General features: G+C 38.0%; 4 protein-coding genes across 17 annotated transcripts; 2 read left to right on the top strand and 2 right to left on the bottom strand.

Annotated features, from left to right (window-relative positions):
- Nucleotides 1-3,095: 3,095 nt before the first annotated feature.
- LOC120301804 (GDNF-inducible zinc finger protein 1-like) lies at nt 3,096-17,970 on the top strand. 3 transcript variants are annotated; one of them, XM_039329442.1, is made up of 7 exons: nt 3,096-3,348; nt 5,381-6,502; nt 10,022-10,909; nt 11,911-12,005; nt 14,418-14,585; nt 15,190-15,347; nt 16,225-17,970. In XM_039329442.1, exons 2-7 carry the CDS (start codon nt 5,382-5,384, stop codon nt 16,462-16,464), a joined length of 2,670 nt encoding a protein of 889 aa, XP_039185376.1. In that variant the 5' UTR covers nt 3,096-3,348; nt 5,381; the 3' UTR covers nt 16,465-17,970. The 3 variants fall into 3 exon arrangements, with proteins under 3 accessions (XP_039185376.1, XP_039185375.1, XP_039185377.1); XM_039329441.1 differs by having other exon boundaries at nt 5,381-6,610; XM_039329443.1 differs by having other exon boundaries at nt 5,381-6,610; nt 15,190-15,337; nt 16,225-16,400.
- A 2,263-nt stretch (nt 17,971-20,233) lies between these two features.
- Nucleotides 20,234-36,009, top strand: GZF1 (GDNF inducible zinc finger protein 1). 7 transcript variants are annotated; one of them, XM_039329424.1, is made up of 7 exons: nt 20,673-20,690; nt 22,086-22,160; nt 23,630-24,986; nt 28,582-28,676; nt 30,331-30,498; nt 31,697-31,854; nt 32,676-36,009. In XM_039329424.1, the coding sequence occupies exons 3-7, from the start codon at nt 23,641-23,643 to the stop codon at nt 33,033-33,035; spliced, it is 2,127 nt and encodes a 708-aa protein (XP_039185358.1). In that variant the 5' UTR covers nt 20,673-20,690; nt 22,086-22,160; nt 23,630-23,640; the 3' UTR covers nt 33,036-36,009. The 7 variants fall into 7 exon arrangements, with proteins under 7 accessions (XP_039185362.1, XP_039185361.1, XP_039185356.1 ...); XM_039329428.1 differs by lacking the exons at nt 20,673-20,690; nt 22,086-22,160 and adding an exon at nt 20,234-20,252; XM_039329427.1 differs by lacking the exons at nt 20,673-20,690; nt 22,086-22,160 and adding an exon at nt 20,292-20,468.
- A 4,026-nt stretch (nt 36,010-40,035) lies between these two features.
- Nucleotides 40,036-66,656, bottom strand: LOC120301797 (beta-soluble NSF attachment protein). 4 transcript variants are annotated; one of them, XM_039329429.1, is made up of 11 exons: nt 66,468-66,656; nt 58,143-58,222; nt 55,035-55,151; nt 52,370-52,416; nt 52,156-52,233; nt 51,448-51,503; nt 50,973-51,057; nt 48,559-48,663; nt 47,230-47,298; nt 45,657-45,707; nt 40,036-41,831 (listed from the first exon to the last, which is right to left on the bottom strand). In XM_039329429.1, exons 1-11 carry the CDS (start codon nt 66,572-66,574, stop codon nt 41,727-41,729), a joined length of 900 nt encoding a protein of 299 aa, XP_039185363.1. In that variant the 5' UTR covers nt 66,575-66,656; the 3' UTR covers nt 40,036-41,726. The 4 variants fall into 4 exon arrangements, with proteins under 4 accessions (XP_039185363.1, XP_039185364.1, XP_039185365.1 ...); XM_039329430.1 differs by lacking the exon at nt 66,468-66,656 and adding an exon at nt 65,197-65,684; XM_039329431.1 differs by lacking the exon at nt 66,468-66,656 and adding an exon at nt 64,414-65,175.
- A 5,661-nt stretch (nt 66,657-72,317) lies between these two features.
- On the bottom strand, nt 72,318-137,562 carry GPCPD1 (glycerophosphocholine phosphodiesterase 1). Of its 3 annotated transcripts, none has more exons than XM_039329418.1 (21): nt 137,311-137,562; nt 128,256-128,333; nt 116,476-116,572; nt 114,326-114,410; nt 109,505-109,580; nt 107,357-107,395; nt 102,573-102,696; nt 101,815-102,061; nt 99,830-99,992; nt 99,332-99,464; nt 96,952-97,006; nt 94,564-94,656; nt 93,569-93,646; nt 92,510-92,549; nt 91,326-91,387; nt 89,936-90,001; nt 88,994-89,130; nt 84,569-84,704; nt 84,026-84,186; nt 79,249-79,286; nt 72,318-73,902 (listed from the first exon to the last, which is right to left on the bottom strand). In XM_039329418.1, the coding sequence occupies exons 2-21, from the start codon at nt 128,302-128,304 to the stop codon at nt 73,841-73,843; spliced, it is 1,941 nt and encodes a 646-aa protein (XP_039185352.1). In that variant the 5' UTR covers nt 128,305-128,333; nt 137,311-137,562; the 3' UTR covers nt 72,318-73,840. The 3 variants fall into 3 exon arrangements, with proteins under 3 accessions (XP_039185352.1, XP_039185351.1, XP_039185348.1); XM_039329417.1 differs by lacking the exon at nt 79,249-79,286 and adding an exon at nt 120,082-120,193 and having other exon boundaries at nt 137,311-137,561; XM_039329414.1 differs by lacking the exon at nt 79,249-79,286 and having other exon boundaries at nt 137,311-137,561.
- Between the last annotated feature and the right edge of the window lie 6,617 nt (nt 137,563-144,179).

Genomic DNA, 144,179 nt, shown 5'->3' with positions numbered 1-144,179 from the left:
AATGGTCGTTCGACCCCAAATGGGGTCCCGACCCACAGGTTGAGAACCACTGCCCTATACCATTTCAGACAAATTAGGAGAGCCTCCAGTCTCCTAATCATCTTTGTTGCTCTTCTCTGTACTCTTTCTGGAGTCTCAACATCTTTTTTACATCGTGGTGACCAAAATTGGATGCACTTTTCCAAGTGTGGTCTTACCAAGGCATTGTAAAGTGGTATTAATACTTCACATGATCTTGATTCTATCCCTCTGTTAATGCAGCCTAGCACTGTTGGCTTTTTTGGCAGCTGCAGCACACTGCTGGCTCATATTTAAGTGATTGTCCACTAGGACTCCAAGATCCCTCTCACAGTTATTACTATTGAGCAAGGTACCACTTATACCAGTGGTGGCAAACTATGGCCCTCTCTGTGGGCACGCATGCCGTCACCCCAGTTCTAGGCCTTCAGCTGGGTTTTATAAAACCTTTTCGCTTTAGGCCTCCGCTGCCGTGTGCAAAAAAAAAAAAAAAAAAAAGGTTCAATCAATCAGTCAATTTCAACTTCTCACGGGGAAAAAAAAGATCTTGCAAAGTTGGAATTGATTGATTGAACTTTTTAATCCCACCCAGTCTGCCGTTACCACCGCAGCCATGCCAACCCAGTGGACCATGCCCTTCCAATTGGCCACACCCAGCCAATGGGCCACACCCACCTGGCATCCGACGATGCATAAGTGGGTTTTGGGTTGCAGTTTGGGCATTCGGTCTCTAAAAAGTTCGCCATCACTGACCTATACTATAACTGTGCATTTGGCTTTTGTTGCCTAAATGTAGAACCTTACTATTTTCACCACTGAATTTCATTTCGTTAGATAGCGCCCAATTTTAAATCTGTCAAGATCCTTCTGTATCTTAAGCCTATTTTCTAGAGCAGTGTTTCCCAAACTTGACAATTTTAAGGCATGAGGACTTCAACTCCCAGAATTCCACAGCCAGCAATGCTGGCTGTGGAATTCTGGGAGTTGAAGTCCACATGCCTTAAAATTGTCAAGTTTGGGAAACATTGTTCTAGAGTGTTGGCTATTCCTGCCAGCTTGTTGTCTGCAAATTTGATAAGTTCCTCATCTATCCCCTCATCCAAATCATTGATGAAGATGTCAAAGAACATTGGGCCTAAAACAGAGCATTGGGGTACCTCACTGCATACTTCTTCCATGTAGATGCAGTTCCATTGAGGACTACACGTTGAGTGCTATTGGTCAGCCAGTTACGAATCCATCTGGTGGTGATGCTGTCTAACCCACATTTTTCTATCTTATCAAGTAGTAGGTTGTGATCTACTTTATCAAATGCCTTACTAAAATCTAAGTAAATTATATCCACAGCATTCCTCTGGCCCACTAATTTTGTCACCTGGTCAAAGAATGCAATAAGATTTGTCTGGCATGATCTGTTTTTGACAAACCCATGTTGGCTTTTGGTAATAACTTTGTTTGCTTCTAGGTGTTCACTGATTCATTATTTGATTATCTTTTCCAAAATCTTCCCAGATATTGAAGTCACGCTGATAGGTCTGTAGTTTCCTGGATCTATTTTTTTCCCTTTTTTGAAGATGGGAACTATATCAGCTCTTTTCCAGTCATCTGGTAATTCTCCAGTGCTCCAGAATCTTTGACAGATATAGTTCAGTGGTTCTGAGATCATGTCTGCCAATTCCTCCAGAAACATGAGGTGTAATCCATCTGGTCCTAGTAACTTGAACTCATCTAGGGTGGACAGGTGCTCACTTACCATTTTCTTGCCTATTTTAAAACTGGTATTTCTAAGCTGTTTTTTACGGTACTGTTTTTGATAGGTTGGACTGTTTTTTCCCTTTGTGTAAAGACAGTTGCAAAAAATGATTTAAGTAGTTCTGCTTTTTCCCTGTTGCTCATCACCTCCTTGCCACTGTCTCTCACTAATGGCCTGTTTCCTTGACTTTTTTCTTGGTTTTTACATGTTGAAAGAAGCTTTTTTTGTTATTTTTGACATTTGTCGCAAGTCTTAGTTTATGTTGAGCCGTAGCTTTCCTCACTTCATCTTTGCAGGCTCGGGCTATCTGCTGATATTCTGCCTCAGTTATGTGCCCCCCTTTCCACTTTTTATACTTGTTCTTTTTGTCTTTCAGTTTATCGGAGAATTCTTTATGCAGCCATGCTGGTTTCTTTTGAGAGCTGCTATTTTTCTTCTCCATTGATATTGTGCTAGACTGGGCTTTTATAATTTCACTTTTCAAAATTTACCAAGCTTCTTGAGTTGTTTTCCCCTTGACTTGAGGATTCTCATCCATGGAATCCTTCCCAAACTCTAAGTTTATTGAAATTATCTTTCTTAAAGTCTAAGGCCCTAGTCTGACTATGTTATGTTGATTGTGCTTACGTAATGTTGAATTCCAATATTGCACTCCCCCTCCAAGGTTCCTGTGGCTTCAACACCTTCTATCATTTCATCTCTGTTAGTGAGAATTAAGTCCAATATAGCTGATCCCCTAGTTCCCTTCTCTACTTTTTGAGAGACAAAGTTGTCTGCTAGATTTGTCAGGAACCTATTTGATCTTCCAACTTGGTGCAAGTTTGTCTCCCAGCTGATGTCAGGGTAATTAAAGTCCCCCATTACTATTGTGATATGCTTCCTACATACCTTAGTTAACTGACTAGCAAAAAGTTCATCTATTTCCTCTGTTTGGTTGGGTGGCCTATAGTATACACCTATGGCAATGTCATTTTCCCCCCTTTTATATTGACCCAAATGCATTCAAGGCAGTTTTCATTATTGTTGTGCTCTATTTCTGTTAGAAATGCAGTTATTTCTTATATACAGTACAACTCCACTATATTGTGGAGTTTTGTGACCCTACACTGCTTGCTTACTCGTTGTTTCTCTCTGTTGCTGTTTCTCTCTCTGTCTCTCTCACCGAGTTTTGTAGAGGCCACAAGCTTCTAGGAAACGGGGAAAACAACACCACAAAGCGAAAGACGCCCCAGCCCGGACGCGACGTTTCAAACGAATGTATTGCTCTTCGTAAACTCTTCCTTTCTCCAGCAGGCGGCGCGAGCACACTAAGGAAAGAGTCCACTCTAGCGTGCTTCGCTAAAGATGGCTTCTGAGGTTTCCTTGCCCACCAGAAAGATGGCGGACTGCTCTGTCTCAATGGAATACCATAGATGACAGCGACGGGCGAGGAAGGGACGAGCTCCAAACGCCAGCCAACCCTTATTCCTGGGTAACCCCTCGGTCACGGGCCTGCGCCTCTACGGTGGCTGTCAAAGTCGCTTTCAGCTGAGTGTGAGAATTCGGCTTGTCTCCCCGTTCGCCCTCCCGCTGAGCAGGTCAGTCGAACCTCCCGGATTCGAGCCCCGAAAAGATGCTCCGGAGCATCGTTCCGATTGATATTTGCGCCAAACAAGCTGGGTGGGAAGATGCGCCACATCCTCTTTGTTTGCCCGCGACCGGGCAAGGGCTATGCGCTGCCCAGGAATAGGTCTTGTCACTCAAGGCTGCTGCAAGATCTTTTTACCATCTGAAACTCTGTCCGGTCCTAATGCAACCAGCCTTGTTGTTGACCGTGGCGACCTCTTCAAGTAAAGTAGCAAGTAAAAGCCAGAAAGCTTTCTCCAACTTGCTGCTTTCTAAGGAGTTTCGAGGATTATACTATATTGTAACGCTGTTATCCTCAGTCAGCGGAGAGCAGGAGACATATCTGGAGGGTATGGTTAGGAGATCGCTTGCTTGGATTCCTTAACATAAAGTACTACGCTGCTTTTGTTTCATTAATCATGGATCCCTTTCAGTTTTGCTAAATCTTTCCCCACTTGCAAGATTAGGAGATAAAACTTCTCTCTACATCTTCGGCAATCTTTTAGAAATAGCATTTATGCCCCTCAGTTTTTCTGAGAAGTCAACCCTTGTGGCTTACAAGAAGTTCTCCACTATACTTATCCTCACAATCACCTTGTGAGGTAGTCTGAACTAAGGGAGGGCAAAGATCCAAAGGAAGCCCTGTTGAATGATGCCCTGAACCTCAGCCTCTCCAGTTGCCATTACTGCTGTATTATACCATTTTCCGACATTATGCCCTTGGAGATTATAGTTCAACATATTCATACATTCCTCTGTTGCTACAATTGACAGAATTTGCGGTCTAAGCTTATTTGGAGGAATATAGGATAGCAATGATCAAATGGTTTTGATCATTCTCTTGTCAGTCCAAAAAAATGAAACAAATACTCTAGATACATCAGCTTTCTCTTCTGGGAAGCAAGGGCAAATGGGTAATTTTCCTAGAAACAGATCTAGGGAATTCCCTGTTAATTATCTATCAACTATTCCTGCAAATTGTCTGATCCATTTAATGCATTCAGTCAGATGAAGGTAGGCAGGTTGTATTTTTGAATATTCTTTTATTTAAATAAAAGCAATTTCCTTGCAAGTAGAAAGTTGGGGCAAAAGTCTGATTTAGTATTTTCTGTGTCTTGTTTCTTGTTTCATTGGCTGAATCAAAGAAGCTTCCTCCTTTCCAATTTGGCTGCTTTCATACATAAAAGTAATATTTTACAAAATTGTACACGATCGTGTAAAATAGTGCAAAATGTCATTGCGGATTCATTTGCTGCATTTACACTTGGACCTCATTCCTGAAAATCTAGGCCCAGTCAATGATGAAATTGGTGAAAAGCTCCACTAGGATAATGCTTCTATGAAAAAATGGTATCAGGGCAACAGGAATCCGTCAGTGCTGGCTGACTGTTGTTCAACACTGTAGCGAGATGCATCTGACACCCAAGTACAAATGAAAATCAGCAGCAAAATATTTTTAGCCCTGTTGAACTCGTGCAATTTGTCAGAAACATTACATAATTAAATATGTTGTAGTCATTCAAAGTTAATTTCATATTTCTGAAGATTCCTATATAATGCAGTCTTTCTGAATTTATATTTGCATTTAGTTTGAAGGGCTATGAATATCATAATTACCTAAAGTTTTTCAGGAAGCAAAACATTTGAAAAAACTTGCTGTCTAGTGTTTACAAAGATCTGAATTATGTATACATCACCTTCATGTTTCTCTTTTTTATATGCTGGTTGTCAAAAAGTCGTCCTTTCAGCTTTACACAGTTCACATTTGTAGAGGACAGAGGCTAGAATATAATGCAACTTAAGTAAGCATAGATGGTATTGTAACCTTTAAATTAAAAAAAGACTTTTCCTCAGTTAATCTACTATTATCTATCTGGCCATTAATTGTAGGAATTTTAAATATTGAGTATAAATATGGAAGATCTGACATTAAAACTAACTTTGACGAGAAGGGTAATTTTTACAAGCTGACGAAATGTTCTCAACTGTATTTCTGTTTAATAGGATGGAAAAAAAGAAAATTTTAATGAAATCCAGTGTTGCTGCCTCCAACCTTCTGAGAACATTACATTCTCTCTATCAATTTGGACATTTTTGTGATGTTACAATATACACAGACCAGCTAGAAATCCAACAAGAATTTTCCGTTCACAAAGCTGTTTTAGCAGCTTCTAGCAATTACTTTAAAAGCCTTTTTCTCAATAGTGAAATGGAGAACGTCAAAAACTGCACAGTGATCCTCCGGGATATTCAGACTGAAGAATTTGTCTCATTCCTCAAATTTGTTTACACCGCAGAGTTAGAAATTGAAGTGGACAGACTGCACCAGATCAAGGAAGTCGCTGAAAGATTTGAATGCAAAGATCTGCTTGAAATTTTTGAAAAAATGAAGGCTGTAGATGGAAACTTGGAACCACATGTTCATTTGAAAAAAAATGAAAGTGTTAGATTGCCTGGGAAGCGAACAGAACATGGAGGAGAAAAAGTACATGTTTTGGCTGCTGCACTGAGGAAGAATCATTTGGGGAAGAAAATGAACCATTCAAAACCAACCACCAATTTTGATGATATTAAAAATAAACGTGTAAACCCTAATGAAGATAGGATTGTGAGCTGCAGTTCCAAAGATGAGTCAACAACGACATCTGAGCGTACCAATAAGACTGACTGTCCTTCATTAAATGAAGAGGACTTGAAGGAAGCCCACATCGCTTTAAGCAGGACATTGCCTGACCAAAAGGATGAAAATAGCTTGACACTCTGTAAGGCGAAACTCAGAAAATCAACCCGCAATATATCAAAAGTCTTGCCAAGAGCATATGCCAGTGACAAGCCTAATCATTTATTCCATTTTGCTGAGCAGTACCAATCACATATTGATCTGGAGCATAGCACAAGCCTGGGAACTGAGTATAGCTGCAATATTTGTAGCCAACTCTTTCCCAATTGCCACAGTCTAAGGCAACACAGGGTCACTGTCCACAGCCGAGAGCGGATCTTCCCTTGTTTGCTGTGTGACAAAAAGTTTCAGCACCAGAAGGATATCAGTGCTCATATCCGCAGGGTGCATGAAAAGAAGCAGCATCCGCAGCAGTGCCCCTACTGTGACAAAGTCATCAGTTCCAGGTATGGCCTGACAATTCACATACGAACCCACACAGGAGAGAAGCCTTATAAATGTCAGTGCTGTCCAGCCAGTTTTGCTCAGAGGTCAGCCTTTAATAGTCACATAAGGTAAATCCTCTTTTTTTTAATACATAAAAAGTAGACAACAGTAGCAAAGAGAAGTTGGCTTGCAAGCTTTTTAGCTTTTGATTTTGTAGCAGAGTTCCTACCTTATGCTCGGCCATAGTTTAGCTGGTTTGGGTTTGGTTTATTGTGGGAGGGTTTTTTGGTATAAATTTTATTAAAAATTTGCAAAGAACATAAAAACTAACCCAAAGTAATAAAGTTACTCTTAGGAAGACTAAGGAAGTAAGGAAAAGTATTACAAAGCAAAGAAAGAAAGAGAAAAGAAAAAAATGTAAAAAGAAATAGAAAAACCTTCCATTTTGTTCTGTAGCAAATATAAGTAGAATTACAATATTAGCTCTTATAAAACTCACTTTTTTCTATTATCCAGTTTTTTTCTAATCATAAAAACCACAAATCATGAGCACATTTTTTCTATTTCATGCAAAAAGTCTACAAGTAGTTTCCAGTCAGCCATACTGTTAATTTAGCCATTACAAGTTCTATCATCTTCACCAACCCACTCCATGGGTAATGTCAAATTTTTCCTTTTCTGAGCACTAAGAGTCTTGCTGCAGGTATCCTATATAAAAACAAAAGTTTCATGGTTGTTGTTTTTTTTTTTTCAAATTGCCTGTCCATTAGTCCTAAAAGAAAAATCTCTGGTTTCAGTTGTACTTTAACCATTAAAACCTTCTGGATTAGTGCCTGTATTTATTATATCCATTTTTTAGCCTTTTCTGTGTCCATTAAATATGGTAAAGTATCCCTTCAGTGTGTTTACATTTCCAGCAGGGATTCAAAGTACTTTTATATATTCCAGAAGTTTCTATATACTAATGATACATCATTTTATAAAAGTTCTTGTTGAGGCTAGAACATAAAATACAACTAATCCCCAACCTACTGTTGAAAGAAAAATCTTCATCAGTCCAGTTCAAGCTGAGAATAAACAAAATGGAGACTGCTTTAGAAAGAAGGTTGTAGTTTATTGAAGAGCAAAGCCAGACAGAAGCGTGGCTCTGGGAAAGCTGACCACATGTAGTAGGGAGTGGTGGGTTTTTATATCTTCTTGAGTTTTTGTTTGGAGTTCTTCCTGTTTGAGGCTTTGTAATTTCCTGTGTCATGTACTTTGACTTGAGTCTGAGTGTGCCTTTCTGGTATTCTGATGGTGGTGAGTTAATCCTATTATGTCCGAAAGGTCATATCCTTCTTCCCTGGGGGTTTGGCTGATGACTATGTCCTGTATTGGATTTTTTGGTGTGAGGGATTGTTGATTCTAGGGATCTTTGTCTTTCTAATCCCATCAGCTCTAAGCTTCCAGTGCCAGTCTTTCTGAAAGGATTATGATATCTGCATTTCTACAGAGCTGGTTTCTGCATTGGGGAGGGCATACTTTTTTGCCCTTTTAAGATCTTTTGAGGAAATATAATATTCTGCCCTTTTTAATATTTCCTTCTCTGGGGGGGGGGCTGACTTCCCACACTACAACCAATCACTTTGCAACTGTTCAAAGTTACAGCGCCCCCCCAAATTTATTACCACCCAGTCTCAAAATGTTGGCTTCTGTAGTAATTCCCCCTCATTCCTCTCATTGGGCCCTACACCCTCCTACTCAACCAGTGTCACACAATTACTTTTTGAAGATCTCTGGAGCTTGGATTTGGGAAGCAAAGCAAGCCACTTTGTTGATGGACTGTGCTACCATGAGTGGCCGCAATTCAGTGCTGCCACTTAAAAAATTTGGTGGCCACTTTGGTGATTGTACCACACGGGCCCAACTATGGCATGCTTTGCTTTGCTTTCTTAATGCAACTTGTGCATGTTCCACGATGTTTATATTATATCAAATAATCTCTAATAAAGGCTTTGCTGGCATCTCAAACTATCCTCTTGTCGGTTTCTTTATTTAAATTATTTTCAAAAAATTCCTTCAATTTCTTTTTACAATCCTGGACAACTTCATCTACTTTATTTAATCTCTGTCTTCATTTTTAATACAACAAAACAAAAAGTCCTAAGAAGAATAAAAGGGACAAGCCTCTGCCTGGTTGTTGTTGTTTTTCTCTTACTTTAGTCCTTCTCGGTAACCTTCACTACAGCAAAGCTTATGTTTCCATGGCAACTGAGTACTCATATTTTACCTTTAGCTTATTTCTTTCTATGCAAACTTCACCAATCACTTAACCTCTTTAAAAATAACTAGTATCATTCCCGTGCCAGGCCGATCTTATTAGCTGGCTTAATGAAAAAATTGTAGCAAAGCACTTTCATCAAAAGTAAAATAAAAATAAAAAAATAGAGAAAAAAAGACTGTCCCCTTGTCTGTTTTTTTAAAACATTCTTATAGCTTCTCTTAGCTGAGCTTTCTGCAAGTAAATCTTAAATCATTAAATCAAAGATTTTGAAACTCCTTATTTGGGAGCTTGGGACAAAGTTATTGAGAGTGAAGGTTCGTTCTCCGAGCTTGTGGGTTGGTTTCCAAATGCTTCATTACCAGGCTAGGTAACATCTTCAGCAAAGTTTAGGGGATGTCATTGTTCTCCTGTTTATAAGGGATTTGTATGGTCAGTATGTCTTGTGATGGGTCAGGTGTGGGTGTGTTGAGTGAGAGTCTTGTGATGCATCTTGTGATGGGGAGCTTATATCAGGTGACAGTCACTGGGAGGTGAAGTGCTGGTTGGGGGGACTTGGGTGGGTTGGTTGAGAGTCAGTGCTATCTCTGATTGGCCGTGTAATTGATCTGGATTTTGAGGGGTTTGTAGGCTGGTTGTAGGTCAATATATCTGTTGATGGAATTCCTTGTGGAGTGCCGGGCTTTGATGAACTTACGACTGTGACAGGTGGTAACGTTGCTGATTTTGAGGTTCTCCAATCGAACTGGTGCTGTTTGGTGTCAGAATCCAAATCAACAGCACAGCCAACCAGAGACAGTATCAACCCTCAACCAACCCATGCGAGCCCCCCCCCATCCAGCACTTCACCTCCTAATGACCCTCACCTGATGTAATCTCCCCATCACAAGACTCTCACTGATGACTCACACCTGACCCCTTACAAGACCCATTACAAGACCCTTACTTGACACACCCACACCTGACCCATCACAAGTCCTGTTGCCCACACAAAGCCTTTGAAGAACACTGACACTGACATCTCCTAAACTCTGCTAAAGATGTTACCTAGCAAGTTAACGAAACATTTGGAAAGCAACCCACAAGCTCGGAGAACGAACCTTCACCCTCATCCTACACCCTAGCTATAGATATTTGCCACTATTGCAAACAAAGTTATTGGGCAAAATCAGGCTGATAGCTCTCATTTGGGGAGATACTATGTATAAGCGGGTTTTTAAAGTCTCTGTAACGCTCAACATTGCATTTTCCTATCTATAAATTCTTTTTTCTCCAATAGAAAGATACATGAATCCAAAAAAGATGAAAAATGCATGCCTGCTTACTGGACAATAGTTCCACCAGCAGAAAAAGTAGATGTGATAGATAGTAGAATCAATAGGAATAACAAAACACAACCCAAGGTGCCAAATCATGATCTGCAAAGGGAAATACTTGGCAAAGCTACTCAGGAAGAACCTGGCAGATCCCTTCCAGAGGAAGCACAACCAGACAAAAAAAACAAGAAGCTGGAAGTAGGTACTGAAACTAATACTAAAAAAGGGGACACTTGTAGGCAAGGGACTGTGGATGTGAAAGAAAATGGAGAAAGAGTTTGTGAAGCAGGCGTATACAGTAATAAAGACAAGGAGGCTTTCTCTCCAGATGATCATCACAATGAGGACTCATATGATCATGGTACAGAAGACTGCAAACAGGATGTAAATTGCCAAGTTAACAAAAACGAGGCCATCCCAACACCTGCTTACATCATAACTTGTACCAAATGCACCGAGAAGTTTCCATCACGGAGGAAATACGTCATCCACTGCAAAGAAATCCATCACTCCTTGCCTGGGAAAGTATATCAGTGCGATGTTTGCAGCAAATCCTTTGCAAGTCACAACAGCTGGAAAGAGCACCGAGCCTGCGTTCACACAGAAGACCGGAAGTTTGCCTGCACCCTGTGCAAGGCCACTTTTAAGAGAAAGAGGGATGTGAGGACTCACTCGGTGCGGAAGCATGAGGGTCAAGCGAAGCGTCCCCTCTGCTCCGTCTGTGGGAAAATTCTGAGCTCCAGAACGGCCCTTGTCTTCCACATGAGGACCCACACAGGAGAGAAGCCATATCAGTGTGGCATTTGCGGCTCAAGATTTGCTCAGCCATCACAGCTCAAGATTCATACCAGGTCAGCTTCTACTATCTCTTCTTCTCCCGACACATTTTGTTTTAAAATATTTATACCTATTTGTAATATAAATTGAATATTTCTCTTTTTTTATCTTTTAAAGGCAGAGCCTTAAGATACGCTTCTTGCACATAGCTCTAGGCTCAGCCCTTATTGAATCTGAACCAGGACACCAATTCTTTCCTCTTATTTTAATAGAATACTATTTTCTTGAATTGGTGATTTTTTTCTCTCTCTCTGATACTTCTCATGAGCTCTTAAACATGTAGAAAAATAAGAAATCTTTATTTAATCAGGCGAGGATTTCAACTCCAGCATTGCATCTCCCTTCTTTTTGCCCTAGTCAAAAGAGTTACGTGATGAAGAGGTATGCTTCCTGCAGTCCTGGATTTGGCCTCTGCAAAGTTACTGCCTAATTGTAATTTTTAATACAATAGAGGGCTAAATTATTAAATACATAGAGAACAATGAATTAAACTCTATGGATTTAATTAGAATTCTGTTATATTTTACTACAATAAAATACAGTTTCTCTTTAATTTAGTATAAGTTAAAATGGAATGAAATCAACTTTTTGTGTCTGCGTGTGTATGTGCTTGCTCTACCCAAAGTTTGTCAAACATCAGTTTAAAAAGTCCTTGACCCTTAAATGTTGTATGCCTCTAAAAAAAAAAAAAAAACCCTTGGAAATCATTTTGTCCAAATCATTAAGTGGAGGCAGCTTCTTTGTAGTGAGTTGCTTTCTTGCATACTTTTTGTTTGTAGTATAAGGTCTTGATCAGGGGTCTTCAAACTTGGCCCTTTTATGACTTGTGGACTTCAACACCCAGAATTCCTCAGCCAGCGTGCCTGGCTGAGGAATTCTGGGTGTCGAAGTCCACAAGTCATAAAAGGGCCAAGTTTGAAGACCCCTGGTCTTGATGAACATTTTGCGAAGTTTGCAAAACAACATTTGGTTTTAAATACCTTTTGACAGTATTTCCATATTCCTCTGAACGCAGGTCACACACAGGTGAAAAGCCATACATCTGTGAGGACTGTGGGGCCTCTTTTGCTGATAAAAGCAAACTTAATGGTCATAAAAGGACACATACAGGTAAGGCTTAAATTAATTTCCTGAACCTGACAAAAGGCCACATTTACTTACAAAGAAGAGATATCAGATTTGTTTTGTTTTTTAATGAGAAGAAAATCAATAGTAAGGTATCTTGATTCAAACAATTCAACCTGTTCACTGATAGTCACATAGAGAACAGCCTGGTTCTGATTGCACGTGGGTGCACATGTTCCTGGTTTCCTACTGCTTGTAGCAGTGGGAAAACGGGGACCAGTTATTCACTAGAAAGCCTTTTTTTTTTTTTTGCCCAGTGGCTGGTCATGACAAGGTTCCCTACAGTTCCAAAAATCTACCTATAACGTAGGCAAATGTTGGAGGTTGCCCACTCATTCTGCAAGATCAAGCTGTTACATTGCAACTTTACCTACTGTCTAGGCCCAGGGGTAGGCAATCTTGGCTCTTTTATGACTCATAGACTTCAACTCCCAGAATTCCTGAGCCAGCATGGCTCAGCTTGGAAACCTCTCCCTTTCCCCTCAGCATGGCTGGCTAAGGAATTCTGGGAATTGAAGTCCACGAGTCATAAAAGAGCCAAGCTTGCCTACCCCTGTATTAGTCCAACAGCCTTCTGCCTGGCAGAAATCCTTCAGGAGAAAAGGAATGTTGAAGTCTTCCCCTGAATGTCATCTTTTCTTTTTTGCAGAATTTTAGGAGAAATGAAGGGGTAAACGTAAACTGCCTCTGTCCATTTATACTTTTGTTTTACAGAAGGGATTATTTGCAAAAAAACAATATGGCTGTCAGGCAACAGTTATTCAGTGTAATATAAGAAAAAGAAACAAGAGTACAGGTAGTCCTTGGTTACTGACAGTCCTCGTTTAGTGACCGTTTTTAATTACAGGGTGTAAAAAAATAAGCTTTGCAACCAATCCTCACATTTATGACCATTGCAGTGTCCCATCATGGTATTGCTATTTGGACCCTTCACAACTGGCTTGTGTAAAATTGTAAGTCGTGGTCTTGTAATGTTTTGTTTAACAACCATGGTGATTCGCTTAACACAGGGGTGTCAAACTGCCGGCCCATGGGCTGGACGCATCACGTGGAAGCCGCACCCACCCCATTGCCGGCAATGGCAAAACTGTCCCGATATGTTGGCATCACATGATGTTGCGAGTTTGACATGTTTGGTTTAACAGCTGAAGGAGAAGTGAGGATATAAGCCTATCATGGTCATGTGGTGTTTCATTGAATGACTATGGTGCTTAGCAATAGAGTTGCCAGTCCCAATTATGGTTGCTAAGTGAGAACTACTGATAGTCCTTGACTTACGGTTTTACGTCATGCCAGTCATTAAGCAGGTCATTATGTGACTGCATCTTTTCTTTTTCCATGGTTGTTAAATCCATGGCGCCTAATGGGCATTGCTGGAAACTGGAAGTAAACTCTAATTTCTGACCAAAAATGTTTTAAATCACAGTCATGTGACTGTGGGGTGCTGCAAACAGCTGTAAATGCAAGCTAGTTCTCCAAAACCCAAAATGCAATCACGTAACCATGGGGGGGAGGGGCAGGCCATCAGAACTTCAAATCTGTATCATAAGTGCCTTTATCAGAGCCTGTCATAGTTTCAAATGGCTTGCCAAGTGACCAGTTGTATGTCAACGACACCTTGTTCTTGTATAATATTAAGGTGACCAACTTTTTTACAATGAAAAGGACACAAATAAATTGAAGAAAAAAATATCGTAAATAAAAGAAACATTTTATTCATTGCAACAATAATACAGACAACTTGCATGTGCAAAGTTTGCCAGCCGGGTGTTTTGGCGCACTCAGCACCAATTCCTATTGGCTTTCGAAAGCCAATAGGGAGCAGCACAGCTCATGCAAAAGTTGAAAAAAAAAACCCATAAAAAAAAGGTGCCGGAACGCCGTTCTGAGCGTTCTATGAGAAAAAAAAAAAAGCCCTGAGATTAGTCTTCAAATATCGAAAAGGAGGACATGTAGGAGAACACTTTTTGAGGGAGGACAGAACTTACAAAAGGAGGACTGTCCTCCCTAAAGGAGGACGGTTGGTCACCTTAATAATATGCAAGTATGTAATGTTACAAATAAGCTACAAAGAATTAGGATACAGCAAACTGACAGAATTTCAGATTCTTCATGGCTTCACATAGTACTGTTCAGTATTATGAACAGTAAAATTCCTGAAAGGTTTTTAATCGTTACAGAGAAGGAAAAGAGAAGTATATTAAGAAAAGCTCGAGAAAACATTATTTTGGAAAATCTCCGATGGGTGATCTTCAACTTGGATGATCCTGCATTGGAGCAGAAATATTCATTCATTATCCCTTTTCTGTCCTCTGTGTAACATTGCTTACTACAAAAGAGAATATAGTGATGGCTACAGCAAATACATTAGTATGTGTGCATATATTTCCTTTACAGGAGAACGCCTCTTCAAATGTGATGTATGTGGGAAACATTTTGCTACCAATGAATATTTAAAATGTCACAAGCGTTGTCACATGGGAGCTAAGCCATACAAGTGTGATGTGTGTGGGAAAACCTTTGGATTGAGAACTTCATTAGCCCAACATAGTAATGTTCATGCAGGTAGGGAACAAATGGTGTATTGGAGAGATGCAAATGCAAAGCAGGTTTCTGGGATTTGGTGTTCACAATTACCATAATTCTTATACATGCATCATGTAAAGGAACCTAGGATCCCCATAGTTTTCCTATTTGTTTTAAAAATAATGTCTTTTTGTTCATTAATTGCACTTAAAATAATTTAGCGTGTAAACCAAACATTAGGCATCTATATAGAGCCGTGATGGCATAGGGCTTAGAATGCAGTATTGCAGGCTGGCTCTGCCGACTGCCAGCAGTTCAATTCTCACCGGCTCAAGGTTGACTCAGCCTTCCGTCCTTCCGAGGTCTATAAAATGAGGACCCAGATTGTTAGGGGCAATAGGCTGACTCTGTAAACTGCTTAGAGAGGGCTGTAAAGCATTATGAAGGGGTATTTAAGTCTAAGTGCTATTGCTAAGTGCTCTGCCAGTTCAATACTTATGCAGGCATGATCTACTGTAGCCTGTCTTCACCTCTGCAGATCACAAAAGTCAGAAAGCAAGATAGACTTATGTTTTTAAAAGTGACATTAGAATTAGAAATAAACTAACACTGGTTTGTTTCTTCACATTCATCCTCTTCCCAGAGACTCCTCCTTATTTCTGTGAGCAGTGTGGAAAGACGTTTACTCAGCAAGGAGCCCTAAGACGTCACCAGCGTATTCACTCTGGAGAAAAGCCGTACAAATGCAGGGCTTGCGAGAGAACCTTCACAGATATGTCTACCCTGAGGAGGCATGTATTGGTATGTTCAGTGGTTTGTGCTATAGCTTTTGTCTGCAGGAATAGAGATCGGTTTATGTCCTGAGATCATTAAAAAAAGTTCTCTCGCTGAGGGGTTTTTTTTTAAGCCGTGCATGACATTGCAGTCATCTTTCATTCTTCTGTCATTTTGTCCATTGTGGCACAGCTACTGGGGTAGGGAGGCGAAAGCACCTCTGCACGGGCAGAGAAAATTGACAAAGCCCTGTGATTTCTGCCTTGTTTCTTTATAATACAACTCTGTAATGCACAAGGGTTACACAACTTTGGGAAGCTGAAGGGCCAGCAACACTCACACAATGTGTGGTTTCAAAGCAGTTTTAAAGTTACCTTGGGTTAGATCAGGGGTAGGCAACCTTGGCCCTTTTATGACTCGTGGACTTCAACTCCCAGAATTCCTGAAGTCTACAAGTCATAAAAGAGCCAAGGTTGCCTACCCCTGGGTTAGATCGATGTTTTTCAAACTTGGCAACATTAAGAGGTATGAACTTCAACTCCCAGAATTCCCCAGACAACATGCTGGCTGAGGAATTCTAGGATTTGGTCCACATATCTTAAAGTTCCACATATCTTAAAGATGATTGTTAGATTCTTCAATGTAGGAGAGAAAGCTCTGTAGGAAGGGTAATATTCTTGTCTTATTGTGGCTAAATAAAGAATGTTAAGGTCTCAAGTCACTGAACTGCGAATGCTTTATTTTAAAAAAATCGATAAACTAATAAATAAGAAACTGATCCAGATTTCATTTTTTAAAAGTTAATAACCCTATTTATAGAGGATTTTTGAAAGTACATTTTTATGTTTTACAAGCCAAATGAGACCTTGAATAGTAAAGTATTTTTTTTCCCTTTCTGTCATAGGTCCATGATCGGAATGCTCATTGGAAAAGTTTCTTAATAGATCTTACTATCAAAAAGGATCATAACTGGTCCAAAATAGAGACTTTGTCTACTATTTATATGCAAGAGAATTCTACTACAGTTTGGTCTGATTGCCAAGAAAAATGCCACACATCAGAAAACACAAATGTAAAAAAAGTAGAACAGCTACCAAGCAGTACTAACGTGAAAGAATCGGAACCTACCCGTATGCATTTATAACTATCAACAATTAAAGTTCAGTGTGGATATAAACTCATATTGTTTCAATTTTTTTCCCTTGTATAGGAAGATCCTCCAAATGCTTGCAGAATCTACAAACAGACATGGCATCAGCTTGGATTCTGATATGGGATGGTTTCTAAATGTGCTCTTTCTCTTAACTTAAATGCCGATGTTTTAAACAGCTTTTGAGGACTAGGCAGACATAATAAGCAAGTTCTATCAGGTTGCCTATGATCAAACCACTATGGGCCATACTGATGGCCATGTACAGGTCAGAGAGCATTCATCCTTGTTTTAAAAGGAAAGATATGGCCAAAGTTGAAAAGGGTAATAAACATAAATGTGTAAAAATACAGAACCCCCACCTCCACCAAGAGGGATGTGTGGAATTCATGTAAAATATTGTACATGGGAACATGGTGTTATATGTCTTCTTCCAAAGCTTAGGGAATGTTGATTTGGTATACATTCTGGTATTGTTTCAAGATATCCCTTCCTGCAACTGTTGAACACAAGGACCAGCCTCTAAAGCTAATGAACTTTGTGTTGTTTAGAGTGCGAAGATCTCGGAGTTCAATTCCTAGTACAAGCTGGTCACCCATGTCTGAAGAATTTCAATAAGCATAAAACAAGACAAATGTCGTCTCCTGCTGGCGAATGTAACTTTTAGAGGAGCAAATTTCAAACCCTTTGGTCTCAAGACCTCTCTATGCCCTTACAAATCATCTGAGAATACAAAGAATAGGATATAAAGCAAAGAAAAGTCATTGTTGAAGTGAGGATTTTGATGTGAAATAGACATTAAAAAAAAGGCAGGATCTTGATATTCATAGAATGCCACGGAATATTGGTGTTCAATCTCCATTCCAGGAACTGCAGGAAAACTGTTAGATTGGCACTGGAAAATATTGTATAGACCATCAGCAGTATGCTTGTTAACATACCAGATAGGAGGCTGCTTGGGGTAGTATGTGATTCATCTGCCTGAGCGATAATCAACTAGTTTTGGAGAGAGAATCTTTATTAGAAATTCTTGTCCAGATACCCGCTTTTTCTTCTGGTATATCTGAGCAGAGGGCAGGCTGTTTCTCATAATCTGGAGAAAAAGGCAAGGACTCTCCTGCCCTTCCTAGCCCTGACTCGCTTTGGACAAAAGTTCTACAAAGTGAGATGGGCATCAAACAAATCTAATAAATAAAAACATTCCATTAGTTCCAGCTTCTTTTGTTGCATCCATACTTTAAATAATCTTTATTAGAAATTCTTGTCCAGATACCACTACCTGATATGGTGTTGTACACACTCTCAAGAATATATTATTTGGATGCTATAGAAATGCAATAAATAATAAGCAAAACTCTCTTTAAAAGAAGCATTTTGAAAAAGGGGGAGGAGTCTTGTACTGTGCTTAGATGTAAATGCATATTAAATAAAAATGTAAATGCTAAAGTTTTACTACTCATTTGAAGACATGTTTGCTTCAGAATAAACAATAAAGGCAAATCCACCACCTTTGCTATATTTATTTGCTAACTTTTACCTGTACTTAATAAAATTGCAAACTTATATGCAATAATAGAAAACATACATAGCTCCAGGTGAAATTGTTGAATCCACCTTCTCTACTCTTGCTTTTCTTCCTGCAGATGTTTATTAACAGTCTAGTAGATCAGTGAATGCAGCTGTGACTGGGGGAAAATTAGCAAAATTGCAAGCCAGACTCTGCAAAGATTCAAGTCTCCTGTTGCCTCGAGTGACCTGCTTTTTCTTCTGGTATATCTGAGCAGAGAACAGGCTGTTTCTCATAATCTGGAGAAAAAGCCAAGGACTCTCCTGCCCTTCCTAGCCCTGACTCACTTTGGACAAAGGTCTACAAAGTTCTACAAAGTGAGATGGGCATCAAACAAATCAAATAAATACATTCCATTAGTTCCAGCTTCTTTTGTGGCATCCATTTCATCCATACTTTAAATATTAGTGAATGCAGCTGTGACTGGGGGAAAATTAGCAGAATTGCAAGCCAGACTCTGCAAAGACTTAAGTCTCATGTTGATCCAAAAGTCCCATTAGGGCTTATTTTCAGTGGTGTCTTAGTTTTTCATGTACAGGAGGTAGCGAGTTCATGGGGGCTGCCAGCCCCGCCCTCCAAGCAGCAGATGGAGGCAGAGGCAAGGGGGAGGGGAGGAATTGCCGCCACCCACATCTCCTGCGATTCAAAGGTGAAGCATCGCTCCCTGTTTTAAGCTCCACCTTTCACTGGTGTTTTGGAGCTATCCTGTTGCATTGGCAATGAGTGTTGCTACCGCTAGGTTTCAGTGACCATGGATTCTTCCTTCCTGCCGGGTTGTTGGAAACTCTGCTCCTTCCTTCCTGCCACTACACAGTGAACGCTGGTCCCCACTTTCTGACCGTCCTGCATCACCCCATGTCTCCCTTCCTTTGTATGAACAAAGTATCAGCACAGTCAAAAGTGAAATCAAGTCTGAAATTCCCTCCAAAGAGTTACAATATTACAAATTTAAATTTTGCAGCCCAGTGCTATGCAATCAGTTACTCTTCCCAACAGAACAGATTGACCAGCTTTCTAACAGAATGCTCAACCCCACCCCCAACCCCAGTCTAACCGGCAGGGGAACCTTGGTTCTCACAGGACAAAGAATTGTTTAGGTTGGCAGAAATTCCCCATTCCCCCCTCCCATTCTTGTGACAACCAAGAATGAGCAACATGGCTGCAGCCAGTTTCGTTGTAGAGTTGACACTTTGCTCTTCTGCCTTAAAATACAGAGCAGACATATTTTTCTCCTGATTAGCTGAGGAGAGCTATGGTTTTTATAAGAAGTTTATTTCTTTGTGACTTAGCAGAGATACCCATATGTTAACAAAACACAATTCACCCAATATGCAATTAATGCCTTATGTTGTCTGGTTTACCCTGTGATGTTGCAATGCCAAACCATCCATTCACATTGTAGCCTAGCCAAGTTGTTGAGTGAATTCAACTATTATTTTAAACCAGGTTTTACAATTACTGTGCTTGGAATGGTCAGCGGTATAAGGAAACCAGGCTGCCAAAAAACAGGTGGCTAGACACCATCAAAGGCAACACCAGCTGGCATTACAAACCATAAAACAACTGAAAGAAGCCACACAAGATGGGAAAATGTGGAGAGCTGACCCATAGAATCACTGAAAACGGGACATGATTGAAAGAATATCGATACCATCCTCCTCCTCCTCTTCCTCCTCCGTAGTCTCAGTGGAACATGGGCAAGCCAGATGCTGTTGCCTTATTTTTGGAAGATTGTGTGCCCACTGTGAAAATGGGCTAGAGTGAGACTGTTTACATAAGCAGCAAAATCAGGTAACTTTTTCTCGTTGAACCTGCTAGTACGGTACACTCGCACGCATCCAGCCAATAGTTGTGAAACGCCTTGCAAAACAGTCAGCTGGGATTAGTTCAGGGGCAGGCAACCTTGGCTCTTTTATGACTCTGGACTTCAACTCCCAGAACTCCTGAGCCAGCCATGCTGGTTCAGGAATTCTGAGAGTTGAAGTCTACGAGTCATAAAAGAGCCAAGGTTGCCTACCCCTGGACTAGTGAGCTGTGGTAAGATCTGCTGTCCTTCAAACCAGCATTTGACACCCGGCGACTACCTGGACTATTCCCCGCAGCTTTCTTGGCAAGTTTTTTTTTTTTTAAGGAAGTAAAATGCCATTGTCTACTTCTTAGGGCTGAGAGAAAAGGACTGGCCCAAGATCACCCAACTGGCATTTTTACAGTTAAAGTAAGTGGGCAGACTTTGGATCGGTATACGGCTTCTTGTATTGTGGGAATCCAAAAGCGGGGCTAACCAAGCGAATAAGACAGTCGAGCAATCTCAAACATCGCGAGAAAAACGCTCGAGAAAGAGATTCGACAACCGGGACTTTTGCTAAGCACGAAGAGGCTCGCCTTTCCTAGTCCTAGATGTTTCTATGGTGAAAGGCCTTTCTCTGTTAAGGTAGGACAATAGAGCGACCACCCCGCTCCATAGGAGCACGGCGGAAGTCCTAATGAAATCTGACTCCTCCCCCTCCCGCCTTCTCCTGGCAACGAACGCCATAGGTGCGCTGTGACGTCATCGGGAGGAAGGGGCGGAGGGACAGCCGTTACCGGATGTGGGAGCGTGACGGGAGGGGAGGGGCCATCCTGCCCCGAGGCTGCCCAGCTGCGGGGCTGCCCGGTGAGTAGGATGAGGGGGGGGGCGGGAGTCGAATTGGGAGGGGCATGGCCGGTCTGTAGCGCTTCGATGGCAGGTCGGCCGGAGTGAGGGGGGGCGGCTGAAGAAGTAGGCCTGCCCTTAGGAAGGGGGGGATGGTGGTGGAGGAAACGAAGCGAGACAAAGTGGTGCCACTATTGTTTTCATTCTCCTTCTCCCTGGGGGGGGGGAGGTTTGTGGGTCTCCTCCAGAAAAAATCGCGGTGCGGAACTGAGGACGACAAGGAAAGCGCCGTCCTTTCCCAAAGAGGACTGTGTGTGGCCGTGAGCTGGCAATGGATTCGTAGCTTAGCTCAGTAAAGATGGGGAGTAATTCATGCGTAACGTCAATGCGCTGGACAAAAAAAAAAAAAAAAAAAAGCAGATCTCTTTAAAACAGCCTTAGTGTCTCCCAAGTGGGTTTCTGACCATTTCCAGTTCTCCTTCGCCGTTGGTGGTGCTACTTAGGGTGAAATAGGACTTGTAGTCCCATATCTGTTGGGGGGCATCGAGTTAGAACAGGCTAATTAAAATTTGTACAGTGTGGTCCGGGAGGGCAGCAGACAAAATGAGAGGAAATCGAGTGAAGTTCAGCTGAGAGAAAAGTGTGTATGTGTGTGTATACACACGCACACATTATATTTATTTATTTATTTATTTATGAGACTTATATACCGCTTTAAGTGCAAGCACTCTCTAAGCCAGCGGTTCTCAACCTATGGGTCGCGACCCCATTTGGGGTCGATCGACTATTTTTCGGGGGTCGCCAAAGAAGGCGATCCGCCATTTTCTCCCCTCAGGGGGCGGCGCCGCGCATGCGCAGAACGTTTGTGTGACGGGGGTTGCCGTCACACAAACGTTGAGAACCGCTGCTCTAAGCGGTGTACACCAGTAAGCAATGTATATATATATTTACATTGCCCCCAACAATCTGGGTCCTCATTTTACCTACCTCGGAAGGATGGAAGGCTGAGTCAACCTTGAGCCGGTGAGATTTGAACTGCTGACCCGCTGAACACAGTCAGCTAAAGTGGCCTGCAGTACTGCACTCTACGACAATAAGAATTCTAAGCCGTTTGTGTTTAAAATGGCTTTGAACTAGAAGTTGGAGATCATTAAAAAAATGCTCATTTGATACTTTTGTAATAAGCTCTGGGCAGATTTGTTAGCAAAAAAAAAAAAAAAGTGCCAAACAGCTGCGCTTGGAGTTGGGAGAGTGAAATTGCTTGATTGTTTTGATAAAACTTGGCTGCTTCTTGTCTCTCAGTGAATAAAACTGGGGGGGGGGGGAACCAGATGCCTATGTGCCTTTTTCTGTCAGATCTTCTGAACCCCTGTATATATCTTTTCACATATTTCATTTCACTTGTATTTGCCTAAGCTGGATGAACAACTCAAGCCTTGCATCAGGGTCATAAGGAAAACTGAAGTTTGAGACACACAAAGCCTATAAAAGGTAGATTGCGACAAAGAGATTCAAAGCCTGAGTGTCAGAATTAAAAAAAGTGTGAATTATTTTATTTAGAAGTAAATATATAGAAGTAAATAAATATATGCTTAGAAGGAAATAAATACATGTTAGAAAATAATAGAGGTGGGTGCTTTTTACCCTCCCCAGTCAGAAAAGATTTCAGAACAGCTTATATAGGCTTAGGTTAGTTTATAATATAAATGAGATCATGTGGAAAGGAAAAAAGGTGAGGAAAACAAGCAAGTGTGGACTCCAGTCCTTGAACTGAGTTTGCATGATACCATAAGCCCATGGCTATCGGATGGGCAGGTTATCCAAAGTCACTATGGATCAAACTCTGGCTAAAGCACTAATTTGTTGTAGGTTTACTTACCTTAGCTATAGGTCTGTGTATCATCTCAATCCAGGTTGAATGGTTAACTGTGATTAACTCTTCTTTCCAACTTCCAAATTAAGAGATCTGAGATGTGAATGTTAAAACAGTTCAGGAAGACTGTCAAGATGGAGAGAAGTGGATGGATGGGCTGTGTACATCAGTGAATTGAAAATTATAAGAAAGCTGTATATGGAAAGCGCAGAATGTTGTGTTATTTTAAATAAAATAAGCATTTAACAGGACTTTCGGTGAGGCTAAGAAGAAGGGAAAGGATGTCAATGAACTTCAGTTAGTTGAGCTTTGCTTCAAAGAGGCCATGAACCCTACCTCCCAACCCCAGATTCTTGTATCATTAGTGATCTAAGCAGTTTTGTCTCTCGTTGCAAGTATTTAATTAATAAATGTGTTGTCTACATATTTTTTTTTATCCTTCCTGTTGTAGGTATATGTGAATGAAAAAACTCAGATTTCTTGGGGTGCCATCCTACTCAGGAATGCTTTTTTAATCTCTTTTTCTGCTCTGAGCTTCTAGTGGCAGAAAAGCATGACGGCACTGTAAAATAAAGTCCAATAGAAAATAACTTTTCCTCTCTTGCTGTTTATATAGGTAGTCCTCATTTAGGCCGTCTCATTTAGCAGCCATTCATAGTTACACCAGTGATGTAAAAGTAACTTTAAGTCCATTTCCTGCAATTAAGACCTTTACAGGTCTGTAAAGCAAAGGAAAACTGAAGTAAGATTATAAGCAGAGTTGCAGTTTTACTTAGTGATCAATTTGCTTAATGATTTGAGTTGCTGCTCCCAATTATGACTGCTAAACAAGGACTACTTGTATATTCCAAGCAACTTAGGGAAATACAGTTGCAAATCACAGGCAGCTTATCTTATTTTAAACTTAATGTAAGCTCCTATTACAAAGGAAATTGTTATACCATTCATTGATTGGAAGGGTCATAGCTGGATTTTGTAGATTTTACAGATTTATTTCCTTCTTCCAATTAGTTAGAAGAACATTACTTTGGGGGTCTTTAATTTTATTTCTGGGGCAGACTATTAACATATAATAATGTATTTTTAGAAAGGAAGAAGATGGAAAGTAATGCTGTCCTTCTGGAATCCAAATCCTCACCAATCAACCTTCTGAACGAAATGCACCAGCTGCGTCTCCTAGGCCACCTTTGTGATGTCACCGTGAGTGTAGAATACCAAGGTGTCCGAGCCGAGTTTGTTGCTCACAAAGCTGTGCTGGCTGCCACAAGCAAGTTCTTTAAGGAGGTCTTCCTTAATGAAAAAGGCATGGATGGACCAAGGACTAATGTGTTACTGAATGAAGTCCAGGTAGCAGACTTTGCCTCTTTTCTGGAGTTTGTTTATACTGCCCGGGTAGAGGTGGAAGAAGATCGGGTACAGCGCATGCTGGAAGTGGCTGAGAAGCTGAAATGCTTAGACTTGTCAGAGACCTGCTTTCGGCTAAAAAAGCAAATGCTTGAATCGGTATTGCTGGAGCTGCAAAATTTCTCAGAGTCGCAGGATACCGATGAGGATGGTGGGGCCCGTCCTAGCACTTTAACCGAGCCCAAAACAGTCACTGAACCACCAGGCGACGGCGTGGATTATTTTGCAAGTTCTGCCCTCAGAAGACCCAGGACTGGATCGGACGTCGAGTCCCCCACCCTGAAATTAAAGGAAAAATTGGGCAAAAAAAGAGAGGCCCTGAAGGCCCCCTGTGCCAAAATCAGGCGGGCGAGTGGCAGATTGGCCGGCAGAAAAGTCTTTGTGGAGATACCCAAGAAGAAGTACACTAGGCGCCTGCGAGAGCAGCAGAAGTTTGCCGAAGCTGTCGAGGAAGAGAGCCGGCTTTCCGAAGACCAAGGCACCCGTGAAAAGGACGGGGAGGAGTTGAGAGACCAAGCGGTGAACAGCGTGAAACTAGAGGAGAAAGGGTTTGATGGTGCTGAGGACCACCGGGAAGAAAACCTGACTAAATTGGAGGAGGATAAAAAGAACCGCAGTGGCAACTTTACTTGCAGTACTTGTGAGCGAGAATTCCTCTATGAGAAGAGCTTTCTGAAACACATCAAGCAGAGCCATGGAATTGCAGCTGAAATCATTTACCGTTGCGAAACCTGCGGCCAGACTTTTGCCAACCGGTGCAACCTCAAAAGCCACCAGCGCCACGTCCACAGCAGCGAGCGCCACTTCCCATGCGAGCTCTGTGGTAAGAAGTTCAAGCGCAAGAAGGACGTCAAGCGGCACATTCTGCAGGTTCATGAGGGTGGTGGGGAGCGTCATCACTGCCTACAATGTGGAAAGGGTTTGAGCTCCAAAACGGCCCTGAGGCTTCATGAAAGGACACACACAGGCGACAAGCCTTATGGGTGCACAGAGTGTGAGGCTAAGTTTTCTCAGCCTTCGGCACTTAAAACACACATGAGGTATGAACAGATGGAATGGGCCTTGTAAGCTAAATCTCCGGGCGAAAAGCTAATGCCCTCCCTGAGGCAGTTTCTTCCTGGGCCAGAAAGTAAAAATAGGCTGGAGCTCCTCTCTGGCGGGGTTCAGCAATAGGCGTTTTTCCTTTGAAACGGCAGATCACAGCCATAATACTCTAAAATGCTCTTGAGCCACCATAATGCACGTTGGGATAAATGTGAGCCTTAGCTGAGCAACTAAACAAGAACATTTAGAGTCCTGATTATTAACCTGCTCACGTTGTGGGATTGACGACCACTTTCCAGTCACAGGCTGACGGTGGGGTAAAATACAGTACTGTGTAAAAGTGAAGAAAGAGAATTGTAGTAGGTTGTCACGTGTCTGAAAACCAGTTCATACCATTAAACCTCATCTAGGTAATAATTTGAAATACTGTCAGGAGGATTACAGTCTTCTCAGACAGCCTTCTCATTCTGGTGCTCTCCAGATGAGGTAGACTGGAACTGCCAGAAAGAACTACAGTTTCTTCACCCACTCGTTTTGACATGATTTTGGAGGTAATCGGTGGTGTTGGCAGTCAGTTTTACCCTATGAAACATTCAGAGAGCAGACTTCCTTTAGCTGGCTGTGTCCCAAGCAGATAGATTGTCTCAGTGGAAGTTGGAGGGTCCCGAATGAACATTTCTAATTACTTTTGGCTAGATTTATTTTCTTTCTGGAAAGAAATTTCTTAATGAAAAAAAGGCATGAAAAGAAATCAAGAGTATGTTTCTAATATTACTTAGAGGGAGTAGAAGTGACATTTCCTCGGTAAGACAAGAACTTGAAATTGGATTGTCTTTAAGACAGAGATATTTCTGCCTATGCTTGATTGTATAGTCCTTTCCAGTCATAGCCAGGCAAGTAACATAATACATAAAGGATATGCAAAACTTTCATCATATTTGGAGACTAGACTAAGCTGTCATTTAGCGTGGCATAAATGAACATAGCCTTTTTGGCTAGTCATAGTCCCTATCTAGCTACCTCTGCATTGATTGAGGAGAATTTCAGGATCTGTTTAGTACTGACTGATCCTGATTTATTGTTTTGCTCAAAACTGGGAATTATGGGTGAAGTCTAATTTCAAAACATTTCAGCTTCAAACCATTGGTTATGAATTTGACGAAGGTAATCATAATGCAAAGCACTTAGGTTTGAATGAAATAGGCAGCTGTGCTTACCTTATGGAATGGTTAGTCTGCAATTAGAGGTGGGTAGGGATGTTAGCAGTGGTGGGATTCAGATATGTGAACAACCGGTTCTCTGTGTGGATGCCGCTTCCGGAAGTCCATTCTGGGCAACAAAAAATTAGCCACCAATTCTGCCGAAGTGGTACGATCCGGCTGAATCCCACCACTGGATGTTAGGTGTGCTTAGGAGAAAGCTACGTGTACTTTGCTAAGCAAGGTTTTAGGACGATGTCTGAATGGCTTTTTCCATGGCTTCCTGGCTGGGATACGGTGACTAAGCACCTCAGCAAAGATGTATACACCAACTACTTTCAGATCTAGGAATACAGGTAATTCTCGACTTACAACCATTCATTTAGTGACTGTTTGAAGCTACAACGGCACTGAAAAAATGATTTACAATCATTTTTCACACTTAACGACCACCCCAACATGATCAAAATTTGGATACTTAGCAACTGGCAGTTATTTATGATGGTTAGCAACTGTCTGGCTTAGCAGCAGAAATTTTGGGCACAATTGTGGTCATAAATCGAAGACTACCTGTATATAGAAGGTGAGAACAAGGCAGATCTACTTGGTAACCTAAAGGGCAACATGAGTTTAGCCCTTATTATGTTGAGCTATAACTTCCATAATCCCCCAGCCAATACAATTGACATCCATGCCGATTAAGAATTATAGGACCTGAGGTCCAATACATCAGGGAGGCATAGCATTGGAGAAAGCTGCTTCAGAGATTGTTGTTTTTATGCTTCCAGGCAAACTGCTGCTGATCCTAGCCTGTGAATCATCTGAGATAAGAGTCTGCTTATTCTTGGAAATAGAGAAGAAATTTGGATATGTAAGGGTTGAATAAAAAATAAGCACCTCTGTAATCTTAGTGATTAATGTGAATATTTGAATAAATGAAACAGGGAAATCATCATTTACTACACACTGTTGCCAATGATGGACATGCTTCTTAAATCTGTCACAAAAAGATGGTTTCTTTGGCCTAGTTCTAATCATCTTTCCACCTCTTCATTTGAGTTAGAGAGATGCCTATGAAGCAATTCTTTCGATTATGGAAAAAGGTGGAAGTTGCATTATTCCAAGTCTGGACTATATTGCAGATGGGCTAATACAGTGAGATCAAGTTTTGTCATTGTCTCTTGGGTGGCACGTGGGTGAGGCCTAGGGGTTGATGACTACAGAGTTGCATCCCATATCTCCTTGTGTTTCCAAACTGTTTTAATTGGGGGTTTTTTTCAGGCATTTTGAGTCAATAGTGATGCTAGGTTCAAGGAAATTCACATAAATAAGACCACATAAGTAGACTGAAAAGCGGTAACTATATGTTTTCCTGACAAAGCCTATGGTTTGAATTTTTTTTTTTTCATTTCCTAAAGCAGATATGTGTGGTAAAATCTGATTACGAGGTTATAGAGACATTTTGGTCCTTCATGCTACTTGATTCAGGAATAAATTGTAATTTTAGGTGCAGAGTATGAAATATTGCCTGGACTCAAGAGAGGAGATGACTTATAATCCACATGTACTAGTATTTTTTATTGAAGGAGATCAAAATGCAATTGCTAGATAGCTTCTCTAGATGAATAATTTGTCTCAGCTTTTGAAAACTGAAACATTTGCAGTATTTGCTGTACTAAATGCAAAAGGACTTATTAATGGTTGAAAGGTAAGGCATTTTAGTTGTGATTTATTTCCCAAGTTAAATTTTAATCATATTTGTTCTTTTTTACTGCAGGTTAATTTAGATCACTGTTGCTTTTGATTTTAATAAAATAATATATTTTAACTAGACCGTTCTCCTGTCAGTTTTGAAATTTATTTTTGATTTCTCTCTTCTGAGGGGAGGTATCCCTAGACTTATGCCTAGTCTTTTATTCTCTGAATTTTGTTTAAAAGTCTTTTTTAATATGAAAGGTCATCTCACACTGCCATTCAACTGGGAAAGTATATATATAGAAGACATCTATGTATGTATTACCTGTTGGATTGGGCACATCATGCACAAGTGATCTGCTAGGTCAGGGGTAGGCACCCTTGGCTCTTTTATGACTCGTGGACTTCAATTCCCAGAATTCCTGAGCCAGCATGGTTCAGTTTGGAAACCTCTCCCTTTCCCCTCAGTATGACTGCCTCAGGAATTCTGGGAGTTGAAGTCCACGAGTCATAAAAGAGCCAAGGTTGCCTACCCCTGTGCTAGGTATTACATTTCCCAGTCAGTATTCGCATTCTGGACTTGAAATCTTAAGAGATCCCAGTAAATGCCATTGATTGTTATTTACTGGTTATGTCTCAGTGATGCTAAGGAGCAAGTATAATACTTGTCTTGATTTGTGTTCTTTTCTTATTTCAGAATCCACACAGGTGAAAAACCATTTGTTTGCAATGATTGTGGAGCAAGATTTACACAAAATCACATGCTTATATACCATAAAAGATGCCATACAGGTAGTAGGATAATACTGCATTTTACACTCCAGGTTTCTTTTTTTTTTCATTCAGTGGCTGATGTGTGCAATATATAATCTGTTCTGATGTATGTTATTGCTATATGTAGGAGCTGACGGGGTTAAGGTTAATGTTCTTGCAGATCAATGGCTATCAAATTTTATTCTTTGTCAATTTAAAATAAGTATCTGGTCCTCCTTAGTTTAGAAAAAATTGCTGTATACCTTTATTATGGATAGTCCAGTCTGTTCTCCAGAACTACGTGGCTCACAGCTATTATTGGAATCAATAGAAATTCAGTTTTCTACTTTCAAAAAGCAGATCAAATGATAAGAGTAGGTTGTTATTGTATCTTGTTAAGTTTTATGACTTGTTATTTAGAGATTTTACTGTTAGCAGTATCACCAAACCGTGAAATAATTACCTGTACTTTCCGGCGTATAAGACGACTTTTGCAAGAGGTAAAATTGGCGCCGAAGTAGGGGGTCATCTTATACGCCGAGTCGTCTTATACACCGGAAATTACGGTAGTTTCCGGCGTATAAGACGACTTTCTAGGCATGCGACTCAGCGCTGAAGACGGGGATCGTCTTATACGCCGGGTCGCCTTATACGCCGGAATATACAGTATTCTGTATAGACTAGCCAATAAGGATATCTTTTGTTCACATAAAATGTTATCCCACGGTTAACTGAATCCTAGTTCACTCAGTTAGCCCAGTTGGATAGATTTTTGTTTTACCTGAAACCATTAAAATCATATGGACAAGTTCCTAAATTATGCTAGCCTAAACCATAGTTGGCTAGTTCGTAGTTCATTGTATGATGTGAACACAGCCTAATTGTCTACCTTAGTAGCATTAATGAGATTCTGCTAAACCAACAAGAACAGGATAAGTTCCTTTTTTATATTAAAACTATGCACGGAAAAATGCTATTGGAAATGCTACAATGTATGATTGTGTTAAGAAGGGATATGTATTAGCGACTTTGCTATTCTTAATAACTCTGTAATCAAGCATATGTACAAACTGTCTCTCCATCCTCCTTAACTAACTGGCAAGTTGGTTCCAAGCCAGCTATAGGCCAGTGTTGCTGGAGCTTTAATTCAATCTCATGTTAATCTTAAGTCCTACAAAGGCTTTTTACTCTTAAAGTAAGAACTGTTTTGTAACCCTATTTTTATTTCATACTTTTAAAAATGTTAAGTATACAAACAGTTTTCATCCATCCATCATTAATTGTGGGATACTTTTGAGAGAAACCTTTTTGGTCATGTTAACTTTGTAGATGCCAGTATAAAATATTCAGGGAGAATTTGGTTTTCCATAACTATTTTTTTAACTTGGCCCTACTGGCTGGGCCCTTTTGTCAAACCCTTCTAGGTCACCAGCTGGGGGAAGCTGATGTAGCCTGACACCGTAGAGGCTAAACTGTTTTGAGGATGATGTGTCAGATGATGTACTTTGTGACATAAAGCTGTTTTCCAGGCCCCAAAGAATTTGTGCATAATGATGGTCATGGGAAGTTTCTTGTACAGACAAAGCAATGGATGGCCTTGTATGCAAACTCATGTTCATGTGTGTGGGTTGATCTTGGCGTGGGCAAAAACAGTCTTTCTGCCTTTTTTTCTTCCAATTCCTTTGTGCTCTAGGAGAGCGGCCTTTCATGTGTGAAACATGTGGGAAGAGCTTTGCTTCCAAAGAGTATTTGAAACACCATAATCGAATCCACACCGGATCTAAGCCCTTTAAATGTGAAGTTTGTTTCAGGACATTTGCGCAGAGGAATTCACTATATCAGCACATCAAAGTTCATACAGGTAGGAAAGTACAGAAGCAACTTAGGAAAATGTTTGGCTTTAAAAAAAAAATTGGGAAAATTTAAGTGTGTTCTTGCTAGGTGATGCCAATCTTCTTGCAGCCCTTAGTTTTATCAGATGATGGAAGCATTTTTTACAGTTTCTAGGTTTCCATAGTGCTGTCTGCCAGATCACCAGAGTGTCTTGTGTTTCAGGCTGAAATACTGAATTATACCATAGTGTCTTGGGTTTTTGCTCAGCCAGTCACAGTGATTTATAAACCATCGTTTGTGGCTTTATGAATCAGATTGCTGTAATCTCTTACTTTAAACAAACTGTAGCTGAGTTCAAACTGATTGTTAGAAATAATTGTTTCAAATCTAATATTTAAGATTGTTTGAATTTAACATATACGATCTAGAAACATACAGTATCTTCAGTAGCTTGGGATTCCAGATCTCATATTTTTTTACTCATTTGTTTTCTTGGGGTAGTGGTATTTAGTTTTAGAACTTCTGTAAAGAACAGATAATGTTTTAGGTTATTTATGCAGAAATATTGAAAATTCAAACGGTTTCACAAACTTTTAAACACCACTGTAAATATTTCTTCATAATGTCTTTGAATCTAATTTTTATACTTTGAACTCTTCAGAAAATAATCTTGTTTTCCTCTACTTGATTGCTTTTGACTGAACTTCCTGTCCCTAAATTAAAATCTGTCTGCTTTTGTTCTTCAGGTTTTTTTTTTTTAATACGTACATCTATGAACCTGCTTCTCAGCTTCACTGATTATTGCTCCTTTTTTTAGCTTTAACAATTTGGAGTTGTTCGTGTTGGGTTTGCTTACCTGCAAATTCCCCAACTCCTGTTTAGCTTTCATATATTATTTCCTGAAATTCTGTTCTTCAGACCTTTAGGCCTTTTTCTCTTTAAAGTATATCAGAATCTATTTCATTGTATTCTAACTGCATTATAGCTAATGTTCTTTGCATCTTTTGAAAAGAATCTCCCGATTAATCTTCAGGAAATCAAGCCTAATTTTTTTCTATAATCTCCAATTGGTAACATTTTGTTTTTGCTTTCAGTTAGAGTGTAAATATGTTGAGTAGCACAGCAACCTCAGCAAGGTGGCAGTGTAGCCAAGGCTTTCAGTCAGATTGTTCCTGCATTTCATTGGCAAAACTTCACATGATTTCTGTAGGTGCTTTATCTTACAGGTGAGCGTCCATACTGCTGTGATCAGTGTGGCAAGCAATTCACTCAACTCAACGCACTGCAACGCCATCATCGGATCCACACAGGGGAGAAGCCATTCATGTGCAATGCCTGTGGGCGGACATTCACCGACAAGTCTACTCTTCGGCGTCATACCTCAGTAAGGGAGAACGGGCACTTCCATGAAAATCACTTGTTGTGTACTTTCAGTTACATGTTAACTGTTGCAGTAAAAGATAGGAATGGTTACCTAGTAAGAATCCCACAATATGATATGATTGCCTCTTGGATACTGAGATTAGAAAGAGAACTTTTCATGGATGAGCAGTTTATGTAGATGGAAAAAAAATGGGAACCTTTAACATATTAGCAGAGGATATTTCCATTCCTCTGGATGAAATACCTTCCTTATTGCTGGATTGTTGGGCTCCTGAGTGGTGACATCTGCCAGAACAGGCTTTTCAGAATATAGCGACAATTTTGACTTTTGTTTTGAAAATCCACAAAAACCCATTCCAGCACAATTAAGGAATGTGATATACAAAGGGCTTCAAATATAGAGCCTGATCTTTGCCATCAAAAAGCCCACAAGCTTTTCTTTGAAGGAGAAAATAATTTACACATAAATGAATGCACGGCAAGTTTAATACTTGAGATTATTTTTAGTTTGCTTGTAATGTTTCACACCTTCCCTTCACTTGGGGAACATTTTAATTGCCACTGTTCTCTGAATTCTAAATTTTCTTTGGAACAGACTTTGTTACATGAATATAAACCTCATAAAATTCTCCAAAATGTTCTGCTGTATTTGGGGGAATGAAAAAAGAACTGCTAGGTTAGCTACAACTTAATTAAGAATCTCCTCCATACTGCATCAGAGTGGGGTTGGTTTGTTACAGCTTCAGATTACAGAAAGTGCTGTAGAATCCAATGAGTACTAATGAGTGATTTAGTATGGGTAATTCCTTTTTTCTTTAATAGATTCATGATAAGAACACACCCTGGAAGTCTTTCCTTGTAGTTGTTGAAGGCACTTCTAAGAATGATGAGGATCACAAGACTGAACTTCCTGATGAAGAATACGATGGATCCCATCCCAAATTATCAGAAAAGCTGCTGTCATTCTCTGAAAATGGGCACTATCAAAGTTTGACGGCTGTTCAAGAAAGCATGACTGCCGTGCATGAAAATGGATCTTCCTCTGTAACAGACTGTAAATTGAGGCCTGCAGTGGGGTCCCAAGAAGCCCCCATAGCTACAGCTTTGCATGATCTGACAGTGTTGCACACACAGACAGACTCGCTTCAACCACCTCTTCACAACTTGGTGAACATGGAATAGGTCCACCAGTTGAGTGGAGAAGTTCAACAAGGGAAAAGTTACTTTATATTGTGTAAACTCTTGTAGTACAATGACCCGTAAAAAAGGTGCTGTTAGAGTCCTGTATTCTACCCAAATTAGTTGAATCCAAATGGATGAAGTCACTACTTAACCCATTTGTCAAAGAGAAAAGTATTCTCATGTTTTATCAGCGTAAAGTAGGGTCCAGATCACAATCAGTATAAAAGAAAATGGAGGTTCTGTTTGAGTCCGGATTTTTTTTTTCTTTACTTCTCAGCATTATATTCTGTCAGCTTCCTTTTTTTTTACATCTTATTTAACATTGTTTTTATATCGTATGCAGAAGAATGTGAAATACTGTAGCACAATCTCTCTCTCAGTCCAATACTTTGTGCAGTTTAATTTTTTTAAAAGAAATCTCAGATGGTAGGAAGTATCTAACAATGTTTTTGTACACAGCAGAATTTCTCTTCTGATGAAATTCAGGAAATTCACCATTTGAATCTAAATACATCCCTTGGGTGTTGCAACGAAATCCTGGGTTTCTCTTCCCTCACATAGCCCTTTTACACCTGTCAAAAATCTGCAGCTGATACTTTGGATATTCTCCAGAGTTGATGTCAACAATCACCACAGAGGGGAGAGAGAGGGAAAACTTTATTTGCCCCTACAATTTGTGTGTTGACCTGGCTTTGTAAAAGGAATGGAGCATCCTTACATTCATGTAATCAATATGACAGACTACATCTTGGGGGAGGGGGGGGGACTTTGAAACATTTTTTTTTAAACACACTGTAATTGCAGCTTTGTTGTAGGGCTAAATTCCCCCCTAGGTAAGCCTGCTAGCTCTCTCTCTCTTCAGTTCCTATTGATTTGTCCATATGATAGTGATCTCTACTACGGAGGTAAGGAACTGACGGTTTTCTAGAGATAATGCTAAGTTACAAATCATAGTGCCAACCAGCATTCTTATTAATGAGACTGAGAATTGTTATCTGACAACATCTAGAGCAGTGTTTCTCAACCTTGACAATTTTAAGGCATGTGGACTTCAACTCCCAGAATTCCACAGCCAGTAATGCTGGCTGTGGAATTCTGGGAGTTGAAGTCCACATGCCTTAAAATTGTCAAGGTTGAGAAACACTGATCTAGAGATTTATAGTTCCCCACCTCTGTTTTATAAATTCATCTTAATTGCATCTATTCAAGGGGTCTTCTTACTACTCTACGTTCTTTGCCCAGAATCTCTCTTTAGAAGGTAGTGCTTGTGATTCTTGGTCCTCGCCCCAGAAGTTTTTTCCCAGTTGCTGTTGTATTCTACTTACTGGAATTTGCATATGGAGAAGAGTGTTTTATATCTTGATGACTTTCATTGGCAAGATTCTCTTAGAACAGATTGCCTGAAGATATTAGAAATGTTTTTTTTTTCAAAGATGGTACATCTAGTTGGAGATAATTTATTGTAAATTACCTTGCTTTGCCCTATTATATTACTATTTTGGATTACGAAAGTTAAAGTCATCAGATTTCTGGCAGTGGCGCCTGAAATATTCTGGACGTAATTTTCCTGCTTTGGATTTATGATTGTATGGAACACTTCATCTCTTGTGGCAAATTTTAAACAATGCATTTTTTAACAATGTATTTTGACATTTTAAACAATGCAATAGAGAAATTTAGATAGGAAGAACCATTTGAAAACTTGTGGATTTTTAACAGATAAGAGTCACTCAATTATGTTTCAGTACTCATAATTCGGGAGACCATGCAGTGTAACCAAGATAAAATAGTTGCTCCAAAGGTGAAAGTTAAGTTTCCTATATCGTACAGGTTGTAGAAATGAAAACTTTTAACTCAAAAAGCATCAGTAATGTGCCTTTTTACTTTTAAAATCAGGAAATAAGTAGTGCCAAAGTCTATGTGAATCTGAAATTCCACCTATGTCCTGAATTTGCTAGTATTCTGGGTTTTAATTTTTATATTTAGAAACCATTCTTAGATCTAAAAGAACATCAACATGTTGAATGTTTCTTTCCAAATCATGCATATTACGGTAATCTTGGTGTTTTTCTACCCTTGGGGAACTAAGGTAAGTTAAAGAGTTGTAATTTCTATCATTCCCTATGCACTCCCAAATTTTCTTTGGAAGATTGTGGGAATCTTAAAGATGCAGCATCTTTAAGATAGATACAAAATGCAGAAGACAACAAAGTAGGGGGAATCCCATTTCAAAAGTGGAAATTCGCTCACGTGACATTGTCACACATGCAAGTGATGTGTGTTGGGTCCTGCACTCTTTATGACAAAAGAATGTGGTAAATTGGAGAGAGGCACAATTGTTTTATTTTAAGGGACAGAATTTTCACAGAAATCTTAGCATGCAAGATGTCATTTTTGTCAAGGCATTTGTGGATTCAGAGAATATGCTAGCTCCTTTTAGTCTGTTACTTTTCAAAGTTGATTTATTCCTGCATTGGAATTGGATATTGGTTGTATCCTTTGGTAAAGTTTTTGATTCGTTTAGTTGTGTATCCTCAAAATTTCCTCTTTCCTTACATTGAATTCAAAATCACTTTATAGAGAATAATAATTTAGGCCAACTTTGCTATATTAGCTTTTAAAATTTTTGCCCTAATATTTTATTTGTTCAGAAGGAAAAGCAATAAAAAGTTCCTAGATATAATTTTTTTAAGGTAAACTCTGTAGTAAGAGATTTATGTCATTCTGTTTTTATTTAATCTGGTAAAAGGAATGTTTTTAGAAATACTATCCAGAGGTTATATTTACATATTTATTTTGTATACCATGTGCGCCTTTTGACTTGCATTTTAATGACCAATTGCAATACATTTGTAGGATGTATTTCAGCCCTTAAGTACCAATAGATAGGGATCATTATTTTATACTGTATAAATGTGAAAGTAGGTGGACTTATATAAACTGATTGGCCTTATTAAAAAATTAAAGAAAACCATCTTTTTTGGAAGTTACTTATTTAGAGAAAGACATTACATTTGTTGGAAAATATCGTGATCCAGAAGGCTGAATTATGTGGAAATGTAATTTATATGCACTGTAAGCATTCATATTTGTCTTCAAAAGTAATGGAACTGCTTTCTACTACAGGATGTGTTTTCACAGCATGCTAAACCATAATGTGATTTCTTTGGTGTGAATTCAGCCACTTAGATCTTAAAGCAAAACCAGCCACTGTATTGCAAGGTACTGCTACACTGGAGAATTTTTAGTTTGTTATAATTAGAAAGGAACATAAAGAACCTAGTTCTACCTGCTAAATACTAATTTCTGTGCTGGAAGTGTAGAAATGGCATCTGTTCACATTGGTGTGCTATTTCATGCTAAATTAAGATCAGTTTCAGCAAAGGTAATTGAATAAACCACACAGTTGGCTGGATTTAGAATACTCTGAGGCTGCTCATGTTTAGTTTGCTTACTCATGGTTACTGATTAATTCATAAAGCACACTAAGCCAAAAGGTGCTACAACAAAGCCGTTACAGAACTGTGTTAGGAAAGGCTTTTCATTAATTCAAAATCTATAAAACTTGTGAAGAGAGAAAATGCAATTACAAATGTTGAATGCTTTAATTTAAAACTACTCACAAGTAACTCCTTTTTAGGGTCATAAATTGTTCAACTATTGAATATTTTTTTTCTATTTACCAAAATAATATGTTAGGCTTGGAATTAAAGGGCAAAATGTGATGTGGGGCTCACTTGGCATCTGCAGGAAATATCTTAAACCAAATACACTTTTTCTTAAGTTCATGTATCCTCTGCAAAGGGCAACCACGTGTATCTGGCGAAAATCCTGGCTGCATTATGTTTTTGGGATATATGCCATGTGCATGCTCCAAATTCAGTTTTGGCCTTCAAATCTGAACCTCTGCACAACTCTCAGAATTATTTGCTAATTGTATTACTAACAATATTGTACCAGCCTGACAATTTCTTATGAAGAGAAAAAAATACAGTATTAGTAAAAACACACCTTGCCTTCACGTGGGTAATAAACTGGTTTAATGACACTGCCAACAATAAGCAATGCAAACAGATGAAATCATCGGTATATTGAATTACAACTCCTTCAATTAAAGATGATACCAAGAACTCCAGTGGTTGCAACCTTACAGCTGTTCAGAGAGTGTAGTATTTTCCAGCTTTTAAGACAAAAATCCAAGAGAATGGACCAAGTGATGCCACTTCTATACCTCATGTTACAAACAAGCAATAATGAATTTGCTGTGTGTGTATCCAGGAAAATTTCAGATTTCTAAACTTTATTACCAATGTATTACTATGTTGTGACTAGTCTGTCAGTGACTGAATGTAAGCATGTCTATAATATCTCTTCAACACTGAATATTTCATTAACAGTGGATTTTTATTTGAAATATTTCCAAAACTTACCAGGTGAAGCTTTTTGTTGAAACCTAAAGCGATGGCCCTAAATATTGCTAACAGTGGCTCATATCTTATTACTGGCAGACAAAACATGCATGCATTAAATAACTGTCTTTAGCTTAAAATAAATGGCATTTGTTGTTTGGGAGGAGTGAGTCCAAGCAACTCAGCCACATATACACAAACGCTCAAAACAAGTGAGTGGCACACAAAGTGAGTGGCATTCTGGTGAAAAAAAAGTTCAAACTGCACAGTGTGGAGACGTTCTGTTCAGTAAACTGGAGAGTAATGCAAACTTGATTTTCTGCTCATATTGATCTTGGGAAACCAGAGCCATTTATTCCCAAAAGATGTCCTGCAGAACTCAAAGAGTCTGTTTTGCTTTCGAGTAAACATTTTCAGTTGATGAAATGACATAAAATGTAATTTTGTGTTAAGGTTGGGGCAGTCCAACATGCCCAATGATGTAGTTCCAACAAAGTAGAAGTGAAGGGATGCATTTGCATCTCTCTCTAAACTCATTCCTAGATGGCTCCCCCTCCCCCCTCCAGCCCAACTCTAATCGTATAATGCTTTTAGACCTTTCCAACTTAAAGGATTTCCAACACTGGAAACCACCCACCACAGATAGTGATAAGGAGAGAGCCTAATACTGGATTTGCTTTCCAAGCCAGAGCTCTAACTTGGGAAGCAAACTTCAGCCCCTTCTATAGCTCTAGGGTTCCTTCATGCCTGAGAAGACTGCCTAATGAACTATTTTGACAAAAGGGCGTGAATGAGTTTGAACATCGTGAACACATAGTGCAGAAAAGTGGTAGTAATAAAAAGTACTACAAATAATTTTCAGGTATACCAATAAAGTTGAGAAATGTTCAATCACCACTGAACACTTCCACGTTTCATTTGGCAAGGAATAGGAAATAATTTCCTATTCCTTTTTCCTGGGTTTCTTCCCAAGCTAGTTTATAACTATGGTCTCCCTTCTAAGCACTAAGCAGCTTCGACACTGCTTGGATCTTTAATATCAGGCAAATTTGGCTGAGTACAGCCATCTTCTATTTACAGGTAAACGGTTATGCTGCAGCTGCCAAAAAACCCCCAATATAGTCCTAGGCTGCATTAAAATAGGTATAGAATCAAGATTATGCGAAGTGTTAATACCACTTTATAATGCCTTGATAAGACCACACTTGGAATATTGCATCCAGTTTTGGTTGCCACAGTGTAAAAAAGATGTTGAGACTCCAGAAAGAGTGCAGAGAAGAGCAACAAAGATGATTAGGGAACTGGAGGCTAAAACATGAAGAACCGTTGCAGGAATTGGGTATGTCTAATTTAATGAAAAGGCCTAGGGGTGACATGATGGCAGTGTTCTAGTATCTAAGGGTCTGCCACAAAGAAGAGGGGGTCAACCTATTTTCCAAAACACCTGATGGCAGGATAAGAAGCAATGGATGGAAACTAATCAAAGAGAGAACAAACCTAAAACTAAGGAGAAATTTCTGGCAGAATAATTAATCAGTGGAACGACCTGCCTCCAGAAGCTGTGAATGCTCCAACACCGGAAGTTTTTAAGAAGAGACTGGACAGCCATTTGTCTGAAATGGTATAGGGTTTCCTGCCTGAGCAGGGGGTTGGACTAGAAGACCTCCAAAGTCCCTTCCAATTCTGTTATTATAGCTTAATTAAATAATACATACGTTTGTGTGCCAAGTATAAAGCTAAAAAATTAGGTATAGGTCAATCTTCTTTCTACTACAATGCTAGGGAGGACACTTTGTCTAATGATCTTCTACTGGAACCCTCTTTAGATCGAGACTCACTTCATTTGAATGGGTTGCAGCAGACTAAGCCCCAAGATATACCTGTACGGCAGTCATATCATAAATATATGTCTTACCTCCCACATCTATTATCCATTGGCTGCCTGTGTTCCTTCTAACATCTATGCTTTATTGCCAATGCCATCTGAGAAATACTAGTAAAATACTCTCCTGGCCAAAAGCATAAGTTGAATGGAAGTTAAGAGTACAAATATTGTTAAAGTTGAGAGTAGAGCAGCTTGTTACTGGTTTTTTCAACAATGTTGAGGAGCAGCAACAACATGAGACAGCCAACGATAAGAATATGCTTATTCTGTCCTTACAGAACCACAGTGAAGACTTCTTGAGATGACTGTCACCTACAGAGCTGAAAATGAAATTCATTCTCTCTCTCTCTCTCTCTCTCTCTCTCTCTCTCACACACACACACACACACACACACCTTTGTAAAATACACGAGAAGCTAGGTCAAAGGTCTGATAAAGCAGAAAAAGAAGGTAGATAGAATAACCTGTTTGTCTTTATACTTTAAGGGTGAGATGCCATTGTAGAAGCAAAAAGCAAAATTCAAGACCAGTGGAAAGAAAGATTATCTATATTGTTGTGCTGTGCTGATTTTCCCTTTGAGAGAATCCGTATGTAAAGGAATGTTAATATGTATGGTCTTCTCATCTGCTGTGGTAGTCAAAATTATCATATCAAGCATCCGTCACTTCATTCTGTGTGAACCAGACATGAGAAAAACAATTTGGACACTTCCTACACTGTTATTTATTTCAGACCCAGACTGCTGGTGTAGTTTCATATACCTACTGAATACATACCTACCCATGTGTGTAGATGGCATTTTTACCAGCAACTATTGAAACAATCACACATAGATTCATATTGACAGAAAGTGAACAGTATGAATAGTATCTGATCCAACAATTTGCTTTGTCATTTATCACAAATAAAATATACACTCTCATAGATTAAAGGTTTATCCCAGCAAGAGGGGGAGAGGAATGAGTATTTCTGGGGGAAAAAATCTTTTCATTTTTCTTTTTAAATGAATTATATAATTCCAGTTTCCAGATCATATATTCACACGTACCCTGATCAAAATTTTTGCAGCTCCAAAAGAGAGTGAGCTACAACTGATTAATTCACATAAATTCCAATCTATTCTCTTGTTTGTTACAGACGACGGATCAGACTGTCCCAGACCTTCTGATCCAGTTTCAAGAACTCTGCCATTCTCACTAGCCTCAAGTAATAACTATAGTATACAATAATCTTTTCTGATACATTCTTGTTATCAAAATAAACACAAAGTTATAATTTAAACATTGTTGAGGATACCCTCTAGAAATCAAGTTGTCTTTATAATGCAACCCAAAGCATCTTTGCCCAAAATGGGCTAACTCCAGTCCCACTGTGAAAGTCTACTTCAGACAAAGGAATGAATCGGGCAGCAAGTTGGAGCCCAGTCACTTTGTGACTCCCTGTTGATGCAGTCACTTCACCACACTTAAATCACACAGGTCTTGTTCTCCAGCTGATCACTGTGCAAACACCGCTTCTGAAACATCCTTCAGATCAGGGCACTGAGTGGGCTACAATCACTGCTGCTGTGAGCAGATGACACAGCCATCCTGCAATGTGTCACTTTGAAGAGTCCCTCAATGACACTAATTCTGATGGCCAGGAAATGTCCAGGGGGGCAGGAGTTAGGTGACTACCAGGGAAGGCATCTGCAGAAGTGGGTGAAAGGGGCTAGAAATTGATCCCTTGAAGCCACCCTTTGGGGCTTAGTCTTAATTATGAAACATCACTGAAGCTTCACACAATCTTGTTCCACTGAATCATGCTTGGGATTGCATTGCAAGGATAACTTGTAGTTTGGTTACCATCTCAGTGCTATTCAGTGTTGTGACTCATATTCATTGTGTTATATCTGTGGTAGTGCAAATCACACGTAAACAACGTAACATTGGTTAATATTTTAAAATATTCAATAAGCTGTATCCTTTGTGATGATCCTGTAATAAATAATGCTGAAAAACACTATTTCTAGGACAAGAGGTGTGGAGTCCCATATCACGAGAATATAATTTAGTGTCAGCTGACTGACTGGTTTGAATATGGCTTCAAGAGAACTTATTTCAGGGTTAACTTACACAATCCTATGCTCATTTATGAGGGAGGAAGATCCATGGATTTAGTGGGACTTGCCTTTCTGAGTAAACATGCATAGGATCAATCCATAAGCTCTCCCTTGAGAAGTGAAAAACAATATAAATTCATGTTCACAGTTACAATGAATGAGCCACAACAGGATATTAAACAAGATACCAGTCAATTAAGCAAAAAGCATTGATCATATATTCCATAATGATCCTTGGCTATGACACAAGATATTTCAACAGACAAATCACAATGCCACACACTGCACAGACAGTTCACTTTAGGTCCCCGTCGCTGTCTCCTTGAATTGACTTTTTAATGCGGAGTAACATGGTTGTGAGCCATTGATCCAAGCGGGATATTGAATCAAATTCTTTAACCTAGTTAGAGGTAAATAATCAGGTGATGTAGCATCAGCACAGAATTAACATTTTCTTTTTTTGTGATTTTAAGAACTTTGCCCAAGAGGGAAACTATAAATATACAACCATCGTTCTGTTATCCAAAATTAGAAGCAAATAGAAAAGAATAACTGTACATATTGCAAAACTATTCAACATCACCAACCCACTCATCTGAGCAGCTTTAAGAATCTGGGGTGATAAAAACTGCAAGTGAGCCAAGTTTTTTAGCTTCCTTTTAACCTCCCCCTTGGTAGAAGAATTCCTTGCTAGGGGAAGAGAGAGAGAGAGTATTATATCTGTTCTTACGTCTACCTAGAATATAAAGCACCAAAGAAGAACAATGGACTATTTGAGGAAGAACAGAATTAGTTTTCCAGCTTTCTCCTCTCAGCCACTAGCAGGCTGACAAATACCACTGCAGACTAACTGTGTGTTTATTTGGAAGGCTGTTTCCCTCTGAGGCTGTAAATGAATTATGCTTCTGATTCCTGGCAATCACTCACACAATCCCCATTACTTCTCCCCATTCGACTCTAGATAGCCCAGAAATTAATCAGATAACCCATTATAATCAGAAAATATACATATTCCACTCAGAAAAGACAGAGGAGAATTTTGACACAATGAATTTTCCATGAAATAAGGCAGCTATTGGAAATGTATCCCCCAACATGCCTGGCCCTACTTTAGCATTGACATCATTTATTTAATTTATTAACAAAAATTTAAATAGACTTCTGGTTTGCGTCGTGGTGCTGCAGCCGAGGGAAAATGGAGCTCTGCTCCCCCGTGGCTAATTTCACCCTGCCAGGGAGCCCTAAAGGGGTCTAAAGTCGCTCCAGAGAGGTGATGAAGAAGGAGAGGATTTTCATCAATTACGGAGAGACGGCGGTCGATCTGTTTGATCTGAGGAAAGCCCTCCAAACTGGCAAGGGAAAGACTGGCTGCATTCCTGTGGCCAGTCCAAGCTATTGACAACTGAACAAAGAAAGCACTAATTAGCAGATTGTGAACAGCATGCTTGGAACTGGGTGAGAATATTGATCCTTTCTTTACTACTTTGCAATTGGATTTCCTGGAAAAGATAAATTCCCAAGAAGGGGAAAAAAAAAAAAACCAAACATGAGAAGGAAGAGGATTGCAGCCCCACCCTTCCAGAGAAACGGAAGCGGTGTTTTAATTCTTTATGGGGACATAAATACATAACATCAAAATGGAAGTAATACAAAGCTATAGTCTTGATGAACTTGAAAACTGAGAAACAAGATTTTGTCTTTGAAAGAATATTGGGGTGAAGTACAAGAAATTAACTTCTCATTTTAAGAGTTGGGAAATGGATATTTAATGACATCTAGTGATGGAATAAAGCACCATAGTTGTTATGGGTAGAGTGAATTTGGCAGAATACCCAGACTTAGATAACTGTTGAGCTTCTTTGATGTTTGATTATTCTTATTTCAACAGAGAGCAGCTGGCAACAAAGAAAAACACTTTGGGCTATTTTCTACAGGGTGGGAGCCTTAATTGTTCTGAAACATGCTGACCTTCCTGGATTACAAATATTGACTGAAGTCTAATTTTTAACTTTTAGAAGTATTTGGAGTGAAAGGAAAATTTGATCTTTGGCTACTTTTGTCTGGGAGAGACTTGTGGACTGTTTTTCAGGGTGGTTGAATATTTTGGATTACAAACATCGGTTGACTGATAATTTTTGAACTCCTGAACAGAAGAACTGTTACAAAATATTACCTTTAATGATGGACCTATATTTTGGGACCTATTGGATTATAAAAGCTACATGTAAAGACTATAAGAACTTTATGAGATACTGCTGTATTGCTATATTGATTTTAAGATTGGTTGTGTCAGTTAAGGCCAATACTTGGGGAATACAATAGTATATCTGGAAGGGGGTGACAAAATGGGTGATTCATACCTAGCTGAACGTGGGAAATAACCACCCCCAATATCTTCCTCTGAAACCCCCGGCCCGGCATATCAGGGAACCGTAAGAGTGATGGTCCAACAAGAAAAAGCCAATATTTTTCAGGAGGAAATGCAGTCTATGCTGCAATCAATTCAAGAGGCAATTATCTCATATAAAGAAGACTCAAGAAGAAACTATGATAAGACTAAAAAGTTTGATAATATAAATGAGCAAGTCTTTAACTTAAACCTACAACTAGTAAACTATAACGACTATTCATTCTATAAAGAATGAACAAGCAAGTCAGAAAACAGAAGACAAATCAGAGGAAATTGACCCAAAGATGGAGGATATAAACCAGTGTTTCTCAACCTTGACAATTTTAAGGCATGTGGACTTCAACTCCCAGAATTCCACAGTCAGCAATGCTGGCTGTGGAATTCTGGGTGTTGAAGTCCACATGCCTTAAAATTGTCAAGGTTGAGAAACACTGATATAAACTAAGGATGGAAATTACAGACTAGCACATGCAAATAAAAGCTGGAAGACTTAACCATAACACCGGAAATGCAAAAGATATCCTATTTCTTAAAACCTCAAAATATACCTAAGAATAAGGAATAAGATCTTTTTGAATGGACTATAGAACTGTTAGGTGAAATGTTAGAAATTGGAAAACAAGAAATTAAAAGAGAATCTGAAGGAGAAGGAAAGTGGGAGTTGTTTAATGAATATAAATGGGTTGAACTCTCCCTCAAAAATACTTTACCTAAATTGTCTTTCCTATTTCAGACAATATCCATAAAAACAAAGGAAGAATCCTTTGGTGACTTAAATACATTGACTTGGAAAGTTATTTGGTAAAAGAAGAAAGCCAGAGTTAGACTGAAGAAAACAGAAGATCTGACTTACCAGATGGGACATATATGAATAAACCTGTGTTTAAATATGGCTAAAAGAACAGATAACCTCTCGATACCAAAAGATTTTTATGATTAGAAAGATATGATTTAAAATTATGATAGGGGAAATATGAAAATACTAGGATGGTTTGTATAAGTTATAATATTGAGAAAATTATAACTGAGAAAGACACTTTGAATACTGAGGGAAAATTAAAGCTAAAATCAGGATATTGACTTAACAAGGGAAATTTAATTGCAAATAAAACTAAGAAATGAGTGGGTTAGAAGAGATGTTACAAACTGATACTATTTTTATTATGTATAATGTTAGAAAATTATGACAAGAATGTGTATACTTAACTGTATTAATAGTAAGATTTGTATTTACTTGTGTTGGGAAAATGAGAACACCTTTGGAAGAAGAGAGGATCAAGAAAACACTGGACGGGATAATATTGGATAGATCTATGTTGAGGAAGTTAATATGCATTACTGAGTAACAAATGGACCCAGACAATACGTGGTTTACTAAGCATGTATGACTTGTAATAACAGAAAATTAATAAAATTGTTTAAAAAAAAGAAAATTTAAATAACAAGGCAGACTGTGATAATATCATCATCAAAACATTTACATAAACCTCTCACTTCAAGTTCTACAAGTCAAATGAGTTGGATTCAAATCAAATTAGCTCCCTTGAAATCAGTGAAACGAGTTAGTCATAATTTCAAAGCCAATTGCTTTCAGTGGAAACAAAAGGTTGTTTATTGAGGGTGCATCTGATACCCATTTAACTAAGACCTACTGAATTCCAACTAGACATGCATAAGTTTGGACTGTAATTGATGCCTCTGTGCTTGATTGCACCAGAGCCCAGTTGTGGTTCAAAAATGCTCACGAAACAAAAAGTTGACATTTTTCTGATCTGAAACTGTTCAAACATTTAATTAAAATAGAGATCTACTTACTGCTTCAGTGTATGCTTCACAATTTTGTTCCTCATGAGCTTCCAGTAATTTCTAGCAAGACAATATAACAAGATTACCAGCAAAAGTGATCTTTTTACTACAATTTTTAATGAAGGATGGATGTGTGAAAGAACTCTATATTCTCTACAAGTGAAAAAAGACTATGCATTATCTGAAGATATATTTTATAAAATATCTACTGCAACCAAAAAAAGCCATTAATATCCAATTCTTTTTATTTCATTCCTATTCAGACCACTGAATCTGAAAGATATCTTGCTAAAGTGCTTACTCCCACATATATATTGTATTCAGAGACTTTGACCTCATAATGGTATAGTTATAGGCAGTGGAATGGGGAAGACCACACTGTTCCGAGATCCCAACTGACTGTAGATTTCATTGTGGACAGAGACCAAGATTCCAGCATGAAGGGAGGCCCCACAAAGTACCTACATCATACTGAGGTCCCCACAGTAGATTTACAGATAAGCATGGGGCAGACTAAGATATGAGCAGTGCCAACTCAGAGTTTTAAGAAAAATATTCAAGAATGTCAAATTCTTCTTGAGGTCAACTCCACTACAGCACGCATTGATTCCATATCAATGAAGGAGGATGAAACTTGGAAGAAGCTGCCCCAGCAACGGAAATGGCAAGAAGGGAAACACAACATTGATATTTTTGTTTTCTAAAAATGCTTCTTCAGGTGCTTTCTTACCAGGAATTATACAGTAGCCCAGTATATTAAAGTTCCTTTAATATAAGGAAATTAAACAAGAACACAATATAGCTTGGAAACTACAAAAGACCTAAAGAGATGAGGAACTCAAAATCATAGAATGGAAGAGTTGGAGAACCTTTAATAGCATCCTTGGCTCAATATGGGAATCCATAATTACAGCATCCTTGAGAGATGGCTATCCAGCAAAGGTAAGATCAACAGCTCTAAGACAGTCTCTTTTATTATGAAATAGCTCTTTAATATTTCTCCATGTTCAACCAAACTTCTTTTAACCTATCTTCTGAAGAAAGTTTGTCCTGCTTTCTCTATGACAATGTTTCAGATAGTTGGGACAGTTATATTTCCTCTCCGCAGATATGTCTTCTCCAGGCTAAACATATCTATAGCAGTGTTTCCCAAACTTGACAATTTTAAGGCATGTGGACTTCAACTCCCAGAATTCCACAGCCAGCGTTCTGGCTGTGGAATTCTGGGAGTTGAAGTCCACATGTCTTAAAATTGTCAAGTTTGGGAAACACTGATCTATAGTTAGGTTCCTCATACATTTTTCATTGCAAGCCCCATCTTAAAATGGTTCCATCCATTTTAAAAATTTCAGTGGAATAATGAGAGATATTCTGCCTCCTAACTTGCAGGGATCTGAAAGTAGCCTGAAATATATTTCACATAACTAAACATAATTGGGATGGTCATTCTTCCTCTCTTTTCACAGTGTGACCATAATCCCCCATCATTTTTTTAATAAGTATATAATACTTCTAATTAAGACTAGCAATCATGCATCAATTCTGTTTTCAGCACAATAAAAAACCATGCTGTTTCACTTACTTTCAATAATTTACATTCTCTTGAATCTGTGAATGCTGGGAACATTTCTTCATATTTCTCAAGAGCCAGCTGAAAAATAGCAGCTGCATTTACTTCATATCAAACAGATGTTATCTCATAACAGATGTTTTCTCAGAAAACTAGCCAACTCTGCCATGCTCAATAGCCATTCAACATACATGGTTCTATGTATGTCATGTTCAAAGCAAAGTCAGATATTTTGATGAATCTGAGTGGCCACATATGTTCCTTTTTGTAAAGTGACATATTGGGATATTTTAGGATTACACTAAACCACATTTAAGAGGTGAAAGGCTCCCAATATGTTTTTCAGAAATGGAACATGTTCTTCACCCGAGGAATAACAGGAAAGAGAGTGTCAGGCACACTAGTTGAATCAGATCAAATCCACAAGAAGGCTAAAATTATTTTTATTGAGAGTGGCTATAATAACAGAATCTTGCAGATCTGGTTGTGCTGAACATTCTCTTTCTTCTTATGTTTCAGTGAATTAAGGAGGTGTCCATCTGAATACTATACAATATATCTATTGTGGACTTAAGATATGTTTCACCCCTCATCACTTTGATAACAAACTTCGCTTATCTGTCAAAGCCATCTTCCTTACTCTCTACAGAGAGACTGCTTAAGCCCATATCATCCCACAATTAGTCCACTAAAAGTCACCTCTGATCAAGTTGCTTTTTTCAGCTCAGAAAAAATACTATGAAATCCATATCTACAGTTTAGGTTGAGTTCTGTCCACACATCTCCTGCACAGCAGGTAAATTAATTCTCAACCTGCCATATACTGCAATTCTTGCAAAATGCAGCACCATGTGAATATTATTTGCATTGCACATTCGTATTAGATTGGAAGATTCAGTAAAGTAATAGTGATAGAAACATCTGCAATGGCCAAACATGAGGCTTCCAGCATATTCAGCAAATATGGCCTTGTGGCCAATTCCAATCTCTATTGTCTGAAATAATGAAAACATGGAACACTGTTTTTGAATTAATTTGTTTTATACTGAATTCAAAACTATGGATCTGTATTTGCAAATGACAACTCTGGTTCTAACAGGCAAATAAAATGGTCAGCTAAGTCATATGGCAAATCTACAAAGCACTCTTATCATTCTTGTGGGATTGTGGGTATGTGCACAGAAAGGGTATTCAGATTACAAAGCAGAACTTCTGTAATGTTTCATGCAACAAGAGTAGGCATTATTGGTAGTATCTAACTAATAAAATAGTTTGCCTATTCTTGGGATATTATGGCATTCTGATCTCTATATTTGTAGTACATTAAAAAACTGCACTAACCTTCGCGTTCAACTCGTCGACAATGAAGTGACATAAAGCTGCTTTAAAGAAGTAATCTTTTGCACTGTGCTTGAGCAATGGATTATCCATTGTACTTGTACCAACCTAGGGCGATAAAAATTACATTTATTGTTGATAAAGTTTGAAAAAGCAGAACAGGGTTGAAAACAATATTTTAGTTCCTTGAGAATCCCTGTTCTCATATTTGAAATGCATATTTTCCCACTACAAAAGAATCCATTTCCAAAGTTCCCAAATGTCACATTGTTCCTTAAATTTCTCTGTTAAGACCAGATATTGTAAATACCTTTTTAATTTCATAACACATTTTTCCACAATGGGGATTTGCATATATAGAATCTCATGCACATTATTGCTTGGCAAAAGCAGTCAATCTTGCTCAACAATTAACAGCAATCTTCAAGCATTCGATCCTAGCCAGGCATTCATATCACTTCATCACTTACATTCATAGTAGTAGCTTAGAAACTAGATATTAAAACAGCTTGTAAGAATAACTGGATTTTGAGATTTTAAAATAATTCCAGAAGGTTTTAAATACTGGAAATACTGCATAGTAATAACTCTCAGGATTTATTTCCTATAAGAACCTTTTTCCTCTTCAGCTCCAATTACCCAAAGCAATAACCATGCTTAAACAAGGGTAGAAATCTTTTTGAATACAGATGCGTCTTTGCACGTATACCCTGAAATGATGTGTGTTATAAACTGAAACTGCTCTGATGGTTTAAATTCAAACAATCTCAGTCCAATCACTTCACTCAGCAAACTGCACAAGGTTAGTGCTTTGGGCTTCCAATGAATGTGGCGGACTGACCAGTTCAGAAAGCTCTTTCCAAACCAAAACTTTTTCAACTTAAAAACAGGGAATTGAGCTTCTTACATTAATACGATTCTTCTGGGTGGAGGAAGAGTCCCGGAATTGTGCCACAAAATCTTCCATACAGCAGCAATCTGTAAGGAGACTCTGAACCAGTGCTCTAAAGCAGCCAGGTGAGATTTTCATAAGCTGGGAAATAGGGCTGCAATCACTTCATTGTTGCAGCTGTTTTGGAATATGTTTTTCAAACAGACCATAAGTCATGCTTTTCGCTTCTTAAACATGTTCTTTGATTATCTTTACTAAGCGAAAAGACGCTATTTTCAGTCGCAACCCGTTGCTCCTTTTTGAAGGTCTTTGCCATTTTCGGAACATTGTTATTGTTGAATGATGGGGAGAAGGTTGCTGGAGGGGAGCTAAAATAAGGAAACTGGAAAATTTCTTTTTCTTTCTAATTTTGATGGAGAAACATAACAATTTCAAAGTTGCAATTTCATTTTGTCATTTTCACGAATTTGCCATTTTTATTTGAGATTGGGAGTTATCGTTTGCAATTGTGGATCATTTGTTACGGGAGGCTGAAATCTTCCAATTTTAATGATTGGTCAGGAAAAAATTTACAAAAAGCTTTTTTATTATTGTTCTTTGACCACAAGAGGGAACTAGGGAACAGAAGATGAAGCAATATTGAAGGCATCCAAGTCAGACAGAGATTGCAAAAACTATTTTGGAGGAGTATTTAAATAAAACAGTTCACTTCATAGATCAAGTAGGTTCCAAAGATACCACGAAAGAGGAGCAAGAGGAACAAATTACTCAAGTAATTGGAAGAAAGGTGAGTAATCTAAAGATGTAACTAAGTGCAGAAACATCAAAGCACTAAGGCTACAGCACAAGTATTTGACAATGCAAAGGACTTAACAGTAATTTTGGAATATAAATCTAACACCAACTATGAAGATGGTTTAATTACAAGTCCCCCAGTGCAATTGAAAGGAGAAGAGTTGCAAGTAAGTCTACAGTTCTCAAGAGAACAAGTTTGGGGACTCCAAAATCAAAATGGAAATTGACAATGGAAATACGTTGACATATTTGCTTTAAAAGTCATATTGGAGAATCTCTTGAGAAAGGGGGGGGAGTTCTTATTTATTTAATAGACATTCTGAAGAAGAAAAAGATTTTATTTTATGAAGTCAAGCTGGAGGAAGTGACTTAAATTTAATAAGTTAATTGGAGTTAGGATTGAAGTTGATTTGAAGATTTAATAATTTTGTAGTTATAGAACTGACTTGTAATAATTATGAGTATTTGTAAAAAACTGAGGTCGTAAATGTATTAGTGTTATACTGTATTGGAAAGAGTCAGAAATCAACATCTTTTTCTCTCCTCTTTTAAAAAATTTTTTATCCTGCACTTCTCTCTTTTTAATCTTTATTTTCATTGTGTTTTATTGCTATAATAATAAACCTTAATAAAACCTTTTTTTTAAAAAAAGTTATTGCTTTGATTAATTTGTACTCAATGCCTCTGATTTATAATTTTTCTCTAACAAACCAAGTAGTAGTGTACCTACCTGTTCAAAAATTTCAGTTGCTTTCTGATATTGCTCCAACTGAGCTGCATATCCAGCTACCTTCAGCAAGCACTTGTTAGCAGAGCTAAAAGCAAAAGACGTAATGAACTGAAGAGCACAGAAACACAGGTAAGAAAATCAACCTGTCAGGTTGCATTCTGGCTAAAACGATCTGACCTACTTGAGATAAGATTCATTCTGTGGATATTCATACCAAGCTGTCTTCTGATATATCTGTTGCCACTAGCCAATTTTCAATTATCATAAGCATAATATTTCTGAGCTTTGCATTTTAATATCACAATTCACATGCAAATAGAATGCCAAACCAAAAGTTGTTTTAGGATCTGAAAGTCCTTTTAAAGCCTAAGTAAGGGAATCATAGAATTTCATGTCACAATCACACAAGAAAAATACGAAACAAAACAGAATGAATATAAGATTTAGATAATCAACATGTCTTATGGAAACTTGCCTATTAGATTCTTCTCCTTTGTAATAGTCTGCAGCTTGTTCATAGTGGGCGATGGCCTAAAAAGAATTCAACATATCCACATTCAACATTATACTTCGACATTGTGCTGATAGATTAGACCAGTGTTTCTCAACCTTGACAATTTTAAGGCATGTGGACTTCAACTCCCAGAATTCCACAGCCAGCAATGCTGGCTGTGGAATTCTGGGAGTTGAAGTCCACATGCCTTAAAATTGTCAAGGTTGAGAAACACCGGATTAGACAGATTCAGGCCATTTCCTTATTCTTTTAGGGATTTACATCATTTTCACAGTATTGCCCAGCCATCACAGGAATGAGATAAAACCTGTCGATGCCACTTTTAAGATGTTAAGATGCTAACACTATCCAAGTTTACAGATGGTAAATGCTTGATCAAGATGTTGTTTTTCAAAACAGATGGGAAACTTTTCACATATACCCATATGAATATTCCTTTCATATGTCCTTTACTATACATCCATACAGTGAGAGAATTGATGAGTTAAATTCAAAAGTGATGCTCTGGGATCACCAGGGCCTTTCACTTAGGGAAAGAAACAAACTTGGGACGGTAGTCATGAAATACGAATTGATGGGCTTCCTCAATTCTTCCAAATTTAATGGGACTTCAGTGAGGTATGCCTAGGAATGACACCCAAATCCTTTCGGATCAATACACTGGCTTACCTTTTCAATGTCTACCAGCTCAGATTCATAAATCTCTGCAATAGTAATGTAATGTTTGGCAGCAATAGTAAATCGGCCCTGAGAAGAGAAGAATTTGGCCCAGTGTGAAAGGGGGTCAACACCAAATACAAACTGAACACAATTTGAATTAATGACAACACCAATAGGAAAGATTGTAAATTGGAAACCCAACCTAGCACTTCAGGTGTCTTACCATGTCTGTGTAAATATCGATGGCAGCATTTAAGCAGTTGATAGCCTCTGCATTGGATGCATTTGGAGGAAAACAATGAACACAGTCAACTGAGGCATCCAAATGTAATCATTTTATCAGCGCAAGAAAGTGGACAGTTTGCATCAGCACATTCACAGCTATTTCTCCATGCAAAATCAGCTGAAGACAAAACCTCTTCATCTTTTCCTGCCAGCAATGCAGGCGGCAAATGTATATGACACTCATTCATATACGGTGAAGCCTCAGAGTCCACCAAGTGATGCAAAAACATACACCAGAGGTTAAAGAATTGTGTATTCAAAGCTCTGGTTTGAATGCTGAGGAAGAATAAATCTCATAGTCTTTCTACACAAAAAACATTCCTAGTTATCCCTACCTCTCTTCATTTCAGTAGCTTAGTTTTGGGCAACAGAAAGACAAAAACTGTGAAGTGAGAAAGCTTTACTGCCCCGTTCACTGCAAATCATAGAGAAGTCAACAGTCAGATCCAGGCCTACCTTTTACCTGCTCTGCTCTGCTCTTGCTTCTATATACAGTAATGCCTTTAAGGAATTGATACTCTAGGGCAGTGTTTCTCAACCTTGACCATTTTAAGGCATGTGGACTTCAACTCCCAGAATTCCACAGCCAGCAATGCTGGCTGTGGAATTCTGGGAGTTGAAGTCCACATGCCTTAAAATGGTCAAGGTTGAGAAACACTGCTCTAGGGTGATACAGATTTCTGGTTTCTAGAGTTTCCCTGTATACAGGTGGTCCTTGCTTAATGACCAGTTGCTTAGCAACTGTTTGAAATTGTGACAGACCTCCCAAAAGGGACTTACAAGCCAATTTCAAAGTTTGGGTGGTCCCCCCGCAGCCACATGAACGCGTTTTGGGTAGTTGGAAACTGGCTCATCTTTACGGCCATCGTAATTTTCAACATTTTTTGCCAGTTTTCAGTGTTAATTCTCGAAAAAAGAAAGAAGGAATGGCAAAATCTGGGACAGAGTGAAAAGGAGAGATCAGCCAAGAATCCCTATGCAAAGTCTAAGTCCCTTTGAGTGCCATTGTCCCTTATCTAACTATAACCAGATGCTGACAGTTAGTTGAGAAGATTCATATGCCTAGGCTTTTAGTAATAAATCAGCCTAATTGAACTTTCACATGTGGACCTGGTATTTTGCACCTGATAAGTTACCCACTTAATGACCGCAATGACTGATGACCATAATTCAGTCTCAGTTATGATCGTAAGTCAAGGACTACCTGCAGTTCATTGGAAAGGACTGCTTGGTTAACTCAAAGGGGCCTGAGATCTCCATTCCCACGACTAGAGACATATACAGGAATTTGACGTCTGTCTTCCAGCACTTGAGTCTCTCCATCAGAACTGCTATGTAAAAAAAAGTCCTATCTTTAAATTGAAGATATGCGTGTATGGCTCTTCTTAAAGCACATGCAGAAAGTTTAGCATGTGATAATTCATTCATTGTGATTTTGTCTGCTGTGTCTTTTTTAGATCTTTTTGAAGGGTATCAAGTTTTATTGTTGTTGTTATTCTATAACTGTGAGTATGCTCTATTCCATAGTCAGAACAAAGAGAAAACAGATACTGGACTGGACAACGAAAAGTAGTCATCATGTGTAAATCCAGTTCAGATTAGAACCTTAATATAAATAAGAGACACGGACATTAGACAGCTTTGTCCAACCTGTTGCCCTCTATCTTTTGCCACTACAGCTCTTGAAATTCCAAGGCAAGAACGACTCTAAAGCCTAGTATACCACAAGTGAGTTATGACCATAATGGAGTCTGCCCATAATGGTTGTAACTCATGACAGTGTTAAAACTGATTTTATGATCTTTTTTGTAATGGTCAGTAAAGGAACACCACAGTCAAATGAACTGTATTAAGCAGACCAACGGTTCACTATGGTGCGGTTTTGCTGAAATGCCGGTTTTCAGCAAAGACATCATGAAACGCAGTCATGTGACTGGAGGACACTGCAAATGGCTATAAATGTACCTTGTTGCCAAGTGACTGAAGTATGGTCACGTGACTATGGGGGGGGGGGAATGACTATAGAACTTTGAATTCATAAGTGCTTCCCCTGGTAGGTCTGATGGAACTTCAAATAGTCACTAAGCAACCAATCATATGTCAAGGATTATCTGTATTCTCTTGAAGTGTGCATAATAATTTTATGTCCAAATTAACGTTTGTACCAAATTAATATATATATATATGCAGGACAAAGTTAATGATCAGCAACACATTTAGGTGTACCTTAGCCAAAAAGATTTAGTTTAAGAGGGGGAAAAATCATTTAATTTTTTTTAATCATATTCAAAATGAGAGAAAATTGGGAAGACATATACTACATTATACATATATTTACACTCACACCGTTATCCCACCATGGCTAATAAACAACTGCATATAATAGTTGTGTGAATCAGTATTGATACAGTACTCCACTGATCTCAAAGCTCCCTAGATGCTTTCAGGATTATTTATGTTGATCTGAACAATAGAAAGCTTGTCGTTTTTGGCTGGAGCTTTATTTCTTTTACTACAGCCTTATAATCAGTGATATTCCTATCTATTTTGCTTAACCAAGAAGAAAAACCATGAGGAACCACTCTGCCCCCAATTCACCTTACCTTGAGGATCTGCTTTTTTGTAAGCGTTCCCCGCATCAACGAAACAGGTGGCTGAATCATGTTTACTCTGCAGTTGCATGTGGAGTTTTGCTGCCTGACAAAAGGCATTCCCTGCAGCTGAAAGAGAAACAGGGCAGCATTTTGACATCAAAAGTAGCCATTTGACTCAAAAACAAGCACTTCCCCCAATTCTCTCTCAAAAAGAATTTAAAGAACTGCTGCTGAAAATCTACCAAGGGGTGCTTTCCTTGGGGTGTTGCTTCTTTTAACAAAGAAAAGGAGCCTTACATTATTTCCATGTTTCCCTACCTGCTTCAGCCACATGGCTGCTCAATTCAGCCACAGTGCTTTAAACCCTCTCTCTTGAGATTATCAGTTGCTCTAGCCAAGTGGAAGGAAATCAGATAAAAAAAGATGTTGAGATTCTAGAAAGAGTACAGAGAAGAGCAACAAAGATGATTAGGGGACTGGAGGCTAAAGCATATAAGGAACGGATGCTGGAATTGGGTATGTCTAGTTTAATGAAGAGAAGGACGAGGGGGGGACATGATAGCAGTATTCCAATATCTCAGGGGCTGCCACAAAGAAGAGGGAGTCAACCTATTCTCCAAAGCGCCTGAAGGCAGGACAAGGAGCAACGGGTGGAAACTAATCAAGGAGAGAAGTAACCTAGAACTAAGGGGAAACTTCCTGACAGTTAGAACAATTAAACAGTGGAACAACCTGCCTCCAGAAGTGGTGAATGCTCCAACACTGGAAGTTTTTAAGAAAAGACTGGACGGCCATTTGTCTGAAATGGTATAGAGTTTCCTGCCTGAGCGGGGGGTTGGACCAGATGACCTCCAAGGTCCCTTCCAACTTTTTTATTATTATTATTATTATTATTAATCATCGCACAGTCAGCCAGATGTTCAGACTGGATTTGGCTTTTTGTCTACCTATCGAGTCCTTACCCAGGACCCAGGCAGATGTGGATATTTAATGGTATTACAGATATCGTCGCAGGATGGAAGCAGTTCCTCGTAAGGCCGCCTTTTGCAATTGACTAATAGCGAATTTGTCAATGCCAGTGGTGTTCAAGTGGTGCTCCAGTTGTTTTGGGATTGCACCCAAGGAACCTATGACTATTGGTACTACCCTTGCTTGCTTTTGCCACAGTCTTTCTATTTCTATTTGTAGGTCTTTGTATTTTGTTATCTTCTCCAGTTCTTTCTCGTCTATTCTGCTGTCTCCAGGCACTGCCACGTCCACTATCCAGACTTTTTTGTCTTTCTTATCGACAATTGTTAAGTCTGGGGTGTTATGTTGCAGGTGCTTGTCTTTTTGAATTCTGAAGTCCCAGAGCAGTTTAATTTTATCATTTTCTATGACTTTCTCTATTTTATGATCCCACCAGTTTTTGCTTACAGGCAAATGATATTTTTTGCAGATCTTCCAATGCACCATTGTTGCTACTTTGTCATGCCGCTGCTTGTAGTCAGTCTGTGCAATCTTCTTGCAACAGCTTACCAGGTGGTCCACTGTTTCTTCAGCTTCTTTGCATAGGCGGCACTTACTGTCTGTTGCTGTCTTCTCAATTTTGACTTTATATGCATTTGTCCTTAAGGCTTGGTCTTGTGCAGCCAGAATTAGTCCCTCGGTCTCTTTCTTCAATTTTCCTGCTCTTAGCCATTGCCAGGTCTTGTTATTATCTGCTTTCCCAGCTATTTTTTAATGTATTGGCCATGTAGTGCTTTGTCTTCCCCTGCCTCTATTCTGTTCTTCATTTGGTCTTTCTTGTAGGCCTGTTTGGTCTCTCCAGTAGTCAGTAAGCATTATTTATTTATTTATTTATTTATTTATTTATTTATTTACCTTTCAGCCAGAATTTTCAGTGGATGAAAGTAAGCTGTGGTTTGGCTATGTGGAGATTCCATTATTTAGATCAATGGCTCTCAACTTTTATGAATCCATAGCTTAATATCAAATAGAACAGTAGATTCTGTAGCACACTAGGAAATTATTAATACGTATTTTTAAACATGTAAGGCATGGTTAACAAGTTAAACTTTTTAAAAAATCTGCATTGTATTGAATATGTGGATAATGCAGTGTATATATATATATATATATATATATATATATATATATATATATATATATATATATATATATATAAATATATATGTTTTCTGAGGTTTTCGCGGGTGTTTGTATGTAGGTCTTTGGTTATTTGGGTTTTCTTCCGCGTAAAATTGGAAGTATCTTGGCAACGTTTTGACGAAGTCCCATTCATCATCTTCAGGCTGGTGTTTTCAGCTTCGTGCTTCGTAATATATATATATTACAAAAAATAGAAAAAAGATCTTTTTTTTCTTTGTGGCACTACAAACCAATCCATGGCAAAGCTTTATGCTGTGGTTTGCTAGTTGAGAATCACTGATTTGGATGAAACAGAGACTTCTATTGTTAGGGAGACATGTTAATGATTCTATAACAAACCTTCAGAAATATATTACGAGTTCATAAAGACAACCAAAAGGAGAGCTGTTAAATGACATTAACAGTAATAAAACCAATTTTCCTATACATTTACTTAAAACAAACTAATGGTGAAAATGTCACTCCTCAATTTGTATACCAGGGAGTCAAAAATACGGTATCCATAATAATTTCTGAGGAAGAATGAATCACTCTATTTCGTTTTGGAGGGGAAAGGGGATTGGGTTATCAATGAAGAACAGAGAAAGGCAATCTACTTTATGCAGAGATGGATGGGCTTTAAAATTCAGCGTTAGTGAGTCACAACTTGAAATATCAGATAAAGCAGCTAAATCCCCAGCTTGTGATCACTTCTATGTGCAATTGAAGCATGCTATTTCAGGACAATGACTTTGGATTAAACCCCCTCAGCTATTGCAACGGCATCTGATTTTTCTAACGGGAAGGCTGAGGGACCTATAGCCCAATTCTCAGTAGCTCCAATCAGCATGGCCAGTCTTGAAGATTGTTGGGAATTGAAGTCAAGCCATATCTGAAGAGTTACAATACCCTCCATCCCTGTTGTATTGATCTACAGGTGAACATGTCCTTTATATTTATAAAGAAGATAAAAATGTCTATATATACCACTCCAGTTTTTGGCTATCTTGAACATATTTGCAGCTCTTGTGTACATTTCACATGCTTCCTCAAGCTTTGTATTTCCTCTAGGAGAAATAAAAGGACACACAGAATTAGGAGAAAGATACTGTGGCACTATAAAACAACAAACTTGAAACACATTCAGAGAATACAAAGGAAAATTGAGAGAATAAACACAGAAACCAGTTCCACATAAATAGTGCATGTTGCAAGCAAAGAATCCTTGGTTTTGTTAATGCATCGGAAGCTCAATTGTGCATAGTTGAGTACCTGGGAAAGCCACAGAGACCTTTGAATCTTTGCTAATATTCCCTCCTGGCACAATCATGCTTTTTCTCGTGGGCGTACACATGCATATTACTAGAAGTTGGATCCGATCACTGCAGCACATAGAAAACTGGATTGTGGAACCTCTCTAGAAGAAAACCTGGGAGACTATATTATTATTAAAACCTCAGAACCAATCTAATATTAGGGTTAAGGTGGTGAACTAGAGTGGGAGAGATTTAGGTTCAAATCCCCACTCAACAGAGCTTCTACATATAACATTGGTTCCTCTGTCCAACCTACTTCATATGCTTGTTGTTACAAAACAAGGGGCGAGCCCCATGAAAAGCCACATAAGTTCCTAGAACAAAAATTGGGGTGCAAATAAATAAATAAGTACTGGGCAAGATGTAGTGTTCCCAGAAAGAGAAAAATTAGACTCATCATTATATACCGGTATTGCTGTTAAATAGTCCTTTAATATTATAGTAGCCTCTTTTCAAGTGCACGTAAAGATACTAAGAAAGTCCATACAGCTAAGTTGGTCATTTATACTTAGTGGTGGATTGATCTATTTATATATGCGATTGTTTATAATGTGATCATGCAATTTAAAAAAAAAACACTGGAATTATTTAACAAAAACAAAGAATGGTGTTATCCTAACTTTGGGATTGGGGACAATATTTCTGTTAGTTTGCCAATCTGGAAATTAAAAAATAAACATCTACTATATTATACAGGTAGTCCTCAACTTACGATCACAATAGAGCCTAAAATTTCTGTTGCTAAGCAGGACAGTTGTTAAGTGAGTTTTGCTCCATTTTACAACCTTTCTTGCCAGAGTGGTTAAGTGAATCACTGCAGTGGTTAAGTTAGTAACATAGGTTGTTAAATGAATTGGGCTTCCCCATTCATTGACTTTGCTTGCCAGAAGGTCGCAAAAGGGGATCACGTGACCCCTGGGGACGCTGCAACCGTCACAAATACATGCCAGTTGCCAAGCATCTGAATTTTGATCACGTGACCGTGGGGATGCTGCAATGGACATAAGTATGAAAATGGTTGTAAGTTACTTTTTCAGTGCCACTGTAACTTTGGTCACTAAACAAAATGGTTGTTAAGTCAAGAACTATCCATAGTAATAACAGAGTCCTAATTTTATTCCGTAGGCATAGCAATCCCATGCGGGAAAAATATTTATGGCAAACGTACAAGTGTTTTCTCAGTCACAAACTTTGGTGGGAGAATCACAGAGTGTTTTTCAGAAGGTGAGAAGGAACAGATGAGACCTGATGATTACACAGAGTTAAGGGGCCACCTTATAGTATGTGCGTAGGATATGATATGGTGGTAAAGAAGCTGCAGCTTGACGGATTGAGTGATGGTTTTCCAGAGGGCCTTTAAAATCCAGTTCTTGTTCCAGGTGTTGGGCTATGGTGGTCAACGTCATTTATGCATGTATAATACCGGTATGTTTGTGGCGTTAACTGGATTGGGCACCTTTTTATCAGTCTTTTTATTGTATTTTTGAATAATGGTATTCCGGAATGACCTTGGGAGATAAGAGGAAAAGTTGCAGTCTAAGCAACCATCAAGCAAAAGGTATTTCAGCCCACAGGAGGAGGCAAGGAAAGCATCTCACAAGTGACCCTCCCTAGTTTTCTGAAAAATAAAAGTAAAGAAGGGAAAAGGGGCTTTCAAACTTACAAGATTCTGTTCCTGTGATCTTACGATAAAAGTAATGTTAATACAGGTAACCCTTGACTTAGAACTAGAATCGGGCCCATAATTTACATCTTAATTCATGACGGTTGTAAATCAAGGCACCCGTGTAATTCGCCTGATTTTACAACATTATTTTTTTGCGGCAGGCATAAAGCGAGCCAATCTCGTGTGACCATGGAATGCTGCAACTGGGTGTTAAGAATAAGTTGGTTGACAAGGCACCCAAAATGCCGTCATATAACCAGTGGTGTGTGTGTGTGTATGTGTGTGTGCCACCATTGGAAATCTTGAATCGGGTCCTAGGTATCTTTTCAGGGGTTCATCATAACTTCAAATAGCTGCTAAGTGGCAGATCGTTAAGCAAGGACTACCTGTACTCATGGTTGGTGCTTCTTGTTCTGGCCTACCTCGAAGGGCTGACATTTCTTGTTTTGTTTTTATGCTGTGAGCCACCCAGTGTCAATGAAAATTAGATGCTATCAATGATGAATTGTGTAATTTTTAATTAAAGCTATTTAATGTTCTGTCTCAGAATGGTAGGAAGCCACGATGCTGATTTTTAACAATTATTTCACCAATCTTCAGTGGTAGCATAAAAAGAGACGAACATCTTCATGTATATATGTATATTCCCATCATTCAGTATATGATGAGAAATAGGAATAACCTTGAGGAACAGGAGGAAGAGCTGAGGCTTTCCAGGGTATGGCAAACAGTCCCGGATGTATGTGGTTCTGGGGCTGCTTGGTGCCCCACAAGGCTGGGTGCAGGGTAGTCAGAAAGACATAGGTGGGGGGAAATAAGCAGGTGGGGGTGATTTGAAGTGCCCCGCACTTGTAAATGGGGATAGCCTGCCAAAAACCTGAGTTTTGATCACGTGATCATGAGGGCATTGCAGCCGCCACAACTTTGGGCACAGGTTATAAATCCATTTCTTTCAGTATTGCCATAACTCTGAAAGGTCACTGAAAAAATGGTCATAATTCAAGGATTACCTACATACATACATCTTGTATTTTTCTAATTTTGTTAAAAAAATAAACATAAAACTTATTACTGTTCCTGATCATTTTTATACAACTAGGTTGGGGTTTTTTGGGGTTTTTTTTTTTTTTTTTTTTGCTTTTTAAAGTGCAAGTGAACCTTATTTCATTGTCAACATTTTTTTATTTCATACTTACGTTTTTAGCTGCGGGTTATGCAGAGTTGGATGCTATCACTGGAAAAACAAGCTAGAACTTCTGAATTTAAATAAATGCATACTAATTAAAAGTAAACATTTCAAAAGAGAAGTCTGACAGAACTACATCAGTTTTATGGTTATTGTAGGAGAAAATATCCAACTCCACTTGCTAGTTTACCTACAGAAGTAATTTCTGTTATAAATTTTTAATGATTGATTGATCCTTAACTGTTTTCGCAGAATCATAAGACTCCTCAAAACCACATGTTCTCTTAAACCATGGATTAATAATATTAATAGTAAAATATGCCTTAAAACTACTAAGCGTCCCTATCAGAGCATTTTTTAAAAAAGAGAACACTGTATTTTTTGGTTACATTTCCTAACCAAAGGCCACAACAATTTGCCTGTGGCTTATTTTAAGAACCCCAAATTCCTTCTGCCTGTCATTCACACTCAGCCTGAAGAGCATGACTTGCTGATATTCAACATATTATAGGCAAACCAGACCTAAATAGAAATGTTTAGATAAATAGGTATATTTTTATTCATACCTAAATGGATAAAGTATGGATAAATCTAACATCATTATAAAGTCACCCAATGTAAAATGTACCAGGCAATGCATAAAGCATGTAAGTATTAGTATTTGCTAACAGCTCCAACACAAACTGTCTTCCTACATATTGGAGCAACTCCTACCGACTTATCTTGACACCAGCAATGACAAAAATCAAAAAGAAAATTGCTAGAATCAGCCCACAAACCCATTTGCACTAAGCTGAAAAGGTTGGGAAACAAATGGGCATGGACTTCTTCCTATTTCCTGATGTGAGTACCTCCGTAACCTTTACACAAACCAGATAAGGGATATTGAATGACCTGGGCTCAGTGGTGGAGTGCCTTGAGGAGAGGAAGAACGGCAAGTTCCAGACTGGGGGAAAGAAGGTTAAATTCCTGAAGAGCTTTACCTGCCTTCCTTTCTCCCTAATGTGCCTCTTCACAAATACTATAGTACAACAGTCTGCTAACCGTAGTTAAAAAAAATCATGTATTGGAGTGATATAAAAACAAACCTCAGACATCTCACTGAAGAACTTGCAATTCAGAAATGCAAGAAAGATGGAGTACATCAAAGTTTACAGATAGCAGCACCTGGTACCAGTTATCATTATTGCCAAATCATTTCCAGGGTGAAAAATGGAAAGAGAGTAACAGAGACCAATCTCTGATGAGTATTTTCTCCAGAGTAACAGCTATTTCTGTCAATTGCAGCCACAGTGCTTACTGGCACCACTCCCAGAATCATAAAACACCAACCATCTCTTTTCTCTGCATTTAAAAGAATCAATTGCTGCCATAATTTTTCCCTATTTTTTCTTTGGTATAACAAGCAGAAACAGTTGCACTGAAAATGGGAACTTTATGTATGGGAAACACAGAGATGCTGACCCAATCCAGCAGTCTTCCTCAACTGTATTTTTTTTTAAGAAGGGGGGGGGGGAACAGATACAGGTAGATAATTTGGCTTTGAACTATAGTTTATAATGCTATTATCTGGCACTCCCTTTAAGAAAGATGGAGTTAAAGGTTATCAGATACCAGATAATCAATTCACTAATAATCTGAAAACAAATCCTGAATTTATAAAAATAAAATAGAAAGCAGATGTGGAAAGAGTTGAGTTTGAATTAAAAATTCTCATCCTAATTCTCACTTCAGCAACTAAAATGATATGTAAGTAAAATTATTATGCCGGTTTAGACCCTAAATTTGGTTTGATTTGACTTAAAAACTTTCATTACAATACCAGCAAAATGAAGAGCCCTAATTATTAATGCCCATGATTTGGACTACAATTTGGACTAGCAATCAGGTCATGGACTGTACAGCAGGCATCCAGTGCGTCATCTCAGTTGCTGTTTATGAAAACTGTCCTAATAGACAAGCTGGGGCAGGCAGGTAAAAGAAGAGAAAACATACACAATTTCTCCTTTTCTTCTTTTCCCTATTTAGAGGCTGGGTCGGTATGTTTTACCCCTGGCCTCAGAGGCTAAATAGAATGCCTTTTACACAGAGTCCTCGACTTATCACTTAGTGACAGCTCAAAGTTACAACAGCACTGAAAAAAGTGACTTAGGACCGTTTATCACAGTTAGTGACCTTTGCAGCATCCCCATGATCATGTAATCAAAATTCAGATGCTTGGCAACAATATTTATGTTTGCTGCTGTGTCCCAAGGTCATGTGATCACCTTTTGCGGCCTTCTGACAAGCAAAGTCAATGGGGAAGCCGATTCACTTAACAACCAGGTTGCTAACTAATCAACTGCTAACTAATCAACTTATCAACTGTGGCAAGAAAGGTCATAAAATGGAGCAAAACTCACTTAATAAATGTCTCACTTAACAAAAATTTTGGGCTCAATTGTGATCGTAAGTTGAGGACTATCTGTATTTAATAGTTTTGCAATTTTCTTTTTGATGTTCATCTCCTCTTGGTGGCATGCAAACTAAAGAACAGCAATACTAAGAGTAAACAGCAAAACAATATCATTAGCAGAAAAAAAGATTGAAGTGGCAATTATTGAAAAACAGTGCCATAAAATCTTAATAAAAGGTTCTTTTAGAAGTGTATAAACATTAATTATTAAATATTAATATTGTTACATTAATTTAGGAAATTTCAGGGACTACATGACGGTGCAGTTGTGTGTGCGGAGGGGTGTTGACTGTTCCCTTTAATTTTATCTTACCTCAGACCTTTGAGGTAGATTGCTAAACTTCATGATTAACCAGAGTCATGAAACACAGTTTCCCCAATCCCAGACTAATATCTTGATTAGTAATCTTGCTTAACTTTCTAGTCGAGGCATGTCAAACTGCCGGCCCACGGGCCCGATGCATCACGCCGAAACCGCGCCTACCCCATTGCCAGCAATGTGGAAAAAGTCCTGATATGTCGCACGACATCAGGTGACATCATGAGTTTGACATGCCTGTTCTAATCCATATGAGGTTTGGCTAAATGTTGCTTCTTTAAGAAATCACAAAAAACACCATCCTCCTGATACTCACCAATCTATTAGTTTTCTCAATTGTGGATCGATGAAGAACCCTAAACAGACATTCTTGTATCTCCAAGGTGCCATGAAAGGAAATTACTGACAAATTGCAGAAGATAGCCTTCATGTCTGTTGTAGCTAAACTGCACAGCATTGTAATAGTACATTGATGACTTAATAATAGCTGTCATGATTCACAGACTACTTTGCTGTCTTCATGAAACATTACTCTCAATTGGCAGAGGAAAAAAATGGTAGACAGAAGAGCCCAAAAACCATGTTATACAAGAAATCCAATCAGACTAATGGAACTTCTATGCCAGTGGTTCCCAACCTTTTCTATACCCTGCACCCCTAGAACACTTTTGATATATTCTTGTACCCCTTAAAAAAAGTTTGAAATAACAGCAATGAATTATGCATATACACTATGACTATAATTTTAAAAACCCAACTTTTTGTACCCCCTGGAATATCATCTCGTACTCCCAGGAGGCGCGAGCACCCCTGGTTGGGAATCCCTGTTCTATGCCAAACTTAAATCTGTAGAAAATAAAAATCTAGATCATTTGCAACACAAGTCCTACTTGGGAAAGAATATACAACTTTAATGAAAGGTTCATTTATATTTACTTAAATTTAAATATTATTCATAATTGTCAATTTATGTGTTTAATAATTGAAATAATATTCCTTGTTCAGTTCATCCCACTAAAAATTATAATCTCGTAACAACTCTTTGGAGCACCAGTTTGGTGTAGTCATCAAACTAGGAAGTGGGAGTCCATGAAACTACCTTGGACATGAAGCCAGCTGGTGACTTTGGGCCAGTCACTTTCTCTCAGCTCTAGGAAGAAGGCAATGGCAAACCACTTCTGAAAAACCATACCAAGGAAACTGCAGGGACTTCTTTGGGCAGTCTCTCAAAATCAGATATGAGTGAATGGAAGGAAAATATGTTAAATATGTTAATATTAATTAATTCTTATCTAGCTGGAGATGAGAGTTTTAATCCAAAATGCCTGAAGGTACTGGGTTAGGACAATTAGCATATGATTAAGACTGTATGTTAAAAACAAACCCTAGAGAGGGTTGATTATTATGAATTAAAAACATTTGAACCATCTTAAGCACTGATCTTGTCTACACCTCTCACTGTCCTTACCTATCCAGGTAGTCCTCGACTTATGAACACAATTGAGCCCAAAATTTCTGTTGTTAAGTAAGACATTTATTAAGTGAGTTTTGCCCCATTTTATGCCTTTTCTTGCCACAGTTGTTAAGTGAATCACTGCAGATAAGTTAGTAACCTGGTTATTAAGTGAATTGGGCTTCCCCATTGACTTTACTTGTCAGAAGGTTGCAAAAGGGGATCACCCTGGGAATAAATATGACCAGTTCCCAAGCATCTGAATTTTGTCACATGATCCTGGGAATGCTGCACAGGTTGTAACTACGAAAAATAGCCATAAGTCACCTTTTTCAGGGCCATTGTAACTTTGAGCAGTTACTAAACAAACTGTTGTAAGTCAAGGACTACCTGTACTAGGATTCTCTCTGTTGACTTCCACTCACACTCCATACTTAATGGCCAAGTCCACAGGAAAGTATGCTTGCAATAAATCTGGGAACTCTCAGGCTGCAATGAAAATTTCACCAGAGTCCTTGTCAAAATTGGTCTCATTTTGTAGGAACCCCCCCCCCCGAAATGTGCCCTGTCACTTCAACGGACTTCCTGCAACAGCCTTCAGACCTTCTCCAGCCGCCTGACAGGTGGCAACGTCATATTTAAGGCCGGCTGGAAAAAGCCGCTGTCATTTACAACCCTAGAGGGTCTGTGCGAATGTCTTAACTCCAAGGTTTCTTTTCCACCCGCAAAGTTGCGGCCCTCATTGACTCGGGTTCGCCCCTTCGACGGCTCTTTCCCTATAGCCACTCACTCCGCAATTCTCCCTTCGCCCGGCTTACCGGGGCCTAACACAACCAACCGCGGAGGTCTGCTCAAGGGCCGAGGACAGCGGTCCTTGCTCCCTGCCTCCCTTTTCCCGCGCTCTCTTGCTGGCTCACCCGAAAAAACCCCTGAGGAAAGAGTGGGAGGATTTGACCCGCTTCTCGGCCTCTGCCAGGAGGTGCACGGCCTCCCGCTCCTTGCTGCCCGCAGTTGCAGCGTCCATCTCGGCAGAGCAGAAAAAGGAGAAAAGACGGCAGCCGCCTGCGATGCTCTGATTTCAGGCAGGGGCGGCGTTTGGGGGTAGGGGGTGGGGAAAGGCAAGTAGACGAGAGCGCAGACCGCCTTGCTCCCGCTCCGCCTCTTTCCTCTGGCGGCGCCGCTTGTTTCCCGCCCCCCCCCCCAGGAATAATCTGAGCAACCTGCAAATGGATTCACCTTTATGACGTCATTAAGTTCTCCCCATAGGCAAATCGACTGGAGCCCTCGGCTCAGAACTATGTAACTCACTATCTCCCTGTTTGGGGGGCCGGGGGGGGGGTTGGGAGATCCCTGCCTTCTCTGTAGCTTCCCGCATGCCATGGAAAAACTTGCCTCCTGAAATATGGAATACCCTGAACCTCCTTGCCTTTCATAAATGACAGGAAACAAAATAAATAAAATGTATTTTCTTTTATTTAAATTTCCTGACAGAACAACTAATCAGTGGAACAACCTGCCTCCAGAAGCTGTGAATGCTCCAACACTGGACGTTTTAAAAAAGAGACTGGAAAGCCATTTTTCTGAAGTGTAGGCGGAGTTTCCTGATTGAGCAGGAGGTTGGACTAGATGACCTCCAAGAGTCCCTTCCATCATCATCATCATCATCAATAGTAGTAATAGTAGTAGTAGTAGTAAATTTAATTAAACACAAAGAATGGATGGAAACTAACCATGGAGAGAAGCAACCTAGAACTAAGGAGAAATTCCTAACTGTGAGGACAATTAACCAGCTGAATGTCTTCAGAAGTTGTGGGTGCTCTGTCACTGGGGCTTTTCAAGACGAGATTGGACAGCCATTTGTCAGGAATGGAATATGCTCTCCTGCTTGAGTAGGAGGTTGGACTAGAAGGCCTCCAAGGTCCTTTCCAACTCTATTATTCTGTATTCAGTCCCATCAAGAGTTTAGGACTTAATGGTGTGAAGTCTGCCCTTTAGATAAATTGTTCATTATTTGCTTCTACTTCTATCTATATGCATCTTAGCTTAAGGAAAAGATACAATGGAAATGGGCAATATATAGAACTGTGTGATAAAAATGTATTTGTCAAGAATAAAAAAATCCCAGATCAACCTTACCTTGATGAGTAACTTTTTTTTTGTAATGATTTTAAGGCCAAATGTGCAACTGGACTAGTCATAGAATAAGTGTTGATGTGGCTATATGAAAATGGCAAGGTGTGGGGACTGATAAAGAGTTGAGCCCCTGGAACAGCCTTTTGGGTGGCTGGATGGAAGACTTGCTTGGAGACCAGTATTAGATCTGGTTCTGAACTGGTATATGTGGCCTTCTAGACTGAGGGGTGGACTTATAGTGCTGCTGGTCAGCTATATGGCTGTGCAGAAAGTTGGGCTGGAGGCCCTGCCACTCAGTTTCTGTACTGTAAACTCTGTGCTGCTATACTGGTGATGGAGCTAACCATGACTCTCACCCAAGTGGCAGCAGCATTGCTATGACTGGCTGGACCTGTCTCTTCATCTCCTTCAGAGCAAGAAACATCCAGGAATTCCCACCCTCAGAGGATGTGGCACCCACATGGCAATGCTGAATGGCAACGGGGCAGAGCAGACTGGTGGATTAGCTGGAGGCTGGCACCTTGGAGTTGTAAGACCTCATCTATGCTCAAAAAAGCAGGTAATAGTTGCAGCTCCAGAATAGTTCACCTTTGGGTGAACTATTATTTGGTTCACTATTATTTACTGTTATTTTATGGGTTATTTTAAAATATATTTTTGGTTATAGCATTATTTTTTACCTGTCCCAAAGCATGTACTTTAATTCATTTGAAATGCTCAACAACAAAACTTCAGACTATTTCAAATATACATACACACACACACACACACACACACACACACACACACACACACACACATATAATTTTTTTTCCTGAGATTTTCGCAGGTGTTTGTAGGCCATGTAGGTCTTTGGTTATTCGGATTTTCTCCCACGTCAAATTGGAAGTGTCTTGGTGACGTTTCGACGAAGTCTCATTCGTCATCTTCAGGCTGGTGTTTTCGGCTTCGTGCTTCTAGGAGCAATGTGTGATCGTAGCTGTTTCTTTCTTTTAACTGCCAGTGGGGGTATGAACTGATTGGATGAGAGCTTGGCTGTGTTCTGATTGGATGGAGGTGTGTTCTGTTTGGTTAGGAGCTTGGCTGTGCTCTGATTGATTGGGGGAGTGTTCTGTTTGGGTGGGGGGCTTTGTTGTACTCAGGTTAATCTGAGTTGCAGGGGATGTGAGATATATATATTGGTGTAGTCATTATTTTTTTCCTGTATTATGTTGCTTTTCTTGCTGTTATTAATCTTATTTTCACACATAGTTCTTCCGATTTTATCTTCACAATAGCCCTGAGATAGTATAGCTGAGCAATTATGAATAATCTCTCCCTAATCTCACATTTATGGCTGTGAAAGTTGGACCATAAGAAAGGCTGAGTGCAAAAGAATGGAAGCCTTTGAACTATGTTGCTGGAGAAGACTCCTGCGAGTCCCATGGACTTCAAGGCATTCAAACCGGTCAGTCCTAGGAGATCAACCCCGACTGCTCTTTAGAAGGCCAGATCCTGAAGTTGAAACTCAAATACCTTGGCCACCTAATAAGAAGGAAGGAGCGTGATGCTGGGAAAGATTGAGGGCAATAGAAGTATGGGACGACAGAGAATGAGGTGGTTGGATGGAGTCACTGAAGCAGTAGGTGTGAGCTTAAATGGATTCCAGAAGATGGTAGAGGACAGGAAGGCCTGGAGGAACATTGTTCATAGGGTCGCGATGGGTCGGACACAACTTCGCAACTAACAACAACAATCATCTCACATACAAACTATTTTCCCCATCTAATTCAAAATGTATGCACAAACATGCTTTTCTGTTCTATTTCAGCCACTTTTAAAACCTCATATTAACATTTTAGAGTTTTCTAAAGCTAACTCAAGAGGTCGCAATCAGATCATTCACACGAGCTCGGAATTGTTGGAATTTCATAAATCAACCCTGTTGAGAGTAAAATGTTGTATTTTAGGAATCAAGTTTTGGAAAAATAATCTTACTGCTTAGAATTCTGGAAGGGGAATTTATAGCTAGAATAATTTTGATGCCATTGTTTTAAAAATAGTTTGCTCAGGGACATGTTTTACAGCCTGTTATTCTTGACAACCAGTTTTTTTTTCCACACCTAGCCAAAACAAAACAGAATAAAAAAAAAAAAACCCCAACCAACCAAAAACCATTACCCTTAGAAATCCTCTAGTTGGGTAAGAGAAAACCAAGAGACCCAAATTTAAAACTGCTTTTGGCTGCCCTCTTATGTCAAATGCATATCATGTGTTCAAAGCTTTCATTTCCTTCTCCCTTTCAATCCTCACACTTCTACAGGAGCTTTGTTCAACAACGTACAGTACTTATCAATGCTTACCAAAATCAGGGGAGTAATGAGTCCCATTTCCAGGGTTAACACTTAAAATTGTGGCTGGTTAGTTCAATGTTTCGCAAGATATTGGCATAAAAATTACAGGGAAATGTAGCTGGGAGTGGAGGGAAGATTTGTGTGAACTTGGCAGAGGAATACCATGGAGACTGGATGAAAATTGTCCAGGGCAGTTAAATTCCAGCAATGGCTTCCCAAGGAGGGAATATACCACATCCTTCAAGGTTAGTAGAATCACCCCTTTTCAAAGAAGGTAGTAGCACAGGATGAACCTATTAACATCTCCCAGGCCAGTTTTGGGTTGCAGTGGCTGCACATACACGAAGAGGCTTCTCTCTTTGTTATCTGCCTTTTCTCTGCCGGTAGACCCTTAATTGGGTCAAAAAGTCACCCTGGAGGGGTGACTACCGATGAGGACTCTCATTGATTGCAGGGGAGGAGACAGCTCCCTCCGCCTTCCAAGGCAGCTCCTCAGGGCTGATCATTTAGCTGCTCCAGTTGAAAGTCAAAAGAACATCTAAGTGTTAAGAAACCCTCATGGATGATCCTCGTGAGACTTTTCCCTAGCTCTTTTTGCCTAATTACTCTCCTGTTAAAAGCCTTTTGGAATTACTCCTCTGCTTTGAAAGAGCTGCCTTTGTTTATCTGGGGAAAAGAGCTTTCCCTAACAAAGGAAAAAACTTTTTATTGACTATTTTTATTTTTGGTTACTTGGGGGCCCTGGAAAAATCCTTATCATAAAACTTTATTATTATATCTTTTAAGCTGGAGAATATTGTTTTCCTATGTCTTGGACTTCTTTTTTTTAAAGGGATAAATCTTTATTGTTTGAAAAAAAAACAACAACTCTATGAGAAGCTGGAAAAGAGATTTCATAGCTTTTTAACTTTGCTAATCTCATTCTTGGTATCTGGAATAGACTTTCATAGTTTACTGAGGACATCTTGTGGACAAATTTAAAACTGCAACTATTTCTTATTTCTTTGGTCCAAAAGCTGTTATTGGTGGGGGTGGACACTGACTAAATGTTTTGCCTCCACTAAAAAATAACAGGATTGGATTTAGTTACTACTGAAATGGAGAAACCATATTTACAACTCAACTGTAAACTCACACTGGAAAAAATTTATGAAGCTACTGAGGAAATATGTTCCCAAATAAGAGAGAGAACTGCAGAAATAATAAACAAAATTCTACTGTGAACTTACAAACTGACCTTCAGACTCTATTTGATCATTCTACAGACCAAAAAGCAATAGAAGAGGAATTAATTTACATACAATCTATGGAGACTTTGGATGACCAGAAATTGATTGTAACTAAACTATCTACAATTGCAAAACATCTCCCAGGCAACTTTCACAAGCTAGGATTCAGGTGTGCGCCAGTTGTGCCCACTCCTTAATCAAGAGGCCTTCCTCATGGTCTCTTATTAGGTCTTTCAGGTCACCATTAAGCTGGACTCCTACAATGCACTCTACACAGAGTTGACCTCCAAAACCAATGGCAAGCTGATGAACTGTAGCTCTCAAAGGTTTATTCTTTTTATTGAAATATAGGAAAGGTGCCTCTAAGACTCCTAATTTTACACAAAATAGGGAGAAAACAATTGAACGGGTAAGTTACACGTGGTTGTTTTTATTGTAAAATTTGGTGCACTGGGAGCAATCTACTGCAAAATACTGAGCTGGCTTTCATTTGCAATTCAAAAAAAGGTGACTGAAATTTTGGTATATCTAAAAAACCAGTGATGTATCCATTCTCATAGAACACAGGCTATTTCACAAAATAACATTACAGAAATGCTGAATTGTTACGGAAAGCAAATGTAAATTAAAACGATCAAGATGGATTATAGAGAGAATCTCCCTATTAAGAATACCCTCATGTCCAAATAGGGAATGCACCATTAATGAAAAGACTGAAACTAGATGAAGCTCTTTATATATATTCAGATGTTCTTATTAATAACAAGCAATTTTATAGATTGTACAGTACAATACAATCTGCTTTAGCAAGTTTTTAAATTACCTGACCCAAATAGCTGGAGTCTCTTACAGCATCTGTTGTCTAGAACAATAGCAATGTAGGGTGTAAAAAGCAGGTGGCATAAGCAGATAAAGTTAAAATATATGTTCCTACCAAAGAATATATGATATAATTAATTTAAATTAATTCTGACTGAATAGTAAGACTAATGCTTACAGTTGATTCCAGATGGAAAAATTAGATGTACTCACAATATTTCCAAACTATTAATATAAGACAAGTTAGACTGAATGTAGATATAAAACATGCTTTTATTTTTAAAGCAGGATAGTGCCCAGACCTTAAGACCATGTTTTCTGTTGAGGATAAACACAAATACAAAGCTTTAGAAAAACAAACTACTTTATCCAAAAAACTGGGTTGTATACAGACTTCCGTTTATGCAATAATTCCAACTTAGTAATACATACTTGCATTTATTTGATCTATAATATCAATTAGCTTTGTACAGCAGTGACAAGGTTCATATCATACAAGTTGATTGGCCATTGCAAGAAAAAATAAATATATATATAGTTCCATTTTTTATTATGTATTTAACACTTCAATAAAAAGGTAAAGAAACTTCAGTTTCAACTACCCGAAGTTTGTAGAGGTCTGAGCTCAAAGACATGCAAACAAATATGTGACAAATACTCTTACCATAATTTTGAATAAGTTATCCACAGTGTACATTAGCTAGAGGTTAAAGACTATGACCCCATTACATTCTGAAAATCAATTAATCTGTGTTTTAAAACTAAACAACACCATCACATCTATTGGGCTAGGAATACAGAAATGATAAAATCTTCATTTTAGTATATCCACATCGAGGCTTGTGGTTTTTCAGCAAAGATGCAAGTATTTTATTCAGCCTTTACTACCCTTGCACCATATAGCACCACAAGGGTGCAAAGACTGCTGCATACATCTACAGTATCACATTTAGACCTCACTGGTTTTTGGATTGTGCATTTAATATTTAAGTACAATGATAATTTTTTTCAACCCAGAATCAAACACTAGAAATTTGGTTTATATTGATTTACAACATTTAGATCACCAGAAAACTTTAGGTACAAAAACAGTGAAGAAGGGATGCTATTCACCCTTGGGTTGCTAAAGAGATCATACTGTTTACTATTCTGTATAAACAGAAAAGAATAATAGCCCAAAGGAAATTGCTAACAGGAGGATAGAATCTAAAGATTGCAGCGTGATGGCAAACGTTTGTATAGCTGCATGCATCAATGTAAATGCATGCACTTGAGGTATTTTTTCCACTAGAAAAAATACTATACAGTACATTATTACCTATTAGGATTGAGCTTGAATCACTTAAAATAATGATATTTGGCTGCTTGGATCCTAGCTACATAGATAACTATTTCATTTCTGATTCTTCAGAAATTAAGTGCATATGTTACAATACCACAGATTCTATCTTAAACTGCTTAAAAATGTATGAGATCCATAGAACTAGAATTATTCAGGCATTTTAGCAAGATTTGGTAATCTACAATAACGTTTAATGTTCTACAGTGGACCATGAGTTATTGCTTCATTTAGATGCAAGAAGAACAGGGCCTGTTCAGCGAAATTAATTAGATGTTCATATGAAACAACATTTTTTTTTCTCTGAGTCCATTAGAGATCGGATGTACTTTCTGCCATTCTTGCTCTTATCTGACTGCTATTGCAGTTACACAGAGGAAAATTAAAGTGGCTAACAGTGGGACACAAACAGCTTTTAAGCTCTGGTAACTCCTTCTTCAGTCGTTCAAGTTGCTCTGTCTGGAATATATTTGGCTGCTCAGGCATCCAGTCATAAATTCTAAGAAAGACGTACAAAGAAAAGAATTAAAATCTATTACCAATCTGTAATAAAGCTGTATTGGAAGCCATATAAAAGTTTAATGCCAACACTTAAAAACTACTTAAAATGGAATAATCATCACTTAATATGGGCTACATGTACATTTCGTATCCTAGCATGTTCATCTATATCAATCAGTGATTGTTTCCAAAATAGGGCACTCGGTGTCTGGAGGTAACAATGCTAATATGGATGGCAGAAATGTTACTGGTTGTTAGGCTTTATTAGGTTATAAATTAAGCCAAATTTCAGACTACATAGTTCTACTACTTATTACTCACATGCCATGTTATTTAATTTAATTTATGATATACATACATACATACATACATACATACATACATACATACATACATACATATCCTTAATGGTTGTAAAAATACGAATCCCCGGACATATTTATACAATAATGCAATCTTCGATCTCCGGGAAGAGTATACTCCAGTTATTTATTGTTAAAACAATATTTAAAACAATAAAAACAGTTATATACAAGGTTAAAACAACTTAGCTTTTGCTGGTCCTCTGCCAGCCTCCTCAGAGTGGGGTTTAGGGGGTGGGAAAGTTCTTTTATCCCCTTGCTGATCCAACTGCCTACTCATTGCCCACGTGAGGAGGGTGAGACTGACAGGAAGGGAGAAGGGCAGATAAGAACAACAGGCAGGACGGCAGACTGGGGGGGAGGAAAGCTTGGGAAGGAGAGTTTAACAGGAACGGATGTCAGTATGCTGGAGAAGGGAGGGATGACAGGAATGGACAACAGAAGACAAAAAGGGTGTATGAATTGGCAGATTAGGAGAGGAGGGGGGTTGGAGGAGGGAGATGAGATAGGAACTGGCAATGGAACGGCAGGTAGGCCAGCAGCCTAACAGGGAGAATAAAAAGGAGGAACTCCGTGACAGGACTCGTGTGGTGTCGAATCGGAAGAGGCGCCTTGCATTGGGTAGAGAGGAGGGATTGAGGAGTGTGTTGGTAATAACAGCGCAGAGAGGAGGAGGTGGTACAAGGATGACAGAGCAGAAAAATACAAAATTGGAGTGCAAGAGAGGGCGGAACAGTTAAGGCAGTTGCAGGCAATCAGGAAGAGTGGCCCTGTCACGCGGGCAATGAGTAGGCAGTTGGATCAGCAAGGAGATAAAAAGAACTTTCCCACCCCCTTAAGCCCCACTCTGAGGACGCTGGCAGAGGACCAGCGAAAGCTAAGTTGTTTTAACCTTGTATATAACTGTTTTTATTGTTTTAAATATTGTTTTAACAATAAATAACTGGAGTATACTCTTCCCGGAGATCGAAGATTGCATCAGTGTGTGTGTGTGTGTGTGTGTGTGTGTGTATGTATGTATGTATGTATGTATGTATGTATATATATATGGTTAAAAAGGTTAAAAATATGAACCCTGGGAGTATACATAGTAAAGAAATAAAATGAACACCAGGGTAATAAAAACTGTAAAAGTTTTTAATTAATTAAAACTATAAAAGTTTAATTAAAAGCGCCAAGCTTTCGCCGTCACCTGCCGGCATCTTCAGGGCTAGCGCGCCAGTGAATGAGGAAGTCCTTTATAGGCGTGTCAAGGTTTGCGCCCGGCTCCTTGACCTTGTTATCGGGCCTGATTGATTCAATTGCGTACGGTTAACCTGTTTTTCCTTTCTCTTTTTGGTTGCATTTCTATCTTCATCCATCCTTATTTCTCTCAACCTTGGGGTGGTTGGGTGGCAACTCCAGTTGTTTCGGTTGTCTTTGCATTCTAATCCCCCCCCCAGGTTCAGGTGGTAGTGCACATTCCACGTTCCTTTCACAGCCATATCCTACCCAATTGTTCCTTTTAAAGTAACTTTCCTTTTTAGTCCCAATACTTTCATTTTTGGTGCGCCCGTCATCCGGGTGGTCTTGCGGGCTGTTACGAGTCAAATACGGCGTGGGGGGGTGTTCAGCAAGGTGGAGGGGTCGTTTCCTGGTCATCGCCATACCCAGCTGTCTTGCGCGCGTCCTGCTTCGGGTACTCGGTCCGGGGTGTGTGTGTGTGATAGTCGAATCACGCTCCTTCTGGCTGTCATAACGTTTCTCTTCGGCTCTCCCCCTTTCTGCGCTGTTGATGTTCGTATGCATTCCATGGGAGTTCTCAGGATCATCGGGTAGGGGGCGTAACGACTCAATCCCTCGCACCCCACCGCTCTCTGATCTTCTCCCCTCCTCTCCGGCGGTGCTCAGGGGTTCGTCGTTAGCCATATCCCGTGATCTATCCCCCTTAGATCCGATCGCTCTGGCTGCGCAAGGGGGTCTTCTCCTCCCTTCCGGACTGGCCACGATGTTTCTTTTGGCGCGCAGGCGAGCTGTTGCGTTTGGCGATTCCCCCGCGCCTCCACCTGCCGTATCCTCCATCTCGTTCTCACTATCAGAATTCCAAATCTCAGTTTCCACCACCCCCCTAGTCCTCTGGGATTGCGGTAGCCTCACTGGGATGGTCGGGGTGTCCCGCAGTTGCCCTTCCTCCTCCGGATTGCACCAGGTCTGTTGGGCAATTTGCCCTTCCTCTTTGGTATCACCGGGATTATTATTAAGCCATCGGGGGTGTTGCCGCTGATTATTAATGCTCCATGATCTTAAAGCCACGTATGCCGGGCATAGGTCAACATGCCTATTAATAGATCTATTATCCGAGAGCCATGCCTCCCTAAGTAGGCGGCCCCCTTTGGTGTTATCATTCGCCAATACGCTGACGCCACTAAAATTAAACCTATGGCCCAGATCTACCGTGTGTGCCCATATCTGGGAGTAACAATCTTCCCTTCTCACTGCCAATCTGTGTTCGTGGACCCTGGTCTTAATCCGTTTAGCAGTCTCCCCAACGTAATTGCACTGGCAGTCCATGCAATCAATCCTATAAACGGCTGCCGATCTTTCAGTGTTGGGGAGCGGGTCCTTGGGGCGCATTATAGCCGCCCGCAGTGTTTGGTTTGGTCTATGGGCCACCTGTATGTTATACGGTGCCAGGATCCTCGCTGTGGCTTCTGATACATTATGAATATAGGGGAGGGTGATGCGTGTAGTTGCCTGAGGTATGGATTCCTGGGATGTAAGGTTACCCCGGGGTCCAGGTGGTTTACTGAACTGATTAATAAACTTTACCGGGTAACCATTACGTCTACACATTTGGAAGAGATGGTTTCTCTCTTCCTTCTTGGCTCTGACGGTGCTGCAGTGTGTCTCCACCCGTTTGAATAATGTCCTGACACAGCTGACTTTATGGGCCATCGGATGATTACTCCCAAAGTGGAGAATCCTGTCCGTACATGTTGGTTTTCGGTACACCCTGGTAGCCAGACATCCATCCACCTGGCGCTGCACTAATACATCCAGGAATGCCAAACTGCCCTGATCTTCCTCTTCCATAGTAAATTGGATGTCTGGGTATACCGAATTCAAAATGCCCATAAAGTCAGTCTTGTGTCGCTTCTTGATGACCGCAAACGTATCGTCCACATAGCGGGCCCAGAATTTTGGTTGATACCGGGCCATCGCTATGTGTTCCAACTGTTGGAGTACTATCTCTGCAACCACACTGGAGATCGGCGACCCCATAGGTGTTCCTTTAATTTGTTCATATATAGTACCCTGGAAGGTGAAATAGGTGTTAAGGCATACTCCCATCAACTTTACAAGATCTTCCGTTTGAAGGGAGTCCTGGTGCTGCTCATGGTCTCCTTGATTTAACCGGTCTCTTAGGACCGTAACCGCAAGTTCTTGCGGGATGGAAATAAACAGCGAAACTACATCAAAGGAGACCATGAGCTCATCTTCTTCCACCCTCAGGGTTCTAATTCTATTGAGGAATTCTTCTGCCGATCTCACAGTGGTATTGCTGTTATTTGCCAAGTGGCTGATGCGTGTGCTCAGCCACTTGGCAAGTTCAGAGATAGGGGTACCCCTAAATGCTACAATGGGGCGGAGGGGGACATTGGGCTTATGTATTTTTGGTAAGCCGTAAAATCTGGCGAGCGCTGAGTCGCCAGGGCGTATCCTTCTTAGCACCTCTTCCCCCATCCTCCCCTTACGTTTTAGGTCATCAAGAAGCTTGTTCGTGCGGTTTCTCAACGTGGTGGAGGGATCTTTGCTAACCACTCTATACGCAGCACCGTCCTGAAGTAAATCCAATACTTTGCTTACATAAACCTCTTTGTCCAAAACAACAGTTGCCCTCCCCTTATCGGCTGGGAGGATGACAATAGTGTCATCCTTTCTAAGTTGGCTTAAAGCCACCCTTTCCTTTGCCGATAGCGTTTGGCAGCGTCTGTGGCTCATGACTAGGCTCGTGACCTGTTGCCTGACCACGTTCTTGGCTTCTTCCCCTGCCCCAGTGCGGTGTAGGGCGGGCTCTAATGCTGCCACAAAGTCCAGCGTGTTCGCATCAGTGAGGCTGTACCCTGTATCCCGTTGTAACACGGATAGTTGTGGCTGACTTAACACCCTTGAAGATAGATTGTGCACCACTCCCGATAAGTTATTACAAAACTCACGTAGCGAATTCAGTCTTTTCAGGAATACTCTCGTCATATGCTGAGTCACCCGGGCCATAGTTTGCCGGATATGCTGGTCTAGCATCCTAAGATGCTGGTTACTCAGTTCTGTACTGCAAAAGTCCCGATAATCTTGGATCCATCTCTTTAGGTTCCGTATTCTCCTATGTTGGTCATTGACCAGCGCATACAATGTACGTCGTTGGAATTGACGGACTGCTTGGCGCTTTTAATTAAACTTTTATAGTTTTAATTAATTAAAAACTTTTACAGTTTTTATTACCCTGGTGTTCATTTTATTTCTTTACTATATATATATATATATATATATATATATATATATATATATATATATATATATATATATATATATATATATATATATATATATATATATATATATAAAAATAGATAAGGAAATCTGATTTTGCTCATTTCCATAATCCCCCCCCCCAATAGATCAACACTATGTGGCAGAAATTGGGGAGGCTGGAGTAATTTCAAAAGTGGAAACAGGTGTAGTTTATGTTCCTGTCTCATTTATATCCTTAAAAAGTCAGCAAAACATGAAAACACATGCCAAAAAAACAAACAAACAAAAAAAAACAGCCCAACCCTTCCTTTGAAGGAAGGAAGTTCCCCTCACCCTATAGCTCAGTTGCTAAAGAAAGCATAGTATAAACTTTGTTTTCACATCAAAAGCATGCCATACAAAAAAGAATTAAAAAAAAAAAACAGAAATCCCAGAATTATTTTGGAAAAGCATTCTGGGAAACAAATACAAACCTGGCATATCATGTGGAAGTTGAGGATCTTGTAAAACTCTAGAGGAAGAGGAATCCATGTGTCAAGGGCTAATTAGTTGCTTGCCTATTACAGATCCTGAGCTAGCATGCTCAACAGTTTTAATTTTCTTCTTAAATGGGGACAGACAATCTGTTTTACAAATGACTCTGGATTATCTCTTATGATTGGCAGCACTAGCTAGAGTGGAAGAGAGTCCAACAATAACTACGGCCGCATGCTCTCCATCCCTGCTTTAGATTCTTGTCAATGGATTATAAGTATACATATTTTTGCCTGTTCTCCCAAAACCAAGAATCATCCTCTGGGCTCTAATTTCAAAAATGTTACAAGTGCCATTATAATATAGTTGGAAACGGATTATTCTGTTTAAGATTTTCACTTTGGCCTTATATTAGTTAAGACACAATGGATTTTTTTTATGATGATGATGATGATATCATTCGGAGTCTTGAACATAAAAACTACATATTAAAAGTAAACCTGAAGCCAAATTGCCTTTTTTCTTCAAAACATATCTCTTTACAGCACGAGAGAAATCATTTTATTATCAAATCGTTACATAAGTGTATTCCAGTCTAACACAACATTTGTGAGAGCCAATGATTCTTCAAAGAATGAAATAACAATCATAACAACAGCAACATTTTAGTCTAAGAAAGCATTTAAGAAAGGAGATGCACTCTCTAGGTATATACCTGATTGAACTGGGCCTATGTGGTGTAGCATTACCAATAAAGGAGAATAGCATTAATCTGAAGGAGATAGGCAAAACCTGATTCTTCTACGTGCTCCTTCATTCATAACTTTCAAGTCTAGCCTTCCTCCTGTAACTTCAATTTTGGTGACACTAGGCTTATTAAAGTAGCAGAAATTAAATCACTACATATTCTTGCTTTCCAATAAGATACGAAAGGACTCCATATGTTAAGCCCAAGTTGCCCTTTGCTACTGCTCTACCAATCTGTCAACAAATCTACCAAGATAGCATAAAAAGGAGAGCCAACACTTTTGTTTTCTTTGACACTATTAGTTGAATTTTTGATTGAAAAGGAAGAAGAGATTAAAATTCAGTCTTGCATATACAAAACAAGGCAAGCTGGATTAGTGCTTGGAAAGGCCAAATTGTAGTTTTCTCACCATCATGGAATACAAAATAATAGTTGTGTATAAATAAATAAAAGTAAGTTATTGATCCTAATGTGTTCCAAATTAGCTTTTTTTTTTTTAAAGAACTAGTTATATGCTATTAGTATGGCTTTAAATTTTTTTTCTTGCTGTGCTCTAACACAGGGATCCCCAACCCCCGGTCTGTGGACTGGCACTGGGCCATGGTATGCCAGAAACTGGGCTGCACAAGTAAGCAAAGCTCCATTTGCGGGGATGCAGGCAGTACATGAAAACAGGCCCCCCTCCAGTCCATTGAAAAACCTCCCTCCACGGAACTGGGCTCTGGTGCCCAAAAGGTTGGGGACCTCTGATCTAACATGTGCCAATTCTGTTTCTGAATCCTTATGGGGCAATTCTAAACCCAAATAAGTTTGCTAATTATCAACTGGATTGTGCTCTCAGCATAATAACCCACATTTGGAATACTAACATAATACTGAATAACTTGGTGACTTACCTATTTATCTTACACCAATGGATAGGAACATCACTGCCGGATGGTAATACTTAATAAGATGATTTAATTTTGTCTTCCAAATCTGAACACTATTTTACACTATACTTTTGTATGCCTTTGAGTCAGTGTTAACTCTTGGCAAGTGCTTCAGACTGCTCCCTGCAGTTTTCTTGGCAAGATTTTTTGAAGTGGTTTGCCATTGTTTCCTTTCTAGGGCTGAGAAAGAATGACTGCCCCATGATCACCAAGCTGGTTTTGTGCCTAAGGTGGGACTAGAACTCATAACACCCAATTCTAGACATCTGATGCCTTAGCCACTATATCAACTGGCTCTCTTATTTAAGTCTATCTGAGTTTTAGCTACTGCAGCATGGAATTCACTTGGGGACTTTTTGAAAACTATAGTACTAAAGTCAACAGTCAAAACTTGGTTTCATTCCATCAAGTCCTTTACAGCATTTTCTACTTTTGATATGCCAACTTCCCTACACAATGTCTAGAGTCGACCCAACTGATAAATGTTATGGCAGCATAATAGGTTTCCCAAATAGCTTTCCACTTGTGAATTGTCTTTAAGGACATAACTAACCACTGCATTTGGACAAGCACTAAATGGTTGGTCAACCACAAGACTGATGGTTAGTTTTCTATTCTCACAAGAAAAGTATGCTAAAATTTAAAGTCTTGAGTATTTAATAGCTGAACAGCAATATGGAGAAAGAAGGGCAGGGATGCAGATGTTGTGGCATCCAGATTGGCTGACAGATGAATTATTCTGTAGAATGATTAATTCATTCCAAATGAGGTAAGGATGATAACTAAGACCCATTGCCTATACTATCCTTAAAGGTTTGCAAAGCATTAGAGTCTTCTTACCTATGATCTTGCCTATGCCTATTCTACAATGCACCAGACTGTTTATTTTGTAGAACTAAAAATGTTCCTTCCAAATAAAGATCAAACAATTAGCACACAGAAGGACACACCAACAGCCACACCTCAAATCTGATAAATAGAATTGTTTTGTCTCTGTACTGTTCTTCACAGAGGAAGACAGAATCATTTACAAAGGAATAAAAACACCCTTAAATAAAACCAGCTCAGTAAAAGAATGTAATGAATATCCTTAGCATTATTATCCTGATAGCAAATAGAGAAAATTCTGCTCAGAAAACAGAAATTAGAAAGCTGAAGTGAACTAGATTTTTGGGACATAACCAGATTTCCAAAATCTGTGAGGCCAAGTGGGATATTTTCTCTGAAACTGATTACATCCATAACATCCTGTAAGTTTAGTACACCTCCACCTTTTGCCAAGTGCCAGCTACTGTCCCCCTCCTTGCAAGCAGTGTAAACACACCCCACATAAAGTGGTTATTCACAACATACATTAGCATGATGAAAGTTCAAATTTGGGATTAGGACAGCAAATGAAAAACTTTATTTGAAATTTGTTGCAATCAGAAATAGCTGTTCTACTTCTTCAAATACTTCACCAACATAATAAAGCCAAGTAACTGATAATTTATTATCAATGAATCTCAGTGCATCTTCCTCAGAGAATTTAGGGACGTGCATGAAATGAAAACTTGCCAAACAGTTCTGAGTTGGCTGCAATTTTGCAGAATCAACACCTAAGCCATTCTGATTGTTCTGAGTTGCAACCAGGGTAAAGCTGGTACACTTTGTTCCCCCCTTCTTTTTCATGGCCTGTGTACTGTTCCACTCACCAATTGTCCTAGTGCCTTATCTTTCTTTTTGCCAAAATTAAAGAAAAGCTCATGGACAGCTGTGGTTATTCAAATAGTCCATACCCATCTTCTCAACTTCCCTTCCCTTAGTCACTGATGTTCTTGCCCTTTTCTCACTTTCTTCAATCCACTCAAAACTCTTTGGCTCAGAATACAAGTTTTTGTATATGGATCAAATGCATGTTTCAGTATAGAAATGGACTGCCTGAAATGAACTGTTCAATGCATGGAATGATTCATGCATACAGTGCTTTGCATGTTACCGGATGTATTGGAAAGGGAATCAAGAGAAAATACTTACCAAAAGGTATAGGTTTAGATTTAGAGTCTAATAATTTCTATGACCTGATCTGGATTTAGAGTCCTATATAGATATGCAAATATAAAGAATCACTTGTGTAGAGCTTGAATCCTGATGACTACATGACCACATCCATGTAATTTACTGACCAAAATGCAGAAATGATTTATTCAGCAATATTCGTTTGACTTCCCAGTATAATCTATTGCTTTGGGACTTCATGGTAATCCCCCATCCAAGTCCAAATCAGCTTTAATATCGCTTAGCTTTTTTTCTAGATTAGTCATGGTTGCTAGGAGTTAGTCCTATGTAAATGCATATTTGGAAATAAATGTTTTAGATCTGCTGCTTTCTAAATCATTTGATACAACATTGAAAAGAACTATAAATTTGGCCTAGGCAAATGTTTCGTTTAATTACCAGCCTGATGCAGATAAAATGCAGACTATCTGCCGCACGTTTGGTGATGAGAAGTGCATGTACATTTATCCGTTCTTCCTTCCTCCTTTTAAACAGGCAACCCTGAAGCAAGTATAATTGTTACAATACGCCACTCACACCATGGCAAAGATGGTTGCTCATTTGCATACAGTTAAAATTGTATACAGTATTTTGTATTAAGTATGTTCATGACCTGGCTGCAACACGATGATAATGATGTCTTATTAAACATGCATGCTGCCCAACACTCAACAATAATTTATGAAACTTGCATGCTGTCAAGACTCTTCAATTTCACCATAATCAAAGAAAGAAATTATAATAAAATCAATAAAAAAATAAAAGAAAGGTATAAGATAGCAAGTGCAATGAGGTGAGATATTTCATTCTCCTGCACTGAAGGCCTGGATAAAGAGCCATAGTAAATATAAGCATGGAGGGTAATTTTGATCACCTAAGTTTATTAGCAATCACCTGGTTAAGAAATGCAGCTGATCAACTTAATTCTTAAATAAGAACACTGAAATAAATTTGTTTCTGTTTATAGTCTGTTCAGTCGTAATGGGGCCCAGCTCAAAAAATGCAAACAGTTTAAATGTTCATTATAAATTACATGTGATAGTTAGGATGTTGTAATACCTATCATACACCAGACCATGAACTCCGTATTCCCTCAGTTTCTTCCTGTTCTCTGGGTCGTTTGCTTCATCTCCCCAGCAAAAGACAACTAAACCTTTAGATACGGCGTGGTCAATATACGATGGAGTTTTCAGCAACTCTTCTGTATGTGCATTAATACCCTGGAAAAGAAATATGAAGCATTAAATACATGTACCTGGGGTATTACAATTCAAAGATCAGTTTGAATGCATCAGAAAGGTTACATGTGATTATATTATAAAGATACCGTGCAGTCATTACAGTACCCTTCTAATATTTAGTTTGCAAGAGAAAAAAGGATATAGTTAGCAGTCTATGCAGCTCTTCAGAATACACAAACATATTCATCTGTAACCCCTTGAAGTAGTTATCAGAGTGGTTGCTTTAAAGTCCAGCAGAATAGAATTAGGTTTGCATTTAATGGAGATCTGGAGATCAAAACTGCTGTGCTGTCCAAGCAATGGACACGAAAAAAAACCCCAAACAGTTGCCATGAAATCGTCTTATTGGTTTATGACTTACCAGCAAATTTTCAAAGAGTGCAAAACTTGTAGCAATCGCTGTTGTACGACATCTGAGATCCATGAGTTCTGGGTAAGTATCACATTTCCCTTGAGTTAGAAACAATATAGGATACTTATTTTGTTTTTGTCTGACCCTAGAAAATTAAAATAAGATGACATTTTTATTATCTTCTGTATGGTTCTAATAACACAACTATATTTTTTCTCAGAATATTTAGAGCAATTAATATCACTTAAGTACATAGAAATGGCTACGGAGTATCCTACAAAGTGTTAAAGTATTAAGAAAATTAGAGTGAAGTTATAACCGCCACTTTAGTAGCCTCCCTACCGAAAGATAATAATAATAATAATGATAAAATTGGAAGGGACCTTGGAGGTCATCTAGTCCAACCCCCTGCTCAGGCAGGAAACCCTATACCATTTCTGACAAATGACTGTCCAATCTCATCTTAAAAACTTCCGGTGTTGGAGCATTCACAATCTCTGGAGGCAGGTTGTTCCACTGATTAATTGTTCTAACTGTCAGGAAGTTTCTCCTTAGTTCTAGGTTGCTTCTCTCTTTGGTTAGTTTCCACCCGCTGCTTCTTGTCCTGCCTTCAGGCGCTTTGGAAAATAGCTTGACTCCCTCTTCTTTGTGGCAGCCCCTGAGATATTGGAACACTGCTATTATGTACCCCCTCGTCCTTCTCTTCATTAAACTAGACATACCCAATTCCAGCAGCTGTTCCTTATATGTTTTAGCCTCCAGTCCCCTAATCATCTTTGTTGATCTTCTCTGTACTCTTTCTAGAGTCTCAACATCTTTTTTACATCGTGGTGACCAAAACTGGATGCAGTATTCCAAGTGTGGCCTTACCAAGCCATTGTAAAGTGGTATTAATACTTCACGTGATCTTGATTCTATCCCTCTGTTAATGCAGCCTAGCACTGTCTTGGCTTTTTTGGCAGCTGCAGCACACTGCTGACTCATATTTAAATGATTGTCCACTAGGACTCCGAAATCCCTCTTACAATTACTACTATTGAGCAAGGTACCCCCTATACTATACCTGTACATTTGGTTTTTCTTGCCTAAATTTAGAACCTTACTTTTTTCACCATTGAATTTCATTTTGTTAGATAGCGCCCAGTGTTCAAGTCTGTCCAGATCCTCCTGTATCCTAAGCCTGTCTTCTGGAGTGTTGGCTATTCCTGCCAGCTTGGTGTCGTCTGCAAATTTGATGAGTTCCCCATCTATCCCCTCATCCAGATCGTTGATGAAGATGTTGAAGAGCACTGGGCCCAGAACAGAGCCCTAGGGCACCCCACTACACACTTCCCTCCATGTAGATGTGGTTCCATTGAGAACCACATGCTGAGTATGGCTGGTCAACCAGCTACGGATCCATCTGGTGGTGATGCTGTCTAACCCACATTTTTCTATCTTTATCATGTAGTAGATTATGGTCTATTTTGTCAAATGCCTTACTGAAGTCCAAGTAAATTATATCCACAGCATTCCTCTGGTGCACTAATTTTGTCACTTGGTCAAAGAATGCAATAAGATTTGTCTGGCATGATCTGTTTTTGACAAACCCGTGTTGGCTTTTAGTAATGACTTTGTTTGCCTGTAGGTGTTCGCTGATTCATTGTTTGATTATCTTTTCCAGAATCTTCCCAGGTATTGAGGTCAGGCTGATAGGTCTGTAATTTCCTGGATCCTTTTTTTTCTTTTCTTCCTTTTTTGAAGATGGGAACTACATCAGCTCTTTTCTAGTCCTCTGGTAGTTCCCCAGTGCTCCAGGATCTTTGAAAAATATAGTTCAGTGGTTCTGAGATCACATCTGCCGGTTCCTTCAGAACCTTGGGGTGTAATCCATCTGGTCCTGGTGATTTGAACTCGTCTAGGCTGGACAGGTGTTCACTTACCATTTTCTTGCCTATCTTAACTTGTATTTCTATTTTGTTTTTTATGGCACTATTTTTGATAGGTTGGTCTGTTTTTTCCCTTTGTGTAAAGACAGATGCGAAAAATGAGTTAGATAGTTCTGCTTTCTCCCTGTTGCTTGTCACCTTCTTGCTACTTTCACCCACTAATGGACCAATCGTTTCCTTCACTTTTTTTATTGTTTTTTACATGTTGAAAGAAGCTTTTTTTGTTATTTTTGACTTTGGTTGCAAGCCTTAGTTCATTTTGAGCCTTAGCTTTCCTCACTTCGTCTTTGCAGGCTCGGGCTATTTGCTGATATTCTGACTTAGTTATGTGTCCTTTTTTCCACCTTCTATACTTGTCCTTTTTATCTTTCAATTGATCAGAGAGTTCTTTATGCAGCCATGCTGGTTTCTTTTGAGAGCTGTTATTTTTCCTCTTTGTTGATATTGTGTTAGACTGGGCCTTTATTATCTCACTTTTCAAAATTTCCCAAGCCTCTTGAGTTGTTTTCCCCTGGAGGATTCTCATCCATGGAATCCTTCCCAAACCCTCTCTAAGTTTATTGAAATTAGCTCTCTTGAAGTCCAAGACTCTAGTTTGACTGTGTTCTATTGCTTCCATAATGTTGAATTCCAATATTGCATGATCACTTCCTCCCAAGGTTCCTATGGCTTCAACACCTTCTTTCATTTCATTTCTGTTAGTGAGAATTAAGTCCAAAATGGCTAATCCCCTAGTTCTCTTCTCTACTTTTTGGGAGAAAGTTGTCTGCTAGGTTTGTCAGGAATCTGTTTGATCTTCCACTTGGTGCAGAGTTTGTCTCCCAGTTGATGTCAGGGTAGTTAAAGTCCCCCATTACTATTGTGATGTGCTTCCTACATACCTTAATTAGCTGACTAGCAAAAAGTTCATCTATTTCCTGTGTTTGGTTGGGTGGCCTATAGTATACACCTATGGCAATGTCGTTTCCCTCCCCCCCCTTTTATATTGACCCATATGCATTCAGGACAGTTTTCATTATTGTTGTGCTCTATTTCTGTAGAGATGTAGTTATTTCTTATATAGAGAGCAACTCCACCTCCTCTTTTATTTGGTCTGTTTCTTTTAAATAATTTAAATCCCTCTAGTTGTGTGTTCCATTTGTGGGTTTCGTCCCACGTTTCCGTTATGGCAACAATATCATATCTGCCCTCATTAACCTGAATTTCTAGTTCACCCTGTTTGCTGTTCATACTCTGTGCATTTATGTATAGACATTCGAGTCCTTTATGACCGACCCTGTGTTTACTTCCTACATAACCTGTGTGGTGCCTGAGTTCCACTAATGGTTAGTCCCCCTATTTGGTTAGTGCACTTTGTGTGGCACTCGCTATTAAGAGCTTGATTTTGCTTGACAGCAAGGTTGATATTCTTGTCCACACACACATCTATGTTACATGCACTGATAGCCCTATAATTTTTAGATTGCCGGGGACAGGGATGTTCTGTATCAGTTAGCTCACTGTCCCTGCTGTTTAGTTTAAATATTCCTCCAGAAAATCTGTGAATTTATAGCCAAGTAACTCAGTCCCTTTCTTTGATGGATGCAAACCATCTCTTTTGTACATTTCTTCATTGGACCAGCTGCTGACATCGTGACTAATATATCCAAAGCCTTCCCCTTTACTCCACTCCTTTAGCCACATATTGAATTGTGCTATACACTGGATAATGGGGAACGTACTCCAGCATTTGTTGAAGGCCATAAAATCCCTAGTTGCTATTCGTAAAGAATATGAAATATTCTGAATCCCTTTTGTCAAGTAAAAAGTATTGTGAAGTTCTCTTATATTAATAAAGAAAACCCAGTACCAAAATCCAGCAAAGTTATACATGTAGGGAACATTACCTTTGACAAAAGTTTCCTCTGAAATATTCAGTTTAAAATACCACTTGTCTATTGTAATATTTTTATTTGGGCTCTTAAAAAGATAAGATTTCATTGTTTAAAACATTTAGGTAATATTTTCTACATGTATAACTTTGCTGGATTTTAATAAAAATAAATTTTTACTTTAGAAGAGGGGTTCAGAATATTTCATGTTCTTTAGGAATAGGAACTGAGGATTTTATGGCTCTTCAACAATTGCTGAAGTACATTCCCCATTATCTTTGGGCAGGCTGGCTACTAATCTGGGATACTCAATGCTGCAGTAGATACACTCAGGGCTTTTTTTCCTCATAGAACGCCCAGAACAGAGTTCTGGCACCTTTTGGGGATGGAACCTTGTAGGGCAGGAAAGGCGGGTTGTATAATGTGTGTGAGTTCCGGCACCTTTTATTTTTACAAAAAAAGCACTGGATGTACTTATTCCCTGGCTTAGAAATTTCAAGCATAGTAACATAAGGATTGTTGGGGGGGAAGAATTTGAATCTTCTAGTTATACGGTATTTTACATTCTACTGATATAAATCATTTCTACGATACTTCATTGAAATGGCCCTTAAAAGTATTTTCATTAAACTCACATTGTGCATACATCTGCGTCAAATGAAGAAAATATAACCCTCCTTCTTCCAGCTTTGAGCAGAACAGTCTTCAAAATTATATCTAGATAGACGTTCATGTCAAAATAAGTTGAAAGGTTACCATCCCACACACCATCCTACAAAAAATAAAAGCCACAGAGGTAAGGTTAATGTAGTTTTATGAAAAGACATGGATTTAGATCACGATTAGACAATATCTCTTGATATATAACTTGGCTCCCATTCACTGGACCAAAATCTCTATTTCATGGAACTCCAATTAATGGACTTCAGGAACAAGAGACTAAATTTGCATTCAGACTCCACCCCTGAAATATCAGAGAAGTCAGTTGTTTTCAAGGTTTGTTCAGACAATTAACGTTACTTATCAGATTTAGGTAATGACAAAATGTTAGTATCACTTGTATCAATTTACATCATTTGTTTATGTAAAAATCATATATACTAATGATATAAAAAACATAAATAAGAACAATATGAATAATAAATATTTGGTCTTAAAATAAATTCTTGCCATGAAATGGTCTTATACACTGAGGCTTCACTGTACAGTATAGAATAGTTATTTTACAATTGAAGATCAAATTAGCAGATGAATCTTTGGGAGATTTCTCTTTCTCTCTCTATAAACATTGTATAGAATAGAATTAGCCAATAACCAATTCTGAATTTTTACCTGGAACACGTACAGATGGCATATCTCCATGTTTTACTCAAGTCATTAATTTTCATCTTAGAAAAGTATCTTCCTCAGACCAAACTACAAGCTCGTGTGTATATACTGGTTTTAGTAACAGACAACCATTGAAATGTCTTAATACCTTCCAACACTATTGTTCTATAATATAACCATTGCCTTAAAGGAAATAGATAAAACTTAAGGTTTATGTGAACACCGTATATTAAGAAATTGATTCTTACCTTTTGCTGGCAGATCCATTTGACTTCTATATTAAATCCAACCTCTTCAGGAATCAATTCTAATACCTGGATAAAAAAGGAATTCCAGGAATATAAGCACTACCGATCAGACCAAGTATAAAGCCTTGATTTACAGACCCTCATTTAATGGATTTTGCCAGTTACAGGCAAAATCTGAATTTGTAATTGGTATGTAATTTATATATATTCAGGTAAATTATCATTTTGCATGCACAATTTGTAAATTTGACATTACCTGGTTGATCAATAAAACTATATTAACTTACCTGTATTTAGAAGTGATTTTTCAGATCTTGGAGTTCTTTTAGAACTTATAACAGTTGTTTTTGAAGACTTCCAAATAACTACAAATGGCAACTTGAGAATCAATTGGATTCTCAAATAGTCTATGACATTGTAATGAATGCCATATAGGAAATCTATCATCACATAAAAATAGGTGCAACCAGTGAAAGAAGGAAATTTTAACCCTTATCCAAACTGAATCCTCTAAAGCAGGGGTGTCAAACTGCTGCCCGCAATGGGGAAAAAGTTCCGATACATTGCGTGACATCACAAGTTTGACATGTCTGTGATCTTAAGGTTAATGCTACATTGCAAAAATTGATTCTTAAAAATTAAAAACTTTACTAGGTTCACTTCATTAAATGCAATTCACTATATTAACTTCCTATCTTTTCATTAACTTAATCAGCTTTCATTAAAAAAATTCTTAAGACTTTCTAGTTATAGAAATTTAAAGGAAAATGTGCATGCAGTTAACTGATCTAATTTAAAAAAATCTGTTTCTTGAATCTGCTTTTTTTATCAGTTTAGTGCACTGGAATTTTCTCTACATCAATGCTCCAAGAGATCTATTTGACATTATCTTAAAGAATTTCCATTGGTTTCAAAAATTCACCTTTTGCAATAGCCACCTTAATGTTTATCTGGTATTTGTTACCTGCTACCTACCCTTGATTATTTTCATTGATTATATGTGATTTTTAAAATTAAGTTTGATACATATATACTGATTATTCTTGCCTTGAGTATACTCATACTACATGTATAGTATCAAATTAACAAAATAAATGCTAGCAGAGTTCCATGAGGCAGACACTGGAATCATTGTCTATAATCTGTCTTTAGCCACAAGCATTAGAAGCATAAAAGTTCAGCTCTGATTATGCAACAGATTTAAAAATACTTACAAAGCAACAAAAACAATTAAAATTATTTACATCATCTTGCTCTTTATCTGTGATAGGGCCAGATATTATTTTACTATTATTTTTAAACTATGGGATTATTCTCTTGGGTTTTAATACCTCCAGTATATTCTATTTCAAAGCTTATACTAAAAGGTACAGAATAAATGGTAGCTTACTGATTGTAAAGAAGGGAAGGGCTGCATCTCAGAAGGTACATTTTCTTCTTCTTTAAGTGACTCTGTAGAGAAGGAATATAAAATGAAAGAATTTTTTTAAAAAAAGGGCTGCCAATTTCAACATTTTATGCAACTACCAATGATAATTCACGTAGTCTGAGATAGAGATGTCCAATTTTTTTCATCTTGGAGGCTACAATTCACATGCCTAACTGTTAATGGACCAGAAGTCTTTCAATGAGCCTATGATGTCAATGGAAGGGGCACAACTGAAAAATTAGGGCTCATTTTTGGATTTGAGGATTAAGGGTAAAAGTAGGAGACTGTGCACTCTCGTCCTCATTTTTATATCACTCTTTCTATGCATGTAAATCACACCATCAACATTTCGACATTCTGCCATGCATTTTCAGGGCCAAGGTCTCAAGGGAGCTTCAGGAACTATCAAGGAAGGGCTGACATACTACCCACCATTTATAAAGGCCAGCAATTTATTGCCCCATCTCTAGAAATGTCAATGATCTTGCTCCAAGGCAGAGCTGCAATAGTGGCTAATTTAATGATAACAGAACATCTAAATTGTCGCCTATTAATCTTCTTGACTTTTCTGAATGCTAAAAAAAAATCATACATCAATAAGCATCTCTTATAAAACCCATCTTAAATGCCCCATAAAATAGGAGGGACTTAGACTAAAAAACATCTATGCAGTAATTGCTGTTCTTCAATATCTCAATACAGAATTATCAAACTGTATCAGATATACTTAAATGGACTACAGAAGATGGTAGAGGACAGGAAGGCCTGGTGGAACGTTGTCCATGGGGTCGCAATGGGTCAGACATGACTTCGCAACTAACAACAACATCAGATATACTGCTCAGGTTAACCAGGAAAACCAATTCCAAAGGGATACTACTAATTTGATTTAAAAAACTACTGCAGGTTTTTCTAAAAAACATTTGTGGCTTATTGCTTTATTAAAAAATAGGAGAGTAAATCACTAAAAACCAGGGGAGAGATCTTATAAATGGAAAATATATTTTGCATATTAATAATGTTATATTATAAAATCTACTCCCCCTAAACACACTACAAACTATTGAAATTAACCAGCAAGGTCATTAATAAATTCATAAATATGCAATGTGCAAATATGACCAAGAATTTAGATTTCTACATACCTTGACTATTTTTAGATTTCAATGCAGTCACATGTGTCAACTACAAATTGAATGAATAAATATTTTAGAAATCTTCGTTTATCAAACGTAGCAAAACCTTTCAAGCATATTCAGTTTCTGAACAGTATCTGTAAAATTTTGTCCTAAAATAAAGACATAAACTGCCTACCCAGCATCATGAGTTTCTTGACATTGAGAGTCTTACAAATGTCAGTGTCAGGAATGTGTATATAAAATTTCTATCCTGCCAAGTTTTCACAACTACAATGGCTTACAACAGAATATTCAAACATTAAAGTACAATAATATTAATTATGAAGGCTCAAACTATCATCTTTAAGACACGCAATGTGAGAATTTAACTCCCTAGAAAAGGCTCAAATGCTGGGAAAGGTGGAAAGAAAGAGAAGACAATCAGCAGTAAGGTGGTTGGACTCAATGGTGATGAGTGCACTATTAGAAGACCTAAAGAGCTTAGGAACAGAACATTATAGAGAAAATCTATGTGATCTCGAAGAGCTGATGCTGACGTGATAGCACATAATCAATCAAACATTAATTATAGTACTTAATAATGAGAAACAGTCGTCCAAATAGCAACAATCACAAACATTCCTCAAAACCAAGTCTTCAAAGCTTTCAGAAGACAATCATTGAGGGAGACAGCCTAATTTTTCGAGGGAGTTTGTTCCATAATATTGGCACCATGGTAGAAAAGCCATCCAGACCCTAACAGCTTCCAGGCAGGAGTTGGACAGCATTTCTAGCAAGGCCTGATGGTAGTATTAAAATGATTATATTAATAATTTTGCACCCCAGTAACCAGATAACTTCTCCCGGCAGCTTTATGAAGATATGAAATACAAAGTTTGAGAGAACCTCTGGGGTACCTCACAAGGGAGAGAACACTGGGCCAATCTCATATCTTCCACTGACTGGAACTGCCCACTAAGACAGGAACAAATGGTTTCCTTAACTGTAGGCAGCCCGGATAAATAACATGTTACTTGGTCTATTTTTTGAGAAATACTTAATGAATCAGTCAATACATTACTGTACCTTTAATAACTTCAACTGGGGAAATGTAAGCTCTTTAACCGCAATCTCAAATAATTCCAACGGTTCAGCTTCACTTTTCTTTACAGAAAGAGTGAAAAATACAGGTAGGTTATAAAATCACTGAATATTAGAAATTCTTCTAAGGCTATCTGCTAGGAAGTAGATCTGCTAGTAAAGGTACCAGGTTAGAAACCAGGAAAATGTGAGTTCTAACACCTCCCCCCCATCCCTGCCCTTAAGGATAAAAGACAGCTGGGCAACTTTGGGCTAGACACTCTTTCAGCTCAACCCACTTTACACGGTTGTTGCTATAGGAAAAATAAGAGGAGGAATGGGGTTTGTTTACTGCCTTGAGTTACTTATAAAACAATAAAGGTAAGATTTAAAAAAACTATTAAATAAATTTAACAGGACTTACTCCCAGATGAACATATACAGATTATGCTTTAAAGTTAATTACAATTTTTACTAATTCCAGCATTTTTGTAATAACTATTTATACAAATTTGTATGAAGGAATCTGTATTACTTATATATTAATTAAAAAAAGAAGTAAAAAACCCTGAAGCTAATAAGTAAGGTAACATTGAGGATAATATTAAAGGTTACCTTACTAGGAATTTCATGGTGTTTAGATATAGACGGCAAAAAAAAAAAAAAAACAAGACAAAACAGCACATGAAAGACAGTCCTTTGTAGAAAACCACATATTTTTTCCTAATTCCCCATTTGAGACAAGTTACTCTAATAAATATCCATGTGATTTATTCAGATAAATAGCTGTTTTAAACTTAATGATTTATTGTAACCTTAACTTTGAGTATCAAGAGAAGGAAATAAATAGGTAAAATACAGCATTCTGAAAAAGAAACCATTAATTGAATTGTATTGCTAACAACAATGTTAGCTTCTTGAGTTAAAACCATGTAACGGTTTTAACATTAACTAACATAAACTAAAACATTAACTAAGTCAGATAAAATGAATCAACATACCTTTTTCATTGCAATGCAGCAAGTAAGATCGTGATATATAATTGGGATATGATCTCGAGAAAGGTGTACATCAAATTCCACAAAGGCTGCTCCCTAGGTGAAAAGTGAGGAAGGAGGAGGGGAGGTTAAACAATGTGGAATTTAGAAGCTGAGTAGAAAAAACATGCACAGAAAGAAGTTCTCTCCCATTCATTCCAAGCCTATTACATTATTTTCATGTCACCCTTCTCGGTGGAATCTGATGGCTCAATGTATGCTTTGAGAGAAATGCCAGGAGTCCCACTCCTAGAAGCAGGAAGGCCCAGCACACAAAAATAAATTTCATTTTATTTTCATTAATAAGCATTTAATTAACTAAGTCACATAACATTAATTTAATCCCTCATGAAATTAAAAATTTCTTCCATATTTCCTATTGAAATTTATAATACAAAAGCAGCTTATTGAGATTCTGTGGGGGAACATTTTAGGTACCCTCAAGCTATACGAACAAAAAGTTCAAGCAATGTTCAACATTATCCCTCTTCATACAATTCATAAATGATCCCTTGTTCTATTACTATGCATTAAAATTCCCTTAGGTACATAATTTGGGCAAGAATTTTAAAATAATTCCTTGACTTTGAATTGGATCCACAGTGCTTCTTTCACAGATTCAAAGCTGCCTTCAACTTAGAATGAGTGGGGAGACCTCTTAGAATAGGTGGGCATAAATGCGTGAAAAAGAAATGTATGAAAATTTAAGATCTAGAATAACTTTTTCATTCATTCTTTCCCCATAATTTCAACTGCACCTTTTCTAAAAAGTAATACACTTTTAAAAAGTTTTCCAATAACACAACAGCTGAAGAAACTGATGCAAATGGAGTCAATTTCCTTCAGTGAGAACATCAGATAAGCTGACCATGGCTTCCAGAGGAAATGAACCTATTATCAGGGACACAAACGGTATTTCATTTTTTTTGACAAATACTCTTTCTTATGATACTATTACTGCTTCCCCAAATGTGCTATGAAATAATTTCTGATATTTAATATTTTTCTTGATTTTGTTCCATCGTGCTTACCTGGACCTATATTGTTATTATATTTTAAAGATATTTTAAAGATAAAGGTTTCCCCTATCCAGTCATATCTCACCGGCTCAAAGTTGACTCAGCCTTCCATCCTTCCCGGGTAGGTAAAATGAGGACCCAGATTGTTGGGGGCAATGTAAATACATATATACATTGCTTACTGGTGTACACCGCTTAGAGAGTGCTTGCACTTAAAGCGGTATATAAGTCTCATAAATAAATAAATAAATATCCAACCGTAAAGGATAAAGATCATCTCCGTTTCTTAGCTAAGACAGCCAACATTGTCCAAAGACACTTCTGTGGTGGTGTGGACAGCATGACTATACGCTGAGGCACACATAACACTGTTACCTTCCCACCAAAGTAGTACCAATTTGCATGCTTTCAAACTGCTACATTGGTAGGAGCTGGACTAAATAACATGAGCTCACTCTGTGACTGTCTTTAACCACTGAGATATCCCATCCCATTATATTTTATATATTGCATCAACTGGCAATTTGCTGGCATAAGATACTTTTTAAGTAAACAATCAATATTGACATTTTAAAAAGAATGATATAATTTCAGAGTCTTCTTATTTTTGTTCTTTATGCTTCTGCAGTCCTTCTTCTGCTTGCATTGTATAGCTAGAATTTTGAGGTAGCTATTAGGTTGTAAAGTATTTAAGACCTTTCTCCCACTGTGAAAATTCACAAGGCAGCAGTTATAATTTTACAAGGGTAATATTTGGGAATAGCACTAAAATCTATTAAAGGGTTAATATGTTAAAATCCCCAGAATAGCAACATAATTTTTTCATAGAAAATGTGACAATTAAAATATGTAAAAGTGGGTGCTGCTTTCCCCCCAATCTTTTTATCTTTTATATAGGTGCTGTATAATTAAAACTGCATAAATATCCCACTGTCAATTTCTTTTGCTTTTTTGAGAAAGAGGAGACAATAGTTGTAAGAAATGAAAAGGAAGACCGAACATTGATGTTTATAAAAAACGAATCTATTAATTCATGTGTGCCATTCAAAAACTAGCATGAAAAGAAGAATCCTACTATGTTTCCATCAAAAAGTCGCACGCTATAGTTGGAATCCAGGATAATTGGTGACTATCAACAGCAGATTTGGGGAACAGAAGAAGAAGGGGAATGGCGCTCTCTCTTATATTGAGGGCTTATCCGTGGCAGAAAAACATTAGTTGGATTCCAGCCAGTTCCTTTCCAGTATGGATCGTTTATTTACTTACAAACAGACATTTCTAAATTTTACTATGCAAAAAGAAATCTATGTTTTTTAAAAAGTAGTATACATACATGTTTAGCAGCATTCTTTAAAGAAGCAATGGTATTTTCTCGGATTTTAGCAAGTCTGAAAAGACCCACATATAAAAAAAGTCAGTACAAATACAAATAAAACAGATATGATCTACAGTATGTAAAGATTTATTTTGTCATGGTTTCCCCTGCTAATACAAATATAAAATGTTATGCTACAAAATGTTCTATTTCTTAAAAAAAATCAAAACCAAAAAATATTGCTGTATTCAGTAATTCAAAATTCATATGCAGAGTTAATGATATTGCCATTATACATATTTTATTACTATAAAATAAACATTACTTACTCCAAAGGTTTTTGAGGAGTAAATATTTGGGGAACAGCACTTTAGAATGTTGAATTGAAGTTCTAGCTTTTGCCTCTATAATTTGACTTTTCCCCTTTAAACAAATGAGGGGAACAAGGGATTTTATTTCATGCAGACTATACTCAGCAGTAACACATTAGAACAGCGGCTCCCAACCTTTCTATACCCCGCACTCCTAGAACGCTTCTTATATTTTCTTGCACCCCTTACAAAAGTTCAAAATAATGGCAACAAATTATGCATATACACTATAATTTTGAAAACTCAAGTTTTCGCACCCCTGGAATATCGTCTCGCACTCCCGGGGGGGGGGTGCAAGTACCTCCGGTTGGGAATCTCTGCATTAGACCCTTCCATCTTTCCTCACACATTATTCTCTTTGAAAATCTTGAACATCACCAATGTAAAAACCCAAGGTTAAAATACTTTATTTTCTTTTATGGTTTTGATGGAACCCTCCTATGTGGAGCAGCAGCAACCATAATACAGTGGCAGATTTCATACTTATATGCTAGAACAGCGGTTCTCAACCTGTGGGTCGCGACCCCATTTGAGTCTAATTCTATTGGCTTTCAAAAGCCAATAGAAATTGTCCAGGCTGTCTCTGCCCTGCTGAGCCCGCCAAAAGTCCCATTCTGCAAACGGTGCTGCAAGTTGTCTACAGCGAAGGCGAGCTGTCTGGAAGCTTCCACCCCTCCCTGCTGAGCAACTACTAAAAATGTAAGTAAAAGAGGGCCAGGGGTGGAAGGTGGGAGGCCGGCGGGCGCAGGGAGGGTTGCTGGTGCACGTGGGGCCCGGCGGGTGCCTTACCTCCCTTGGGCCAGGCCAGCTGGTGGCCCAGCTGGTGGTCGCCCTGCGCCGTCACTGCCCCTTGCCAGCTACACCTCGGCCAGCGCAGGGGATGGCACCATGCATGTGCAGCGCTCCCGGGCAGGGAAAGTCCTCGACTTACGACCGGTTGAGTAGTCCTTGACTTACGACCGGTTGAATAGTCCTCAACTTACGACTGGTTGGAGGTCGCGGCATTAAAAAGGTTGAGAACCACTGTACTAGAACATCCATATGTTCGATTGCTTCATATAGCAGCTATTGGGGAGGTCTCCATTGCAAGACCACAGAAGAATTAGTTACTTACAGCTTTAGCTAATTCCTTGAGTGATCATTTTTGAATTCATATGCATCAGTTTTATGATTGCAGAAAACTCAGCTCAAGACTTCCCAGAACTTACAGTATTATTCACAAAGGCCCCTGCCTTTAAACTATATCATACTACCAAGTGCCATGTCTGCTGAATCCTTTCAGTTCCTAAGACCAGCATAGTAGTAAAGACTATTAATGTCAGGGAAATGCAGGTTGCTTGAATTTATAGGTGACTATTCAAAAGAATTCCACCATAGATAATCAATTCTTGTAGTCTTTACTACAGCTAGTTGTTGTACTTTTTAAAATTCACATACGTAAGTATTATCTGGGGGATCTGGTTGTCATAAGGTGATCAAATGTCTGTGGCCATCTGACAGAGAAATATCATGATGAAAGGCTGGCAATATTGTCATCACTGTCGTTGAATGAGTGTGCTCAGAACAGGGTACAGCAATTTGGAAGTTCATCACAAAGCATGAATTGCCAGAAATCACTTGAAGAAATGCTAGTGAATAGACTACCCTTTAGATCGGCCTTGGTAGGCTAGAAATAAATGGTGGTCTTGGTGAAATAATGCTACACCATCCAGGTAAAATGGTGGGTATCATAAGCACGAAGCAATGTTGGAGTGACCATAGGCTGGATCTTTCACTCCCTATCAACACTAATTGGGACGCGCCATAAAAAAAGGAGCCAAACCAGCGAAAGACTGCATTGCCCAGCCCCAAACCAGCAGCCAGCTCAAAAGGATACCTTTGTTAATGGTACTGAAGGTAACAGTCATTTGTGGGCGTGAATTATAATATAACCCAAGTCTAGGATCTAAGAATCCGCTGTCCCGGCCTTTCATATAGAAGACTTCAATGTATGAATTTATAATTATAATTCAATCAGATGAGCTTACTTAGTTGTAGTTGTAGAGTTTCCAGCGCCCCTATGCCCAACATCCAGTCCTTTTCTTGGTTTCCAGTATTTGGCATATGAAGCTTCCATATCACAGGAAAACCCATTAATTGGCTTAATAATTATATAGTCCACTATGGAAAGATAGTAAATATAATTCTTTTTCTGATTCTTCATTTTTAACAATTAACTACATTTCATTTAAGTCCACTGGAAAGCAACCAAGCTTCCCAAACCCGAACAAGAAAGATATACTTATACTGATAAATAATCACTAAACAGATCCTTGTTATTTTCATTGCACACAATGCTTGTCTTCCTTAAGATTGCCTCTTGGTGCTCTGGTGGAGTCATCAGATTATCACCCTCCCTTCCAGCATGCATATAATTCTATCAAGCACTAACCAGAATCAGTATTTAAAATTCAAGTGGTGGGAAATGTTTTAGCTTAAGTTCATGTTTGCATCAGCACCATTTTTAAAAAAAAAATTATACATACCTCTAACTTTTCCAATTGTTTTTCGTGAATTTCTGCTCATAATGGGAAGTGTGAGAATACCAGAACTCTTTCCTGATTCACCAAGGGTGGAAGATAACAGACAAGCGGAGCCCACATGGCCGGGAATCTCATCTCCTTGGATAATGGTTTCACTAAGATCTTCCTATAATTACAAAGTTATTGGGTATTTAAAGTTATTATTTTGCTTATGCAAGGTGAAAGCATTTCCCTTAATATCAGCTTTGCCTAAAAACAAAACTAGAAAGGTACTCCATAAGACAAGAAACAATGGATGGAAACTAACCAAGGAGAGAAGCAACCTAGAACTAAGGAGAAATTGCCTAACAGTGAGAACAATCAACCAATGGAATGGCTTGCCTTTAGAGCAGGGATGTTAAACTGCTGGCCCGTGGGCCAGTTGTATCATACAGAGGCTGTGCCCAGCTCCGGCAATGGGGGAAAAAAAAAGTTGTGATACGTCATGACACATCACATGATGCGGCGACTTTGACACCCGTGCTCCATCACTGGAGGCTTTCAAGAAGAGACTGGACAATCATTTGTCTGAAATGCTATCTTCTGCTCAAGCAGGGGATTGGATTAAATGACCTCCAAGGTTCCTTCCAATTCTATTATTCTATGTTCGGTGTTTCATTAAAGCCATTTTTATGTTTGATTTATAAATAACTCAACTTGTCATTATTTTTAAACCTCAATGCTAGATTTAATGTATTATCATATTTGGTGGTCATGTAGAAATATAAAGGCTTTTTGGATCAAGATTTGGTGGAATATTCAGAAGATTTTTAATAGAAGGATAAAATTTACACCACAATTGTTTCTGTTAGGTATTATTGATGATTGTGATGGTAAAGAGATTATTTTAATGTTGAATTTAATTACAGCAGCAAGGTTGCTGATTGGGCAATACTGGAAGAAGGATCTCTTGCCTACTTTAGAAGAATGGTTTCTTAAAGTTTCTTATTTATCCGAAATGGCAAAAATTTCGGCATATCTGAAAGACCAATCGCAAGAGAGATATATTTTGGTGTGGAAAAGATGGGTGAATTTTATACAGAATAAATATGATATTAGAAAGTATTATTTAGCTTTTGAATAATGTATATCTAAGGGTAAGCTTTTGAATAACTTACGTTTAAGGATGGTATTTTTTGTTTTTATGTATTGGAGTTAAAGTGTTTAAAATTTTGCTTTTTGGATGTATGTATAATTGTTTGATGTTCATTTAAGTTGTATGTTTTTTGTTGTTTTTAACCCTGTATTCAGCTCTGGGAAGTAGGGGGGAGGGGGTTGGAGGGTTGGGAAGGGGGGGGAGTATTTTATTGTAAAATTTTATAAACTTTCAATAAAAAAAACCCTCAATGCTAGATTTAGAGATTTAAAATAAAATTTTCTTGAAAAAGGGAAATGATCTGCCTAAGTTCTATACATTTGGTAGCATACTCAACACTTTTGAGAAGGGCTAGTGAACTGTGGTGCTGACATTTAAGGCAAGAGAGATTGCTCATTAAAGTAACACCATGATTTGGATGCTACATTAAGTGAGATGAGGCCAGGTAAAAATAACATATTGCAGTCTGGACATTTTGATCCATAGCTCTATTCATGTATCACCAACAGGTGACTGTGGAAACTATAGTTCAAAATATCTGGAGGATATTAAGCTGCTTACTCCTACATTAATTTGAGATTTGCTCTATATGTTATTATGCATTGCTAGACAGTGTTACTGAAACAGAGAGGGAGAAACAGATCCTTCCAGTCCATAACATCTAAAAAGTTTCAGGCTTCCTATACACTCTAAACAAGAACTTTAAATAAAAATTGTAGTCTGATTTAGGATGACTATTCATGAGCAAACATCTCATTCTCTGTTAGGGCATATTTTAAAAAAATGTCTGATCATCAACACTCATTAAACATCAAAACAAAAGAGTCAAGTTTTATACATAGCCAAATTTTACCTCAAAAAAGTCAAAGATTAATTCAAGGTTATCCGGTTCCATGGTCTGTATAGTATATTCTGTCCAGCGATCAGGCTGCAGACCATATCCACATTCAGGCTGAGAATGTCGAGACTTGTATTCAGTATCACTTATAAGTGAAATCTCTAATGTATTTGCCATTTTATGATGAAGCATAGGTGAAAGTCTGTCATCATCATCATCATCTTCCTCCTCTTCCTCCAAACCTTCAAGGGTGAGTTTCACTCTAAACAGTAAAAAAGAAAAAAAAGAAAAAAAAAGCTAAGTTTGAAGTAGTATACATGATTGATTAGCTGCCCAACTGCCCTTCAAAGGCCAGCATGAAAAAAGTGATTACTTTTATACCTTACTTGATGTTTTTCTAGAAGCATTTTAGTGGCCATTATGGAAAGCAAGAAGCTGAAAGAGACGAGCTCCTGATTGATTCAAATGAGCTTCACACAAGACGTCCAAGATTACTATAATAGTATACTTACTAAAAAATGTACACTTTTTTCCTACACTTAGTAAAAAGTGACATATGACTATGCTTATTACAGGTTCAAGGGTAACAGTTTTAGAACTGTAACTAACTTCAGTTCTTCCACTGAGAATTGATGTTGGCACTGACTTTATTATTGCTTTTTTGAAAAAGTCCACCCAAAGCCCATACAACACGTAAGCACATAACAACCATTACATTATAAAAGCAAAGACAAACAGTTTAATAAATGGTTAATGGAATAAAATAACCATACCTAAACCTAGACTTTTTAAATTTCTTTTTCGTTATTGATACAGGTGGTTTTTCAGAAAAATGTAGCCGTAGCCTTATTTCTGTCTGACATGTCAGCCATCCGGAATCAACGCTCTCCACATCATCTGACAAAGCAACAAAAGTTATATTGTAAAATCATCTTGCTACATTCTGAAATGTCACTAAAATTCATGTAAATAAAAACTCTGGATACTGTATGCTATGGATAAGCTGAGAGTTTTAGGTTAAAAAATTACAGCCAAAAAGTTGTGTTCAGCTTAGCCACAGATGGGCTTAACCACAAGTATAGGCAGTAAGTAATAGATACCTCTTTTTATTTGTAGACTAGCCCATCTGAGAACAAGCCAACCCTCAAAATTGTAAATGAAATATCATGAAAAGTGCACCACCTATGGATAAGCCAATTGCACAAATTAAAATGTAACTGAAATTTTGAAGGTTGTCTTATGTGTAGGTGGCATATTTTATGTTATTTTGATTAAAAATGTCATCTTATCTTTGAATGGGTTTATTTTTCAGTATGGTACTTTTGCATTAGTATCCATTTCCACAGGGAAAATCAATTCTAATCTTATTGTGGCGGCTGCTGAAACTAGTCAATATGGATCCAAATCAAAATAGATTTGAGTTGATCAAATTTTAGCAACTATTATATGGAATATTAGTACAATTCAAGTTAGGATTTCCAAAATCAATCTTACACAGTGCAAAGGGGAGTAATTTGTGTTTTTTTCTTGTAAACTGCTCTGTAGTCAAGTTACACACTGTAGGGAAGAAAGACACACAAATATATACTCATCCCAGCATCACTAGCAGCAAATACGAGGGCAATTCAGAAATAAACCTCCATTTCATTATCAATGGCAGGCACTCAGAGATACAGAACTTTTATTATACACATTAGAAAACTATAACATTACATTACTTTTCAACATAATCGCCATTGAAATTGAGGCACTTATCATAATAACTTACAAAGTTTGAAATTCCTTAGTAGTAGTCGCTTAGCGCCAAATCTGGTCTATGGGGGGGTGATCAAAAACATCCCAACAGAACTGCTTCAAAAGTTATTGGGTGCATCTAGTGGTATGTGGTCGAGCATTATCGTGAACCACCACCACACCGGAAGTGGTGCCATAGAAAATCCCGCCAAATGTGAAGATGCCAAAGGAGTACTGCTTGTGAAGTTCATGGAGCGTGGTTCAACCATGAATTCAGAAGTCTAATGTGAAGTATCAGGGCATGCTGACTTCACCACCCCCATAGCCCAGATTTGGCAACGAGCGACTTAATACTAAGGAATCTCAAAACTTGTAAGTCGTTATGACAAGTGCCTCAATTTGAATGGGGATTATGTCAAAAAGTAATGTAATGTTGCAGTTTTCTAATGTGCATAATAAAAGTTCTGTATCTGCGAGTGTCTGTCATTGACAACCAAATGGTGAAGTAGTATTGGCTCTAAATGAAACTGAAAGTATTTTGCAGAAGGTGAAAGAAGCTACTGCAGAAAAAGATCTTATCAGAGCGTTCTTTCATCCTATTACAGGGCTTCCTACTGTTAATTTACCTGTAGGAAGGATTCTTCTGAATTATATTTTAACATAATTAGGACTGAATTTTAAAAGTAGGAATCCAGGTTTTTCCTATAAACAATGAGGTAGTGTGCATTGAAAGGATCAATGCAACTGCTGCGAATGGTTTTGTTGGTTGTCTCCAAGTTTTCTAACTTCTGGGTATTGGCTGATTGAAGACATCTCCACAATGGATGACTGCTGTGCAGGACAAAGAATTGGCAAGTAGATCAGTTCTTTGGAATCTCTCCAGATAGGGAGAGAACAAGAGGTCGCCCATGAGTGCTCTGTCTGGCAGCTTCTTGTGAGAAGACCATAAAATAGTGGTCTCCCATGGATTTGAGTGCCAGAAGCTAAGGGAGATGACATCTTTGTTCCCAGCAGTGTCAGATAAGCCAGATAAAACTCACTTTTTAAATCACATTTGGAAATGTTCAGTTCAACTATTTTATGGATATTAAGAGCACTTCAAAATCTGAAGCCCAGTGAGTCTTACCTTCTTTGAATTAAAGGAATTTTAAACAGTTTAAATGTTTAAAATAATATACAATTAGCAAAAAAAAAAAAAAAAAGATTTTGGTTTAAGTTTTAAATGGATTAGAAGACTACAGAGATTTGGAATATTTGTTATTTTGCTGTAAGATTTGAAAACAATTATATAATTAAATAATATACCGTACTTTCCAGTGTATAAGACGACTTTCGCAAGCGTTAAACTCGGTGCCGAAGTCGGGGGTCATCTTTTACGCCGAGTCGTCTTATATGCCAGAAATTACGGTAGTTTCCAGCATATAAGACGACTTTCTAGGCATGTGACTCGGCGCCGAAGACGGGGGTCGTCTTATACACCGGGATATACGGTACTCATGGGAAATTACTGAAACAGAATTAAACTTGTATTAGGAATTGAGTCTTGATGGACACTAGAGGAAACTGAAGGACCACACAGAAAAGAGTTATAAGGCTAAGCCAGATAATCCTTCAAAATGGGCTGAGATATTAATAACTGGTATCTCAGAAATGATACAGATTTCAATGGTTAAAGTTTACAAAATGATGAAAATAAAATAAAAAAAAACCTCTTACCTGACACACACATTATACAATTTTGAAGGTATGGAAGACAACAAAATTGAGATTACCAAAATGGGAATACCGAAAAAAAAAAAATGAAGAAAAGGATCTGGACATGGAATGGCTGTCACAAGAAATCTCAGACGATACCTCTTTATGGGATTTACAAAGTAGGCTGGTGAAAGCTCTGAAGGCTCCTTTTGCCAAAGACTTCTTTTGATGAAAGATCAGATCCTGTGATGCCATTGGAATGATTTAAAGGTCAAGTTTATGAAGACCAAAAATAAGAAATATAAACTTGGACTATTTGATCAGGGATCAGCTATTAGTTTGATATTTCTGGTAATTCATAATGGATCTTTTGCCGAATCAGGACTGAAAATATTATGATTTGTGGACTATACCTAATAAAAATTAGGTTATAGTAAGAAGAATTATTTTATTCCTAATTTTAAAAGAGTGAAGTTACTGTATTAGCTTAGAGTCAATGTGGTGAAAGTTGGAAGCCATTTCTTTATTGTCTGTTTTTATTTTTATTTTCTTTTTTTCTTTCCTCTTCATTTCTGAACTTCTTTTCTTGTTTCTTCCAGTTTAGTTTTATTAGTTTTTATTATGTTTACTAAAACTTCAGTAAAATTATTTTTTAATGGATCACAGAACTTTGGAGTAGTGCACTTGAAAGGATCAATGCAACTGTCCTGAATAGTTATATTGGTTTTCTGCAAGTATGTTTATACATGGCTGTTACCACTGCAGTCAAAATGAAAGTGTCTGTGCATATTTATTTAAGCAACGAGGAGTTCTTTCAAGCAGCCACATTAAGTCTTCCATAAACTTAAGAAGTGATGCTTTGCCTGAGTCATCAGGCGTTCAAATGCTTTCCTCAGCCATAATAATCAATAATATTGCACCTTTCTTTGGGACACATTGAAAATGAAAATTTAGTAAAAGATATTTTGAGGGGCTTTAAGGGTTTGGAGTCTAAGATTCTACTTCTCTGACATTCTAATTATTAAAAAGCATTTTTTTCAGTTCAAGTGCATCTTATTACTAGTATGTTTACATATTACATCTTAATAGCAATAGCACTTAGACCAGCGGTTCTCAACCTGTGGGTCGGGACCCCATTTGAGGTTGAACGACCATTTCACGGGGTCGCCAAATAACACAGTCCGCCATTTTTCTCCCCTTTTCCTTAGCTGTGCTACTCCGTTTTATTCTATTGGCTTTTGAAAGCCAATAGAATAGACTCTCTTGAATAGAGTCTAATTCTATTGGCTTTCAAAAGCCAATAGGAACTGTCCAGGCTGTCTCTGCCCTGCTGAGCCCGCCAAAAGTCCCATTCTGCAAACGGTGTTGCAAGTTGTCTGCAGTGAAGGCGAGCTGTCTGGAAGTTTCCACCCCTCCCTGCCGAGCAACTACTAAAAATGTAAGTAAAAGAGGGCCAGGGGTGGGAGGTGGGAGGCCAGCGGGTGCAGGGAGGGTTGCTGGTGCGCGTGGGGCCCGGCGGGTGCCTTACCTCCCTTGGGCTGGGCCAGCTGGTGGCCCAGCCAGTGGTTGGCCTGCTCTGTCTCTGCCGCTTGCCAGCTACGCCTCGGCCAGCGCAGGGGGCGGCACCACGCATGCGCAGCGCTCCCGGGCAGGGAAAGTTCTCGACTTACGACCGGTTAGGTAGTCCTCGACTTATGATCGGTTGAGTAGTCCTCAACTTACGACTGGTTGAGGGTCGTGGCATTAAAAAGGTTGAGAACCACTGACTTAGACTTATATACTGCTTCACAGTGCTTTTGTCATGGTTCCGGCAGATGAAACTATTCAAAAGAACTTTGAGGCATTGTTTACCTTAAAGAACATCTGATGTTAGCAACGTTGACAGCTTTACTAGCCCTTTCTAAGCAGTTTACAGAGTTAGCCTATTGCCCCCAACAATCTGGGTGTTCATTTTACCGACCTCAAAAGGATGGAAGGCTGAGTCAAGCTTGAGCCGTTGAGAATCAAACTGAGCTGCTGGCAGTTAGCAGAAGTAGCCTGCAGTACTGCATTCTAACCATTCTACCACCACAGTTCTTTTACTTTTTAAAGCTGTTTAATGTTTTAAAGTCAGTGATTGACCACTTACCAAAGACTCCAAAGAATCCATCATCAATGGAAATATTATCTAGAATTAAAAGGACAAAGTGTGAGAATAGTACACCTTCACAGATTACAATTTAATTGTTAGTTTAGGCAGCAATCCTACACACTTGCCAAAGAGTAAATCTTTTGGACTTAAGCAACTTATTTTTGATTAGATAACTAGTGGTTTACACAATTAACAATAATTTAGTACTATTTTCAATAAAGAATTTAAACAGGAAGATAATAAATAACTTTACTGCAACCTAAAAAAAATATTGCCTAGTTTTGTTTATTGCTAAAGTATATCTTAAAACATTCTTAGTAGGATGTATTTCTTTCCATCCAAGTTATCTAAAATATGAAAACAGTATGTCATCATCTTGACAATATATCATTGTTACTAATGGAATGAATCAGAAGATGGTATCAGCTAAAATATCTAATTTGCTACTTATTTATGATTGAGATATAAAGATTTTATTAAAATATTTTCACTTTTCAAGCATTAGTCTTCACATGCTATAGATATGTAAATAATGAATTCTTTAAATATACAATAAACTCAACATAATTATATAAGTTTTTGAAAATAGAACTTTGACATCTTGAAAGTTATATTTAACCCTCCCTTAAATTTTAAAGTATAAATCTTTATTATTCATCTCTCAAATGTGAGACACATTTTTTCCACTATTACAAAAAAAAATTCTCATTAGAATAATAATAATCCTCTCCATGGATAATAATGCATTTTTCTATTTGATTATTTTGTCCAAGATTGAAGGGGTAAATTAAAAACTTTAAAATTAGCTGGAAAATATAAGAAATTTTCTAAAACGTGTTGAGTCACTGAAACCTAGAGACTTGGTCTAGAAAATATTTTGATTATAATAAGTTACTAATTTACCTTTAAAGGCAGTTGAAAGTTATTTATCATGTTGTGTCACAAAGAGTCTACCTGAATTTAAGATGTTATCTTTGCTTGAACAGGATTGAATCTAAACTATCAGCGAACGGAAAAAAAACCTTTTTATTATTGAAGGACATAAATCCCTTATTATTTAACTAAAAAAAGAAATTAATAAGCCAAAATAACTTATGACAGGCTTGTTTTTAATCAGAAAGCCAGAAAATAAACTAAGTATGTATAATCTACTCAGACAGATCTCGCTGAGTCTTGTCCTGTCTAAACATGCACAGAATTGTAGCCTAAGACTATCAGCCTAGGTTTAATAATTTGAAGCCTTACTTTTTTAAAATAAATGGAAATTACTTTTGAGCAATACATTTCAATTGAATGAGAAATAATATTTCAATTATAATAGAAGTGTAGAATGGAAAGGCCAGTGACAATATTTTCAGATTCTTCAAAAACAAGCTACTTCATAAAATCACCTTTTTAATGGAGGCAACAGACCAAATTATACCAGGTTTCCAGTTGTATTGTTTCTCCTCAATTAATGAAAGGTATATGATTTATGCTTATAGTAATCTATGCTTATTTTAAAACCTGTTTTATTCATGAATATGTTTAGCATAGTATAGGAGACAAAGAATGTCTTGTTTCTGAGGTCATTGTTCTCTTTAAGAAAATTTAACTAGTATTTAAATGTCAACTTACCATTAACAATTTATAGTTTCTATCACAGGCATAACTTGTGAAAATATCAGCATGGATTTTCAATCTCAAAGCATAATGATTATCAATAGTATTTCAAAGTCTTTAAAAATGAACTTAAAATTTCCTTTTCCTTTCGGTGAGCCGAGTTAAGATTCAGTGTACTGAATCTCCAAACTATGATATACCTGTGCTAGGATGATCCCCACCACCTTTTCCTAGCTTCTAGACTGAAGGTAAGAGAGCCAGGATCCAACCATACCATGCCTTAAAACCCAGATGTGCAAATTTTGGCAATGAAAACCTGTGGACACCTGATAAAAATGGACTCATGATAATAATATTTGTAAGTCTTCTGTCATATAAATTCATTTTACAAAATTTGTGAAAGCAGTGCTCATGTTGGCTAGGTGGAGGATCCCTTTGTAGCAGATTAATGTTAATCTTACAAAATAATAACCCAATTAAACCATTTTGTAACATTAGTAATCTTATGCATATGTTTCAAACAGATGCAGTTGATGCCCATACCTAAAGGGGTTATTGATCGTGCTGGTAGATGAGTCTCCCACTTGTGAATTATGACTTGGCATGGACCATCGATAGTCTGTAATTTAAAAGTTAAATGTCTGCAATAATTTTTGTTAAATTAATGTTTATCTGCGATGCCATTTACATTCTTTCATGAGCCAAATTTGCTTGTACATCCTTTGAAGTACAAAGACTGGCCTCAATTTATACCAAGTTTATTATAATAATTGATGCTATTATGATACCTTAGCCCACTCTAAAATCAAAATTCAGTCTTTTATTTTTCCAGACAAAGAATGGTATCGGGGGAATTTTATGATAGCATTTTACAATATTTCCCATACATATGCATTCATCCTTATCTCTTATAAAATCTGCATACTTCAGCCTATTCAGAGGCCACACTGAATATGTGAAAATCTAAATTCAACTAGTGGGTATAATCCCATCCAAACATACCCTTCTACCATAAGTCGCATAAATAGGCTTCTTATAAAAAGGAAGACCAGACTGGGAGTGATATAATTCTATTAACATAGTTTAGGACAACATTCTTTCTGGAATACGATTATGAAGCGTGAATACTTCATATTTATGAACAGGATTATATTTTAACATGATGGTTTTGTAGGAAATGACAAATTATGCAGGTATTGCAGCCTCCATAATTATTAATTAGGCTGCAAGTCTATATAACCTGCCACATATTACTATGGAATATACACAATGTACATCTAAGTGGACTTTTGGCTGAAAATCAGTGGCAATTACCTAGATTCAACAGGAAACTTTTTCAGTGTAAAATATCCAAGAATTAACAAAAGATTTGATTAAGTAGCCACGGACCTACTACTTGGATATATATTTGTCTGAAAAATATCAACGTTGCTCAGCTGTTCTATACAGCTTTTCCTAAAATTATATTTTAAAGCATAATTTGTCCAAAGTCCAGTTAAACGTTAAATAACATGCATAAATTTATAGATTATGCATATTTCCTTCTTCCTACAATATGATTTACATAAATCTCTAAGATCTATTTGAACTAGCAAAGTGTTATTGAGGAAATGCAAGTCCAATCTCAGGATTAGGATTTATAAAGACAAATGCTATATATTTTAATTTTAATATATGTGTTTTGAGAAGGAATTAATTCAGATGCCTCCTGCCCTATATATAATGGAAAACCTGGATCAGAAGGCAATGAAGCTGCTTTGATTGCAGACTCGTAAGAAATAGGAGTATTTGAGAAGACAATAAATCTGGATCACGAAATGAATTTAGATTGACCATTTCTGTTTAATATTTAAGAGCAAGGCCAACTGGAGAATATATATATATATATCCAGAAGGTTTTATTTAGAGATCTGACCATCACCAATATCACCTTGAAACTAAATCATCCTGTAAATTACAAGCAACAGGAAGCAGGAAAAAAACAAATGTACTGCATCTCAGGAAATTGTTAGCAAAAACTGGTGTAGGGGTAGCATCCTTTTGCTGATGGCATGGTAGCCAGAATATACTATCTAATTATACATAATTTTGTAGTATATGGAAAGCAATGTCTTAGTGACATAAATTTATTAATTTAGAAATTCTGTCCCTGGGTGGAACATTGACTCTACGCATATAGCATAATATCATATCTTCAATGTTTTATATAGCGCATGTGGCTTATTTTGGTGGAAGCAGTTGAATATATATATTCTTTTCAGTGATAAAATTTGTTTAGGAGTTTATTTAAAACTACCAGATAATTCATAGGACTAACACTTAAAGCTTTAATAAAAAGAGAACAGAACTGTAGATGAGGCAATTCACGGACACTGTCATACATATTAGTTCACATAGGTCCTCCATATGACCAAAGGTTAGATACAGACAAAGCATTGATCTGCTAGGACAATAATTTTATAATTTTATAATACAGAAGGTCTGGTCTGGTCTGGCCAAAGAAACCTGGCATTATAAATTATTTTCTTCCAATTACATGTAAGGTGGCACAAAAGTTATGAAAACTATCTTCATGCCTGCAATTGAACAACTATAGCATGCCAGCAGTGCTTTTCCATCATCCAATTCTTTACATACAGGACTATTGATTTTCAGCACACTTCCCACTGAAAGCAGACTATGTTTTAGAATAAAAGCTACTTAAATAAATGAACACTTAAAATGCTGATGTATTTGAATTACTGACACAATCATCTGATGGGATTTTACAAATTAAACATTTATGATCACTTGTATCCCTGAATTATTAGGCACTGCACTCATACAATTTATTAAATATTTGTATTAAGCAGTCCCAAGTCAAACATCATATTTCAAATTAAAGTAATTAAAAGTGGAAGATATATTTTAACTGATGTTAAGAATGTATTTTGTGCACATTATATTCCTCATCAACAAAAAGATTACAATAATAGGATAAACATCCCAAATGAAAAACTTTGTCTGGTGAGGCTTCCATTTTCAAATGAACAGATACCAGGAGATATTAACTTCCATTGTTCAAGGCAAAAGTTACAAAATAAACAAACAAATAACAATAAAAACCTAACTTCAAATTGATAAAATCATTATAGATGGGGTTTTTGATTGGTTTAAGAAACAAGAAGACCTCATCTCAAAACAAGAAAAAAAAGCACCATTTATAGATTTCTCAAGATACTTGAGCAGGGAAAGGAGGATATGACATAAATTGTTTCATTTTTCTTAAAGTAAAAATTGGATTTCTGCTTGTCGTAATAAAAGTATAAAGGGTTCACAGCCTTAGTATTCTGCCAGCTATGTGTATTTACACTAGTTTTTAATAGCTGTTTTTAAATATATGATAATGAATCAGTGTTTCTTAAGTATCCCAAGTAGGTGCCTCTCTGTCAAGCAAGATTCTTGAAGCATTAATCAAATATGAATCAGTTTTTAAATATGGTAGCAAGAGAGAAAAGTTGAGCTATTTGACAATGTTTGATTAATTCAATTTAGTCCAAAGAACTATAATCTAGTACATATGCAAGTCATTATCTCTCGGCAAATCGGCCTGCTCTTACTAAAATTCCAAAAGAGTATTATGTCAGTAACCAAAATATTTAAGACTAAGGCTGATTTAATAAGTTGCTGTTACAAAAAAAATATGGCACTTTCACAATCCGAAATGATTAAGTCCAAAAGCAAATTGCTATTTTCTTTTCTTACTGCCATTCTAACCACAAATACAAACTTAATCAACATGTAAAATTCATGCAAAATTTATAGATTTGCCATTTTTCTCTTAGAGGTCTCAAAAAAATTAATTTACCTTAATACTTAAAATGTGAACAGTACATGGAAGTAAGCCTGCATCAGCTCCTGTACTTCCAATTTATATTTCACGTACTTTAAAATCATATTTAATTCCTGTGTTTCTAACACATTAAAAAGCTCATCTGGATTTTATCTTAATTCAGTTTTAAATGTAGGCAGTTTCTCAGCTCAAGATTAAGGAATATGAAACATCTGAGAAAAATTACTAAAATTCTAATATGTAGCAAAATATTTTATAAAAGCACTATCCTATTATTAATCCAATTCACAGGATACATTCATTTTATATTTAGTTGCAATCACACGAAAATCTATTTTTTTTTCATTCTTCTATCTCATTTATTTTCACCTTGCCTGTACTGTATCCCCACACTGAAGCAACATATGCTTCACTGCAATATATCCTCTCCCACCAACTCCATCCATCATTAAATCTTTGTTGGCAACTAGGTTCATGATGTCCATTTATACTGATCCTTTATGTATGTTTCTACTCTGCTATTCCATAAAATGTATACTTACCACAGAAGCCTCTGCATCACACGGTACTTATAGCGTGCACAATACAGAGTACCTACTCAAAGGAAACACACTTACCAATACATACTATGAAGTTTGCATGTATTATAAGGGGGTATGTCTTATTACATTAGATCTACCAATGTCTAAATGGTTTTAATGGTTATGCTATCATTTGTACTGTAAATGATTAACCAAAGTATGACAATACAATTGATTTGGCAAGTGTTCTGACTTATGGCTTTCCTGCCTCCTCTATGTCATTGTCTGCTTCTAGCATGTCCTTAAAACAGGACTTCTATTTTGAAAAAGTCGTGAGTGCCATATTTAATACTTTGCGTTCAAATTTAAGTTATCAGCAACAAGGTACCATTAAGTTTGTTTGGTTTTTTTAGGCTACTTATGCTCTACATAGAAAGCAACTGAATAAGAAACGGATAGAATATATTACTACTGTGCATTCACCACAGGTATTTATTTGGTTCAATCTATAGGGATTAAGGAGGAAGGATCAATTGTCATTTGCTACCTATATAGGAAAAATACTACATGCGTTGCTTTTGCTATACAGATTTTATGCTTATCTAGAATGCTTTTTGTGTAAAAAAAATGTGGATTTAAAAAGAGTCTGCTGTCAGGATATCTGAATTTCGTTAGCTGACTATAAAGTATAAACACCCCCAGAGTTATGCAAGAATTGACTTACATAAATTTGACTTAGAATAAATGTTTTCATAAGCCACATGTACAATTTTCAAGGGTGGAAAATTAATTAGCAATTAAGTCCTCATCATCCACCACCAAAATTCCAAGCTCAGATTCCTGTGAATATACTTCAGTTTTTGCACAGTTGGCACAATTCTTGTGCAAAAATTAAATCAAAGAAGATTTTTGGAACAGCTACATAAATCTGGAAGTGCCTGTAGATTATTTTTAAACACTTTACCATCAATTAGCTAAGAAGTTTAATTAATGTTCATTGATTATACATACCTTGGGTTCTAAGAAACTTCCTTGAAAATATCGATATGTAATATTCTTTCCACTAGGGAGATCAACTGTAGCTTTCCACAGCAGACTGCAGAATTTAAAAAAAAATACAGGAAGGTTAAACAACAATAAAAAATCACTGGCTGTGCAAATACATATACACACATGCATTTTCAATGAGATTTTAAAACCTTTCTACTCCCTTTTCCTTTAAGTAGAAATCATAGCTTTTAATTACCTTCATAGGTTAAAGAGAACATAAAAATTCTCCCAGCATCCTAGCACATTATTCAAGATTTTAAAAAAGAGGCATTTATCAAGTGTTTTTTGACAAAATCACTTGCATGTTCTAGTAAAGCTCCCAAACATTTTAAAAAGAAACATGAAATCTAATGAATGCGAGTTTTTCTGATGACAACCCTGACCATAACAATATTTTGTTACCAAAACATAAACTAAATAAGATCAATATATAGCTCTTAGATCATTTTCAAAAGTTCTTTGAAAATGAGTCATTCTTAGGAAAAACAATGTATTTTCCCTACCAGAACTACTGTACTTCATTGAAAGGTATAGCAAAAGTAAAAAAGAACATGTGCACCAACTACTAACTACCGGTAGAATGTATCTCCCAATTAGAGATTAACCTTATGGGAATGCAACATAAGTAACATTGACCTAGACTTAAATATTGGTACTTATTCAAAGGCTTCATTTATGACAATAATACTGTTTTTACAGTATTTAACAACTACTCCAATGTTGTATTAACTAAGCTGATGAATACCTATGAGCAACCAGGCTATAATATAATTTATTATAATATAATCACCTCTAAGTAAATGAGTAGAATAATATCTCCACTCACTTGGACTGAGAGAAAAAAACATTCCATGCCAAAAATTAATCAAAAAGTTCAAATTTTTGCAAAACAGCATTTCTTACTCCCTCAATTATGCAAGCTAGTTGGGTAAAATAAGGGCAATAATAATGCAAAGAAAAATATGAAATTAACAATAAGGCCACATAATAAAGGTGTGTTTTTAGTAATATAATTATTACTTGGGATGTCCTGCTAATCCACAATGGGCTATACTACTGTTCTCCCATCAGCATGGTCCTTTAGTACAGTACTGAGAAAAGATGTGGGCCATGGAAAATATTTCATCTTATTCTATCAAAGGTATCCTCTTACACCTTCCAGCCCCTGGCATTAGCTGACATAGCTAATGTAGGAATATTGTGGTTCTTTCCTTCCTCTGTATCAGCTTCTCTTATTTCTTAGTAATTACAAACAAATGGGGATGGGGAAGGAGTTGTATGTTATTTCTCATTCCGGGTTCTACTTCCCAAAATCAGTTGCAGACATGTGAAATTTTAATTTATAATAAAGGTAACATAGGGATGCATTTAGAAATTTAACATATTATAAAAATGGATCTGGGGAAATCTAATTTTAAACTGTAGTCATTCTGTGATTCTGCCCCTAATGAATCCTCAGAACATCAAATATGTCAACAAGCCAAATAAATACTTTGGCCACACAACTATGTTATGCTGCCAAATTAGTGATCATAGTCAAAGAACCAGACTGAAATGTGGAGGAGTTAAGATCAGGTCTTCACTTGATTACAGATAGTGACTTTGGGCCATTTACATTTTTTTCAGTCCAATGTATCTAACTGGGTTATTTCAGTATCTACCAGGGAATGAGAGAGAGAGACCCCCATGTACAACACCTGAGCATCCATACAGAAAAGATGAATACAAATGCAATAAATACATATGAGGCCCATTTTGTTGTAGTGAGTAAGGTGCTGAACTAGAAACCAGGAGATGGTGAATTCTTGGTCTTGTCCTTCTTTAGACATGAAAACAAACGATATGTCTTTTGACCAACCGTATTCATAAGGTATTTGCTGTCGGGGAAAATAGGAGATGTGGCATTACATATGCTGCTTTGAACTGTTAAAAAAGGTGGGAGGTAAATTTAATAATCAATCAAATAATCCTTAACCTATAGGCATGTCAAATCACCTAAGTACAATGGAATTTGATACCAGTGAAGGAAATGAAATGAGCAAATGCACTTAGTATTATCCAGACTGTTACAGTTATTATTAGGTTTTAATGTACTACTGAAAAGAGCTTACGTATCACCGGCCTCATCTTCTGGGTGAAGGATTATTGCACACTGTGGATTCCAGTTTCCTAGAGAATAACAGCTTCCACATATAGCCAAAACCTCTCCTAGAAAAAAAGTATCAAAAAATAAATAATAAACTTTCAAATATTGAGTATTCAGATTAACATAAGTGATATACCCAGAAGCAAAATGATACAATCTCAAAGCTATCTTTCTATTAAAAATATGAAAGGGATTTTGCCAAATATTAGAATTGTTAACATTGCTGTGGAAGCCCATGCTCATAGGCCAAACTGAGATTTTATATGCTGGATTTCTTTTACTTAGGACCCAATATATTCTGCACTAATAAAACAGTAACTCCCTTCCTGAACAGATCTGTACATGTAATCTTTTGTTAGCAGCTACCTCCTAAGTCACAAGTGGGCAATCCACCGTACACTTTTCCCTCCTTAGTGTCTCTGTGAATTAATACTTATTTATCTAACAGCTAACTAACCATTTGTCAATTAGTGGCTAGGACATAAAGTTGATTCTGTAGTGTATGGGGGAAATAATAAACTTAATCATGATTGCAGAAGAAAGAAGAGCCTTTGACTCTTAGTGCCTCTTTATCCAATTCCCAAATTGATTACCCTTCTTCTAACTGGACAAAGAGTTATTTGTCATGGAAAGGGGAATACATAAGAATATTGTTATCTCTGCCTCAGCTGGAAAAGGCTTTGAAATCTCGAAATGTACTGGTTCACATTGGTATGATCCAAGTTTCAAAGAACTCTCTTCAGGAGCCTGATATTACTGTAGTCTTCCTATCTGTGAATGCCTAGATGCAGCAAATGATAGGAATAAACCCCATGTGTCTATGTATATAAACACATACATATATACACATGTGAATCTTACGCAGAGTTTTGACTGCATAAGATTCTACAAGCTAAAATGCCTAGATAATAACAGTATACAAAATTATTTTTAATGCAAAGTGTTTTGTATTTGAAATGCCTTACATTTTCATAGAGGCTAAAGCCCCTAGAATATTTTAAAATAAATAGGGCTAGCTTATAATGATGGCAATTTTAACTTATCATATTTTCAATGGTATTGTTGGCATTTGATTTCTATGTTCTTTTTAGAATGAAATTTATTTAAATTACTTTATTTGACTTAGGTACTGCCCAATTCCAATTCTGGGATAACAAAACAAATATACAATAAAAAAAAGCATACAACAATAAGAAGTTGACAAATCTAGACTTCCGGTTTTTGCACCTGTAGCGCATGGCTGCATGAGACCAGACCTCCGCTCCCCATGGCTATTTTCTTCCTACTTGGGGGACCCTAAATGGGTCCGAAATTGCCCCAGAGAGGTGACTGTGAAGGAGGAGCACCCCGTCGATCACAGAGCGACGGCAATCACTTCGTTTGATCCGGGAAAAGCCCTCAGAACCCGAAAGGAGAAAGGCTAGCATGAGATCAGTGTCTAGCCCAAGTTGCTTGCAGCCAAAGTCTTAGAGCATGAACTTAAATATCGGTGAACAGCGTGCTTGGAATTGGTGAGAGAACTGATCTTCTTTCTTCTATCTACTATTTAAATCCTTGAAAAGATCCTCAAAGCAAGAAAACCTTCAGAAGTGAAGGGAGGGGATTATATCCCCTTTCCCTTACAGACAGAAGGGGAGAATTAACATAAAAGGTTGAAAGAGATATACTAAAATTTGATTTAAAATATTTCAGTCTGGACAAATCTAGGAACTAAAAAACTGTCAAGATTATACCCTAAAAATTTTCTGATAGAATTATAAAAATATATAACAAAAATAATTTTTTGATGGAAAGAAAAATTGAAAAAAGAAATAACCGCTGACATCTAGTGGATAATCAAGAGAATAGAACATTAACAATAAGGACTCAGAAACAAAGAAAAAGTTGTTCCTTTGAATTGCAAATAACCTTGAAGACAACTGGGAACAAAGGAAGAGCCAGCTGTAAGATTAAAAAGTGTTTGAAAGAAGAAGAAAAAAACACCTGGATTGTTGCTTAAAGCTAAGAATTGTCTATGGGGGGGGGAGAACTTTGGCTTTTTGGCTAAGAGGAGAATTTGCTGGAAGGATTTAAAGTGGCTTAATATATTGAATCTGTAATTTTAACTGATTGATAAATTGACTTTTGAATTAAAACATTGATGAAAGATTATTTGAAGGGGGGAGACAACATGGATATCACATACATATCAAAAAATGACAGGATGCCACATTCAATATTTTCTCCTGAAGGACTTAGCCTGGAAAATCAAGGGCCTCCAGAAGCAATACTTCAAGGCAAGAGAAATACTTTCCCGGAGGAAATATATGTAATGTTAGGACAAATACAAATGACAATAGATTCAAACCACGAAGAAATTTGAAACAACTTTGAGGATTTAAATAAGCATATTTCCAATCTAAATCTACAATTAAAAAATACCCAGGAAATAACAACAAAAGAACAAACAAATCAGACAGCAGATTACAAACTAAGAGTATGATCAAACTGATGAAATAACAAAGGAAAAGAAATACAATTTGACACCAACAGGAAAAAAATCTACGAAGTTCTGATACAACAAGAAAAATGGAATTATTAGGAAAACTATTAAAGTTTGGGGGACAGAAAGAATTTATCTTATTTACTTCATCTTTTGTATTCCCAACAACATTTGTAAAAATACAGGAACTGTTGGGTAAGCAGATTACATCAACTTGGAAAATTACTTGGCAAGAGAACATCAGAGATAGATACAAGAGAATTGAAGATACAAGAGAATTGACTCGCCCTACCAAATGGGAGTATTACGTGAATAAACATTTGTTTGAATATGGCTAAAAGAACAGAGAATTTCAAACATAAAGGGGCCTTATAATAAGAAGGATAATGAGATTTAAGTAATATAGTATGTTTTATAATATATTAAATGTTAAAATAGTAGAATGATGTAACTTTTATTAATATAGAAGTAAAATATAAACTGATTAAAAAGGATGTTATATCTAGATACTATAAGACAGATAAAAAGTAGAGTATTTTTATAATGCATGACATAAAATATTGGGATAATGTACCTAAATGGGAAGATTTAGACAGTGAGATGACTAATATGAAAAAATTATGACTGATAAGAATTGGATTGAACATAACGGAACCTAAGCGAACAAAAATTATAAATGTATGCTGAATTAATGAGATGATGGTTATGAGAATAATATAAGCTGAAAAAAATGTTATATAGAGACATTATTATTATTTGTATAAATATAAAAAATGCCTATACCTAATTATTTATATATTGAAAATATTAAGAATTATATTTTGGCTAAGGTTGAAGAAGGAAAATACAAATGGGAGAAGGGAAGATCAAAGAAATGTATTATTAATTAATATATTCATTATGGAATTATCAAATTTAATTATTATTGACTGTTAATTATTACTATCCTTTTTTTTCTTGTTAAAATGTAAACCAAGACAACATGCTATATACCAGGCACTGGAAATTGTTATAGCTAAAAACCAATAAAATATCTATACAAAAAAAGAAGTTGGCAAATTCAGTCCATATGATAAACATGATATATACCCATAAGGTCTTTAAGAGCTTCTGGAATGCCATCAGGCTGCAAGCCACTCAGATCTCAGGGGAAACCTCATTCCACAGAGCTGCTATGCTTCCAGGATCCAGATAGATGGTCCTGCTTAGTTAAAAAGAATCCAGTGTGTGTCCAGTCCTCTAATCATTTTTGTTGCTCTTCTCTGTATTCTTTCTAGAGTCTCAACGTTATTTTTACATCATGACTAAAACTGAATGCAGCATTCCAAGTGGCCTTACCAAGGCATTATAAAGTGGTATTAACACTTCACGTGATCTTGATTCTATCCCTCTGTTAATGCAGCCTAGCACTGTGTTGGCTTTTTTGGCAGCTGCAGCACACTGTTGGCGCATATTTAAGTGATTGTTCACCAGGACTCCAAGATCCCTCTCACAATTACTATTGAGCAAGGTACCACCTATACTGTACTGTGCAGAACCTTACTTTTTTCACCACTGAATTTCATTTTGTTAGATAGCATCCAATGTTCAGATCCTCTGTATCTTAAGTCTATCTTCTGGAGTGAGGGCTATTCCTGCCAGCTTGGTGTCATCTGCAAATTTAATGAGTTCCCCATCTATCCCCTCATCCAAATCATTAAGATGCTGAAGAGCACTGGGCCCAGAACAGAGCCCTGGGGCACCCCACTACACACTTCCCTTCATGCTAAGTATGGCTGGTCAATCAGCTACAACATATTGGTGGTGATGCTGTTAACCCACATTTTTCTATCTTATCAAGTAGTAGGTTGTGGTTTACTTTATCAAATGCCTTACTGAAGTCCAACTAAATTATATTCACAGCATTCCTCTGATCCACTAATTTTGTCACCTGGTCAAAGAAAGCAATAAGTTGTTTGGCATGATCTGTTTTTGACAAATCCGTGTTGGCTTTTGGTTATGACTTTGTTTGCCTCTAGGTGTTCACTGATTCGTTGCTTATCTTTTCCAGAATCTTCCCACGTATTGAGGTCAGGCTAAAAGGTCTGTAGTTTCCCAGATCCATTTTTTCCCCTTTTTTGAAGATGGGAACTACATCAGCTCATTTCCAGTCCTCTGGTAGTTCCCCAGTGCTCTGGGATCTTTGAAAGATATAGTTCAGTGGTTCTGAGATCACATCTGCCGGTTCCTTCAGAACCTTGGGGCGTAATCCATCAATCCTGGTGATTTGAACTCATCTAGGGTGGACAGGTGTTCTCTTACAATTTTCTTGCCTATCTTAACTTGTGTTTCTAAGCTTTTTTTATGGTATTGTTTTTGATAGGTTGGACTGTTTTTTCCCTTTGTGTAAAGGCAGATGCAAAAAACAAATTAAGTAGTTCTGCTTTCTCCCTGTTGCTTGTCACTTTCTTGCCACTTTCTCCCACTAATGGACCAATCATTTCCTTAACCTTTTTCTTGATTTTTACATGTTGACAGAAGCTTTTTTTTTTTTTTGTCATTTTTGACTTTTGTTGCAACCCTTAATTCATTTTGAGCCTTAGCTTTCCTCACTTCATCTTTGCAAGGCTGTTTGCTGATATTCTGCCTTATGTGCTCCCCTTTCCACTTTTGATACTCGTCCTTTTTGTCTTTCAATTTATCAGAGAGTTCTTTATGCAGCCATACTGGTTTCTTTTGAGAGCTGTTATTTTTCTTCTTCATTGGTATAGTGCTAGACTGGTCTTTTATAATCTCACTTTTCAAAATTTCCCAAGCTTCTTGAGTTGTTTTCCCTTTGAGGACTCTCATCCATGGAATCCTTCCCAAGTTTTTTTAATACTATGTGCAACATCAGTAAGTATGTATAACATAGTTACATATCATTAATTTTATAAACATTTAAGGCTCATATGTTTTAGGCTAAAAAATTTAAGTTGCCTCTAATCTAAGGCATCTACAACTTGCTAGCTGCTGGGGGTTTGGTATGCAATATTTCTGAATATGCTACCTAGTGAAATTTTTTTTTTTTTATTGAAAGTTTTATAAATTTTACAAAAAGACAAAAACAATACAAAACAAAAGACAACATATACAAAAAAAACTAAACATTACATATATAAAAAAAAAAACCCCATCCCCCACCCCTCACAAAAACCCTCCCTTCCCCCCCCCCTGAGCTTCCCAGAGCAGAATATAGGCTTAATTAAAAATTAAGAAATAAAAATAAAAAATTAAATTAAAAAATTTATATTTATATATATATATATAAAATATCTATATATATATATAAAAATAAAACTTATAAAAAAGCTATGTGATATTTTTGTATACCCAATCTAAATTGTATAAATTTTATCCATTTGTCCCAAACAGCAAGGAACTTCTCTTGCGTTTGTTGCTTTAAGAAAGCCGAAATCTTTGCCATTTCCGCCAGATAAGCTACTTTAAGAAACCATTCCTGCAATGTAGGCAAAGATTCCTTCTTCCAATATTGTCCTACTAACAGCCTAGCGGCTGTAATCAAATTTAACATCAATACAACCTCCTTTGTATCACAATCTGTAACAATACCTAACAAAAATAATTGCGGAGTAAATTTTACCCTCCTTCTAAAAATTCTCTGGATATTCCACCATATTTTGATCCAAAATGCTTTTATCTCTCTGTATGACCACCAAATATGATAATAGGAAGCATCCTTATAACCACATCTCCAACATTTGGGTTGCACGTCGGGGTACATAAGAGACATTTTTTGTGGATCAAGGTGCCATCTATAAAACATTTTATAAAAATTCTCCCTAAGGTTCTGTGCTTGTGTAAATTTGACATTTCTCACCCAAATGGTTTCCCAAATGTCCAATGAGACTGGGACACCAAAATTCTGCGCCCATCTAATCATACAATCTTTAATTAATTCCGTTTCTGAGTCCATTTCAACTAATACCCCATAAATTCTCTTGATATGGGTTTGTCTTTGATCCTTGACTTGCTTAATAAGATTTCCATCTTCTCTAAGAAAACCCAATTTACAATCCACCTTCCATTTATCTACTAGTTGCCTATATTGAAACCAAGAATAAATAATATTTTCTTGCGCTAAATCTTCCCGTATTCTTAACTGCCAGTTTTGCCCATCCCATCTAAGTAACTGACTATAAGACACCATGTCCATTTTTACTCCTCTTTTTATTCCTTCTATCGCATGCCAAGGTATAGCCCATAATGGAACTTTAAAATCACTTTTATAATATTTTCTCCAAATCCTAAGTAAAGAAATTCTTAAAATATGAGATTTAAAGACCCAGTCCATTTTTTTATTAAATATTAAATAGGCATGCCACCCATAAAGTAAATCCCATCCCTCTAAATGAAGTATCTCAGGATTTGTCAAATTTACCCAATCACTGATTAGTGTTAAGACCACCGCACTACCTAGTGAAATTTTGAAAGGACAATATACAACCCATAAATGAAAATAACAGAAAAACTTAACATTGCTTTAAAAGAGGGACAGGCAACTTGAAGTGCCAGGACCGCATGTAGTTTTCCAACATCTTTTTTCTGGTCCCTAAAGCTCACAATTTTCTAAATCATTACATTTTGCATGATTTTGCGGTAGGAAACAAAACATTAAGAGTATGAATGTCAAAAATCATACCAGGATAATGCTAATATATACATATATATTACACTGATACAGAAACAGGTTTTTTCAATCTAGTGCCCTTCAATGTGTTGGGAATTCCCAGAACTTCCACTTCCACAATGGGGGCATCATACTGGAAAAGCTGTGTTAAAATATTCTTCATGCAATTAATGAAAGTGAGCGGAAGGAAAATAGCCAGGTGGAGAATGGTGGCAAATTCAGCCTTTTGAAATATCATGCTGGATTTTGTTAGGAACTACAATATGGTGGCTTAGTATATTTATTAACTCCAACAATGTGGTTTGGAAACTGTAGACTATGGGCTAGATTTACTTATGGATAGCTTATTCAATAAACCAAAGCTAAACAATGACTTGGAACAATGTGCAAGCCAAACCAAGTAGCAATTAATGCAGAAAAGTCATTTCTCTGTGTGAGATATTAGAATCTATCTTACTTACACTTCCTGACAATAATGCATGCGTTATGAACTGTCAACATTTTTCTGGTCAATTCTCTACACTTTTGCCAGGTATTTAGGAAAGGGAGAGCCAAAGAAGAAATGCCACTAGAGCACAGATGTCAAACTCATCATGTGACGTGTAGCAACGTATCGCGACTCTTTTTGCATTGCCAGCAATGGGGTGGGCGTGGCTTCGGTATGATGAAATCGGCCCATGGGCTGGCAGTTTGACACCTGTGCACTAGAGAGTCATAATGCTTCATCAAATCAGAAGTCACGGAAAAAAACAGCAATTCTTAACCCCACCCAGCTTGCCAAATTAAGTAGTAGAATGTCGTATGGAGTTTGCCCTTATAATTCCTGTACCCAGAAGCAGAATATGACATTGTAACAATATACAGTAGTGGCCAAAATTGTGGAAACCTTTTGGGAAAACTGTATTTTTGAGGTTTGATGGCTAATAACACCACTTTTTTTGGAGTAGTACCAAAAAGTTATATATCAATAGAAAGATAATTTAATCAAGAATGTAATGCAACAAAGTTTGTTCAATTATCTGTATTGTATTCTATGAAAAGTTATACCCAAATAACCAGAAAAAGGAAGCACAACTTGCTTACGTTGATATCAGGTAGCTTTCCTTCATCTGATTGTAGCCAATGAGCATGAGTGTTTAGAGAGCCAATCAGGTGTCATCTTGTTTTGGCAATGAGCCAATCAGTTCACAGTAGGATTCAGTTACTGATGTCATGTATTGAAGCTGAGAGGAGGATATTTGTCAGTGTGTTATGTGATCACTATCAAGTTGGTTGGGTTTTTTTGTGTTCTTTCATTTAATGAGCTTGCAAAACATAATAAAATTAAAGTAATGGTGCAAAGAGTTGACCGGTTGCCCAGAAAGCGATGTAAAATAGTATTATTAAATGAACAAGACTACAGTTATAAAGAAATTAGAAGAAAAATTGATGGAAACATACCAAAGATGGCATTTCTACCGTACACTTTTCCCAAAAGGTTTCCACAATTTTGGCCACTACTGTACCTATAGCTAAGGCTCCCAATGTCGTGCAAGGGAGAACAACAGATCCATTATTACTTTCTTACATTGAAAAAAGTAGTTTTTATTTAGAAAAGACAGAAAAGGCAGCAAGCCTTTGTGTTAAGTTCTACCATCATCTATTTACAATAATGCTTCTAAGTTTTTCCATTTAGATCTCACAAACTTTCCTGGAAAGCAGAAATGACGAGCAATTGCAATCTAGTGCTTTGTTTGAAAATATCTCTGTCTGGAGAAAAGGACAAATGTAAACAGGGCTGATAGGAAATGTCCTCTAGAGCAGTGGTTCTCAACCTGTGGGTTGCGACCCCATTTGGGGTCGAACGACCATTTCAGAGGGGGTCGCCAAACAACGCAGTCCGCCATTTTTTTCCCCTTTTCCTTAGCTGTGCTACTCCCTTTTATTCTATTGGCTTTTGAAAGCCAATAGAATAGACTCTCTTGAATAGAGTTTAATTCTATTGGCTTTCAAAAGCCAATAGGAATTGTCCAGGCTGTCTCTGCCCTGCTGAGCCTGCCAAAAGTCCCATTCTGCAAACGGTGCTGCAAATTGTCTGCAGTGAAGGCGAGCTGTCTGGAAGTTTCCACCCCTCCCTGCTGAGCAATGTAAGTAAAAGAGGGCCAGGGGTGGGAGGCCGGCGGGTGCAGGGAGGGTTGCTGGTGCGTGTGGGGCCCGGCGGGTGCCTTACCTCCCTTGGGCTGGGCCAGCTGGTGGCCCAGCCAGTGGTTGGCCTGCTCCATCTCTGCCGCTTGCCAGCTACGCCTCAGCCGGCGCAGGGGGCGGCGCCATGCATGCGTGGTGTTCCCGGGCAGGGAAAGTCCTCGACTTACGACCGGTTGGGTAGTCCTCAACTTATGACTGGTTGGGGGGTCACGACATTAAAAAGGTTGAGAACCACTGCTCTAGAGGAAGTAAGCAGCTAGCATTTGATAAATTGATGCTTTGTATCTGATTTGCACCTCTACATTCTGTGGACAAACTCTTTAGGACATATTTTGTCAAGTTACCCAAAATGTTCTCCAAACCCCAAATGCCTCCATCAGCCCCAAAAGAATACAATTCTTATGATATACTGACAGAAATGAAGTCTGCCACAAAATAAAACTGCTAACGAAGCACTGTCCATTGAACCTCCCCAGAAAGAATAACCCTTGTACCACTTTCTCTGTACTGAAGAAAAATAACTGATTTAGGAAAACATAGTAAATGTTTCAGCTGAAGGTGACTGAATTCATATCCAAAATATATCCTATTACTATTAAATAGAAGAGTACTTGTTTATTTAGATAACTGGCTCTTACGTAATGTTCACTAATCATATCTGTTAGGCATCACATAGGGTGGAGGAGAAAGTTTTACCTTCAAGGCAGTGTTGACTCTAATCATTTAACCCAGTGGTTCTCAACCTTTGTGTGACGGCGATGCCCGTCACACGGACGCGCCGCGCATGCACGGCGCCGTCCCAAGGGGGGGAAATGGCGGATTGCATTGTTTGGCGACCCCCGTAAAATGGTCGTTCGACCCCAAATGGGGTCGCGACCCATAGGTTGAGAACTGCTGATTTAACCTTTAATTCAACCCTTGGCTAAACTTGGTAGAAGATTTCCTGTCCCAGCTTGCCTAGTTTAGTCTCTTTCCTGTATTGCAAAGACAGCAAGTCATATCATAACACAATACGTGATTGCCTGCTGCAGAACAGTAAGCCAGAGCCCTTATTTATCAGCTCCAGCATTATGTATGTATGTATGTATGTATGTATGTATGTATATATGTATGTTTCTTTCTAAGTTAACATATTAAATGGTTGACTTGATGACCTTAAACAGCTGCAATATGTTTACTTTTTGTAGTCTGGAAATCATTGGTCTCATCTTGTTACTTTTAGCTCTAAACAAAACTGCAACAGCATCACTTAACGATGACAATCTCTGCAATTCTGATTGCCACCATTAATTGAATCAGGATCATTAAGCGAGGAAACCTCCTACCATCTTACCACAACTAAGTCAAGTGGGGAAGCCGGCAGGAAGTTGCAAAGTCCCAAGCAGCTTGCAAGCAGTAGAGCAGGCACGTAAGTGGCTGCTGCAGAGTGAGGAAGGTTTGTGTGAAATTGAAAGAGAGGTGCATTGAAACACTGGTGTGTGTGTGTGTGTGTGTGTGTGTGTGTGTGTGTGTAAGTGCATAAGTGGCAGGGGAGGCACATCAAGGCTCCAGGAAGGTGCACGGGAGTGCATGAGTGACCGGTATGACATGAGTGCAAAGGGGCAGTGAAAGGGTACATGGGTAGGGGAGACTTACCTAGGGAGACAACCTTGACTCTTTTATGACTCATGGACTTCAACTCCCAGAATTCCTGAGCCAGCTGTCCATGAGTCATAAAAAAGCCAAGGTTGCTACCCCTGCCCTAGTGACTTCTAACCTTCCCTTCCAGCTTCCCAACCGACTTTCAGGAGAAGCCAGCAGAGAAGGCAACAAATAGCGATTGGGTGACTGCATCAAGTGCAAGCCAGTTGCCAAGCGCCCATATCATAATCCTGTGATTGTGGGAATTCTAGGGTGACCGAAATTCTGAGGACCGATTAAAATCATCATTCATTCAGCACTGTCATAACTTCCAATGATCACTGAATGAACAGCCCTAAGTTAAAAACTACCCGTATGATCCCATTTTTGACAAAAAAAAAAAAAACAACATTCAGTTTGGGCAGGCATTAAATTAATCAAGCAATAGGAAAATCTCTTCACATAGAGTTATAATACAAGCAAGAAATATAGGTGGTAAACTGGTCTGAAGAATAAATATGGAAATTCAATTTTCACATACTTATAAGACATAATCATACAAATATTTGAGAGGGCCTAATATTTGGAGATAGTATACTAGAACTATGGAAACTTATCTTGTTTGTTAAAAATAATTTCTACATACGTACTCATTAAATGCAATGCATATCTACAAAAGGTAACAGAAATGAAATTTTTCAAAAACCCCATCTATAACTGCCTGTAATTCGTTACATGGAAAATTAACTTTCAATTCTATTGCAAGTCTGCAGTAAAAACTACTTTTTACCTGGTGGAGATACTCCTCTTATTTCAAAGGTAACCTGACACGGTGCCATATTCAATTATTTTCAAAGAGTGCAGTAATCTGTTGAGAAAGAAAAGAAAGCATCATCTTATTATTTCATTTATCTGCACACAATCTTTCAAGAAAGAGCCTTGATTTAAATTACAATACAAGCCAAAATAAAAAATAAAAACAGAGGATAAAAAGGGAGGAAAGTATTATACTACGTGGGCAAGTCATGCACTTTGAATTTCACAGAGGAAAAAAAGTTATTTATTGCATATCTAAACAAAGCCAAATGTTAAATTTCTCTGCAAGGGGAGGAGAACAGTACTGCAATCTGCCAAACTGATCATAACTACTGGCAAACTAGAGATGAAGGTCTATAAAACCAAATTCAAAAATATTCATACAGAATTGAGTGATTCTTCAAATAAAGCATATACTAAAATATTTTTGCAGCTTTAAAAGCCATCTATTTTTTGCAAGGCTGTGGAGTAGTTAGTGTACAAATTACTGAAGCTATGCCCACCTTTTCCCAATAAAGCTGCATTTAGAAATGGAGTTAAAAATCAGTATTTCACACAATGAAGCAGCCCTTTTCATGTCCACAAACAGTACTGATCCAGAACAATCCATAAAAGATGTGCTTAGTTCTTCAGAAGATGTACAATTCATGCAAACTCATTTTGCAGATGACACTTGAAAAGAGGCACTTTGGAGCTCTCCAACGCCAGTACTTATTTTACAGTGAATAAAATAAAGGGGATACATTTTCATGGATTAATTTTGATAAATATAAACAAGGCGCAAACTTCCTCATTAAATAAAAATGATTTCAAGCCAAGAAATACATTTTTTTTAAAAAAAAGAGTATAGAGTGAATCTGATTATTTGCTACCAAATCTTTTTCGACTCCTAGTGACCACACAGATGTTCTCCATAATGATCTATCCCTTCAATGGTGCACTGATTGTCAGTGAAACTGAATCAACCCACTTACTATTTTCTTCCACCTTTTCCAATACTACAGACATTCTCAAAAAGATAAGTCTTTGCATAATGTAGCTGAAGTAGGACAAGTTTGGTTATTTATGCCTCACATGAGAACTCTGAATTGATTTGTTCAATGATCCTTTTGTTTTGTTTTCTTTAGTGCCCACAATATTCTCAGGAGTCTTATCCAATCTTAAGGGTCTAACTACCTAGCTATGTAGACACTAAAAGTCAATACAGGTCGTCTTTGATTTAATGGCCACAATTTAGCCCAACATTTCTGTTGTTAAGCGAGACACTTGTTAAGTGAGTTTTGCTTCAATTTTTGTCACAATTGTTAAGTGAATCATTGCAGTTGTTAAGTTAGTAACATGCTTGTTAAATGAATCTGGCTTATCCATTGACTTTGCTTATCAGAAGGTTGTAAAAGATGATCACGTGACCCTGAGACACTGCAATCGTCATAAATAGGAACAAGTTGCAAGCATCCAAATTCTGATCACATGACCATGGGGCTGCTGCAACTGAAAAAATGTCATAAGTCACTTTTTCAATATTGTTGTAACTTCGAACGATCACTAAACAAATGGCTGTAATTCAAGGACTACCTGTACTAACTTGATGGCACATATTCATCAAGCCTCTTACAAATGCTTAGTTCACATACTGCACTACAATCTGGTTTGTTTTAATCAAGATGTGTTGAAGAAGTCAAAGTGACCTAGATCATTCATAATGGTAAATCATATGTTAGTTACAAACCATAATGGCTGAAATTACAACTGCACTATGTGTATCATATAAGTTGGTTTATATTTCATGTAAATCATAGTTTCACCATGATTTATTGACTAAATCACACCTAACAATTCAACTATCCATACAGTATGTTAAACTAAAATAAAAAACAATTACATTATGTTTTAGGACATTGAGAATCTAGTTTATTTAAAGTTAAATTGTTTGATTCTGTAATTTCACTATTAGTAAGCCCAAGTTGAACAGCCAACAACCATGGTTTGCTCCATTAATTCGTTGACACGGAGAATCAAATGAACCTCTTTCTCTTCTATATGAACAGCGAAAACAGTCTTGAACAGAGATTTTTCTTTACACTCAGGATATACTGTATGTTCAAAGGACCAAGAAGCTGGATATACAGTATAGGGAATAAGCTCTGACAAATCATTAACTTAAATCACAATCTCAGAAACTGTATAGTATGCTTATTTTCCTTTACATTATTGCACAGCAGTTTTCAAATATTTCATTCGTTTGGGAAATAAGCAAGAAACTTGAAATTTATTCTAGCAGAATGTTAGTGAAAATCCTACATAGAGAAATTCTATATCAGCATTCAAGTATATTTACAATCAAATCCTAAACCAATATAAAAATATCTAATGGAATAATAACTAAAGCATCTATTACTGCAAAAATTCTTTTTCCTGTGGAAATCCACTTGTCCATATTTGCTTCTTCTTCTTACAGTTTGCTTTAATCTGCAATGCAGAATTCACCTACCTCAAACCTGCATCTTTGAGCATTGCAGACAGCCAGTAGAACATGTCATAATATGCATTTCATCTTTGTGGACTGCACAGTAAGCAGTGACTTTGCATGAAATGCAATGAAAGTGTGTGAATAACCTTTTAGAAAAATCACTTTTCTGATGTGGTTTAGAAATGAATAAGCTGCTGATCAACAAACAGCTACACTACTGTGAATTTATAAAGCATCAATACAGTAATGTTATAATTATCCCCTTACTAAGAATGGGCTAAGAAAAACCCATTTGTGAGTTATCTGAATTCTACTGACCTAGTCTCTCTGGCATGTGTACCACAGAAATAGTCACACATTGATAACAACAAACTGCCAGGTACTTAGTATCCATCATCTTTTCATAACAAGAAAAGAAATACAATACACCGTTTAATGCCTCCATGAAATCTAAAGCAGCAACTACAGGTAGTCCTTCACTTATGACCACCATATTGAGGCCAACATTTCCATTGCTAAGCAACAGTTAAGTGATTTTTGCCCCATTTATGACTTTTCTTGCCACAGTTGTTCAGTGAATCATTGCAGTTGTTAAGTTAGTAACAGAGTTAAGTGAGTCTGGCTTCCCCATTGACTTTGCTTGTCAGAAGGTCAGAACAGGTAATCTCATGACCTGGCACACTGCATAAATGCAAGCCAGTTGCCAAGTGCTTGAATTTTGATCACCCTGACCACAACAGTAATGCTGCAACAGTAATAAGTGTGAAAGATGGTCATAAGTCACTTTTTTCAGAGCCGTTGTAACTTTGAATGGTCATTAATCAGATAGTTGTAAGTCAAAGATACCTGTATGGCTGCTTTGGCTTAGGGCTAGGAAAGAGCAGGTTGAATTGAACATTTTAACAGAAGTTATGTAAAGAAGTTATGTATTCTGGGTTTACAGAATAATGGGACCCAGGGAATGAAATTTGGGAAAGTTGTGTCTGCTTCACTTCTAGGATTACTGCTTCTTCAGTGCTGTTGCCACTGCACTGCTGCAGTTATGTGATCCTCATTTTCAATGTTCTCTGACAGCTTCCCAGCCACTCACGCAATCACTTGGTTCCCACTCCACCCAGCACCAGTCACTTAATTACCCCTGGAAAGGAATGGAAAGAGGAAGGAAGGAGCACGGAAAAAGGGAGAGGAAGGATGAGAAAGAAAAGGAGGAGGGGGAAGAAGGGAGGAAGGAAGGGAAGAAGGAGTGAAGGAGAAATGTTTGATGGTCACTACCAGCTTCCTGGGATATTCAATGGGAAAGCTGGCAGCAGGTCAGAAGTTGCTCCTGCTCTGAATCTGTTCCCTTGGGTGGTCATTCTGTTTCTCTGCTTAGATAAGGAAATCTGTCTGAAATGAGATTTCAGAGGTCAAAGGTTGTTTGCTAGCATGTTAAACATGACTTCCAGCAACCATTCGAATTGTTATCATGGAAAAAACTAAGCAGACTCAGCTACAATATCAAAGCAGCAGTAAACAGAAAGAACAAGATCTTCTTTCATTATTGTTTCTAAAGCAGCTCAAATCACAAAAAATAGAGATTATGGACAAGCTAGCAAAAAAAGTTCCACGCACCAGAAGGACTGAAAATCAAACATTTTTATCTTACATATTTTTGACATGAATTTTTTTGTGTGTGTGAGTGTGAGCGTGTGCACATAAGTTTACCTCCAGAAGTTCACCATCAAAGAGACATGACTTTAAAAAGTATATTAGAATGTTGTTCCCTCAATAGTTCACATGACACCATAATACTGTCCCTTACCCCAACAATAGTATATATTGTAACTTACATTGTATTACTGGAAAAAAAGTGAAATGCCAATTTTTTCCACATATGGTCTTTTATATTATAATAGGGACTGTATTACTAATTGTAAACTGGTTTAAGTTTTTTTGGCAATATGTTTCAATTACATAAAAAAGTAAATACCTACTACTTACTGGACCAACTAAAAGAATGAGTTCAACTTTAGTCTAGATTTATGTGCAATACTGTATTTTTTTAATGCAGTTACCTACAAGGATTAAAATTATTTTCCCTATAATTCAGAGAAAGCATGTTCATCTTTAACAAAGAATTCTCATTCAATCTCATTTCTAAGTAACTCATCTTCTGACGCTTTCATTTTGAAAGATACCTAAGGCTTATGTTCTGACAGTCAAACTAGAAGTCTAGCTTTGTAAGCATTAATATAATTCCATTCTTCCCAGGCAGCTGTTCCATATGAGTTGCCTCAATGAAGCAATATTCTATTTATCAGGAAATGCAGCAAAAAAATTTTTTTTTAAAAAATTAGATCTTCTCATCTTGTCCATATGGTTACAACGATGGCAAGTATAGTAATTTAAAATTTTTATACAGTCCTCTTTGATCAATTTTTTCCAACTCAATTAAAAATGGGGTCAAGGAGAAGAGCCTTCTCTGCCATGACTTGTCCTATACTCTCTGAAACGACTTGTCTACTGAGATGAGGTCTGCCTCCACCTTTCTGATCTTCCAGAAGAGCCTTAACACCTGGCTCTGGTTGGCTTGGATCCCCAAAGGAGGGATGGCTATGGTGGAGGTGGTTGATTAAGCATTCATACCATTGGATTTAACCTTTGTTAATCTTAATCTTGATTTTAATGCTTTTAATGTTTTTATATTTATGCTTTTACATTATTGTAAACCACCCAGAGTCATTCGGGAGAGCGAGACAGCATATAAATTTAATAAATTCTCATGAGAATTTGGTATCCTTCTCATGAGAATTTGGTATCCTTTGCTCAGCAAAGTACAAATAACGCAACCAACTTTCATTGTTCATTGTTTTTCTTCTACAAGAGCAGAAAACTGCTGAAATCATGAATTAAACTTAATAGCTGTCCTGTAATCTCTGCAGACTGGAATTAAACTAAGGATTTTGTTTCTAATACCAGCCATTATAAAAGGGCTTCATCTATCCCAGGGGTAGGCAACCTTGGCTCTTTTATGACTCGTGGACTTCAACTCCCAGAATTCCTGAGCCAGCATGGAGTTGAAGTCCACGAGTCATAAAAGAGCCAAAATTGCCTACCCCTGGTCTATCCAGATTGCAAAAGGCTATATTCACCTACTACAGTATACTAAAGACAATTAACTGTATCCTGTACATATGAAATTGACCACTAGAACTTAATAAAGATAGTTGATGGCTAAATAGGTTGCATGAACTAAAACATCTAAATAACCTTCATTGAATAAGCCATCACTCAATCGAAGTTAAAACCAGATCTGTTTTATTTTAGATTTTCAAGTGCAAAAAGTATGTAGACATTTACATGTAGAATATTCATTTTTACTGGAGAATTGTATGTCTTGGACAAATAAATCCATCTTTGCCTTCCTTCTGACATATTAAGGCTACTGTTACATGACACTGAGTTACACACCAAACCACTACATTGTAGCACAGGATGTTGTGCTAACTATACATATGTTCATATACTACAGCATATTGTAGAAACCTATAAAATTGAGCTAAACCACAGTTAAGATAACCATGAATAAAACATATTGTGGAAATGCAGGCTGATTTTTATTTATTTGCAGCAAATTATTTTGGCTTCAAAATTCACTCAATCATGGCAAATTTTCACATTGAACCTTGTGCTTCAAATCATATATTACTCAACTCTCCCCATTCCCCCCAAAGGCTGTATTAACATAACCTATTAAGATAAAGTGTGTCTGTCTAATTTGTGGCTTAATGCATTGTATGGACTGGGCTACTGTGATTAGTATATGGCACACTGCTTTGTTAATCCAGAATATTTGAATTAATGTAGTTTAGTTAACCCTGGTTTAATTTGCTGTATAACTATATCCATAGATACATAATGGAAAAAAGGGTGTTAGATCCAGGGCTTTTTTTCTCATAGAACGCCCAGAACGGAGTTCCAGCACCTTTCTGGGATGGAATCTTGTAGGGTAGGCAAGGCGGGTTGTATGACGTGTTTGAGTTCTGGCACCTTTTCTTTTTTCTTTTTCTTTTTTTTTTAGAAAAAAAGCACTGGTTAGATCAGAGAACCTACACAAGATCAATACATATCTGACTACAACTTTTTTTAAAGTGTCCATTTCTGTACTCAAATGTTTTCTTCTGCACAGCTCTTAAAATCCTAAGAGCTCTAATATACCCCTGTACATCTGGTCAGAAAAGGGGAAGATGGCCATCTTTCAATTGGGATTTACACTAGTCCAAATTTGAAATAAGAGATTCCTGCTGATAACAAATGTATTTATTTCATGTTACATTCCCCAAATACATTTATTTCATTTGCTCCTGCCCCTACTGGATTCCCAATTTGGCTCATTGTTTGTACTTTTAATATTATGGTTAAGCTAAGAGGCCAAAAAACTTTAATTGAAGTACAGTTCCCTTCTAGAGTAGTACTAATATATTTGACTGCTAGAAGGAATGTGGCAAGTGTGTCTAATTGTGAAAAAGGCCAATTGGGAGAAAAGTAGGATGCTTTCATAGTCCCTTCTCTTCTTGTACTATAATTTCAACAATAACAAAAAATAACAATATTCAAAAGAAGCCAAAGATATAATTTCCCAACCAAGCTTATGCACACATTCCCTCAACTTTTCCATTTTTCAAAACAATGGCAATTGTGTGGGATTGGCATCAATTGCCAATGGTTACAGCAAATGAATATCTGAATAAGATAAGGTTGTCAAGAGCCATAAACTCTTCATGAGGCATTCCTTCTGTTATCAGAGCAATAGGCACTTTTAAAAAATGGCTTTTCCTCCTTGGAATCTGTTATTAAACAAAAAGTGTCTGGAAAACCGTTTCAAAACTTTTAGACATTTTTTGGGGTTAGGCCCAGAGAAATGTGATTAACCCAGTGCAATCACTTGGCCTTTTCTATCAACAGCTGAAGTCACAAAGGAGGATTGCAAAGAAACAGCTAGCCTTGAGCTTTCCTCCCCATATGACAGCCATTTTCTTTCCCAGAAGAAATATTTTTAAGTATCTGAAGCAAAACTTCTCTCAATTACTGAACTTTTATATTAGTCCATAGCTTCTTCAAAAAATATTAATCCAGAATCAAATACAATATCCTCTTTTTTAACTAATCCTCATCCTTTAACTAGTCTAAGCCTCCAGTTTTAGGAGCACTTTGTTTTCACAAAGCCAAGAAGTATACAGTACTGAGCAAAACCAAAAAGCACCCACTTAGGGACATACTATCTTCAATTGCTCCAACAGTTAAAACACTAATTTAACACTGACCTTCAAGGAGTAGGACTGTGGACACAACCTGCAAAACAAAGTAATTCTCTTCCACCCCCCTCAATACAGTGGCAGTAGTTTTCAAAATATAATTTTGTTAAGCAACAATTAAAATACCATAAAGTGAATCGCTTGTGGAAATTATACCATTTTTCTGCCTTCTCTGAACTCATCTTTGTCCCATTAAATTATTAATCTCGGAATTCCTTGACTTTCTCTCAGTGAACTGAATAGTGTGTTATAATCTATTAATCAACCCACAAAGCACAAACTGCTTATTTGATTGCCTTGTATGCCAGTCTCAAATTCTATTTGTGCTACTTCCCCCTAAACATGTCAATTATTATGACTGCCCTATATATATCTTTAGTCTGTATAGCTGGTTATTTCATTTTTGGATTTCCAGAACACGTTAAGTCTGTTTAACAGTCTTTAACAGTAATGTTTCAACAGAGTTAGAACTATAGCCCCAGTTCACACAAACGTTGTGATAACTAACACGTGCATCACCATTTTACTCTTCATTGAGCATTGCAGTGTAGCCAAGCTGTGTAGTCAGTCATATAATGTCAACTAAATTGTTATTATTTTAGGTTTTCTGAAATTGATTTGAATCCAGGATTTATCATGAGTCTGAGTTCACCAGAACTGTTTATTGGGGGGGGGGTCTGAATGAAATAGTAAACTACAGTGTTGCTTAAGGTGTGCCCTACAGAGAAATAAATTGGCAGCCTGTTCATTATTGCATTTAACCATCCTACCTATCAGGTTATCAAAGACATGAAGAGTCATCTTTGTTTTAAAGTTGCAACCCCAGTCAATTATATGCTTTATTCAGTACAATAGCACCGTACAAGCAAGCACCCCATCACCCTTGTCAATGCCTTCTATAGGTAACCGGGCAGATCACGAGTGAAAAACAACGGGGCACAAAGCAGTCCCCGACCTGCACTGCTTTCAGCGCTGATCTCTTCCTCCCAAGTCTGGCAAGAATGAACGACTTTCGAGGCGTAGCAGTTACGGTCTGAAAAAGCCGCATTGCTGAGGGAGGAGGAAAGAGCTCCATTATTTACCATGGAGAATCGGCTAGGCCTGGGGGATGGCAAATGCTCCCGAGGTCTCGGGAAAGGAAGAAGCGGCAGAGCCACAATACAAGGAGCTTCTTTTCAGTACAAGGAGCTTCTTTTCCTCCTCCTCCCCCCCCCCCCCGGTCTCTCTGCTGCTGCTGCTGCCGCCGCCCGAAGTCCGCGACTAACCTGTGCCGGGAAGGGAGGGCGAGAACTGCGGATGGAAATCGGGATGTGGCAAAGCACCAGTTGGCTCTCGGCTTCCTCCCTCGGGCAACCACCTTCCCGCAAAGGAGGGGAGGAGGGCTGCTTTAACGAGGGGAAGGGGGCGCGGCGCTGTTGTTCCTTGACGCCTCGGCTTTTCCCCGGCCCAAACCGGTTACAGCCGCCCGGCTGAAACCGCCGTCGCCGGGCGGCGAGGAAGGGGAAACAAGCGGCACCAGGAGCACGTGAGGCGGTCGGCCAATGGGAGCGCGGGGAGGAAGGTGGTGGGAGGGGCGGAGAGAGCTAGTGGGAGGGGGACGACGGGAAAGGCGACACCCTTCTTAGAAAACGCGCGCGGGCGGTCTCGGGAAAAAAGAAGGGGGTGGGGCCTGTCAAGGCCGCGTGGCAGGAAAATCCAACGGTGTGAATATGGTACCTCTGCGTGAGCGGCGATCCTGGTCTTGTTTTGGCACCCATTGTTGCTGAGCTAGTTAACATTTATTATTGGACCATTTATAATACAACCAAACGAAGCAACCTATAATAACCTATTTGCAGTTTATTTTCTAAGGAACTGTAGGAAGTAATCGCCGCCCCTTAGGGCAGGTCATTTTAAATATACTCCTAGTCGACTTGGTGGTCGGTCCTAGTGCTCTCGTGTGTGCACCGTCGCCCTTATAAGCCATTGATGACAAGCAGACGTAGGTCCATGACGTGACGATTCCTGAGGCGCATTGCACGAAGCCTGATGAGTCTTTTTGGAGAGTGATGCTACAAATAACAAAGAAGAATTGGAGGGGTCCTTGGAGATCTAGTCCAATCCCCTGCTCAAGCAGGAAGCCCTATACCTTTTCAGACAAATGATGACAATCTCAAAATCATGTAATGATATCACATGGAAAAACACATTTTTAGGCATCCCTTCATGCCAAAAAAAATCGATTCACATACCTCACTATTGCATCATCATCTTTAGACCACTCTTTGAGAGAAGAACTGAAGCACATTCAGTTTTCAGTTCCTTAGAATGACCATGAGATTTGTGCATGTGCATGAAATTTGTATACTTGGATAAGCCTTGTATAGAAGCAAAGAAAATGATTAGAATCAATTTCATTGCTACAGTATTAGATCATCCATGTTTCATACATTACCATCCTGGCTATGGTCCTGAGTTCCAGAGAGACAGGACACTTCACTCTTTGTTTATTAGAAACCAGCAAAGAAAACCTGCTGTAAGGTGGTTAACTGAACAGAAGGGTAGCTTGGATCTTGGTTGAGGTATGATACAGAGCACATTAATCGAAAAACGTGTACCCTAACACTGCATCCTATCTAATGATTGTCATTGAATGTTGAAGCCATATTGCAATATGTAAAGATAGATAGCCAATCTGGACTCTTACAATGTGTACATTAAATACTAGCAATTATTAAGAAACAAGTCTAAGCATCCATGCGTTGCATGTTTTGTTTTTATGTCCACACAATATTTGTTTTCTCTCCCCCCTCTCTTAACTGGCAAAACTAAGTTAGCATAGTTCACTTAGGTTTTAAGTTTAACTGTTTATTTTCAAGGGAAACTGTTATAAAGTTGTAAAATTTTATTAGACACATAGATATACACGAAAGACATACATTCTAAAATTTAATTATTAAAAAGGGTGCGTTACTTGCACAGTTCCAATAAAATCTTTAGTTTTATTCATGGTAGAGCTGTATAATTTCATTTGTCATTTTACCATCTCAAGCTCAGAATGCCTGGTTTGCACAACTGTATAAACCTGTACAACTATACAAACCAGACAGAGTGATGAAAAGGGGATAGGAGAGCCGAAAGAGTTTTGAAAAATCAAATAAAGTTTACCCATGGGCCAAGAAGTTATCAGGTATGGCATATATTTTTTTCTGCATTTAATATATTATAGATTATGATTGGGTTCGCATATTCCATGACCATGGCTTATTTGTAGGATGGCTTATTTGAATATTATTTTCTGAATTACAATTAGCTGAGATTACACAACATATTAGGTGATAAATCATGGTTTATAAGCCACAGTGATGGAGTCAAAGTTAAATCAAGCAAGATGACCTCTGTCTGTATATTACACAGCTCATATCCAAACCGCACTTCCACGTACATTAGTCTTCAACTTTATTAATCTAGCACACAGGTCGGCAACCTGCAGCTCCAGAGCCACATGTGGATCTTTGAGCCTCCCCCTGTAGCTCCCAGCCTCCTCTGCCATTTGGAGAGAGAGACAGAGACAGAGAGAGGCAATTGCATTTCCCTGCTTCTCTGTCTCTGTCTCTGTGTGTCCTTTGCTACGTCTCTGCAGGAAGCAAGAAGCAGGAAGGACAGGAGAGAGCTAGCTAGCCCAGCTATGCTGACTCAGGAATTCTGGGAGTTGAAGTCCATGAGTCATAAAAGAGCCGAGGTTGCCTACCCCTGAGCTTGTTGGAGAACAGCTTGAAGCCAGCTTGCCAGATGAGCAGCAGATAGGAAAGAGGAGAGAGGGGGAGAGAAAGAGAGAGAGAGAGGGAGGGAGGGAGGGAGAGAGATAGGAAAGAGAGAGAGAGAAAGAGTGAGGGAAGAGGACTGTCAGACCAAGGGCATATAGGGAGGGAGGGAGAGAAAGAGACACACAGAGAGAGAGACCCTTTTGACATCTAAAATGAAGATAACACTACATATATCCTTTTTTACTTGTGTGTGTATGTGTGTGTGTGTATATCACACACCCCTATAATAAAGGTAAAAAAGGATATATGCAGTGTTATCTTCATTTTAGATATCAAAAGGGTTTTGCAGCTCCCGGTGTTTTGTTTTTGGTGGGAAACAGGTCCAAGTGGCTCTTTGAGTGTTTTGGGTTGCCTACCCCTGATCTAGCAGAACTGCCAGATCAGAACTGGATATGAACCATTTGTATTGCTGAAATATAACTTCTCATTTTTTTTATCCTTAAATATTGGTTATGCATTCCTTAAATGTATAAGATTTCTATCTTTGCACTTAGTGTACCCTCTAAAGAAGCTTTTGTCTAATTTGTCTGATGTGCATCTTTGATGATCTCGGTAGTGGTTTTAATTAAAGGACATGAATAGAGAGACATTATGAACGCTGTGGAAAATTAATTAAAAACTGCACGAGCAAAAAGGAGATATTTAATCTGAAAATGACGGGGGTTGGTCTGATCCAATTACCATTCCTGGTAAAGCAACAAGAAAAAGCAGCTGAGATTTATCTGGTTTGTAATATCTCCCTTCTGTGTTCCAGGTTCTTGAAGCAGCAGCTTTGAACTAAGAGAAATAGGTATTCACATGGAGGTAGACGATCTCAGTAGGGAAGACACTCAAAATAAAAGAGGTAACCTGTCCATAAAAACAAGTACACCTAGAGAACACAGTCTTTTAGAAACAACTTTCTATGATAAAAAAGTAAAAACTGATTCATTTAGTGGATCAGAAACACATACATTTTGAAGGTGGCAATATTAATGAAGACTACCAAGAAGGAGTTGGCTCTTAGAATAGCTCTGGAATCCTGGTGTAGCTTTGACCACCAATATGATGATGGATATCATCCTTGACATGAGCTAGGCTATCTGCCTTTATCATATTTCTGTATTTAAAAAAAAATCATCATCAAAAAAAAAGCTGCTGTACTGAAAAACAGAACACCACCATTCAAGATATATTCCTAAGAACATCTCTGTTCCCCAAATCAGCTTTATAGGCTTTTGTAGGAAATAAAAATGATGAGTGGCTGTAGTTTAGTGGTTCATTATGTTCACTTTCTTTGTCTTTGCCCAGAAAAAGGAGTAAGTATGGAGTATCTTCCAGGCAAGAAAAACATGCAATGAATTTCAGTAAACTGGTGCTTTATTCCCACTATCCCTCAATGGTATTAAATTTATGAATGGGTAAATTTCGCTCCACAGCCAAAAGCTCTACATTCAAAATGCCTTCACTAATTAAATATGGAACTGGAATGTTGTTGGCAGCCATAAATCTCTTGGGCACCAAAAATAAAATAAAATCAATTTAAATCCTCTTTGGAACCTTTGCTATTATTTTTATCCTAAACCATTGCTCTTTAGCATTTCATTAGAAATGATCAGCATGTGATGAAACTGATTTAATTCAGGAAGATTTATACCATAGTAAATATGTTGGTTTGTAAGATTCCACAACTTGCTTCTTTTAACAAGGTTTTTTATTTGCTTTTTTCTCACCAACTTGTGCTCACATAATGTGTGATAGTAGCCGCCTGCTTAAGCCAAAACCAAAGAAACATTATGGCTGAATAAACCTATAATTGAGCCACCGTGTAACAGGATCTTTAGATATTTTGGGGGGGGGTTGGGTATAAGGTAGGAATATGAGTCATCAAACAAATCAACTCAGAGTTCTTATTGAAAGTACAAATAACCAGACCCAAATTATCACATTTTGGATATACTATATACAGATTAGCACTGTTGTGAATTTTGTAATACAGGTAGTCCTTGCCTTACACCCGTTTGTTTAGTGACCATTTGAAATTACAACTGCAGTGAAAAAAGTGACTTACAGGCCTTTGTACCTTCAAATGTTGCAGCATCCCCATGGCCACATGATAAAAATTGGGTGCCTGGCAACCAGCATGCATTTATGATGGTTACAGCATCCCAGGGACACATGATCACCATTTATCATCTTCTTGGATTTCAGTAAACAAACTCAGTGGAGAAAGCTGGATTTGATGATTGTGTGATTCACTTAACAACCCTGGCAAAGAAAAGTCATAAAATCAGGCACCTTGCTTAGCAATGTAAATTCTGGTCCCAATTCTGGCCATATGTTGAGAACTACCTGTACTAGGAAAGAGAAAACAACCATCAGCACTAAGGTGGATGGACTCAATTACAGAAAGGATGGCTTCACTGTTAGAAGACCTAAAGCAGACATGTCAAACACAAGGCCTGGGGGCCGGATGTGGGCCACAAAGTGGTTTCATGTGGCCCGCAAAGCCATTCTGGAAACAGTGAGGGAATGGCCCCTGCTGCCTTGGCCCTGGCCCAGGCCAGCCGGGAGCCAATGTACAATTTTGTGGTGCCATCTTTGCTGAAATGCATTCAGTCTTAGCTCCAGAAGGCCGTCTGGAAACAGCGAGGAACCAGCCCCTGCCGCATCGCCCCCGCCCCCTGGGTGCATGCTGGGGAGGTGTCACCCTTTGTGAGGAATGAAGAAATGCACCATCGCCTGGAAATGGCCAGCAATGGCCTACTTCACATATCCGACTTGATGAGCTCTGCCTTGGTCCCACCACTTTCTGCCAGAGACCCTCAGATCTGTCCCACTCCTGCCCAGGAGCCCACAGTCACCCTTGATGTGAAAGATGTAGAGCTGGCCATGCCCATCCAGTAGGCCACACCCATTCCATCCATGCCCACCCAGTAGGCTGCATCCACTCTGGCCACACCCACCCAGCCCCCCCCCCAAGGGCAACCGCAATGCTGATGCGGCCCTCAATGAAATTGAGTTTGACACCCCTGACCTAAAGGGCAGATTGAGGAGAGATCATCTTAGAAGAAGGTCTATTTATATTGTCACTAAGAGTCTACAGTGACTTGATGGAACATTATCATAAGATAGGAGTAGCTATGGTTTCCACGAGTGCAAAAAGCTGCAGTCAAATCCAGGATAGAGAAAAGAAGACAAATACAAGATCAGAAGTGTTGTCAGCTGGCAGTTCTTGAAATATTGTTGGCAAAGGAACTTCCCTGCTCTGACGCAAATGTTATGCTTTGGGCAATTTTTAGCTCAGCTTGCATAAACTGCCAATGACCTTGCTCCAACTTGGACTTGGCAAGTGCTTTCGCTGAACTACAGCTGGCAATTTGAACCAGTCTGTTTGTATCTATAAAGTGTACCTCTTGTTTGTTTAAGCTGGCACCACCTATCTTTTTCAACGTGGACTGGGTGGGGGAAGAGATTGATCTACTCAGAATATACTTCACACTGGTCTGGGCAGAGAAACATAACTGCATACAGATGTACACATTTCCAGCTAGTTTTAAGCAAAATGTGTAAACTATGTCTTGAAAAAAATCTCAACTCTTCCAGATTCAGTGAATACTCCTGCCACTGTAAATCCACATTAACAGTGGCATATCAGGGCATCCAAAAGCTCTTGTTAAGACTACATTTAAGATGGAATGGTATGGGATATTCTACCACGATGAGGGAGAACTGGGTACAGAACAAGGCATTTCTTGGATAAGGGATAAAGAATCTGTTGGGACAGAAGACTCTATCCTCTTTGGGATTCAGAAGGGAAATATATCCCACTTTTAGGAGAGCATATCTCACATGATTAAGAGGAAATTCAATGCCATATTGCAACTATGTAATCAACACAGGTGATTTATTTGGAGCTTCTGTAACCCTGGAGAGGTTTCTGATTAGTGTTACATGTTTTCTGGTGGAATAAGAGAGGCAATAAATAAACAACAAATGTTTAATAAGCATCATAGTAAACTCTTTGTTCCCCAAATCTATTAAAAAGGAGAGTAAGAGTTAATCTTTATTGTTCATTCTTTGATTGAAAAAAATTTGCTCCCTTGGAAAAAATTGGACAATTTGCCATGTGTAAAAAATTTTCTTCTGCTAATATGCGTCAGTGTAAATTTAGGTCATTCTGAATTTTAAATCTGGCAATTTCTCAAGTTAGAAGAATTGGACACTACTGTTAGCCATGGATAACAACATTAGGAAATGGGATTACACAAAACTATCCCTGGAATACGGATGATGAAAATGTAACTTGTTGACCCTTTATAGAAGACAATGATCTTTCTTCTTGTTCT

The sequence above is a fragment of the Crotalus tigris genome, unplaced genomic scaffold, assembly GCF_016545835.1.
Source record: "Crotalus tigris isolate CLP2741 ecotype Arizona unplaced genomic scaffold, ASM1654583v1 scf7180000024397.1630199, whole genome shotgun sequence".
In the NCBI taxonomy this organism is placed as follows: domain Eukaryota; kingdom Metazoa; phylum Chordata; class Lepidosauria; order Squamata; family Viperidae; genus Crotalus; species Crotalus tigris.
Note: the sequence above shows the minus strand (reverse complement) of the source record. Positions and strands in the feature narration are given on the sequence as shown.

Excerpts from the sequence above, each read along its gene's own strand:
- LOC120301804 (XM_039329441.1), top strand. The coding sequence starts at position 5,382 with ATGGAAAAAAAGAAAATTTTAATGAAATCCAGTGTTGCTGCCTCCAAC. Across the intron at positions 12,006-14,417 it reads TCATAAAAGGACACATACAG|GAGAACGCCTCTTCAAATGT; the intron begins GTAAGGCTTAAA and ends TTTCCTTTACAG. Across the intron at positions 14,586-15,189 it reads ACATAGTAATGTTCATGCAG|AGACTCCTCCTTATTTCTGT; the intron begins GTAGGGAACAAA and ends TCCTCTTCCCAG.
- GZF1 (XM_039329422.1), top strand. The coding sequence starts at position 20,624 with ATGTGGGAGCGTGACGGGAGGGGAGGGGCCATCCTGCCCCGAGGCTGC. Across the intron at positions 20,691-23,629 it reads CCCAGCTGCGGGGCTGCCCG|AAAGGAAGAAGATGGAAAGT; the intron begins GTGAGTAGGATG and ends ATGTATTTTTAG. Across the intron at positions 30,499-31,696 it reads GCACATCAAAGTTCATACAG|GTGAGCGTCCATACTGCTGT; the intron begins GTAGGAAAGTAC and ends TTTATCTTACAG.
- LOC120301797 (XM_039329429.1), bottom strand. The coding sequence starts at position 66,574 with ATGGACGCTGCAACTGCGGGCAGCAAGGAGCGGGAGGCCGTGCACCTC. Across the intron at positions 51,058-51,447 it reads AAAGGAGAAGAATCTAATAG|CTCTGCTAACAAGTGCTTGC; the intron begins GCAAGTTTCCAT and ends TTTTGCTTTTAG. Across the intron at positions 48,664-50,972 it reads CAACTGAAATTTTTGAACAG|GTTGGTACAAGTACAATGGA; the intron begins GTAGGTACACTA and ends TTATCGCCCTAG.
- GPCPD1 (XM_039329414.1), bottom strand. The coding sequence starts at position 128,304 with ATGGCACCGTGTCAGGTTACCTTTGAAATAAGAGGAGTATCTCCACCA. Across the intron at positions 97,007-99,331 it reads AACTCTACAACTACAACTAA|ACTTGCTAAAATCCGAGAAA; the intron begins GTAAGCTCATCT and ends GGGTCTTTTCAG. Across the intron at positions 91,388-92,509 it reads GAAATCTAAAAATAGTCAAG|AGTCACTTAAAGAAGAAGAA; the intron begins GTATGTAGAAAT and ends CCTTCTCTACAG.